This window comes from Falco peregrinus, chromosome 6 (genome assembly GCF_023634155.1).
Source record: "Falco peregrinus isolate bFalPer1 chromosome 6, bFalPer1.pri, whole genome shotgun sequence".
In the NCBI taxonomy this organism is placed as follows: domain Eukaryota; kingdom Metazoa; phylum Chordata; class Aves; order Falconiformes; family Falconidae; genus Falco; species Falco peregrinus.
The window spans coordinates 76278604-76408510 of record NC_073726.1 but is presented as its reverse complement, the minus strand read 5'-3'; the positions used below and the strand labels follow the sequence as shown (position 1 = coordinate 76408510).

General features: G+C 40.9%; 1 protein-coding gene across 2 annotated transcripts; it reads right to left on the bottom strand.

The window, feature by feature from the left end:
• Window positions 1-8337: 8337 nt before the first annotated feature.
• On the bottom strand, window positions 8338-97860 carry RASSF8 (Ras association domain family member 8). 2 transcript variants are annotated; one of them, XM_055808377.1, is made up of 8 exons: window positions 97542-97860; window positions 76947-77058; window positions 56723-56821; window positions 31347-31493; window positions 29322-29515; window positions 17229-18118; window positions 14688-14832; window positions 8338-13531 (listed from the first exon to the last, which is right to left on the bottom strand). In XM_055808377.1, exons 5-8 carry the CDS (start codon window positions 29422-29424, stop codon window positions 13410-13412), a joined length of 1260 nt encoding a protein of 419 aa, XP_055664352.1. In that variant the 5' UTR covers window positions 29425-29515; window positions 31347-31493; window positions 56723-56821; window positions 76947-77058; window positions 97542-97860; the 3' UTR covers window positions 8338-13409. The 2 variants fall into 2 exon arrangements, with proteins under 2 accessions (XP_055664352.1, XP_055664351.1); XM_055808376.1 differs by lacking the exon at window positions 76947-77058.
• Between the last annotated feature and the right edge of the window lie 32047 nt (window positions 97861-129907).

The following is a 129907-nucleotide window of genomic DNA, read 5'->3' as shown; positions in this document are numbered from 1 at the left end:
TCACTGCCTTCTACTTGGATCTCGGGTCTAAAACCTTTCACAGAGGTAGATGCACAAATCAGTGTGTTTTTCAACAGATGAACTAGATTTGCTACCTTTATTTCAAAACTGTTGGCAGTGGCAGCACTCACCAGGTGGCAGGGGAGGCTGTGGCTGGAGGCACCTGTTGGACAGCACAGAAAGATCAGAAGATAACAGAGTCATCTGAGAGGAGAAACCTAGATTCCAGTCCTACTTTGCAGCATGTTTATGTATTTCATGCTACAAACCCACTGGAATAAAAACAGATCTTCACAGGAGCTGGAGCAGGAACTGGCATTCTGGTTTCCTCTTCCCCCAAGTGAAGACCTTAATCAATAGGGTAAAGCTATTTCTCAATAAGTGACTGCTTAATTCTTCTGTGCAAATGAGGACAAGATCCACAGGACAAACAGTACACACATCTCTGAGAATACCTGTTGCCCAGGGCCTTCCCACAGGGAGCGGAAGATGCAGAGGTCTGCATGAAGAGATCTCTTCCTCAAGAGATCCTTCCTTGGAGGAAGAATATTCAATCCAAATCGCCCACTGAGAGAGAAAGGTTCTAGTTACCAAACTATTACTCACGTGCAGGGCAGCTCCTCTTCCAGCCTCAGCTTTTTGTGTGAAGCGTGGTGCCCTCTGTTGTTCTAGAGAAAAGCTGCTGTGAGTTAGGGGACTGAAAGCATGAATGTGAGGTTGGTTTGGTTTTCTTAACAGATGCTCTGGTTTTGATATACAGGCTGTTTGCTGGGTCTGTCATGCTGAATGCACTGCAATTGAGACTTTGGTTTCCGGAGTGAAGTCAGGAAGGAGATACCTGTAGAGGGGTGTGTACCAACACAAGCAGGAAAAACTGTTTAATAACAGACTGCTTAAAAGGATAGGTGTGTAGAATAGGCAAGAACTGCTTATTACAGGTGCTACCAAGGTAACTGAAGAGTATGGGAATATGTATGGGCAAGGGTCAGAGTTAAGGCTGCCTGTGCATCCTTCAACATCTCCTGACATCTAAAGCAGGAGCTACCATGGCCTAACAAGCTGCCATCATTACATAATCCTCACCGGCACTCCTAGTCCGTCTGTGAAGAAAAATGTGTTTGTGTGAACCTGGGCTGCCTGTGTTCCTGCCCCTTGGCACAACAGAAAGAAAGAAGCTGTATGTTTGGATTGCAATTTGTGCTACAGAGCGGAGAAATAAGAATGGAAAAAATATGGAAAAAAAAAATTAAAAAAGAATGTAAAAATATACATCCGTCTGTTTGCAAAACGTGAAGTGTTTGCAGGGCCGATTCTGGTGTTGTAAACTACAAGGTAAGTACAATTATTTAAAATGACCTTTGAGAGTAGTCTGTGTGCCATGCCCCAGGAGCCATCTACGGGAAGCGTGCTCCCATCAGTGTCCTGCCAGGCCTAGAAGGCATTTCCAAGAGTCCCTCTGTTTGTTGTGATTGCCGAACATGCAAAATCTGCAATAACTGTTTTTAAAAGTACACAGTAATGTCACAGGGTTGCTTGAGTTTAGTAACCGCAGGGCAGTATGTTCAAAAGGGTAGAGGGCAATTCAGTTGCCTGTCAAAATCAGTGAGAAGGTAGCGTGCGTTCCTTCCTTTTGTTTTACTCTGAGATCGTCTATACCTTCTCTAGGAACAAGGCTGCCTGGTCTGGGATAGCATGCTGGCAGGTTAGGGCTACGCTAGCATTTTCCCATCAAATCATTTGTATTTGTACAAGCCTGTGAAGAGGGGACCTCCTCTCTTTCCCCAGGTGTTCCCGGTGAGTCCATGTGACAGTGCCTTCAAGATGCAAGCCTGCCCCTTGCCTGAAGGCACCTCCACGTTACTGGAGAGTCTCAAGCTTCTGGCTGGGCCAGGAGCAGAAAGGCAGTGCAGAACCACTGCCTCACAACTGCATGCTGCACAGCCGAGAACAGAACACTTTTTTTCCTTCTGATCTATCCCTGCTATCAATACTGAGAGGCAGGTGAAAATGCAGTCCAGCCACGCAGTAGTGAACTGTAGCAGGAACACCACTGCGAAATGCCAACTTTTTTGGATGTGGTTTCAAACCACGGTAGTTTCTTGGGCAGCTTCAAATCTAAATATAATTACAGTTGGCTCTTTCTAGCTTTTCTGCATGGCTTTCCTAGCAAAACGGGTGACTTGCATATGATGACAAGAGAAGCAGTAAGCTAAGTAGTTACCTGAAAAAGAAATCAGAACAGACTCAGATTTTTAAGCCCAAACACAGTCACCCCAGAACTACGTCACTTGGATGGAGTTCCTTTTACTAATACCTCTCAGTTACCTTTTCACCTTCTGGCTTTAATCAGACACGGAGGCAGTGAACCACAGTGAGCCCATCTCCTGTACATCAGAGAGCATGTGCATTTCTATAGCCAAAATGAGGCATAACAATGCCAGGAAGATTTTTCCTTATTCTTAGGATCTAAGAATATTTTACATCTCAAAGGTGAAATACTGATGGAGGTTAACTGAAGTCTTGATGATCTGCATTACAAGAAACACAAACCTGACACTTTAACATAGAGTAGCTTGTTATTGTTGTTGTTAATCTTGCCTTCCCCGCTTTGCAGTCCCTGCCAAAGAACTTACAATAAATGGGTTTAATTCTGCAAGGAGCTGAATTCCTTCTGCATATGCTGAAACCAGTGTGCTAAAATCAATGGTAGATGAAGACATTAATTTTGCAGAGTAAAGCTTTAAGTTTAAAACAGACTCATTAGATCTCAAAGGTAAAAGCTTTATTGGTGGAACCTGGTGCAACACTTGCAAAAGGAGAGATTAAGAGTCACCTCTTTTGAAGTGCTTACATTGTTCAGTTTGGAAAAGAGATAAATCCTCTGCTATCATGAAGAGGATTAACCTCTGACTGAAGGGCTAGGGAAAGCTTCCCCTCTGAGTAGGTTATTTCAGGAACTCCAGACCAAGGGTACTGTTTACTATTGAGCTGCCCATGCCCATTCAGCTCTTGCTGTAGAGCTAGATGGCTCTCCAGCCTGCCTGAACCGTTGTTGGGCAACTCTGTTTCTGTGTGATCAGAGCAGACTTTTTAGTGAACGATCCATATACAAAAGTAGGTGTACAGAGATGAAGGGCATGTACTTCTGTGAAGGCCCTTTACCTCCCTGTGCCTTAAGTCTCCCAAGCTGACAAATGGGATAATGCTGTCTAATGACTTGACTACACACACACATATGTGTGTGCGCATCTATAATAAACGTATATGCTTGGGATCATTGTTATTCGACAACAGTAACATAAGAAGATAGTTTTTATTTCTTGGTAATTTTAGGCTGTCTTCCAACAATGAACAAAGACGTGTCAAACAAGCAATTTCACCGGATACTCGTGCTTCTCAGGCTATTGAGCCCCTGGCTTTGTACTTGCTCACAGCACCTAAAGTATGTGCTTCCCCTGTGTGACTACACGCCCGGGGCAGGCTCAGTACATTTTTCCTACCCAAGGAGAGAGGTGCTCCTAGAAGTAGGTGCTTCCTGGTGTACAGTTCCTTAGATGACAATGGACAAAGGTGGCAGCAAGAACTTTATTGAGCAGGACATGAGATAAGATATCATTACCTTGTCAAATGCCAGCAGCTGCACTAACTATTTCCTAAATGTGTTCAGATGGCAACATCTTAAAATGATCTTTAATCGCAGAACTGAGCAGTAGCATTGAGTCTCTGTGCTAAGGCGTGCTGATCTGAAGAGTGCTTATTCTGTGCAGCTCTCCAGCGCAGCTGAGGTATTTATTAGTGAAATGAATTTATTGGGAGCAGCATGTAGAAAACACCTTAGAATTGGCAAACAACCAAAAAAAAAGGCACCCTTCTACAATTCTAACGCTTGTGTGCTTTACCTCTTCAGCCCCTAATACCAAAGGACACTTAGATATCTACAGAAAACTGTGAAATAGCAGCCTGTCATGGTGAATTACTAGTTGCATGCACGTTGTTGGAACATCATCGTAAGACTTATGGAACATTCAGGACCACCAAGCAAATCTTGGCCTGCTCAGTCAATTGTTTCTATCGATTAGGTATAACACACTCCCAAGTAGCACTTGCAAAAGGATTTAGACTGCCTTTTGTAATAGCATCACTTTGCAAGAAGAACAGAGCTGAGCAAAAGTTGAAATGAGAAGGCTTAATTCCTTTACTTGCCTTTCCTTTTTACCTCTTTAGTGAAAGAAATCCATGTAAAGCCAAACAAGAATTCACCTTCAACAACCTCCAGCTTCCCTCAGCACACCTGCATCTTGCTCTCACTGTACAGTAAAACTAATGTGGAGTGACTTGTCATCCTCTTAGCACGACATAAAAATATACTTCATTGCAGTAGTATCTAGATGGCACAGCCAAGATCAGGACCACGTTGTGCTAAGTAGCATTTGCCAAACAAATAGGAAACAAGATGCTGTTCCCCACAGAGCATCCGTATATATAGACAAAGTCAAAGGGGATGAAGCAGTATTATCTCAAGCTTACAGCCGGGGGACTCCAATCCAGAGGGATTATAGTAGCTTGCCCAAGGTCACACACAGGAAATCTCTGGCAGAGCTGGGAAATGAAACAAGAGCTTGCCAGGCACAGGCAAATACGCCAGGCACAGATTAAGCTCTAAAACGAAATGTTTCAATGCACATCTGCACAGGTTTCAGAAGGCTACAAGACCTGAGCCCTCCTAACAGAAACTGCAAGAATCACATCATTTGTGCATCAGCTACGCATGTGCCGTGACTAGGAGGACACAGTTCTTCATAAGTATTGTTGCATCCTTTCTGAAAGAACATACTTTGAGATGGAATCCTGCGTATTTTACATGATTCTCTATCATGTGCTGTATATACACCTAGAAAACCTGCTTTTCAACTAGCTGCGTAGCTCCACTGCTCCAGGCATGCCAGCGTGTGTTGCTGCCCTCTCGCGTAGACCTTGTTGTAATTGCAGTGTTGTGACAGAGCTGAGGGGACAAGATTATCTGGTGCCCTGCATCTAGCATAACCTTTCACACCAGTTGTACAGCTAATGGACATTGTTACCTTTCTCATTTAGCCATGTGGCTGTCTTGTCCACGCTCATTTTGTACATGAGACAAGCTACATGACAATGGAGAATCCAGGTCATAGTCTTGGTAACCATGATGCAGGTTTGCTAGGTCAAGAGAACAGTTAAGACTACTTTGTAGCAACAAAGCTAGTTAAAGGTTGGCTGGTGTTCTCAGGTTTCTCTTCAGCTTTCCGGAATGGCCAGTTCTAGCTCATTGACCAAATTTCACCGCCGGTTGATTATGACCGCTAAAGTTGAAGCATCTTTCCTGGGCACATAACATTTAATGAAAAGCAGTTTGGTACACCTGATAAAAGGGATATGCTATTGCACATTGTGACAGTAATTTTATGACAAGCTCCATAGGCAATGACAAAGAAATTCCAGTTATACCCCACTTAAAAGATGGCCTGAATTTTGTTTTAGCAACAGCTGCTGATGGCACCCTGTGATACCACGTCACTGGCTCTAAAGCTGGATGATTCCTTTCACTTTCCATCACATGGGTAGCGAAAGGGACTTCAGGGCAAATATGGATCAGGTTAAAGGTGTTTTACTTCCTCCTTCCCTCCCACCTCGACACCCCCCTCCCCACACCACCCTCTTTTTTTAACCAGAAGCCCTCCTTTTAAAATACCTAGGCAGGTAATTATTGGCACTCATTTGTGTTTCACTGGATAAGGTTTTTTAAGTGGACTTTTCATAAGCCCAGCGGGAGCGCTTCTGATTTTTTTTTTCCCAAACATTTGCTCATTAAAGAGAAATCATAGAAAACTTTTCTTCCCTCCACTTTGACCTAGGATTGAATATTAGATCTTTTATATTGCATTTTCACACGAAGTCTTCCCATTACTTACCGCCTTCCTCCTCCTGCAGGAAGTAAAGCAAGACAGAGTGTGTAGCTGAAACAAACGGCATGGAATAGCACATGCAAAAAAGATGTACAGAAAGGGAAAACTACAGCTTGAACAATAGCATCATTCTGTATTTTGCAGGAACAGTACACATGAAAGCATGCTATTGGGAAACAAGCCAATATATAGGTAATTAATAAAGTAATCACATTATGAGATAGGGATGTGGGACATAGCTTATAACTGTTGCAGGACAAATGCGTGTTACCGTACAGGAACCTGTCCTGCTGATTGGACTTCACATTGTCGTCATAACTGCTTCTCCTTGATATAGCTGTGACTCAAAGGACTGGAAACTTAAATCAAAGTCTCCTATATTCAGCTTGGGTGGACCAATGCAAATACTGGAAATTAACACCCAACTGCCACTCTTGCAGCTGAAAACCTGTTCTGCTGTAGCTGTATTTCACCTGTCAGCTTCTAGATGACTGAACAAAAAAGTGTGGATACTGTGATGACACTCTCTCACTCTGCCAGAGATTGCAGAGATCCCTGCAGCCTTTCCATAGCCAGGGATTCAGGTCAGAAAAGCCTTTAGAAATCAAACTTTAGTTTGCATGAGGGATGGACGTCTGTTTTAGCCAGGTGTCAGTGCAGAGCAAATACACATTCACAGGGCAGAAACACCAAGGCTGTCTATATGACAGCAAGGAGGTTTCTTGCCTGGGGGAGGCACAGACAAAACCAACAGAAGTGGCCTGAGGACACTGGCAGGGTCTGAGTCGATCAGACAGCTGGTGAGGTTGCTCAGTTAAGTTTATCATCTCCATTTGCATCAAGTTCCTTGTCGAACTAGCACATACCAAGGAGGCTCTTTTCAAGACTTTAACAATTCAACCCCAAAGTTTGCTGACCTGACAGCACACTGGACAGGCAACTCACTAGAGGATGGAAAAAAGTACACTGCATACCCACCTGGAAATACGCAACAAAACAGACCAGTAGAGATTGTTTCCATCCAATGTTTCTGGAGAAAATTAATGGTGAAGTGGTGACTGACGTAGGAAATACTCATTAACACTAGCTACAATACCAAAGGTAGCAAATATATCATTTTCAAGAAAGGCAATAATGGGGACCATTGCTCTTTGTGCCTTACTTCACACGCTAGACAATTTAGTTGAAACAATCATTAAAAATTGGTATTATAAAGAAATACCACCTAGCTGACAAAGATGTGACAGGCAGAACTTAGTACAGCTTCTAAAAAAAATGGACCATTGATCTGGTCTAGCTTTGCAACTCATTAGTGCTCCAGCTACACTGAGCTAGTTAGTGCTGCAGCAGTCACGCACAAATATACTACTTTTTTCTTTAAAGACAAAGCAAAAGATCAGAACCATTCGCTGTAGCCCTGGCTCTACTGAGCATGCTGGGAAACTTTAGTTACCACAAAACCCAGCGAGCTGACTTGCACGGAAGCAGAAAAGGGTACCTTTCAGGAGCAGAGGTACTCTACAACTTACATGGTCCCGCCAATAGGAATGTCATGTGCTAGGGTTTCAGTGAAGCTCATGACATTCTTTGTCTTATCGCCGGTCAACAGTGCTACTACTGTTAGCTCATTTCTCCTCCCATCTAATGAGATTAGGCTCCAGCTGGCTTACGAAAATCCATTTGTTGGGATATTACACTAAGGACTGCATTTGGATGGCTTAAATCACCAGTCTCTAGCTGTAGCAGGTTCCCTGCCTTAACTCAAATGATCTCAAGCAATCTTCACAGGCCCTCCAGTCTTCAGCACAATAACGAAGCCTGAATTGGGTCTTTAGTTCTTTGTTCAAAGCTCAGTTTCTTCCTGCTCCTGAAGCATCTGTGCACATTGTTATTTGTTGTGTGAAGATTCTGTACATTCAGTTCCTCTCCCTGATCACCTCTCCAAGCAAACCCCTGCCTCTTTGGTTTAAGTTACGCTTCCTCTGAGTCACTGACCAATTCTATCTTTCAGAATTAGTATTAATCTTAGTAACGGCTCCTCAGCTAAAAACAAGGCACTCCATTCTCTTCTAGTTTCTGGGCTGTATCTGATGAAAAATACTGTGTGTGCACACTTTATGGCAGAGGACCTCTCTTGTCTGCCACAGAGGCCCCACACAAGCAGCTGTTGTGGACCATACCTCCAAGTAAATTGCCATTTAGGAGTGTTCCTTGTGTCCTAGCGCTTGACACGTGGCCATTTCTGAAAGCATTTGAGCTCTAGATACACCAAGCGTTACCTTGGCCTGCTTTCAGGCTAAGAGTTCTTTGACAGACAGAGCTCCAGTAGCTGTATCATGAGATGTGCGCGAGATGAACAGTGCAAATCCAGCAAACCATGAACTGTAAAGACCCAAAGTTTCAGAGGGGAATTTATTGTATGGGAGCATATCCAATATCTTTTGTCAGCCAGTCATGAGAATAATAAAAAATAGAAGCTTTTTAAATGACAAAAAATATAGTTACATATAATACAGATTTTCATCTTGCATTGAAGCAGAGCAGTAATAAAATGCTCACTCGTGCTTTCACAGTTAGTTTGCATTGCTTTTCTAGGTTAAAGCATCAGCAACTCAAATCTTCCAGTCAGAACCCCTAGTTGGTTTCATGGGGTGATCACGAAGGTGAATGTTCTCTGCATTTTGATACCCTTTACAAATAGAGCAGGCATACTTGATCCATCTCAAAACTACTCAAATTTTCAGAGGCACCAGCTATGCTTGAAACGAGGCATCCTTGCTGCAACTGAAAGATTTTTGACTCACAACATGCTTTTAGGCCCAATTCAGAAACACATCTATGGAATACTCAAGAATGTACTTAAATCCCATTTGGTTCAAAGGGCTCTGAGCTGATCCTTTGTGACCACCTCTGCTTGCTGTGCCCCTCACAAGCACTGCATGCTGGCATGAAGCACCGACCAGTATTTGATTGCATGGGTAAGTTGCTTGCAAGCCCACAAAGGATCTGAACATTCCTTAGCACTCCATTTACTTGAGACCTAAATGCATTCGCTGCATGCATACATTTATGTATATACTGCACACACTTACCCTAACCCCTCCCCACAATATTATTGCAATAATTCTTTGCTGGTACAACAGTTTATATACCAAGTTTCACTTAGTTTTCTATAAACATAGAAAAAAACACCTGAAGAGAGCTAGAACAGCTTTCAATCAGTCACTATATTGGCATTGAAAGCTTTATTTTGAAAACTTTAAGCAGCAATACTGAATAAATAGACAGAATGATTGTTTTGTCATCTCCATACAGCCGATGGCCTTCATCCAAAACATTAAAATACTGTAGCAAATAGAATAAACATGCAGGTTTCAATGTCCTTTAAAAAAAAAAAAAAAAAAAGAGGTGTAATATAAAAGTAACACTTTGACACTTATTTTAATACAGTACAGACCATTAGAGACTATCTTCTGGAAAAAAAAATATCTGAATACAGTTTTGTTATTTACATGGATCATTAAGGCCCAATTCACTCAAGTTAATGCACATCAGGAATTTATATGCTTCAAGATAACTCACTAAAAACTACAAGATCAATTTTTTTGATCATACTCATATGATCTCCGTTCACTAAAATAATGCAATTCTCTTCACACTAAAAACAAGGCATTATTGCCCCAAGAGGAGATTTTTATTTCACTAATGGTTCTTTTCCCCTCTTACATCACAATGAAAGCATGTTTGCATATTGCTAATGCTAGTGGTAGTTCTCTTCTTTAAGAACATCCTTCCAACTTGCTAGGGTTTAGAAAAGCAAGTAATCTCAAAGCTAACACACCATTTCCAGAAGCAAATCAGGCACTTGGGAACCTACATCCCGCTGAATGATAAAGGGAGGCAGGTTCCTAGCTGACTTTTCAGAACAGGACTTGGGTTTCTCCCTTACTCAGGCATTCAGAATGTTTACCTTAGCATTAACCTATTGGCTTTTCAAATGGTCAACCCTCCCTGCCTCTTCTCCTAACAAAATAGCATCGCCAGCAAAAATAAACTGTATTCTCATGGATGAGAGAGGTAACACAGTTAATTCCGTTAGTAATAAATTACAGGAGTTCTCCATATAAATTCCCCATGCACTGGAAAATAGTGCTTGTGTATTCAACTATTTAATGCAAGCACAAACCCCTCCATTTTTATCATGCTGCCCAGTAAATAATATGGCACTTCATAAAAACAGTATGTGTAGCTTCCTTTCTGCTAATGCCCCGTAGGTAGGTTTGAAACACTTTTGAAAATGATTTTTTTTTCTACATTTGTAAAGAAAGAGTGAGGTTCTACAGTTGATCAGAAGCAAAACTCTTAATGCCATAGTGTAAGGAATTTTTATAACTGTAATACATTGTGTTCAATTCACATTTAATGCAAGGGCATGCCATTTCTTTTTGGTTTATTTACAGAGCGGATGAAAATGCTATAGAACTTTAGCCTGGGTGAAATTCGATAAGCAAGAGGAGTATGGTAGGGGCAGGGGAATTTGTCAGTGTTTCACAAATGACAGGGTTGGATACCAAAGCCTCTCCTTTGCCACAACAGTGGCTGAAGCTGTAAACGTTTTTCAGATCACCTTGACATATGCTAAAGGCCTGACAATAAGGGTCCACTCAGTGATGATGCTGCAGCCACTCCTGAGCCAGCTCCAGGCTGGCCTCTCTGTCAAACAGCTGCTGCAGTCAGCAGGTGTTAATTTTTAACATAAATGGCAAATTCCTTTCCTGATTCTATTACAAAACCACAACTCAAGCCCTCCAAAAGCCGCTCTTACCCTTCCTTTTAATCCTTTCCGTCCTCCCTCCATCTTAAAGAATAACCTGGCAGAGAAAGAGAGCAGTTTTTATGATGCAAGAGCCCAATTCAGCTCAACTGACATCTGTGGGAGATGGACCAGTCACAAAGTATGACAAAAACATTAGCTGGGTAAGTATGCCGATCTGCCTTAGAAACACTTCATTTCAGTACAAGACTGAAATTGCATCAGGCTTTTCCTTGTGTTTCCCCCCACCCCCATGCAGCATAATTTGGGCCAGACTTTGCAAGGTGCTGAGTGCCTCAGTTGTCTAACATCAAGAGGTGCTGAAGATGCAAGATATCCACTGGAGAGGGCCATTTTACTTCTCTAAATTGAACCCAGAATGTAAGGCATATATGCTCAAGTACCTTGGACAGATAATGTCCCCAAACTGTGTATATTTTACACTTTTTTTTAATATATATATACACATACACATTCTTTTTTTTTTAATACAAAGTTACGGGCACAGCTAACATGAGCATAGAACTGTGATAAGCTAACAGTAAGTAGTAAATCTGTGAGCACTGCAAAGATTCCTCAAGTAGGAACATCTCATTTTCCAGTTTGCTCACGGGGGGGGAACTTGATAAATTAAACAGTAAAAATTCAGAGTCCATTTGGAAAGGTCCTTTATATATTCACAGCCTTATCTGCTGCTGTTAGTCAAAATACAGCAGCATTTTTAGAATATATGATGCCCTTAATAAGTGGAAAGGGAAAAAAAATGCATTAAACACTCAAGAGTCCTTCATTATCTACTATGTTTTCTAAAACTTCCATTTGCCAGGAAGCTTTTCTTTTAAAAAAGGAAACTTAAATTAACATTTATCTGCACATCAGTAAATCAACACAAGAGGATGCTTGGAGTTAAGAATTCTTATGTATTTTCTATGGCAAAAAGCTTGGAATTTCCTACCAGTGGTAAAATCCTGACCCTTCCAAAGACATCAGGGGTGCTGACATTTTGCCACTGACTGAAGTCCAGGTATTCAATACTGCAGTGAAAGCCCAGTGACCCCCTCTCATATCAAGGGGATCTCAAATGTGGGGATGATGATACGTGTGAGTTGCTGTTAGAACAGGAAATCCAAATGCAACTAGGTAAGGCCCATCCCTTCTCTAACTCATCCATGAGGCCAGCCTCCTAATGTACCCAAAGTGTCCCACTGATGCCAGTCACTTTCTCTACAAACTTGGTGTCCACTTCAGCAACCTAATTCCAAGGCCTGTAACCAACACGCTACTTGGTAGTGTCTTAACTTTCTGCATGGAAGCCGTTTTGTCTAATCCCTGCTTAACTTTGATTGCATCGAGCGATGTCAAGACGCAGTAACATTCTCTTGTCATGTTTTGTAAAAAATTACCACCAGATCTGAATTTCCTGTTTGTAAGCTTTATATTCTCTAAGTGACTGAGCAGCCATATATCTTTCAAAGGGGCTAGACGTCTACCATTTAACACTGGGGACCTGGAACGAAATCCTGGCCCCACACAAGTCAGCAGAAGCTCTGCTACTGACTTCATGAGACTCCGACAGGTTTCTTCACAAAACTTGAGTGAATTCTGGAAGCTGGAATATGATGCTTATTTGTTTGTGTTTTTTTCTTCTCCAACAGCAAGATTTACCGCAAAACAAGAACACTGTAATGGCTAGTGGAAAAAATAAAGTACAAAATCACACACAGTGAAAGCCTCCTGCTCTCTTTTGGTAAGATATATGAAGACAACTTCTTACATTGTTCTTTTCTCAAAAGGCATATACAATGTGGCAAAATATTTCAAATATACATTCTATATAATAAAATATCATCTAACTAGTGCATCCTCAATCATATGCTGGAAATATTTTTACCAAGCCAAGGTTTATGTTTCATAAATCTTTTGAATACTAGGTGCTTCATTCAAGGCAGATTCAACAGCAAGTAAATCCCACAAGCTCACTTTTCAAGCCTTAAAAGGTAGCAATGGATGGAACATGACATATTATGACCCACAACAGAAACTGTTACAAAGCCAGTGGTGAGAAACCATTTCAACGGTTCAGCACTCCACAGAACTCTGCATTGCAAGTTGTTTTACTTGATCAAATGGTGGATGTTTGTACACACAAATTAAAGTCACCTTGTCAGACTGACATACAGCCATACGTGATTACTCACAAGTTAAAAATAAAAATATAAAAGGTCAACATTCACACGTCCATTTGATTAAAGGGAATAAATTAAACCTCAGGTAAGTTGCATACATGGTTTCCTTCACCCTCAGTCTATTATTTATGCCTATACAAGGAACAATACTTTCCCAAACACTTCTGAAGTGGCAAAAACAAATGAAGGTTTTTGCACTCTAGCTGTGTTGACAGCAAGGTCATCCTTGCCAATTAGGAATCGAGACAGTTCCTCTGTCTCTTTAGCATCAGTGCACAGGGTATGGCTCCAAGTGGTGTGTTGGAGGAAGAAGAAAAAAAAAAGTGGCGGCTTAACAAAAAAACCCCCAACAACAACAACAACAAAAAAAGAAAATAAAAATCTTCTTCCATTCATCATTGGCAGAATAAAACAAAAGTGTATCTTGTCCAGGGTACCTTGCTACGTCCTCTCCAGAAGAGGTATGTACTGTCATACATAAATGCCCTCCGGGTTAAAACCAGATGACAGGGGATTCTGTAGAATCCGAAGGTTACTGGGGAGTTGCCTTGATGAGCCAGGGCGCTTCAGTGATCCAGACTGAAATGTTGGCTCTGTGCAAGAAAAAGGGCAGTTAGAAAAGTCATCATCAAGGACGATGTCTGTAGAACACCTGTTTTCTTCCTGCTTAGTGCAGTGTAGAAAAACTAATACCACATACAACAAAAAATTCAAATGCCTGACTAAGAAGTGTTGAGATCTAAGGTGCAAGCTTCTGACTCATTTCCAAACAGAAAGATACATCTACGCAATACAACTACTCCCCCCCCTGCCAAGGAATATGCATATAAATACATGCAATACAGTTATACAGTAATGTGAAGACAAAGCTTGCACCTATAGTAACTCAAAGCTTCGACTTTCTGCCCACTTAAAGCACAAAGTTCATACAAGTGCTGACATTTAAGGCCTGTTTGTCTTGACTTCTCTCCAAACCTCCCTACCCTCCCAATGCCTTTTGGTTAGAGAGTTTTCTACAAGGAAGGACAGAACCAGCTAAGAAGAATGTTGAAAGAAACAGCCCCCTTGCAAGCAGGGTAGTGGACAGAGCACACCACAGCAGAGCCTGAGCTGCAGCAAAGGAGTTTCTGCTTGTGCCACAGTTCTGACACGCAGTTGAAGCACTCCTATGTTTCTGTCCAGGAAATTCTGAATTCAGATGTGAGCATGTGCAGAATGCACTGATTTCACTAGAGGCAAAGTCAATTTGCACATGCTGTAACAGCCATCTGTGCAGGACTTCTGGATGGCTGGCAGCCCAGCTGGATTAGCTCCTATTCCCGTGTGGCTGCTGTCTGGGATTTCTTGAGATCCAGACACATTCCTTTTCTACTTTGACAACACATCCCACCAAAAGAGGAAGAACCCAGATGAACAGCAATGTCAGATGTGCAATCATGTTGCCTGCCAGCTTACATGCCTGCAGCCATGGCAGCTGCACTTGAAAGCTACTGCCCTAATGGGTTACTGATGGGACAAACATAAGCCTCGGCACAGTGGCAGAGAAGTTATCTGCATACTGCACTTTATTTATAGCGTGCTAAGCCCTTGGAATCAAAAGAAATATTTGACAATGTGCTTTCTTAATATTTTGCTAACTTCTTCACAAACAGAGCATTCACTTCGTGTATCAGTGTTAGCATTAATACAGCAGGTAAATACATTGCCATCCCCTTCTCCCGCCCACCAAAAGCATTCCGAGTGCTGCACCTCTCTCGAGCTCCACATGCGGGGCCTCCACCTCAACAGGGTCTGCTGGCAGCACCGTGACCTTTGTTCCCGTTTGCTGGATGAACTGTTGGAGATTGACCTGTCGTAGCTCCTTTGTCAGTTGCTCGAGTTCTTGTTCCCTGTCCTGCCAGGAAAGAGAAAACATCTGCTGAGCAGCAGCGAGCATAAAGCAGCATTTCAAGACTATTTGCAATTGGGCAATTAATGCTTTTCCTTTTGCAGAGAAAGCCTAAGATTTTAAAATTCAAAGGCAAATGGAAGAGTTGAAAGGTATTTTACTCTCGTAATTCAGAAAGCGAATCAACACTATTACTTATTAGGGGTTCCTACTGGTCTGTTTACATCTGCCTCACCTGAGAAAAACGTTGGCACAACAGATGTGAGCAAATAAAAGTAATAGCATGCATTCTGAAAAAATACATCAACTGAGCATCAGTCTGGCACCAAATTTTAGCTCTGCCAGAAGCAGCCAGTGCGACTTGGACAGCTCATTTAGTTTTTCTGTTCCTAAAAGGAGACTAATTCCCTTCTCCTTCTTGTTCTCTGCATTTTCTATTTACAGTATGAATTTTTATGGACACAATTCTCTCACTCTGCAAGCCTACCGTTTTGCACAATGCGGCCAAATCCTGCCTGGTTCACCACCCCTTCACGAGAACAGAAGGTGATTACTTAGGATATTCCTCAAGGGTCTGATTCTGTCACGATACGCGAAACCTATAGCTCCAACAGATTATGACAGTCTTAAGACTACAACGATTCCCCCTTCCCCCCAGATTCAGCTCCATCAGCAGACAGCTGCATGTGATGCTCCTCCATAGCCTGTTCTGGCCTCACCTCTGACCACATGGGGACAGGTGGCTACCCAGATGCCATGCAGCATGTCTGCGGGCATTTCTGTGCAGTGTTACGCAGTGTTACTGAGTATAGGTAAAATATACAAAGAGGACTTGATACTTTCTGTCAGCACAAATCCTTGAGCATCGCGTGACTGGAAACTTAGGATAGGTAAGTATGGCCAAAACTGATTACAGTTTTCATCCATTTTGCTTTACATGAACAGATTACATTTTTTCCCCCTCCTCATTTAGTAAAAACGGCTTATGCTGACATGGTTCTGGGTGCTCAGGAGTAAGGATGCAAAATCCCTTTATATATTCACAGCAGAATCACCTTACTGCAACCACAGCACTATGGAATACAGTAACTGTGAAGCCCGGGAATACAGCAAGAATCACAGCTCAAACTGCTGTATGGTGCCTCAGTCCTATCTTACATGGTACATTAAAATCCCAAGAGCCACAACCTTTCCTTCACCTCATCCAGCTAGCAGCTGGATTTTCATTTGTATTTATTCTTTTGAGCTCTATCAAGTTCCAGGTGACATCATTAACTTCAGCACGGAATCAAGAGACTGGATTCTCTTTTGACACACCCGCCCACAAACACCTGAGATGTACAGAAAATAAAATCTTGTATACCAGCAAGTCAGACAAGAAAAGGGAGATGCTCTTCTTTTAAAAAAAAGCGCCTTGTAAGTTAACAGTTATTTTAGCTCTACATCCATCTTTCCAGGTGCTGCTTTTGGACTGTTCTTTTGAATTCATCTATTTTGGTAGCAGACAAACCTAGCAAGAATCAGAAGTTTAGCCTCAGAAGAGGTTATGACAGCACAAATTTCCCTGAAATTTAACAATATGAAGCACAGAGCTACCAAGATCTAGGACCTAAACCTCAAGATATCTAATCCCAAATCCACAGGAATTTGAAGACTAGTATTTTTAAAGGCATTCAGCCGAGAGAGAGCACTATGGTCCTGTTTAGGACCTAGCAGCACAACAATCCCCTGCTAGCCCTAAATGTGCTGCTGTTTGTGCAGGAGATATTACTTGTCTGAGATGTAAAAAAGCCCAGACCCACTAGCACAGCAGCACCTCGCTGGAGCCAGTGAGCACTCCATCTCAGCAGGGCACAGTGGCTAGATGCATTGCCATGGATGCACCCATACTGCCCTCAGCTAGTTTGGCTGAAATTACCTCTGGTGTTTCTCTATCATGGACCACTGCACAGTGAAGATACGCTTCGAGTGGTTTCTCAGAGGTCAGGGAACAGTAGCAAACCAAAGCTTAACTGATGGGACAGAAACTGAGCCAGCACGTAAATAAATAAAAGGTGCTGGGCACTCAGCGCTAACCCTGCAGGCCACCCTGGCCTGAATGGCCAGGAACACATCCACCAAAACACCTGCCGGTTTACCTTGAGACAACAAACCAACTACTAGTTTTCTTTTCAGACTGAATGATCAAAATACACACAGGTGAAGTTAAAATTGTCTGCTTTAAAAAAAAATATCTGAAATGCAATTTGAAAATGAAACACTTTCTTCCTTTTACCCCAATTCACTGTGGAAACTTTCTCATGTCTTCTTTCATGGGCTCCAAATCTCCAAAATGTAAGAGAAATTGCTTACAGTCAGGTCTTTGACTTTTCTTTAGCCACGGATAAAAATTACAGTCTTACCTGTAACCGTTTGGTAGCTTGGCCCAAAGACCTTTCTACAGCTTTAATGCCATTTTCCAACCTCAGGCTCTGCTGGCCCTGAATATCAATTTCACCCTTCACCTTCTCGATCTTTTCCTTGACCTCTTCTTCATTCACTTGGGACTCCTGGACTTCCCGCTGCAACTTTTCTGCTTCAAGGCCACTTTCCATGTTGTGGATCTGAGAGACGTAGTCCTTCAGCTTGCTTTCACACTCCAGGATCCTCTGCCTCATCTCCTGCAGCTGCTCCTTCAGCTGTTTTTCATTCTCCTGTTCAATCTGCAGCTCGTTTTCCCAGAACTCTTCCTCTTCAATCTCCACTTCGTTCCTTTTGATCTTCTGCTCTAGCTTGAGAATTTCTTCTTCCAGGCTGGAGTTATACTTTTGTTCCCAGTAGCGGATCTCAGCTTCGTTGGACTCCAGCTGCTTCTCAATGCACTGAAGCTTCTCCGTCTGGAGGTGGATCAGTTTCTTCAGCTCGTCCGCAGTCGTTTTACAGTTGTTGAGCACCTTTTGCTTGAACTCGGATTCCTTGCTTTTCCCAAAGATGTCCATTAACCCTTTGGCTCCCCCGGTGAAGGTGAGGGATTTCCTTTTCGGCTCCCTCCTCTTCATGGATTTGTCGCCGGGCGGCCTCAGCTTGGCCAGGGGCGGCAAGCTCTGCCGGTACAGCGTCCTCTCCGGGATGCGAGCCACGCTGTCCGAAGTCGGCCGCTCGCTCAGGGAGGGCCCGGTGCGGCGCAGGATCAGCTGCACGTCGCTCGCGTACTGTCCCCACTTGTTCAGCGAAACGATGGGGTTCTCGTGCGGCGCCAGGTGCCGCTCCGTGTCCCGCCATTTCTCGATCAGCGTGTACCTGCCGGTGCGACCTGCAAGGCAAGCACAGCCGTCAGCGGGCGGCCGCCAGGGGGCGCTGCCCGACAGCGCGACCGCCGGGCGGGGGCGGCTCGGGCCGCGGACGCCCCCCGGCGGCCGCCCGGCGCCGCGCTCACGGGGGCGCGCCCGCTCACGGGAGCTGCGGCAGCGCCCCGCTCCGCCGGCTCCTCCGCCCGCATCGTCCCGCGTTAGAGTAAGCGCTCCTCCGCTCCCCGAGCCGAGCACTAACTGGCGCATGTCAGCTGCAAGTGACCTCAGGAGAACCCGCTCCAGGCGCCGCAGTCACGGAGCAAGCGGGTACGGTGCGCGCACAAGGGGAACCGCCGCACAGCTGCGGGGCTCCCTCGGACTGGCAGCCGCCGACATTAGAGCCAGTGACCCAGCCATGCCGGGGTCCAGCAAAGAAACACTCCAAAGGCACATCTCTAGAGGAAGAAAACGGGAGCAGAAAGAGTTCAACACCTTTCATGCAGCCAAACAAAATACCCAAACCTGCAGGCAGCGTGTTCGCTTTTAGCCTGTATCGCCCACCGGCCGGAGCGGCGATGGCTGGTGGCGCCCCAGCACCCCAGCCCGCGCCCCCCGGGGGGTTGGGGGGGGCGGGAGGGACAGCCGGGGGCTCGGGCCCCGGTAACAGGCTGCGCCAGACCCTCCCGGCGTGGAACACGGACGAGAGCAGCAGCGGCAGCGCCCGAGCTGGGAAGCAGCAGCCCGGGCCCCCCGCACAGCCCCCTCCCGGGGAACAGCAGCTCACACGCAGCCTTCAGGAATCCCCCCGACTCCTTTCGTAACTGCTGTGATGCTGCTTTCTGCCTCCTGCACTGACAGCAGCTGTACAACGCATGCACCACCGTTTGCTTCTAGGCTAGGAGCAGGTACAGCTCATGTTTATGGCTTCATTTGTGCTGCTACCAGAATTAAATTCACTTCAGCTGTCTTTTTCCTCTGACGACCTTTATGGGATGCTTTGAATGCTACAAAAATACAGCATTTGAGGTTTTCCACTATTTTTATTTTTTCCAAGCACTCTTACTAGTCTGAGATAATGTTCTCCACATGCAGAAGAGATTTTTCCCTTATCATGAAAAGTGACTTCACTTAAAAGCCACAACATTGTTTACAAAAAGATGTGAGAGATCAATTGCTTTTAAAGCATGATCTTGATGAATTTCTGAATTGCCATTAACCTTAAAAACATCATTAGCTATTTTAATGGATTACATACATTTATTTCCATGATAGATCTTCAAATGAGGATTTATGGCATCGCATAAATGCCTAGATAAAACACTTGTCATATACACAACTAGGGAGTGGAAGAGTTGGAATAAATGTAGTTATCAGTGGTAATCCATCTGATGAATTTTCTTTCCTTGCACCACTCACCCAACCACTGCACTTTTCCCCAAATAACAAAAACAGTCCAATCTCAGGCTGGAGATCTGCCTCCGGCCAGTCTAACCACAACACTTGCACAGCCTCTCCATTTCAAATTTGTAGGAGACAAACTCCACTGTGGTGATTAGCATACTATGTAGCCTCCTAAAATCTGATATTGTCTGACCAGCCTTATAAAGAACTCCCGATATTCCTACTGTGTTGGAAACAGTTCCTCTGATCTCACTTTCTCATAGTTAGCTGACAATGCAAAGAACAACTACCACAACATCAGCTGCACAGGCACCGCCTAGAGAACAGGCTACTTTGGCTTGTCGGACATACTAGAGGTAGTTAGCTGGCCAAATAAGAGACCAAAATGTCCACGTTCACTTTCAAGTTACAAGTGAGAACTGAAAGATTTGATTGATAGAAGTCAGCAAAACAAGGCAAGCAGCATGGGAACAGCAATCCAACACCCCAAATGCCTTATAAATGACTTGAGTTAAGCAAGGGGGAGGGGGGGGAGAGAAAAAAAAAAGAAAGAAAGAAAAAAAAATATCTATCAGCATACCAACATGCTTGGGCAACACTCAGAAATGGATTTAAAGTTTATTGCTATAAAGTACTTAAAAACCAAGTTTACTACACCAAGGTACAAAGTCCAAAATGTTCATTGATCCATGAAGACTTACAGTTTGTAGTAGGCATCAGTGTTACAGGAAAAATAAACCTAGTACCGCTTGCCATAGCATACTAACAATAAAATCCCAGAGAAGAAAAATTAAGTAAAAGCATACCACAGAACCCAAGACAAAGCTTGTACTTTACCACTTTATATTTTGTTCATCTTAAGCTTTCAGCTTGTAATCATGCTAATGCTCCTAATGTGCTTGTTGTGTCAGAAACAGCCAAGTTCAAAGAGGTTTTGAAATTGTGAACAAGAGTAGGTACCACTAGGGGAGTGATAAGCATGCATTTCTATTCACTTTGCTATTAAATACACTTCTTAGAAGAAATGTAACAAGAAGGGGAAAAAAAAAAAAAAAGAGGGAGAGGAATAAAGCTAACAATCTCAACCAAAAGCGAATTAAAGAATTAAGCAAAGCACTTGCCAAGAACTATTTCCATCTTAGCTTAGGGTTCCAAATCTACACGCAGTCCTAAATAATGAATTTGGCACTCAAGATCCACATAAAAGAAAGTGTTTTGTAGAAGTAATACTTAAGACAGTTCAACTGCCACACCTGGAGTTCAGTATTTGCCTAAAACAAAGCTATCCTCATCCAAGATCATTACCTAGGTTTAGTGTGTTCAGCCTAGGTATGACGCAGATTAACAATACCTGGACAACCACAACTGTGATGTTCGCTTGCATTTGCAGGGATTACTTAACGAATGAAGGGTTGATTCAAAACTAATGACAGAATATTTCAGAAGACAGGCATCCTTATAACAAACTGCTGGTTTTGATGTGCTGCCATTGACAAGGAGAAAGCGGGTTGCTTGGGTTGTTGACAAAGAACAGTTCAACACCTGCATGCTGCTGCTTGTCTTGTATGTTGTCCATAAGGTTTCTGAAATAGAGATTGTTTGTCCTTACACAGCACCTGGCAGAACTCAGTCCTACCTCATTCATCCAAATATTACCATTTCAAAAATTAGTTACTATCGTATTCACATAACGCACCCCGTATCAGCGACGTATGGCATTCATTAAACCACAGCGTCTCTCCCAGCCGCACACTGAACGCACTGCATCTCATGCAGATTTATGACGTGTTTCCAGGTAAAGTCAGATGAGCAGATTTAAGGAGCTGCCAAAGCCCAGCTTTAGTTACAGTACTGATGTTCACAATGGGTGTGTGCCCTGTCAGTGGATGTTTTACAACTTCTGAAACCAAACTTTTCTTAAAGAACATGTATGACTAGAACATATTAGACCAGGGTGGGATCTCATGTTTGTTTGGGGGTTTTGTTCCTTTTTGGTTGTTCAGGTTTTATTGTTTCTTAAAATACTTCTACCAAAGACTTGTACTACTGAGAACAGTAAAGAAAACAACCCAGGCTGACCCAAATGAGCACCGGTAGTGCTGTGTTCTACGGTTCCCTCTTCAGAAAACAAATTCAGGGGCTGGAGAAAGCACAAAGCCTCTACCCCACCATTCACTAGCCAGCTACTTCTCATTAATATTCTGTGCTGACCCATTGACCCATTGATATAATGGTCCCCCACATGGACCATATAATAATACCATCTGAAAACAATCAAAGTTTTGTATATGTGTTGCACGACAATGCATGACGAGCTATAACAGAAGCAGGTATATATTTGCACACATAGAGCACGCTGCATCTGCACAAAGGGCCAGTGTCAAAGGCTAACAGGTCAAGTTTACAGCTACAGCTATCTAAGCATACGAAGTTATCACCGGTTCTATTAATATAGGAACATCTCCAAACCAATCTTTTATTTTAAAAGTAAGAAAGAAATCAAGAAAGGAAATATATGGACCCCACAACACTGATGTTCTGATAGCCTGCAACTAGCTGTTACTAGTGGTTTGAATCCAGCTCTAATGCCGCTGGTTATCACTTGATCAATGAGACACTGAAGATCTAACTGCAGCCAGTATCCCTGATCAGCCACTGCTCTGCTGTACAGCCACACAGCAAGCTCTGGACCCGAGCGCCCATGTCATGTGCCCAACCACTGTAGTCTTAGTTCAGGATTAAAGTAATTTGGTAATTTAAACACAGGTTCCATTACAATGAACAGTGATTAAACTAATGAAATATAGGAACAAGGTAATTGAACATTTTTTTTCAGACTCTCAAGAGGCAGGCTTTTAAATTACACTCCATGAAGGCAGTAGGACCCATATAACTATTATTCACTTTAAGCTTCTCTACATGCTTTAATAGTTGTACCTGATACAGTAGACAATGAGCAACTATTTCTGCTGCCAAAAGTGAAAATGAAATTCCAAAGGAAAGTAGCAGTATTTCTCATGCAACGCTTTTGGCAGGACTGTAACCTGAGTTCATCAATACTGTTTCTCAGGACAGAAATGATTCATTCCTTTTCTTCCTCCCTGAAATGTTTTGCACTTTTGGGACAGGTACTGCTTTTTTATTTTTATATGCAGGTAGCATAATACACCATGTAAAAAGGTATCTGTGCCTTATCTTTCCAGTCAGGCTAAAAAAGTGTATTTCAAACACCAAGTAAGATCCATCTTTTCATTAAGCGTCTCCCATGCTTCACAGACAGGACCTACAGCAGTGAGTCAGTGCAAGCCGGTGAGTCACTGCCCTGGTCTCACACAGTTTCTGGGAGACTGTGATGAGCAGTCTTAATCATGGGGTACCTGTCCTTCCCAAGGGAAGGGGCTAGGGTGTGCAAGAGCAGGCCTTTGTCACTAGAGGTCATCCAGTCTTGCTCCCAGTTTCTCCTTCTCCAGGACCACCAGGATGCACTTGGTGCCAGGGGAGCTGCCTGGCAGGCATCCTCCTAGCTCCCATTTTTCCCAGGGATCCCATCACCTCTGCTGCTGCACAGCAGCTGTGCCAAAGACCTGCCCTGCAAGGTGGCACTCTGGACACCGGAGTCTCAAAAAAAAAAAAAAATTGCATGCAAGACACAAGTTTGAAGACACCCAAATTAAAACGAAGTTGTACTAGTCTCACTCTTGAGCTGAATCCGAATGAGCACCCCAAACTCACAACAGTGCATAGTAAGTATATACATACTGTCACCTGTCTGCGAGCAGCTTTCCATGGAGGTAAAGCCAGGTATGTCAACCCAGACTGCCCAGAGCTCTGGGGCACTGACCAGTGCACCCCCTCCCTGGCATGGATACAGCTTCCTGACGCACTTGGTTTCCCAGAGGCAGCCACCCAGCCCTAGGCTAAAGGATGCTGTCCTCCTTAACACAGCAATATAAAGAAAAAAATAATGTACATGGGTGAAATCTTGAAAGAACTCTTAACAAGTGGAATATGTGGGAGAAAATGGTCTGCCTTACCAAAGGGGCAACAGCATTAACTCCTAATCTTTAACAGCACAGACAGAAAAATAATTGCTGGCAATTTGAATAAATGCAGTACGATTTGAACTAGGTATCTTTGAAATACGAAGCTGACATTTCATTTGTTATGTAATACTTATCATCCATAGAAATTAAAAAAAAATACCACTCCAGCTACCTGAGAACTCACTAAATACCCAAGAAAGATTTTAAAAGCCTTCAAAATATAGGTTAGAGTTTGAGTTAACTCAGATTTCTTAACTCATGCTATATTTCGCACGCACATGTATGCACACACCATAGAAAATGATGAGAATCAGAACAGGAGCCCAGTCCTAGGAAAACATATATACATATAAGCCCACAGAGATATACAGGCTCAAGTCTAATGGCAGGGAAGGTCTGCTTAGCTCACTAGGTACAGCTGTGCTCAATGTCTTTATGAGGACTGAAGTCTTAGCCTATTACTATTATCCTTCCACTCAAAAAAGGGTATACAAGAGTTTATCAGTCTGACAAAGCAAAGCACTTAAAGTCACTTCGTACTTTCAACTGCCTTTTGTCTAAGCACCCCAAGGTACCACGCTTAGTTTAGACCCATTTCCTAAATTGGTAGAACAATGCAGAGGAGCAGTTTGGCCAAGGTCAAACAGAAGATGTGGCAAAACAGATCAAGCAGCCCAGGTCTCTGCTGCACATGCTACCGCTACACCAGACGTACCACATCATTAAAGGTGGCATCAAATCATCCCCACCCGACCACCGTGCCTCTCCGGAAGGTTAATGTCACTAGATTTCTAAACAAAAAAGTTTATGCAATCACATAATGGGATCACCACTGCATGCAACTTTCTTGTACTAATTATTACCCCCCAATGCTGCTATTGGAAGCAGCAGAGAATGAAATTCGGGGTCAAAAATAACACAGCTTTTAAGGGATTCTTAGCAGTAAACTACAAGATTGGTTCAATGTCTAAAAACCTTAGTTTGTACACAACAAGAATTGGCCCGTTTTACTACTCCTCTTCAGACTCGGCACTGTGACTCAGTTCAATCTCAGACTGTTTTCTCTCCCCCTCAGTGTCTGACAGCCAGCTCTGGCACTTGCTTTTGCAGAAAGTATTTAGAGGAAGGGATGAACATAAGAAGAGACATCAATGAAGTGGCATGATTTTTCCAGATTCAACTCTGGCTGAGCCTTACAATGCTGTAACACGTCTGAAACAAAATGAACAAATTAGTGCTTTATTTTCACAAATACACCCCATTTATCTTTGAGGAAAAATACTTAACTGCAATAAAAAAACCCGACAGCTGCATTTGTTTAATTTTAAAAAGAGACAGCTGTACTTCTTGTTTAGTGAAGTGTTGCTCTCATTCTCCTGATATGCTACAGCCAGAAAACCAAAGTCCACAGCACTATTTAAAGCAAGTCTGCCATTTTAATTATTTGCCACAGAAGATTATGGGGAGGGCAGACAAAAATGCCCTTTGAGTCAGAAATTTAAGCTTCACATCTCTGGACTGAAGTATTCTCTTTCTAGGAAGCACACATCATCCTGAGTACAGAGGTCACACTCTAGTCTACAGAGGGAAAAGAAATCACAACAAATGCAGTAAAAATCCTCACAGGGGCTGGACCTGGGAGATGACACTTCTGAAGGAACAGGGCAAGTATATTTGTGACTGCATTATTCATCCCTATTTTCCTTTGGAAGATTTTTATTTTTTAGATTTGAATGAAAAAAAACCCCCACAGTAAAAGCCAATTAAAAAAAAAAATACTCTGCAGTTAAACTACATTTCCCTGAACTATCAGCTAACACAATTACCTTGCTTTCTTTTAGGATACCATCTGTTTTTCCCCTCAGTATTACAATGGTTTTTTGAGAGATGCCACTACACTCACACACTTGACTATTAAGTCCATATATTACTCTGCCAGAGTATATGCCAGACCTCTGACCAGATTTACCAACTAGTTGAAAAATATCGGCAGTTTTTTCTTTTTTACTTGTTTTTCAGTTGCCCAAATTAAGAAGGAGAATCAAAACGCGCAAAGCAATGTTTATATGAAGGCATTCTGGCATGATTTTCACAGAATGCACAGAAAAGCTAGTGTAAGCAGAAAACCAGGCAGAATTTGCTGCCAAACATGTATTTTCAAAATAGACAATGATGGATGTGATAAAATTAGCTCATCTCCCCTGGAAAAAAAATTTAAAACAAGACTCATGACTCCATTTTAACTGTGCGCTGTGGTATATTTCTGCATTTTAGTTAGGGCTTCATTTCTCATGATAAAACGATCACTTCTCTTATTTGTATTATTAGGCAAAATCTTCCTCTTTGTAATTTGCAACGTCCTTGAGTTAAGCAAAATAATAAAGCAGTCCTGGATAAAACTCACAAGAGGTAATATCAAGTGTTCTTACAGACCCCAGTGGGAGGTGATTTTACTTTCTAGAAACTTCTAAGTGGATAGTTTATGTCCATCTTTAACAGAATTCCAGTGACCATTCCTCCAGCTAAGGCATTTCTAACTCCTAAGTTAGAGACACGATCAATTACAGCATCCAAAATTATATCCAATTGCTATTATTCTCTCTCACATTCATTAAATTATATACATATATTTTTAAAATAAGCTTTGGTGGGGTGATCAAAGGACAAAACTCTCCCTTACTTTTTGTTTTAAAGAATAAGGTTTATTTGAGATTTAATTCAAACCCTTTAACTTCAAGCCAAATAGAAATTAAAAAAAAAACCCCTATTTGTACAGAAACTTTGAATAGAATAATTTTCTATTCCACAGTGATCAACAGATGGGCAACAGGGTAAGAAGATCATAACGAAAGCAGAGGTAACGCAAATGTTATCCATCAAGAGGACAGCCCCAAAGGAAGAGAGACAAGCAAGCCTGTCCACTGAAAGAGTAATAGTGATAGATACCAATTTGTAAGGAATAGGTCAAGGAGCATTAGCCAGGCGAGTTAAATGACAGAACTCCACTTCCAAAGGATTAGAGTACACTTTGGGTAGGAGACAGAACCTCCTGAAAAGGGGCATAGCCCAGCATGACTTGCTATTTTTGTTTGGATAAAATGGCCCTAGAACATAAGTTCCTGCCTTTGCATTTAAAAGAAAGAGAGAGGAAAAAACCAAAGAGAGAATACTTTCACATCCTGAAGAGAGCTATTACTGAATTTCCATCACATGACAGGAGAGTTGGAAAGTACATAGATGAAAACCTTTTTGTTGCTCTTATCACAGCAGGAGATCAGGAGGCACAGCCCTGCATTTGACAAAGTGACAGCAAAAGAAGTTTCTTGAAATACAAGAAATTCCATTCAAATGTAAGGAAAAAACATTTTTACTGCAAGGGTGACTGAACACTGGGAAGAGGTGGTCCAGAGAGGTGGTAGAGTCTCCTTACTCGGCCATATTCAAAACCTGACTGCACATGGTCCTGAGCAAGGTGCTCTAGCTGACTCTGAGCAGCAGAGTTGGACCAGATGATGTTGTTCAGAGGTGCCCTCCAACCACAGCCCATTCTATAATTTTGATTTTCCTATTTTTGAAATACATCGTAAAGCTTTACTTTTCATATCTCTGGAATAGAGGCAGCTTCAGTCTGTCCATGAGAAGCTTCTTGAACTATGGATGTCTTAATTGAACTGTCTTTGGCTTGTGCATTCTTTAGTGGATATGGCTGTAAAGCAAGTTAATTTGCAGATATTCCAGACACTGCATTTCAACACAAATAATACACTTATTGCAGTTCATATTGCAGGCTCAAAAAAGACTATTGTGTTGTCTGTGTGTATGTGCATGTTCTATTTTTTAAGTCACGGACCTAGCAATAAACTGTAAGGCACGATAAAACAAAAGGAGCATCTCAAACTTTGCAACAGACAGACAAAATAATATTAAGTCCTGCTAAACTATGCAGTCTGGCTCCTTCAGCATTCACAAAGTGGAAAATAAGATCAGAGCCAACCAAGGAGGAAGCCAACTAAGACTGGCTATTTTCCATCACCAAATGTCAGGTGAGAGCTAGAGGGATAAATTTGAATAGATTCCCATTCAAATTCAAGTGACAATTATTTCTGGTAAGCTGGTACCTATAGCCAAATCAAAGGAGCAGACATATGGTTGCTTTTCTGATGAACAGCCTGACAGCAGGGTTGGGAAAGCCCTAGCTGCCAAAGACACACAAGCCTAAGTTATACGGTGTTTAATGTTGTCCTTGCTGCTTCAGTGAGAAACTGGACCGCATTTACTGTAGATGTTTTCTAGAAAGAATATTTGCCTCAGGAAGGAGTTTCCAAAGGATTATCTTAATTTGGCTCTGGTTGTAACTGAAATTTAACTCTGCATGGAATCAGAGCTGCATGCCTCAGATGAACTGGTGACGTGTTACAGAAAAGGAAGTCTGCTGAGTTGACAAAAACTGGGTGCATTTCCAAGGCTGATGGAGTCTTTTCAGAGTTCAGGCTAATAACTGAGGATACAGAAAAAACACAGAGAAATTACGCAGGCGAACGAACATTAAATTATTGTTTTGAATTGGGAGTCTGACATTTTTTGTTTTGTGATAGGAAACAGGATGAAAGAGAGATTGAAAGCAAAGAACAGAAGTCTATCACAACCACTTTATTTTTTTAAATACGTAACACTCCTTAATCATTACTGGGAAATAATCATGCTAGCATAATCGTGCCTTAAAAAACCCTACAGGCAGAAAATGACATATGAAAGCAAGGAATTAATAAAATCAATTAGCATTAAAAGCTGCAACTAAAATAGTAAAAGCACACTTAACAGTTAACCATCAAATACAAAATTTTAGAGACATACTGACTTTCCACAATTTTTAAATCAAACTTTAAAAGGTATTTGATGCATATAAATGTACACGCTCTAGCATTGTGTTCAATTCTCTTAAGATATAGAAGTGCCAGTCTTCTACTCCATCAGATGAAAGTAGAGTCTTGCAAAATTGTTGGAATACTGAAAAATGCAAAAGCTAGCCCTTAAATTATAAATTTAATTTTAGGTAAGACATAAGTTTTAATGCCTAAATTTAAGGAGTGAGTAAAGCCAATTATAAAATTTTAGCGAAGAATAAGATTCAGCACAGGAAGCACTGAAGGGATGAAGTTAATCCTTAAGGCTTATTCAGGATGCTCTCAGTCACCGAGAAAGATCTGACAAGACTGAATGAATGCTTTTTCTTGTAGTGGAGCCTGAACGGTTGTTAGGTTTTTTTCCCAACCTGTTCTGCAAATAGCTAACACCAAACAGACTTCGTTACCCTTTCACCAGTACCAAGTTATGTGGCGTGCAGAAGTAAGAGGAGAACTTGAAGGTTGTTTCCTTGATCTACTCTATTCCCAGTATAGCTAGGGATACTTACTGTGTGTATAATTTCAAGGAATTTCATTAGCTTGTGAAAGCCAACCAATTGCTTTGCACTGCTTTTGTATTTCTTTGGTACTGAAAACATTGACAACAACAGTATATTATTATTATTATTATTTAGAGAATACATTTGTACTCAATAAAAGTTTATAAATTTCAACGTGTTTCTTTTTTTCCTTTTTAATCTCTCTCTGACAGGGTAAAAATCAAAGGCTACAAGTTTACACTGCAAGGTTATCCCACTGTGTATTGTACATTCATGGTCTACTGATACTCAGTGAAACCCCACCTTCCCCCAGTTTAGCTTCATAAAAAAAAAAAAGCTTCATCCCAGTTCCCAGACATCCAGCTGACAGCTACTTACCAATAGCCTGAGCAAGGGCTATGACAACTTCCTGGCATGTTGTGACTTCGGTGACCCCACACACAATTCTCTGGACTCCGTCCACCCATACTTTGAGCTCCATGGTTCACCAAATCATCCAAGAGCCATGAATGCAAATCAGTCAAGTCATACTTGCAGCGACACCAGAGCTAATGCAGCAGGCTTCTCAGCAGCTGGAAGAGAGGAAAATCCTGGTGTTTATAGTGAGGCATCACCAAGCAAATTTACCTTAACATCTATTGGGTAGAAGAGGCAACACAGCTTCCTTTAAAAACAACAGGAATCAAACATCCCACGCTTTAGCAACGTCTACCCATTCTGTACACATATCAGAAGTTTCACCACAGTTTGTTTCCTAAAAATACTAAAAATTGTTACAAAAAGAGCACCAAGAGAAATAGCACTGAACAACTCTGGAGTAACTCATAACTGTTTCTCATAACAGGTGCTCCTCTTCCTTTATATAGTGCCTGGATGTCTCAAGAGACGGGTTATAGATGCTTTCAGTGTTTGTTCAGTAATTTCTAGCAGGTGGTGATATAGCAAAAGAAGGGGGAAACATTTTTAATTACAGCCATCCATGAGTCCAACCTTGCTCTCATACAGAAGCAGCTGAAGGTTCCTAGACCCAACAAACTTGTATATTTAGATCAATGCTGGGAAACCCAGAAAGGAAGGCAGGCAGACAGATTGCTTTCTCTTTCTCCAAAAGAAGATGCATCAGGGAAAGTGTTATAGAGCTGGTTTAACCCTTGCCAACACTGTGCTGGTTCTGTAAGGAAACAGACTTTGGTTGATGTGTTATTCTGGGTTTTTCCATAGGGACTGCAATGATACTAAACAAAAAAGCAAGCCATATCATCTAGTCTAGTAAGTTCTCTGTTTTGAGCATGGTTCTACTGCCTTTGCTGAAATAACACCAAAATCGTACTAGCTCCTGATTTAATTTTAGAGAAGAAAATTCCTTAGGTTTGTAAGTGAAAGAAAATGGTCAGAGGGTTGCTTTTGTCTGAAACAAAGAAGTTGCATGAGTCCAAAATTCTCTTTCCGCACTCCAATGCAAGAACAACTTTGAAGCATAGAAATGAAGTTAGAAATCTAGGGAGCTGGATTAGGACTAGCATAATTAGGAGCTAGATTAGCAATCAGCCATTTGCTCTCTGCTGTCTTGTTACCAATAGTCAAGCTGCTCAAGGTTTACGTTATGTTAACTTCTAGATCAATTACTGATCTGAACTTTAGTGGTCCTGCTATGAGCTCAGCTTTTCCAGGGGCTGCTTTTCTTCTGCAGAAACAGATCCACTGGCATCATGGCTCACAAAAGTAAATTTCTAGCTAGAAATGCTGAGATGCTGAATTTCAAAAATTTCAAAAGTAAAAGCTCCAAGAGTTGTCATCTTAAAAATGTAAAACCTCCCCCCAAAACTGAAACAAAAACCAAACTACCAATGATTGCTCTAAAAACAAAACCAAAACGCCACTAAAAATTACCAAAAAAAAAAGGCCTAATGCGATAGCTGAGTTATTTAAACACATAGAGGAAAAATAAACCATGATAATATGATAAAAGGAGCACACGTATTCAGGTAATCCAATATGGATAAAGTGATAAAACTAAAGACAATATTTTTGAAGAATTAAGTACCAGGAAAATGGATAACATGGGAGCAGAGTAAAAGAAATCTGAGAGTTATTTAGGGATCAGTGAAGACAAACTGGGTAGGGTTACACAAGAAATGTGGAATCTGATGATGCTGATGGATTTAACAGAACTGCACATGGAGGCAGAAATGGTGCAGGAAAAACTATGCTAACAGTTCATGTTTACAGTCTAACAAGAGCCACTTTCTCCTGGTGAGGTGCTCATCTCCTTTTGCATCAGAAAGATGTACTAGCACAGCCCTCAAGCTAGAGCAAAAAGATGATTTCCCTTTTACAACCAAACACTTTATGCAGCAGCTGACAAATATCGACACGTGATCCAGAAGACACACTGATCTTTACCTGACAAGCTGTGACAGCAGCAGCATACCTCAAAGCCTGGGGGTGTCACACTCCATCGACAGGGTGAGCTTTCGTGGAGAAGCACTGAGCAAGTCTGCTGTAAAGTCAGTCTAGCACACACACCCCAAAATCCCTGTCCAAACGTATCTGTTCGGAAAACAAAGGAAACACAAATGAGTCCAAAGTATAAGCAAAACCAGATGTCAAATATGCTTGCAAAATTAATCAAAAAAAAGAAAAAGGCGATAGTTTTTAAGAATACCAGTATATACAGAAATGGAGTATTTTGAGGCATGAGTAAGCACCTGAAAACCCAAAGAGGTCAAAGACTTTTAACAAACATTTTCCCACATAGTTACATACTTCAAAGGAAGCTACTATCCACACAAGTACTAAGTGCACAAATACAGAAACACTTCAGTCCAGTTAACACTGTCTTAATGTACCAATAAACTAAGCAGAAGCCGCCTGTTAGGAGCCTGTAATGTAACAGTGACTGACAGAACGCCTCCTAACAGGCCACATCAGTGACCTCTGCTGTTTATTCCTGGGCCAGTTGTCTTCACAGATAAACAGACCTCACATTCCAAGCCCAGCCGTGAAGAACTTCATTAATTAACTTACTATGTTGCTGAGAGTTGAACAGTTCAGACTTACGGGCACAAAACAAGCCATCTCCCCATGTGACAACGTGCGCATCAGCAAAGCATTCGACAGCTCTAATTGTTTTTCTGTCTCTCAACATCCAAAGTATTATCTCGATTTAGCAAGCCAGCAAGTGCATTTTTTCCCTCCAGTCAGCACACAAAGTACAGTCTTGTGTTCAGTGCAGATCAGTTTTGGTCATCTGTTTTCCTACTGTCCATCTTTTTTTAAAAAAAAACCCAAAACCACAAACCCAAAAACTACTAAAGAGAGGCATCATTTAATAACAAAATATTTGCTGACACTTCTAATTTTGAAAATAACATTCACTGAAGCAGCAAATGATTTGAACAAAGTGTCTTTGAAACCATCCAAGCTCAGGGGAAATATTCTCATTCATTTCTTCCAGGGCAAATAGTTTTAATAGACTAAATAGCGATAGCAAACCAATAAAAGCAGCTTGCGGTACGTGCTGCCATCGGACCCACGTGCAGGCCTGAATTCAAGGACTGTGTGCCCCACAGGCACTAGTGGGATTCTTTCAGGTTCCTGCCACTAAAAACAGAATATACACAGACATCAGAAATGTGCCGAAATCAGTGTCCCATTATAGTTTCTAAGCAATGCTAATCTTCAGTAAGTTTTAAAAAAATAAATCTAGGATTTGATTTGGTTTCCAGGAGTGCAGTAGAAGTTTACAGAGAGGTCTGAAAACCAGAAAACCTTCTGGCCAGATGACTGTTCCTGCTTCCCACTTGTAACTATATAACACCTTTTTATTCGCATGTAGTTTTCCTTCATACGTACTTAGTTCTTTATTTGCTGACAGTTAACTCATGTACCATCAATAGCTTCTTTGCCTTTCCACCGAGGGCCATTCTGACAGCCCCAAACACATTCCTCACCTTGAAGTTTGTGTCCAGAATGCACATCGCGCTTTTGCAACATGGAAGGCAAAATAACCCTCACCCCCAATACCGTACACATTTCTCTCTGAAGCCAATCAAAGGGGTTGGGGGGGGGGGTTGGGGGGGGGGGGGAGCTCACTTAAGGTTTCACAGTCCTGTAAATTCAAACCCAGTTCATCTCATGCATAACTTTTTACTTTAGCAATGATGGGGACAGGAACACAAAGCTAATGTACTGAGCACAGGCACACAAGCCAAAGCATGCCTCTGATCACAGCTTTCCCCCCGCATCACCCCGCTTTTACTGTGATCAGCTCCATAGGGACAGGTATTTCTGAGTGGAACCGGGCACCTGCAGTCTGACACACACACCCCTCTCCCACCTGCTTTTTACTCCCCACTAACCTTGCCGAAAGCCTCCACCATTACATCATTTGCCATGCATTAAACAATTTTTCCCTGAATTTTCTTTTTATGTTAACTGGCTGATGATATCTTACTCTTTGAGATATTTGTTCAGTTTATAAGTGTAGAAAAATCCAGCATATATACACACACACACACTACTATTTGGCTACCTCTTCACAGCTAGTTTACAAACTACAAAAAGGCAACTTCACAGAAGATAGGCAGAACTGTTGAAGCACAAAAGCGCTTTTCTTGTATTTAAGAAAAAGAGATGTTCCAAGCAGATGTTTTCGAGATCTATCTATCCTTGACAGAAGTGTTAAGTCATGAGAGATTGTGAGAGCTAAACTTAAGATGTTGATTTCATCTCATTTCTAATCTTTAGAAAGTTCACACCTCTGAAAGAAGCACGCATCTCAAGTGAGGGCTAAAATCCTGCTGCAGCTGACGCCAACTGCAGAATTTTGACCAACCACTTCAGTAGCTTTCTATTCCCCCAACAAATAACCAGCATGCTGTTTAGTATACCTAAAAGTGAGCACATTTTCACTCATAATTAGCTATAACCAAACATCATCTAGAGTTTAGCACTTTCCCTTAACTTCTCATTCTCTGTGCACTACAGCCGAGTTGAGCTCCTTGCCTTTCCCTATTATGACACCAGATAAGGCTCTGGACAAAGAGGCGGCTTGTTCCACCCAGGCTGGAAACTGTTAATAGTTAGTTGCAAGCAAGGCTTGATTGAAAAAGAAAAATAAACAAACACACCCCACGCTCCCTACAAGTACAAATAAGCCTGTTCAGCTGCCCTGAAAGAGCTTATAAACCCTCCAGAAGAGCATGACAGTACCCCCATGAACAGGGGGGCATTTGGCAGATCCTCTCTACCATAAGAATCCTGGTATAAGGCAAAGTAATATTTTCCAGATAAAGATGACTGCAGATACAGATTTGGCTACTGGAAACAAACTAACTAGTATTTAGCAAAATTCCTTCATCAGTCCAAGGGAGGAGGCTAAGTATCCTACCAAATACAGTGCTTCCCATCAATAAATGGGCAAAAACTTTTCACAGCAGGTTCAAGTCAAAACATCAAGTGAAAAACATTCTGCACACAATTTTATTAGAAAGGAACAGGTTGTTTTGAAATTAGTGTACAACTATTTGAAAAGAAAGCGTTTCTACTGAGGTAGCATCCAATTTTTTCAGCGGGACTAAGCGATCTCCTCTTGCAGAGTGTTACTCTTCTGCCGGTCCCAAAGATCACTCTGAGATAATAAGCACTGCTTAAAACAAACCAACCCCAGGTCCCACAACCACGAAGATTATAGTGTTGAGAACGAGCTTGAGAGAGAGAGTTTAAGCACCAAGGAATTTTCCTCACATGAGACTGGCCAAAAGATGGTCAGGCCAAAATCCAGATGCCACAAGCAGTATCCAAGACACATGCAAACTCTGTGTACATACACACTACCTGTGAGAGGAGAGGACAGCACCACATGCAAGTTTATGCAAACTCTGCCCTAAAAGAGGTTGTTTCTAGCAACAATGGCTGCTAGACATCTTGCCTCGCCTCTGGATAGCCTAGAATTCTCCAGAAGTCCCACAGTTACAGTTTCTCAGACAAATTACTAGTTGACTTGCACCCAAGAACCCTCAGCTGTCTAGTCCAGGAACTGTGGCTTGCTTTGCAGTTTCTCCTTGCACAACACAGCTAACAATATAGTGGGGAGAGAAACGAGATAATTGTTTTGAAGCAGGGGATGCTACAACAGATATCTTCACTAGTTAGAGGACATCCCCCACCTCTCCTTGAGCTACAATTTTTACAGCACAGAAAAGTCAAATTAGAAGTCTCTCTTCTCTTTGTATTGGCAAGAGCTGGTCAGAAAGAACCATTAACTTGGGGGTGGGGGAGTGATAAGAGGAGGTAAAGAATTCATCCACTCCATCATGTCTTTTAAAGAAATTTTATTAATGGCTACTATCAGGCAAGTTATTAGTTGAAATAATAATTCTACCTTGAAAGCTGTATTTTTATCTTCAGTATTTTAAGTCTCAGTCTGATCGCTGACTTCAGGAAGTGTGTTTGTCTTTAGGGCATCTTCTTGCCTCACAATGTTTTAATCTCAACCCTTGCATCTCTGGATTTTTTGTTGCCTGCTGTTCTAAGCCATCTTCGTCCAGTATGTAGTACGTTTCCTTTTCAGACACATAGAAACAAGTGACTGCCATCTCAAAGGCCTCAGCACAACCTGTCTCTTCCCCTCCTTCCCCCTTTTTATTTCTTTCCTAATCAACAAAAGAGATGAAGGCTGTATCCAAGTCTTGCTGTCCCTGGCGACCTTTAATGAGCGAGCTGAAGGCCACAGCAGTATACAAAGATCATCCCCAAATTCATTAACAGGGCACCAGGGCTCTTTCTCCACTACCACCAATTCGATTCACTAAGCTGGCTCATGATTACAAGTAACAAACTGGAAAAACCTGGAGATACCATTTAGCAATAATTGAGCTGCAGCACAAAACAGAGTTCACCAACTTGGGAGCTGCAGTACTGGAGATAAGGTAGCTAGAAATCTTCATCATCATAGGTTGTGTCTAAAATTACTTGCCTTTACAGAAAACTAAGTTCAGCCTGCTGTCACAAATACATACTGATGGCTGGAGTGCTAATGCTTTCAAAACCCATCATAGTCTCTCACACCTTGTATCTTGACTCACAGTTTTGAAGCCACAAGGCTTAACACAACTGTGTTCTGTAACATTTTCAAATCACCACAAAATGTCTGAAAGGAGACAGATGAGCAGGTGAGCTAATGAAACAGCTGGGTTATTAATTTTTTTAATTTGTTCACTCTTAAGAAGAAAACCTTGCATTTTTAAGAGCAAGTTTCACTCTCACGCTTGAATTAATTCAACAGCAACAACTCTGAAATTAATACTCTCCTTTCCCTAAGATTAGACATAAAAAGCACCTGAACTCCACATGGGCTGGAGGAACAAAAACCCAAGGGCTTTTCAGAGATGGTGATAGCTCTCAAGTCTGAGTCCCAAGGATCTTTGCTTCTACTAACTACATTTTAGTCAGTTTCAAAGCAAAAGTTTAAAACTTAAAAGTATTATATTTAAGCTGTGTAACAGCAAATCAAAATACTGAATGTACCACTTCCTTTCAGCTCTTGAGGTAGGATTTATTTTGATAAGAGTCAAATCTAGTTCAAGCAGGCTTAATTACTAAGTTCCAGCATTGACTCTGCTTCAGAATTAGGGCTCAAGTATCATCTGCAGGTGGTTTTACATGAAGCACTCTCTTCCCTCACTCTGTATTACAGCTACTAACAAAAGCATCAATAGGAAAGAAACATCCCAATCCTACTAAAGAGGCCAGACTGAATGGACCCATCCTAGAAAGCCTCACCATCCACCACCATTCTAAGAAGGGTTGTATATTTTTTAGCAACATGGCAGAGGTTAAGACTGTTAGCAGCTGGGACATATTTTATTCTGTGGCAGATTAGTATCTTTTTCCAGATATGTCAGCAAAGGAGATGGCACTGCATATAAATACTGTGACAAACTGCTCAAAAAAGAAGTCATATGCATTAAATAAACATCTCATGAGTCATCATCTCAAGTCAACAGGCGTATGTTTACTACACTGTAATGTCTTCCAGAGCCCTTTATGTATTTGTTCTTCATTAGTACCAAACATACAAAGCATTTGAGAAAACTGCAACCACAACTTTATTAATAGCAGCATTAAGTGGAAGTCACATTTATACATCTCTAACATGGTCTAAATACGCTGTGGGAGTGAAAGAAAACAAAGCAAAGAACAGAGGAATAAGCAAGCTATTTCATTGTAGGAAAAATATTTGTATGATACACACAGCTTACTTCAAAGTTGCCTTCCACCTCTAGATGCCCCAGCTTCAAAGGGGAGAGAATAGGTCATCCTCTCAGCTGGTTTCAAGGAAGACACAGCCCCATCCGTTCAACATGTCCCTCTCCCCATACGGTTCCTCTGCAAACACTTAGGGCCAGCTGAGGGACGGGCTGAAGGCATTTGTGTGCAACTGCCAGTATTTACACTACTGGCAATGAGGTCATCTGCTCCGTTCTGGCAACAACTGGCTTAACTTTTGGTTTTGTAGGGCCAAAACTGTGCTTTATGCTTCAGTCAGCCCACATGCAACATTTGCTGAGCTTTGTCATCTGACCACAGACACACTGAGTCACAGCTGTCAGAGTGAGGTGTTCCTTGGACTCCAAATGTGAACTGAGAAGAAATTTCATAAAGCTCAGAAAAGCATACAAAAACCTTATTATACTTCTCATATTTCAAGATACAGACCAAAACACAACACCCTCTTCCTCTATATTTTTGGGAATGTTGGATGCAAATGAGCCCATTTCTCCACCTGCATGCTTGCACCGAAGGATGCACCAAACAACATCTTTACATCTGTAAGATGTATGTATCTATTTACTTAAATATCTATTTAAATTTCAATTAGCTGAAGTTTTAAAAGTCAAGCAAGTATATGGTTTACAGCCACAGTACTACATGACTACTGAAAAGAAATCTCACTGGAATTAAATGCAATTCATAAAACAGAAATAAGGTGAGGCACTTTCAACTTAACATAACTTTAAAAAAAATCATAATCTCAAAGCTTTATTCAGAGAGCAGCTACATTATTCACGACATTTCTTTGATAATTCTTAAAGTTACTCTCCCAGCAATCTGGAACATATTTTTACAGTTAAGGCAAATAAGAGAAACAAGTGGGGGTACCCATCCCTTTTTGAAATTTACACTCGACTATGCTTACTTCCGTATTTCCCCAAGCACAAAAGAACTTTTTCACTGCTTCTATTCCCATTTATAGGACTCAGCTGGATCACTTGTTTCCCCTCTCCAGACAATTGTGAGCTTGGGTAATTTTACTTATTAGAGCAAAATCTGAGGTAACCATAATACACAGCAATAGCTTATGGACTAAAGTAACTGCATGACTTAATTCCCATAGTCCTGCTTTCAGTGCTGTGGTGGTGCTACAGTTAATTCCAAGCTAAGTCTACATTGCTTGGCCAGCTGGCCACACTGCCTCAAAACTGATGTGGAACTGCAACACCACTTCAGGAGGTGAGTATACTTAGGTATATCTACCTTATTCAGCTAATAATTTTAGCAAAACTGTGAAGAACTTCACACTTTCCAAGTCACTAGTTTTGACTAAAACTCACTGGGAGGAGCAAGTGTAGAGGTGAGTATCATTACTGCAAACACAACTGTCCTTGGGAAGCAGTCTTGCAAAGATCACTTACAAAGAGAATTAAAGAATTCATAGAATGACCCAGCAAAGAGCTCTTCAGGAAAAACAGCATTCTATGCCAAAAGTTGACAGCAATTAAATAAAAGTCAGTCTGCAATACCAATGGAAAAATGGGTGTTAGGTCAAATTCAATATAGCAAGAAAAAAAAAAAGTGTTTTCATTTTCCCGTTTCTACCTTCTATCTCTGTTGCAACAATTTTTAGGGCAGCACCACTTTCTCCACTTACCAATTTCCCCCATATTTTCAGACACTGTGTCAATTCTGTCCAGAGATACAGCCTTTCATTACTGGCCATGCAGTTACAGGCTTTCATCCCAACTCTTAATGACTACATCTTCCTCCTCACTGCACCCTGAGTAATCCCATCTTGTCCATTTGCCCAGAATGATGATGTCAGGACAGTTTTCTGGAGTCAGCAGGCTTGCCAAAAGCAGAGAGTGCAAAGCAGCCTTCCCCTTTTCTCTAGTACATTATATGGGTTCTACTTATTTTTCATTCAGGAAGCCCTTCCACACTCATCTCTGCCCTTCTTACTTCTCAGACATTTTTTCCCAAATTAACTGTACCACTTTATGGTCCATTTGTGAAAGTCACCCCAGACATGCACACAGAAGAGAAACTCCACCAAATTAAATTACTAGTTAAATCTCATTACCCTCCTTCAAATTCTCCCTTAACCTACTTCCACACAGTGCCTATGAAAACACAATGGATCAACAGCTGGCATGTTGTGATCCTACTGCTCTTCATGCTAACTGATCTTAATCTACTCCTCTCCACATGGCCTACCCACACTGGGCAGCACGTACCTTCTTTTTGAGGCTGTATTGCCTTTTAGAGAGGCCAAGACAAACAACTATCTGCTTAAAGAGCTCCTGGAAAACATCCAGAAGACTGGAGACTTAAGTCTTTTGGGAGTACACTTGTCCCTCCAGAAGGAATTTTAACATCATTCCTCCTATCACAGTGCTTCTTCACCATATGTCTCTGAACTTAATTATGAGATGCCTGGGATGCCCAGCACTGCTACTGAAGAACATACAGTCCAAGTTAAACAAAACAGCATCTCAGCTGCTCAGTAAAGCTGTGTGAAGAGCAGAGGTGCTCATGTGCTCTGGGCTACCATCAGACTGCTTATGAAATACAAAGTCCAGCTTGTAGTTTGTGTTGGGTTTTTTGAAAAAAGGAAAAAACCCACCAGAGATCCAATTAGTACATTTTTAGTTTCCACTGCTCTTTCTTACCAAACTTTAAAAACAGTACCTATTTCTGTGGACGACTCCTCTCCACAGAAACACAGAACAGCCTGTGTAGTCTGGACAGCTATTAGCCATCAGCAGCAGTGAATGAGTTAACAGAGGGTTAAGGATTTAGAACTTTGTGACAGATCTTAACAAAAAGAGCCTGGCCAGCTTCTTTTTTAAAGTGGTTGCTGGGATTTCTAATCTTTATTGATATGCAGCTATGGAAGTATACAATACCATGTAACATTAGGAGGCCAGAATAGCTTATTAAGCACAATTACCTAGCAAGCAACCTAAATCCTGGAAAGAACTTAAGGGGAAGGGCCCACAGAAAGTTTCTGCTAGTTGCAAGCTGGTGAGCAAATAAAGATCTAATATCCAAAACAGAAAGCATTAATGAGTCCAGACATCCAAAACAACAATTAAAACCTAAATTATATAACTATAATATATCAAAAAGGAGGATTTAAAGAATTTTAATGAACACATTAAAAGCCACATTTAACATCAACATTTAATGGCTGCAAATTGCCCAAGTGCTTCTAACCATCTTTATCAACAAGAAGGTATCAATTCCTCTAAAAAGGGTATTAAGCATTAGTAATCCAGCAGAACAATTCAACGTTCTGTGATTTGGACATTGTTAGCACAGTTGTACATCAAATTTTCTTGGATTTCCATACAAAATAAAGTACAAGTGTTTTACAACATATCCATATAATGCAGGCCAGCTTTAAAAAACACTCACCAAACCAACCAAAATAGAGGCATGCAAGTCCTTGGGACACATGCATTACTGCAGAGGTGACAAAGGCCTACAGTTTCAGTAACAACTAATTTAAGTTTATTCACACAGCATATGTTTTTATGTGTTTCATATGTTCAAGGAGCTTTAATTTCCAGAAACTGCTGAGGCCTTAGGCTCTGCAACTTCAATCACCACAAATGGAGTGGCCCAAACCAGATGTACTCCAGTGATTCAAAATTTTGATCTTATTTGCCAAGATCCCCATCTTTTGAGTTGTTCTTTTTTTTGCTTAACGTTTTCACTACATATTTTTATTCCAAGGGCAAACAATCTTTGTGTTAATTATTGTAGATAAGTGAACTTCAAGTTTTCCAAGGAACCCCTGGAAATTTAGTCACCTAAAGAACCTTCTTCTCCTTCCTCCCCACCCCAGATATAGAAACAGCTTCTAGTGTCACCATCCCTCCTCACAAAATCATTGTATTGTAACAAAGTTAAATATGCAAAGAACAAGGTTCTGGAACAAATGCTGATCTAAGTCTTCATGATCTTCTCCCTTCTCCTTTACTTCTTCTTCCTTTCTTTTACTGTGTAAATAACCCAGCCATGGGCACGGACAGAGTTGAGCAACCCGCACAGTAGCAGAAAAGGCAATATAATAATGGAAAACATAGCCTGCAGCTCGGTAGATGTATAGACAACACATTGAGCTGTTAATGATCAACTTTGTAGTGAAGTCTATTGTATACTATGCAGGGAATGTATTAGGAAGGTTACAATAACTGTTTATCTGCCAGAAATCAAGTACGCAAATTTTGTTACAGTGCCCAATTTGCTAATGGCAGTTCTTTGCATTTCATGATCCTGGTTTTGAATGGATATGGATAGATTGAGAAGCAGAACTAGATTGCTCAAACCTTTATCACTTTAGAGTGGAATGTTCTTGCATAAGCAGCAAGTTGTACACATACAGGTATCCCATGCTGAAGTCCTTTGAAAGGTATCACAGTTCACAAGCAGCCATGTTCTGTAGAGGTGCAGTCAAAAGGAAGGTACTGGAAGAGCCAGGACTGCAAGGCAGCAGCCTTCCACTGCGGACAGGAAGATCCCAGACTGTCCCTGAGCTCCTAGACAATGCTTTGAGCTCTGCTGTCTACAAGCTAGTGTGGCTGTTAACTCCTGCTCAGATTTTGGCTAACACTGCTCATGCTGATGCATGCTGTGAGCAGCACCATTAGGTCAAAGCAAGGGCCATACATAGGCAGGACACGATGACCTCAAAAGAGCTAAGAGTCATTACGCAGCCATTACCATCTGCATCTTGCCATCTCCTGCAGCCATAATCCGTGCATACTGGTTGTCTGGTAGTTTCTTCAGAATATGCTAACTCATGGAGACAGTATAGACCAAACTTCCTAGCTGGATGGTATAAATGCATGGGCTTACCCCAAAACTTTTTGAAGTAGATCCAACAGCAGCTGGACCACTGAGGCCTTTGTGCAATAAATGGGATGCCTACCCCATGACAGTGGAGAAAGGAGGAGCATTCCCACCGCTGGCTAGGTAACCATTCCACTCATAGGTGCAGGAGTTACCAGTTATGGGTGACAAGTCATGAATCGGAGAACTTGTGAGTTAGAAACCTCATGAATTAAGTGATGAATTAGCAAACTCATGTGTTAAACCAGTCTGTATATAGGGGACTGATCCCTTGTTTATCATGTTCCGTTTTCTTTCCTAATGAGCTCATAAAATAAAGCTTAATTTACAAAGTATGTTGTCCTATAAATTTGAGGGTTCCAAATAGACCACGATGGCTGTATAGAACAAGCTCTTCACAATGTTCCAGTCACAAAGTTTTGATTGTTTTCCTCTTTTTGCTTTTAGAAGCAATATAGTTCAGCAACATTTTGAAAAGAAAGAATCAAATCTGCTCTCAAAGGAAGAAACCCAGCCCCCTGACCTAAAGATCACAGTAAGCTCACTTTGAATGCATTTTTACCGTAACCTGAATTTTAGTGCCATTCCCTCCTTGACATATTGACCAACCTAAACTGTGATCTGGAACAGTTACTATAACTGCCTGAAAATTCATCTGTGTGTGTAACCACAGTCAATAGTAGATAGGAGTGGTTTGGATTTATCTGTAAAATGAAATCATGTTGCACATGGATTGCAAGAAAAAAAAAAAAGTACAACCAAAACTTTCACCTCTTATTTTCATACCCACCCCGTCTCTGCCTGGAGAGGAAGCAGTTTGCTTTCCCTGCAATATCTGAATCCTTTGTAGGTGGTCAAGTTTGTTGTCCTCCCAGGGGAATAAAGAAAAATTCTATGCATGGAAACTTAGGAGTTCCCAACCCTCTATGTGGGAGTAGTCTGCAGAAGAGAAAGCCTTTAATTAAAAAACAACTTTGGAGCTGAAGTCCTGTTTGTTCAATTGTTTGCAGTCCTTCCACTTACAAAAGCTCACTGGCGTCCTAGACGTTGGAAGCTGAAACATTTAGGCTGAACTAACCAAACTTGAGAGCTTTCAATGTTAGTAACATACTTTACTGCTTTAGTAGTGCTTTAACATTAGGTGTATACGGAGGTAGAGCATAATACCTCCAATTTTCACTTACACAAATTTAAGGCACATTCAGCTACAGCATAAAGCTATATTCATACAATCTCATGCCTTTTAATGGAGAAAAGGAAACTAGAGAACAGTATCACTTTATCTGAATTCCACTGCTAGGGCTGGGGTCATACTGTTTCCATGTGCAAACACCATGTGGTACATCCTGCACTCTGCTGACAAGGAGCAATCTAATACCAGGATTCTGAATCCTAAACAAACAATGCTGTAATCCACTGTCAGCTTCACAATAACTGCTGCACTCTGTCAAAACATACTTTTAAGGATAAACATGCTAAGAAAACCTGCAGAAAAAAATCAGATACTAACCCTGCCTGATTCTCATGCTTTCTCGTCCCTCAAATATTACGCTTGCAGAAATGGAAAAGCAAAAGGGGGTATGAGTTTCTACCTTTGCATCAGAACAAATACAATGCTGCATAAGCATTTTGAAGAATATTATTTAGAATAACAGTGTCAGAACAGATATCTGAGCAGCATGGTTTCAGGCTTGAAACCAAACCCCCGCTGATAGTACTTCAACTTCCAGAATGGACAGGAAAGCTTTAGAAAGCAGTATTTAAGACAACAATGAATGACATCGAGTGGAAGCAACTCTGTGTGGGTTAGTTCTCTGGTAAAGACAGATCAAGAATAAGACTTCCTTATAGGCATGCAGGAATTCTTCCTGGACCCCAGAAAGAATGTAGCATGAAATCTGCAGCACCAGAGTTTCCCACTCAGTGGGGCGAAAGGACAGAGGTAAATATTTGAGGACAGCCACCAATTGTCAGTGTGCCCAGACACCCAAGACAGATGCACCTGCAAACATCTCTCTTGCTTTTAGGCCTTCGGTCAGGCTGGGTAAGGATAAAGAACATTCCCAGCTCAAAGTCCTTCTCAGGAATTTTAGTACCTAATTCTTCCCTTTGGATTTGAATGCCAGACCATGGGATGAGGAGGATACTGTATGTATTTACCCCTGAAGTGGGAGAGCAAGTTCTAGACTTTTCTTTGTTTGAAGGGCCTAAAACCCCATCTTTTGCTTTCAGCTAATAAGTATTATGTTAGATGATGTCATAAAGCCAAAAAAACCCCAATGTACACAAGATTGCAGAAAAACCAAGGGGGATTTTAGCTCTACAGATCTGGTAATTAAAGGCATTCTTACGGTAGGAACAATTTTCAGTTCTTAATACTGCTTACAGAGTTTGGATTAAAAACTAAATCCTTCCACAGAAAAGCGTACACAGTCCTGGCAGCACAGATGAGAACTCAGGAAGCCCATACTGTAGGTTTACCAAAACACAAAAAGAAAAAAGTATGGATCAGAGTCTCCAGTACAGTACCACTAGGTGAATATCAGATTAACATTCAGAGGTTGAAACACAAAAGCCATCTCTCAAACACTCTGAAACACCAACAGTGACTATGAACAGGACCAGATATATGTTCTGGCATCAGTTACTCAATAACTGTCATGGAAAAAAACAACTATTTAGTATTCTGAAAGCATTAACCCAAGGGAAGAAAACAAGCCAATCCAGACATACCTTCACACTAAACAACGAATTGAAAATAGCTCACTGATAATATTTTAGCTTTTCAATATTTTAATATACCACAGGGACAGCAAATTCTGAAGAAAGCACTCTCCAGAGCAAAACAGCCTATCAGCTTCATTTTAGGACAAGTGCTATATCATCTAGCCCAGTCTCAGAAGTTCTCCATCCTGAACTGCTCTGCGATTCCTATTGCCTGTCAACATACGAGGGCAGGTTAATGCAAACATATGCATGTTAACTGGGAAGTTAAAACAGTGTTTAGCTTACCTGAAGCAACTTAAGTCATGGATCAAGTAAGACTGACTGTTAAATGAATCTGCGCCAGAAACTGTTCACTTCTGATTTCATTTCGGCACTCAAGGATCAGTCAGAACAGTTCAACCTTCCATCCTGTTATGCTAACATAACCATTAGGATGTCTTGCTTCTGCTGACACTTCTTCTAATGTTGCAAGACAAGAGGAAACAGAGTGCAGTACAATAACTGGTAGATAATGTTCAGGCTTCAGTCTTTTTTTGGTGGTTTTTTTTTGTTTTTTTTTTTTTTGTTTTTTTTTTGTTTAAAAACTTTCTTGCAGAGGTCAAGTTGCCCTTCAAGTACTTTATGAAAAAGGATTTCACCTTGAAGCTCAACCCGAGTTATCTAATCTATGGTTAGTTTTAGCCTTGACGTTGTCTCTGTCAGACAGAAGCGCCAAGGGTGCTGCCTTGGCCTCAACGCAGTGGTAGAAACCGCTCATTCTCTCAAATAGAAGTCTACCACAGAACAATGTTACTGCCACTCTCACTGAAGGACAACAGATTCCCCCCAAAGCTTTTGAAATATCCTAGTATGAAGAAATTTTTGTTAACATTAAGCTTATGAGATCTGCACAGAACTAACTTGGCTATGTCCCATGGCATTACTGCCAGCTCACTGCAAGAACATGTGGAAAGAGACTAAAATTGCACCAGTGAAGGTGTAGAATGAGCTTCAGGCTCTGAGATCCTTAAATTGACCCAGGGCAGTACCTGTGTAAACTACAGGAAATCTCTTGCAGAGGTCTATCAACAGTCTCAATATTTAGCCAGTACAGGCATTCAAAAGAACCCCAAACTCCACGCTCCAAATCCACTGCATGACTCCCAAGAAAACATAAAAATCACCTAACAGGTCATAATGATCAATTACACACATGTATTCGCTCACTGTAGCAAGAGAAAGCTGAAGAAAATGCAAAGCACTAAAACACAGTGTAAAGACTAATTAAAAATAGGAAACCTTAATTCAACTCAAATCTAGTTCAGCATAAGTCACTGCCAATGGAGCTTATCATCTAAAACTGTCACACAGGCAAACCTTCCTCTTGGTTAATAGAGGAACCAAGCCAAGTAGGCCAAATGTCGCATGCTAGCTAGCAGAGTGTGGGATACAGTATTGAGAGACAAAAATTTTGTTAAATAGTGAAGTGAACGTAATTAAAACCAAACAGAACTGCTAAGGGAACACTGCAGCGCTCAGATCCTCCCAGCTTACAACAAGGGAATTCAGCATCAGGAACCACTTGCCCAGGCTTATTGAGACACAGAGAGCTCAGCCTCCACTTCACCTCTGTGGTTTCACACAGAAGGGCAGAGGGCAGTTTTAGAAACGTTCTTTAGGAGCAACTATTGCTACTTTATTTAAAAAAAAAAAAAAATCAAACCATCTTGTACATGCCTACAAGCTTTCAAGTGAGTAGAAGCCACATCCATTTGACTAGTAAACACTTTATCTCATTATTCCTAAATTTCTGTGTAAACTTAGCAGGTCAAGCTGGTATACCTAGGAAAAGGTTATGCTATTGTAATGCATGCACAATACCTTTATACCCATTTCATGCCCCTGCAAAAGGGTCTACTGCAGCTCAAGAGCATATTTTACCAATGCTATGTATATCTCAGATCTGATATTAAAAAAAGTAACGGATTCAATTTAGAATCTATAATGGAACAGACTGTACATGTCACAGGAGAAAGAGATTCTAAACCACTTGTGATAGACTACGACACACAAGTCCCTTTAAAACCTCTGTTTTTCCGTAGCTGTAAAACACTTCCATAATACGTTACTGGTACTGAGATAGCAAAGATAAGTTGGCAATTTAAGTAATTCTGTAGGTACTTTTGACATCTCCTAGGAAAGTAAAGGCATTTGACATTCCACTGTAGAACTGCATTACCACCTATATTTTCTAGATAAAGTTCTCTCTTCAGTTCATCCATAAATTTTCAGCAACTAAACACAGGGTAAGATTTATATACCCATGATGGAATTGAAAATGGAAAGTTTGATGTTACTTGCAGAAATCCAGATTTTCTTCTATCTCAGACCACATGAGCTATGAGATGGAAGCCACTGCTATTTGCAGGTTGTTTTTCTAGGTGTTTCCCTGCATTCACATTTAAGTTTTGTATTTTGTAGACCTATGGTTTAGGGAAGAAAATATGAGGTTCTTTAGCTATGAAGACAGCAAAGATTCACTTCCTACCCCTTAAACCCCTGCCCACCTCCAAAAAGCCCCCAACCCTCTAAAGCAACTCTTTAAGGATATATTGAAGAGATTGAACTGGAGATTGTCAACTACACAATACACTGCTGATCTCCTTTTCCTTTGTTTTCTCCTAATAAAACCATTGTGTATTTTCCTCATGGTTAGTCATTCAGATAAAAAATAAACAAGAAAGGGCAATTTCTTTTCCTCACCGAATTCTGAAGTAGCTTTTAATATTAAGATGTGAAATAGTATTAAATCTTACCAAAAAGCTTTCATTATACATATTTAACAGAAGCTAGGTTAGCAGCAGTACTGTAAGTACTTTTGTTTGGTCATTTATCTCTTCAGAGAACTGCCTTAAGACATTTTGTTTGGAAGTTAGAGTACTAACTCCCCCGGGACCCCAGCATGCTAGTGTGGGAAAACAAAGCATTCCAACCAGCATCCAAAGAGCTCTGAAGACCAGGGACAGCATGGAAACTCAGAACAGGTATTAGGAAAAGCTTCTTTTCTGAGAGGGTAGGGCAGCCCTACAACAGCCTAGCCAGGCTGGTTGTGAAAACTTCCATGACCATAGATTTTCAAGACATGGCCAGACCAAATCCACAGCTGTGTTGGTGATTGTTCTGCTTAAACAGGAAGCTGGACTACATGAGCTCCTCCTAAGGATACTTCTAGCCAATACTTTTATGATTATGTGAAAAAGGTGAGAAAAGTATGTGCAGGGGAGAGGGAATTACATAGCTTGCATGGTCTGAATAGCAGGCAAAAAATTATGACTCTCTGACAAGGACTCCCATTCTATTGTTTTTCAGAATCAATAAATAAATTATGCAACCCAACAAGTCTGCAAAAGCACTTTCGTCACGTTTTGGTTTGAGTGTGTACTACCATTTCTTTGTACCTCCACCTTGCACTGTCTACACAGACAAAATCAGGAGCTGAGCTAAAGCACATACAAGCATATTGACCAGCAAATCATAGCGATGAATGCATCGCTAACATATGGCATAGCAGAAAGTACCCTACACATGCTTCAGACACGGACTGCCAGAGTGCTTTTAGCAACGGAGTAGCATGAGCAGTGCTTCACCCTTAATGGCTCACATACTGATATCAAGAAAATCAGACAGGTTTACTTGAGAAAGTGAGTAGAGAACTAAGCCAACACGACAAGTTAACAAGAAATATATATTAATATATTCTTGCATTCACATAATGGCTCTTGCATTCATTCGTGTGCTGTGACTTCTATTTCAAAGAAAGGGATGGAGAGTGCAGTTGGTGTGGGAGGGAGGAAACGCACAGCCACATGTGCTGCAGTGTTTACAGCTGGCTGAGAAACAGGCCACTGCCACACCACTGCCCACCTCCAAACTGACCAAGTCCCGTTTTTCGAAGACATCCGATGTGGAAAAACACCACATTACCATCACTGGTTACGCTGAAATGCCAAGGCCATATTAATTGCTACATTACATTTCTTGAATAAAGCCTTTGTTTCTGTGTTTAAAAGTCTAGCAAGCGTCTTCCGTCTATTTTACTCGAAAATACTTAAAAATGGTTAATAAGCTACATCCTTACAGGAGCCTCAGTAGAACAACCCATTTCAGCTTCCTGACTATGCATCCACTTCAGATGCAAGTCTTCTCAGGTCTGTATACTTATTTGACCAGAACCAATCAAACCTGTTTGTTTGTGTTGCAGGGAAGGCACTAACAGCACTTTCCCTTCAAGTACTATTACAGCTACCTGACCCTGCCAGAGCCTCTCAAAAATCAAGTACGTTTCTGAAGTCTTACATTTCTAAACCAAATTAAAAACCATACGGAAGAGCATTATTTTCAAAGAAAAACACACCAAAGCTATTCACAAATGAACACTGCTGTACAGTCACTGCTCCCCATTTACTGAAACCCTGTTTGAGCAGAGCCATGAGTTATCTGTCTTCCTGTCTGGGTAGACAGGGTTCTAAAAGCATTTAAATAACATTAATAACTTTTTCCAGCATGGGGAAGAAGAGTGGGCATACACTTGGTAGCTTTCACATACTCTTTTTACCTTTTATATGAAAAAGGTTGCCAACAAAACTAAGTATCTATTGTTCAAGTATGTTACTGAATAAGGGATCTGTTTCAACTAATAACAGCAAACTACTCGCAATATATTTTACAATACTAAATTAGTGAAACTGTGTTGGAGTTTGTACTTTGCCAGTAAGGTTCTTGGACAAGAGAACACACATTGCCAATCTTTACTGTATAATCTACAAAGACCATCACAGTCTGCAAGATCACATTTTCCGCTCAAACACAGGGAGCCTCAAGCCTGAAGAGGCTCAAACGTGCTTCACTTGGTACAGGAAATTTAAGCATACACAATATCTGCCTTGAAAGCAAGGATCTGACTACAAGCATCTTTAAAAATATGACCTTTCTCCAGATCAGAAGTGAAATAAAGTTATAAAGCTCCTGAACTATGTTCTAACATCAGATCATGTATTTATGCTAAAACTACATAGTTTCACTTAGTGAAATACCTTAAATGCACAAGTGCATATACCAGTTCCTTGCCAACAGCCTGGTGTAAGAGAACTTTAACCAAAAAAGTGAGATTAGGATCTCCCACACCCTAAGAAACTGTGCTAATCATCAGGCTACAGGATTTTGAGGAAAACCATTCCAGACACTCTCCCACTTTACATGTGCAACTAAGGTGCTCCCTGCAACAGGGACTTGAACCCTGGGAACCTCCCGGAGATGTGGCCATCAAGAGAGAGAAAGCAGCAAACTGCCTCGATGTACCCAACTGAAGAGAAACAGCTTAGAAATCCTGTAGTCTGGTTGTGGTAGAAATGTCAATTCAAATGCCCTCCGGCAAGGGAGAGGCTTGAAACATCTTTAGAAGTGTGCTCACTGCTGATCTATTAAAAAATATAAACACAATGAATTCTGGCAGCCAAACACTTTGCTTCCTTTCCTTCCTAATAATTCAAATTGATAGGAAAGGTAAACACACCTTAATTTTTAATTTTCTGTTTTGAAAAGGACTTTGCTGGTGAACTGAAGACCACCACTCTGAAAATTGTAATTCCTCACCCAGCACAAAGAGATATATAGAACCACAGATTATTTGTTTTTAAAGGCAACCCGGATTCTTAACCTTTTGATTTTTTTTAAAAGCACACAGGCCTTCAGCCTCTTCTTTTTGTGAAGAAACAAAGCCTTGCCATATGGAATTCAAAGGGATGCTTTGTTCAAAATGTAATAATCCTGTAACAGGTGACAGGTGTCAGACTTGGCCAGCTCTGTGACAAGCTGCGTGGTTCTACAGCTTGCTGAAGAAGCTTCAAGGCTTCAATTAGAAGTCTCCTCAAACCTAGGAAAGGTTATACAAAAGAAATCTGAAATTACTTTTAAAGCTACAAAGCTAGACTTAAAAGTGTGAAGTAAGACAGGCATCCACATTTATCTTCCTATTTAGTGACAAATTATCTGAATATGAACTTGAAGGTATTTCTAAGTAAGATTTTTGCAGATTTGACAAACGAGATTGACACAATTTAGCTATTTTTTTCTTCCTCGCTTCAAGATATCAATTAAAGCGTGTTTCCTTAACAAATGAAATTTGAAAGGTAAACTTCTATTTCTTTAAAGTCTAGACATTCTCATTTTAAAACACTGTGCAGCTATCCTTTGTGGGAAGCAGTCTACAGAATTGTCAAACCTTCATGGAAAAAAGTGAAAAAAATATTTTGTCAGGATGACATGTCTCCAAAAAGCACAGTTTCTTTCCTGCCAGAGAGAGGTGACTCACATGCATTGCAATTACTGCAGAAATCAATACTGTCTTTGCAGTTGCAGGGTGCAAAACCTACATTTTTATGTAGTACTATGCAAACATCAAGTGAAAAAACTTGGAACTGTTAGAAGTTGGGTCATATGTACATATTTTTCCTCCCAGGTGTTTAATGATACACAGTCATTAAAAAGTTATCAGGTGAGGGCTTCTATACCTTGCTACTACAAAGATTAGAATATTACTAGTTTCCCTAGTGATCAATAAATCAATCAAAAATAAACTATCACCTCAGTCAGGTTAACTTTTAAATTTCAAGTTAGCGTAATCCCATTCTTTTTACTGCTCTACAGAAAAAGCCAACCCCACAAGCACAGCAGTAAGAGGATGCAAACCTTGCCAAAGCTCAATAAATTCGGGGGGGGTGGGGGGGGTGGGGGGGGGGGGGGGGGGTGGGGGGTGGGGAAGAGTATGAAATGGTTTGCCTGCAACACCCAGGGCTTGAATGTGGTGACCTAGGTCTCAAGTAGGAAAAAAAAAAAAAAAAAAAATCAAACATTTTTGAAGCAGAAAAGCTAGGCTCTCCTGTCTCTTCATGTAAGTGGCATTTCCACATACCACGCTCCCTGTCATTTATTAGCAATACTTCTGTCCTTGTTTTCAGACATACTGTCTCCACTTACATTCCATTTTCAGTATGCCCTCAGCTGGCAAGAAAACTAGGAATCCCAATTCTAAAAAACCACCGGCAGAATTTTTGTATTTTTTAAACATAAGACCAGTACTTTTCCCCAGAAACCTAGTCATAGTATTCAACTTTAAATGCATTCCAGAGGCTTGAAGTAACAGTGCTGCAAATGTAAACAAACTATTTAGATCTGGATATAACATCTGAGTTTTATGTAAGGACATGAGATTCACATAGGACAGTAAGAAAGGGAAGGAAAAGAAGCCTTAAATGAGAAAGCAAGAAGGTACATGTAATAAAAAGGTGAACAAGTGAGGAAAAGGAAAGAAACAGGTGCACACATCATGGTGTCTTCAACTTCAGCTATGCTATCCTACCAGTCTGAATAGGTGCAAAGTCATTAAAGAGCTGCAACAGAGATAGCAAGGGAACAAGAGGTACATTGTGCAGTGTTCAACTCTGGAGTGGGGAATAAAGAAACAGAAGAGATGAAAAGTATTTCTCAATCCAAAGAATGCAGCAAAACTCAAGGATCCCAGCAATAACACTGTCAAAGCAATTTTTTTTTCTGTACTGACTCAAGCCAAAGACAGGATGAGAAAGGTGTATACACAGTAAGTTGAAATGTGCAAGAGAAGCAATGAAAATGTGAGAGGCAGCACGTTTCCTTTGAGATTATTGCTCATCTCAACCAGAACTTCCCAGCATGTCAAAGGAAAAACTGCCTGAACGAGACATCTTTTTAGAGAGCATCCAGGAACTCGTCCCATCCCTTAATTTCTTTCAGTAGATACCAGCAGCAAAGATGAAGGATGAAAATCACGAGATCCTCAAATGAGGTATTTTCTGAACCATGACCTGGGACATTCAGATGAAAAAAATTCCACCCTGCTTACATAACAGAAATATGGTTCTGGAAGGGAGTACACTCAGGCTTTTCCGTCCAGCCAGTAGCAGAAGTATTCCTCCAGCTCAGGAAGATCAAAGACACCTACTTCACAAAAAAAAAAAAAAACAGGCCACACCACACTCCAACAGTTACTCACAGCTGGAGGATACAAATTAAGTTTCAATGCTCAGAACACCAACAGTCTGGTTTTGTTGCCTACAAAGCTTCCCAGAAGATGTTAATATCACTACTAAAAAAAAAAAAGCATGTGCTACTAGTGAAAGCCTCTGAAGTGTCTCAAAACAAAGGTCTTGTCAATTGTATTTAAAACTTTGTGCAAGTTAAATCAATTTAGAGAGCCATTAGACCTACGCTGAACTTTCATCTAAGTCCATAATTCTCAAGCAGGTCTATTTTTGTCCATTTTTCCTACTTAAAACTTTAAGTTGTGGAAGACAATAGTTTCTCAAAGTCACTCCTCTGTTTTGAAATCAAGTAGAGACATGACTGAAATTCTAATTTATGAATTGAAAGTTTTATGAAGAAGTATAAGGGTCCTGGACCACCTCCTGCTCACAAAAAACTTGCTTGTCCTGAACTACTACTTTTCAAAGCTATAGAGACAATTCCAGAGAATCTATAACACCTGAAGATCATAAGAACAGGCATACTAGACCAAGACCAAATGTCCACCCAGCCCTGTAAATCTGTGTCCAGCAGGGATTCATCACTAAGCAGGTCACTGATACTGACTTTACATGGTAGGTCTTTGAAGCCCCCAAGAGAAAACTCCATCACCCTTGAGGGTGACTAAGAGTTTTCACCATCTGGTCACACAAACCACATTTATTCTGACCAGCAGCAGCTTACCTCTACTAGTAAACAGTTCAAAGGCAATTACACCTGTGACTATGACATTCAAAAGGAAACAAAAGGCTCAGCACAAGAGCGAGCTTTTCTACATGACTTGTGTGAAAGAAACAGCAGAAGTGAGAAGGGTAGTGCCTCTGTGGGGGAACACAGAGCAGGACCTGAAACCTTAAGTGATGCTGTTGTGGAAAAGATTGAGACCTTGCCTCAGTAAGCTAGAAGAAATAAAATGTTGGACATTAAAATTCCTAAGCCCGTCAAAATAAAAGGAACAAGGAGTCACACCAAGTATCTAGGGAAGAACAAAACGGCTGGCAAGAATACTTTATAGTTCTCTTGAAAGCCCTGTTAGCTTGTAACTGGTCCCAATTTGAGTACTCACAGGTGCGACTTGTATTTAATAGCCTCAACAGGACTTCTCTTCTACTCTTCAGTCTCCACAGCTTCATGGCAAGAAGTTCCACAGATCTAACTCTTGTGTTATGAAGACTTTCTGTTTGTTCTGAACTAGGTTCCTAGTAGCTTCATTTGATGTCCACTGGTTCTTGCGCCGCTAGAGTCAATAAAGTAAGTCCTGTTGGCCTTCATCTCATTCATAGTTTTGTAGGCTTCCCTCCTACGTTAAGCTGGTTTTCTTTTGGACTGAATTGCTCACATCTCTCATCATCCTTACTACCCTCCTCTAAACATTTTTCAGTTCTACTGCTTTCTCCCATGAGGGAACCACAGAAATACATACAAGTATGATGTTGGGTTTCCTCATACTTTTGTTTACTGATTGACACTGAATAAAAGCAGATCCCCCCCCCCCCCCCCAAGTACAAGAATCTATTATGACTCCATTTTTTCAGCTGGGAAGAAATTCTCTAATAAGCCACATACCACAAAAGTCACAAGCCCCAAAACTGACAGCAAAGTATAGTCACATAAATTAGTGATGCTTATAAAGAAAAAAAAAAATAATTGGTTTATTCAAAATTGAAGGCAAATAAGTAAATCTCCCCATCTGAAGATGGGTAAGCATCATCTTCATGAATTATTAGCAGGTGCATACCTCCTTTTCTCATACAATAAAATCAAAGAGCATAACTCACACAGCTCATTTCAAAGTGACAAATAAAGGACTGACACTAGTCACCTAGCAACTAGCCACCGACTTGCTCCACCAAAAGGAACTTAAATATAGTCGAAACAAATATTTTAACTTTGCAGAAGAAAACCTGATTCAATATCACCACATTCTCAGTTTCCTGGCGTTACAGGTTAATATACATACATATATACATATATGTATAATTGTGTGTGTATGTGCATGCTCTGGCTAAATGTCACCTGGGAAAAAATAAGAGACCAGGACTATCTTCATTGCTGGTACTACTCCACCATACAGAATTCATCATGTTGTTTAGCAAGAATATATTGTCAGTTGCAGGCAGCAGTTAACACTCAGGAAGTGTCTGCTTTAGAAATAATCAACCGATTTATATTAAAGATACATAGCATGCCTAGAACTTGAAAGTACTTCAATGAATAACCAAAAAGACCTCCCAAATACAACTTACGACAGCGTCAGTCTCTAAAGCTAGACTCCAAGACAACACAGCATTTTTAATATTGTACATATGTATGTAGGAATACACATGTAATCTTCAGCAAACCTCCTATATAATATACAGAGTGCATTTTATACATGTATCTATATTTCTATGAGTTAACATTCTACATGATATTAAGGACAATGAAAGTAAATACTTTCAGTCATGCAATATTACTCCCTATCCTTACAGGGCTGGAAGAACCACCAATGATTGTGTGCTTCAGCCTTTCCTGTAATAAGAAAAAGGTGCTATACATTTGTTTGCCTCTGCCTCTGATACACAAAACTTAAAACATGACAATGACAAGCTATCATTTTGGCAAATGACTGACATTTTATTCTATTCAGTTATATTGGTCCCTCACCTGCTTCAATTATCAAGAGAATACTACTACAAAATATTGTATTTGCCTTTGCAATATAAGGAGCTGTAGAATGGTATTCTGTACATAGAGACGCAGAAGGACATGTGATCAGTATAGAAGTGTACCACTTAAAAGCTGACATATGTACCAAAGAAATTAGCTTTAAGCAAAGCCTGTTAATGGTGACAAGGCAGAGAAAAACTGCCTTCTGCTCAGACTCCACAACACATGAGCAGAGAGAATTTCCCCCACTTGCTTCACCAACTTAATTTACATCATAAAACAGAGGACTCAAGTCTAAGCAGTAATATGAAAAGTAATACCAATGTATAATCTGACAGTATATATTTTTATAGCATTGAATTCTAATTCCAATTTTTCATAGAGTAGAAATATCAATCCATTTTCAGGAAAAACAAGACCTGCTATCCAGACATCTCTTCTGGATTTTCGGCAATGGCTGACTTGCTGAGCTAAGGACATGTCTTCATATCCAGCATTGTGTTTTAAGCTTACACTCACATTAAGAATGTGAAACAGTCGCACTGCAGGGTTGTTGGGGGTGGTTTACATAGTCACAGTACTTCTGCCAAACTTGTATTGGAAGATAAAGCTCCAGAAAATGCTGCCCTCCCCAAATGACAAACTCTGCCAAACCAAAAGGGGATTGGAGCCCCTGCTCCAAGTGCATCTACGGCACAACCCAAGAGGCAGCTGCAGCCTGCAGTCCCCCAAACCCATGTGCAGCCACAGCTGACCTACAAGCCACCAGCTGCTGCTGCCCCGAGAAGCCCTGACAACTGGAGGAGCCAGGGACACGAGTCTCCTCTCATTCAGGGCACACTCCCCAGAATCACACTACCCTTGGGTCTCCCTCTTACACAGCTGGAAGAGGCATAGACATGGAGATCACATCATCACCGGGAAGAAACTCGGCAGGACCATCACAGGCCTGCTCTGGAACACAACTGTTTTGAGAAAAGATGTTGGACAGAGCAGGGAACCTGGGATCTTTTTCAGATTTCTAACCCTAGGAACAAAGGGAGAGTGATGAATATATATTTAGGAAGTCCTTTAAGCTTTAGGGTTCTTTGTGTGCTTTATGTGCAAATACTTCCAGAAGGGAGAAAAAAACCCCTCTTATTTGAAGTTTCTTGGTCATAATTTCTTACCTGCAGATGAAGCCAGACAGAGATGCCTGCTTATGCAGTGGGCTTAGAGCAATCTTCTACTCCAGGCATAGGTGTCAGCTCGGCAGACAAGGTCAGTTGCTAGAAGAAAAAATTAAAACATTGTTATATACTAGTAAACCTACCTTCTTGAGGGTAAAGTCCTATTCCCCTTCTTCCCTTTCATGCTTCGGAAGAAAAAAAGAAACCAAAAGTGTTCACCTAGCACCTATAGATATGGATATTTAACAGCCTGCTACACACAAGTAGTATTTTATTTTTTAAAAGTTAGTTCAAAAGAAATGTGGAATATTGCATTTAATCTGCTACCTCTTATACCTGGTGTGACATTTTCCTGCTATAAATAACTGAGTGTGGTAAATCACATTTCAACAGCTTTCTGGAAAGGTGTTAGAAAAAACCTAAGCACTATAATAGGTAGTCACAAGCATCTACCACTGCTAAATTGTAAATATAGGAGATTATTTCACTATCTTCTTTCTCAATTTTCTTTTTAAGGGAAATAATCCTCAATCTGGAGGTGTTCCAAATGTAAAAACCCTCCAAGTGCTCTCAAACTGTGTACCCTGACTCCCTTGCAGTAGTGAATCATGGCCAACGCATGCATAAGAAGTCAAACAAACTAGGCAAAGAGTAACAAACCGCAAACTGCTGATTAAGACTAATATTAATCAGCTTGGAAGGGATGCTTACTACAGTGATGACAGACCTAGAAACATTGCCTAATACTATGTCATAGCCAAGAAGAACATGTGAGAATTGGTTATTTTTAAACCTTCACCACCAAAGACTTTCTGAAAAATATTTTAAAAGGAACACACCTACTATGTGTAACACTAAATGGGAACTTTACAATTTAACAGAAGCATAGAAGAATAGATTTAAATCAGGAAAGCCTTCCTCTAGTCTTTTAGTGTCTCCCCAACTCAATAAGCACCAACTCCAGCATATGCATGTCATGAGGGTCCAGAAAACAACAAAAACCTCTTAATGATCTGGGAAGAAAGGACTTGTCTGTTGCAAAATACTAGACCACACACACTATATGCCAAAGCCCTACAGGAGTAACTACTACTTTCATTATGGTCAAACCCTTCAAAACAGGACATTCGGGAGCTCCAGAGATCTCTGGCATATATCAAATAATTTTCACCACCACTGGCTGAGCACATAGCTTTTGTTCACAAACCAATATTCATTAAATTCCTGAGTTGTCAGAATACATTTTTGTGAAGTGATGTTTTGGGCTTTCCACTCTGTGGACCCACTAACAGTTACCAAATGGTTCACATGAGCCTTTTACTTCAGCTCTGAAATGACCACAGCCAGTTTTTGGTAAATTCATGCCTCTCAGCTGAGAGGCTGTAATTTCATACAAGGGAGAAGTGCTTATTAAACATCCTTCATGTATTTGCTTGTAGTTACATTACAGAACATTGTTTTAGATACTCTGGTTTTTCACCACGTAGTCATAACTAGAGTCAAACAGTTGTAGGTAATGCTGAACTTTCATTTAACCCACCACATCAGGTTAAGTCACCAGTGTTTGAACTCCAGTTACTTATTAATCCCCATATTCACACATTAGATTAGGAAAAATAAATCTGGTTGTAGAATACAAATGGTGACTCAATTAATCCAGGGTCATACAGGCTTGAATTTTGAATTTTTGGGGTGAGACAGCATCTCACCCCAAACTATGAGGGCTCTGCTTCAAGATGCTAAAGTTGCCTTCATCTCTTGCAAACTGATCAACTGCCAAGATACAAATAGTAAACATTTCTGTTACTGTTCCTTGTTAACTACTCCAGAATACTTTACGTAACAGGCAAAGAACAGTGGTTTTTTAACCTGAGAATGGAGTAGTGTGATGCTGTTCCAGCAGTAGGGACCTACACTTCCACTCAAACAGAGCTGCATTATCTTTGGCTCTATTAAAGCACTAAAGCTCTTCTCAGACCACTCTGCAAACTGAGTGGGGGAGTAAGGATAAGAGCCACATTCTGTCCTTAGGGACCCCTATTAAATCAGATTCTTAACATCAGCCACTTCCTCTTTGTTTTCCTCAAGCCATATGGCTTCCTGACAAAATCTGTACAAACAATAAATCCATTAATCAAGCCACTGCTGAAGGAAAAGGCTTTTTTTACTTCCCTTCATCAATCCAGACATTAATGGAGATTTTTACGTATTTTGTTTTATGGAAGTCCCAAGGAAAATACTAAAGTCTTTGTCCTCACACTGCAGCTTTGTAGACTGAAGCCCCAATGCAGTGTGTACTTGTAGGAGATCCTGAGATCTTAAAATGCAAAAAGCTACAGGAGTAGAGAGAAGTCAGTCAAGCCAACAAAAAAGGTATCCAGCCTTATTGAATCTATTAGTAGGGATACAGCATAAAAAGCTACCTAGGCTCCGTAGCATACTATGACAATAAGTAAAATAACAAAATCTATTTTTTTAAAAAAAATTAACAGCAGTAGGTAGAACAATAGAGGCACTAAAAGTCATTTCTATTCCTACAAGGCTCTGAGGAGATGCACACATGCAAATGGCAGAAGGAGGCTGCAAGCAGCTGGAAGGAAGAGCTGCTTTTAAGAGATGCCACAATAAAGGACTTCCCCAGAGGCCAGATTTCTTAGGAAGATGAACCAAGATGAGGTTCATCTTGTGTGGAACATCATTCCAAGATGATGTTCCACACAACACACTGCATTAATCTGTCTGGCATCTCCAAACAGGTGACCATGTTATTCTTGGATAATGAGGAAATAAATACTGCACATGCAAGGAACTCTATGGTAGGGAGGAAGCACAAAAATAATAAAATTTCCATCTCTTGTAGGTGGGAAACTCCTTTTTTTGTGGGTGGGAAGGTCCCACTCTCCTGTGGGAGAAGAGAGAAGAGAATTAAAACCAAACTTAAGCAGGCTTATTGCTTCACCAAACCAAACAAGCTTCAGAGACTACTTGGCTTCACCTCTGCTGCTTGGTGCCAGTGGGCACAGGATTATGCCAGCTTCACACTGCTGCAGGACAAAATTCTGCTCATAAAGGATATATGCACACTGTTGCACAAGCATGTAAAGAAAAAGTGGAAGTATGGTAAAGCATTCATTTTTTTCCAACTCATCAATAGGTTCAAAGCGGGTATGAGGCTAAGAATTCAAGAGCACAAAAACCCCCACCTAATTTTGCTTGCAATAGCTTTTTTCACAACATCAGACTATTCCTGTACTCTCAGTTGTCACTTCAAGACACACATGGAGCCTATGTTAGCCTTGTCTATCCCAAGCAACTATTTGCATCACACTTCAGACCCTACACAGCAAAGAAGAAAGGGGTCTCCTAGCAGTGATGGAAGAAGGAAGAACCAAAGGACAATTCATCATCTGAGTATATTATGCCATTACTAACAAAAGCAAACTGAACAAGTCTGATCCAGTCTCCACTTCAGAGAACATGAAAATGCAAAATGTCCGTTTTCAGGATCTGTTCCCACTGATGTTTTTTCCAAAACTTTTGACAAAACTTCCATTACTTGATAGTCTCAGTGCAGAAGGAGGATTGGGAAGAACAAGAAGTTACTTTTAAATTCAGGTGGTCTCTCAGTCACACATTCCTAAAGCAACTGTGACCCTTCCATTCATGTGGAAGGAAAATAGGATTGGCATGTTAACAAATCTCTCTACCTTAAATCATGTTTTATTTTCTTCACAGTTGTTCTGTAGCTTACCGGATGACTAAAACTATGTTTCAATTCACAAGAACCAAAGTAATCCTCTGTTGAAAAAAGTTCAGGAGAAACAAAGCAGTTTATGACACTGAAAAAGACCTTACAGAGAAACAGTATTTAAAAAGGAATGAAGTTGGCCTTCAAAAGCTTTTTTTTTCCCCCAAATACAGGAAAGCAGCATCCTTGATTACAAGCAGGAAGTCTTTAAAATGAAAGCCCTGTCTTTGTTGAAGTTAAGTAGCAATTAGCCCCAAAGGAAAAAAAATAAGGAAAGACTAATCTCAAAGGATTGAATCATTATCTCTAAGGAGACACATCTGTAGTTTTAACATCAATGTTTTGGTCAGTTCTTTGGGTAATGGATGATATATCATGGAAGCTTATGTTCCTATCAAGGTAATGACAACACTGAAAGACTGCAGACAACACATGGAGCTTACTACCAGTAGGAATTATTAGCCTTGAGGTCACAATCTAAAAAGATACACCATCATATCCAAAGTACAGATGGATTTGTAAATGCCTTGAGGTAGTGGTGAAAGATATGTTTGTTTTGGACCTAGTAGTGAGGAAGATCAGGTGCTGTGAGCTAGGGAGGCCTACCACACCTGGGTCAGATGGTCCCAATTATCTTCTCATCACTGTTTATCAAAAGTTATCCTTCAGCAGCTATATGACAACCTATGTAAAAATAAATCTGGGACTTGTGTTTGGCTTGAGCAAGAAAAGGAAAAGCTTCCCTATCACAAATCAGTGAGTGCAAGCAGCATCCTTGCTTGAAGTCTCATTAAAAAGCCTGTGGTGTGCAGGTGCAAGGTGGTGTCTCCACATCAAATGTCAAAATGGAATACAGGAAAGGTTGACCAGAAAAAGTAGTGGTATAGCAGTAGAGAGAAGACAGTTCTCCCCCCTCCTGCTAGCTCACTATTCTGCCCTTCCTGAACAGATCAATAAACAGCATTTGCTCCCCAAGTAATAGTCTCTCTATCAGCCTATTTTGGCTGCTGCTTTTACCTATGGGGATAAGTGATAAAAACTTGAAGCAAGACACATTACTAGAAAAATATAAGGCGCATCAACCTGTTGATGCCTTCACTGACTTCAGTCGCTTGTTCCTGTCTTGACTGTAGAAGGTAGCCAGCCACAGCAAGATCAAAAGTTTATTCCTCTTCTTCAGAGACACCTAACACCCTAAACAAAATTTACACAGAAATTATCCAACCCTGATTCCACTGCATCGTTCAGTCCCATGTCTGTCCGGACCGCTCATCTCCAGTCCTGCCTATGCTACCACTAGCCTGCGGTCACATCTGAGCGAGCAGCCGCAGTCTGTACTCCCATGCTTCTGTGTGTTTGCTTTTTAAATCATATCCTGTGTTTGTTAGCAGCAACAACAGCATTAACGTCACTTTCTACATTAGTCAGAAAAGTGTTGCTTCTTTGCTACTACTATTTAGCTCTTCCCAGGAAGAGAAAAACTTGGATAATAACCTCTTCAAATCCAACCCTAAATTACTCCCTCTTCACTCCCCAAGCATGGTATCCTAGTTCTTTAAGCTCTACTGAAGTGTTGAAAAGCAAGTGCTACAAAAATCATGTTGGTCCATAAATCAAAGAGTGAAATCAAAATTATAAAGCAGCTTAATAAAAAAAAAATGTCTTGACCATGAACTTTTAAGAGTTCTGCCTCCCAGTTCTCTCCTTGCAAGTATGTGAACAGCATTTGCTTTCCACACTTCGCTTTCCAGGAACAGGCTTGAATTCACTACTTTAGAGTCCCAGTCACTGAGAAAAGGGAAAGAAAAGCACTTTATTTTCTTTCTTTTTGTTTAAATAACATATCCAAGACAGCCCCAACACATAAGCTAAGAGGTAATCATAATGTAAAGAAAAATACTTAACAGGTACAGCATATTGTTTTCTCTTCCTCCAAACTACTAACATTTTACTTGGCAATACCTGTCATTAAAGCCCAAAGTAACAATTACCCCAAGACCAAATGGGCATGCTGATGCAACGGAGAGCCATCAAGACTCATCCACAGGCTGTGCAAGTACCATACTACTCCCTCACCTCCTTACACATTCTATGCAACTCTGTTTGGAAAAATACTAAGGTAATAGTAGTGTAATAGCACAGAAACCATTAGTTTTATCTTCTCCTTGTCATTGTGTTTTCTTAAGACAGTAGGCATTGCAACGTTACACTTACTGACAGGAGGCACGATTTTGTCTGCTTCCTTCAGCAGTCCTACAAATGTGAAGGCTCCTGCAGACCTACTGACCAGAGACCACCCTTAGAAAACACCACCTTGGCTATACTGCTGTAGGCAGATGCATTCAGGCTCACTTCAAGGTAATTATCCAACATAACAGCAGAAAAGACAAAGCCATAGCAAGAATTTGCTTTGTTGTTGAAATTTAATGTTTTGCTGATTGCCTTTTTTGCTCACTATCAACTGAATTCTGCTCTGTGGATTTAAATTAAAATACAACAAGAAGCTCCACCACTTTACGTGCCTGCCTCACCATTTGAGACAAACCATACAATTTCCCCCTCGACTATTAATTCTTCAGACACAGCATCAAACTCTTGCCATATATGAGTAAATATTTTGCACCGTTTCTCAGAAACACACTTATGAAAAAGCATATTTGAAGAGAAAGACATTAAAATACTACAGTCAAGTGGAGTTCAGCAGAAATCAGGAATAGGTCTGTGTATTCACATATCCACTGACCTGTTCAGACTATAGGTTACCAGAAAGTGCATTGAGTTTGCTCCTGTTATTAATCCTAGCCATTAGAACCACAGGAAGACATTTAAAAAAAAAAAAGCAATTCAAGTTAAAACATGTATAATACATGTTTTAATACACATCTCTGAAAAAGTATAGTTGGGCAAGTCATCCAGGTATTTAGGTGACATAGAAGTAGTAGCATACATTAAGTGGTAGCACAACAATGTAGTATTTGCTTTAATTTCCATTAAGGATAAGCCTGGCTGAGAGTAACTGAAAAAAAAGAAAAAAAACTTCTATTTGCATTACTCTAGTTAAGGACACGCATTGCAGGTAGAACTAAGAATAAAACCAGACTTCCCTTCCTTTGCCACTGAGCTGTGTCTCAGTCAGCGTAACAGCTCAACTAGTAGCAAACACCAGTTTAGCATGCAGCCTGCAGCTGCAATACAAGCATGGTCCAACAGTCCCCTCAGTCCATATTACAATTCTTGAGGACAATTCTTCACTTTTTAGTTACTGCCAGACAATTTTTATTTCCACATCGTAGCAATTTATAGTCAATTCTGGAAAGCCTGTTCTATTTTTTTAAAAAAAAAAAAATGGCCTTTGCTTGCAAAGATAACAGCAATCTTTCATGATTTTCTTTCCTGCTTCCATAGGTTGTTTACATAGCATCATTTTGTATGATGGTTCACCCTGTTTTTCTAACAGCACCAAGGTAAGTTAGTTTGCAGAATCCACATCATGAACAGAAAATTAAGATATCAGAATTAACAGTCACTGCAGATTATATGTAAATTCAAATTGGTTCAGTTTAGCATTAACCAAACCAACAAAAAAATCCAGTTTCAAGTCAGTTTTGTCTTTTAAGAACATTAGAATTAGACACCACTACGCATTTCCAACTAACCCTTTTGATACAAGAAAGGTCTCATACAAAACAGCGATTTGTCAGAGGGTTTGAGGATTAATTTCAGTTACTCTTAATTGGCAAAAAGGGTTATATGCCACTTGTAATAACCCCCTGATTCCAGCCTTATAGTTGCACAAGACAAAGTGAAGCAATTCAGTAAAGACAGTGCTCAATCGTGGCAAAAACTGGTGAGGGAGAAAATCTGCCCCTTTCTAAAGGCCTGCAGTGCTTTCTTTTGCAATTGCCATCTTGGCACACATTGCACTACAGCCTTTGCATTTATTTCCACAAACGCATCTTTTCCTTATTTCAAATGTGCATAGTTCCAGTGACAGGAAAACAAATCAGCTCTGCAGCCAAAAATTGTACCATTCCCCCTACCAGCTCCGCTTCTTCCTGTCCCACATGGCACCCTTCAATTTATGGTGACCTGAGCCAGGAACCAAATCCAGACTTAGAAGAGCCAAAGCTCACAGACAGTTCAGCAATAGACACGCACCAACGAAACGACCATGCAAGCTCTTTCATATGACTCACCACTGCTAAGAGAACAGGGCGCCCCGAACTCCTCCCTGTGCGTGCCCATGTTCGTCTACAAAGAAAGGACTACACCAAGACAAAAATTTCCAGTTGTGACAGATGCCAGAAAGCCCACCTCTTGGTTTAACTTTGCCTTGTCTGCAAAGACACAAGTGCTCAAGGGCCAAAGAGACTTTGTTATCATCAATATGTTAAGAGATCTTTATTTCAAAACTTCTTTTGAAAAAGCTTCAATAGCTTAGGGGGTTTTTTTGTGCTGATGCACAGGAAAGACAACATGTCATTTTGTTGCATATGTTGGAACACACAAAGTAACTCCATTTCAGTATAAGAATAATTCAGCAAGTTTGTCAAGTAGCAGTCTCAGGTAATTTGTGTCTGCAAATGGCTCCTATAAAATGAACTTTAACTATCTCCAACTAAAGCACGCACTGGATAGTAACGGGTGAAGTACTGAAGTATACAGCTGTTATGCATCTCATGGTTTTGAAAAAAAATCACAGATGGCACCTGCAGAAAGCAAAGTTGGAAAAAAATCAAAAGCTTGCAAATTTCTAGCTTCTTCCATGAGCGTTTGTCCTTGTTGAAAGAGTATCCTTCATCAGACCTTCAACCAACATCTGCGTGTCCTGTGTCGTCATGCTCCCCCCTCCCTGAGCAAGTAAGGAAATTTTATCAGTGGGATTATAATACACCATGTCTTAACTGTTACTAATCAAAGGAATAAATGTTTTATCACAGTAACTGCTATTATATAATCATAGATTTACTTTTGTTTGCAGCTTTAATTTCTTACTTCATTATGTAGTCAATAGAAGCCAAACTACCTTTTTCTTTCCTTGCAATTAGCAACGAGTCAATGGAAGACAAGATTTTTGCTGTGTTTGCTGCACTCCTTCAAAAGGAGTTTGATCAACCGTCTGGAAGCAATCCTCCCAGTGCAGTGAATTTTAAGTATGCTTGGAACTTGCATAGGTGCAAGCGTAAAACATCTGTAAGAGATGGAGAAAAATGTCTCTCTATCACAAGCCATTTCCCTCCATCTCAAACAGCCGAAGTGAAGCCATATGATTTGTCTCAGTAAAGACATTAGCTTAAGAGAAACATTGTAGAAAGCAATCAAGACCCCCACAACAGTTTCAGAGGTCATGGTGATGTCTAGTTAGACACTTACCAGTAGTTGATTACAACCTGGAAGAACCAAGGCCAACTAGGCACCAGCTACCAGCAAATACCCAAGAGGCAATTTATGCCATTAAAGTCTTCAAAATTAATTTATTTGATAGTATAAAGGTAAATAGCAAGGGTTTGCTTTATCTACTACAAAACTTAATTTGTATCATTGGCAAATGAAGTTAGCATTTAAAAGGCCACTAGTCATCAAGAAACAAGTAACACTTTACAGTCCAAGGCTACGTTAGGTTTACAATTAATGAAAACTGGGATTTAATTCCGAGTTCACAACAACAGGATGACTATGTCTTTAAATCACCTGACAGTTACATGTTAACTCAGAGGAAAAAAAACCCACAACCAAAAAAAACACAGGGCTAATTTTAAAAACCCTAACTCAGAAGTACAAAAAAAAAAAAAAAATCTGATTTATTTTGTGACTGACCAGAGAAAAATGTCAGGCTGCTCATCTGAGAGGCAAAGAAAGAGACAAAACTCAAGATATTCTGCCTACAGTTGAGGAGGAAGAACCCAACCCTGAGGATGTATCTATGAAGCTAAACAAACTCTAAATATATGTAGATAGCATTAATTTAAGCAGAAGTTTAAGACTGACCACAAGTTACTATGTCTTTTATAACATCACTATGAACAAAACTGAACCTGGCAGATATTAGCTCACTGCTGCTGCTCTCACGTAAGAGATTCTACAGTTCAGCTTATAGTGTGGGCTAGTGCTGTCACTTTTAAATCAATCTCTTCACATCTCAAACCACTGTGGTTGTTCAATGCAAATAATTAATTTTGGCTATAATGCAAATGCTAAAAACAAGGGGTTTTATAAACATGGGATCTGCCATTTGCTACTTTAATTATCTGAAAAAGGGAAAAAGTCAGCAGATATACACTATTGAGTAAATGCAAGATACGGTATGGGAGACAGGGAGAAAGCTATTTTTGCAGACGATTGCTCAAGATTAATAGATCAAACAAAAAGGAAAGTAACCACAAAGAGGTATATTACAATAAAGAAGATAATGGGTTGGTTAAAAAGTATGTTGTATAGCAAAATGAAAATGAATGTAATAAAAGCTAATCAGACTCTCCAAGCATTGGAACAGTGGAAGAAATAAAGACAACCTTCATGTCCCCAAAGCCTTTTCTCTTCATGAGAACTTCAGGTCAGGAAATTATTTTTCTTTTAGATTTTTCAGACTCAGTAATGGAATCCTCACATCAGCTCCAGAGTCAGGCCAAGGCAGAAGTTACTACTTATATTCAAAGACCTTCCCTTACAGTTGAACAACTATTTACTTATTTTTACTTTTTTTTTTTGCTAGGGGACCAGACGACTCATAACTTAAAATTAAGTGCTCAACATAGTTCCAGAGAAATTGAAAGCTTTTCTTCAAAGTTAAAGCAGGATTCAGATCCTGCTACCATTAGCAGAACAAACAAACAAAAAAAATCAAGATAGAGAGAAAAGCAATAATAAAGTCTATCATGTCTGTTGTTTTCAGACTTCTTTGGCAACAAGTCTATTTAGAGCACCAGCCAGCAAACCCCCTGCCAATTCCCTTTGAAAAGGTCCCATGCACTGTAACACCTGGAAGGTGCATACACACTACGGCTGGTAAGCAAAGTTCTGCAGTTTGAAGCCTAGAAGCTGCAAATTCTAAGGTAAGCATGTTGTAAAGATGTACTGCAACATTAATGTGCCAACATGTAAAAACCAGCACACAAAGTTTTACTCCTTCACCACAACAACACACTTCATGGAATGCTTCAGTAGGTGTTGGCCACTTCCCAGGGTTAGTGTGAAGACCTTTCCAGGGAGATGAAAGAAGCAGTTCCAAACACCCACTCCCAAGTTTGTGTTGGGATCCAAAGATCCTCACTGACTTCAGAGTACTGCTCAGTCAAGGGAAACCTGAAGCTATGTGGCCAAAAAATATGCCGTCCAGATTTGCTAATCTATGAAAATAAGTCTCCTTGTTTTGATGAGTCACTACTTTGCCACCTTTTTACGTGGTTTTATAGAAACTCTTTTTTCAGTTACATCTAGACAGTTCAACAAATTCTTCTCCCCTCCTCCCCAACCTCAGTTGTTTGCAAAATTGTCAACATTTTTGATAGTGTATTACAAATCTCATTCCTCCTCAGCCAGCATACAGCCGACAGGAATAGATCAGAAGAAAAATGAAGTTAGTATCCCAAGGTTTGGAGGTGGTTTTAGTTAACACTGATTCAGATCCCATGCAAATTACACTAATTCTGATGAGCCCTCACCTGCTATTTCCAGGATTACAATGGAAACCAAGAAACAATTAATTAGGGCCTTAGGACAGCTTCTCTCTTGAGGGCAAATGGAATCCACCTACATACAAAACTTCCAGAATAGTCAATGGCAAAGTGGATATTTTCAAATCAACATTCATAAACAACAAAAAAGATTTTGAAATGGCAAATAAAGACAAACGAGTCTGAATAGGATGTTTTGACCTAAAAGGCTTTTAAAGCATGAGATGCAGAGCTTGTTCCTAGAAAAAGTATAATCCCAACTCATTTAAAAATACTACCTTGCTACTACAGCCAAACAGTAGTGCTATGGGTATACCAGACAGTTGTGATAGAAACAACCAAACTATGAGTAGCAGAGTTCTGTAGTGACCATACTCTTCTTCACAAAAGGAGCAGTACAGGACTACTTCTTTGCAAATTATTTGAGGATTTTTCCTCTTCATGCAACTTAATGAAAGCATCTTAAGATACCAAGTGGAAAAAAAATGAATTACTTAAAAAGGCAACCCCAGACTTGAGCTATCCCATGACAGGATTGCTTTGCCATGACTGCCAGCTCAAATACTGCACAGTATATAATACGCATATTATATACTCTATATATATACATAGCAAATAAGCAAGACTTATGCCAGCATTTAATACTGCAACACTTTGGAAATAAACCACTAGTAGATATGCAACTTCCCACACCTTTCCCACCACTGCACATACAGCTATAGCTATAAGCAGCTCAGTGTTTAATGCCTGGGCTGACCTCTACTGAAAAGTCTTTGGAGGTGAGACAAGATACTCGCATACTGCCTTACAAACTAATCAGCCTATTCCTTCCCTAGATAAACCTCACTGCAAATGGACTTAACTCAGACTCCAACAATGAAGAGAAAATGAAAGCACTTCCCAACCAATGTATCTATCTGGGTTTACTACTTTAAACAGATCAGTAGCTTCAATCATTTTTGGCCTATATCAGCAGCATGAATGGTCTGATTCATTGTTTCCCCGTTCAACTCCCATCTGTTACTCAAAACACTCATTCCCATCTCATTGCACTATTTTTCTCTTCTCTTTTAGAAAGGACTCTTAGATACTGCATGTGCACGGTCATTACACCATACAAAATGCTGGTCTTGCTCCAACTGAAGGCAATGAGAACTTGACAGCGAGAAGAATTTAACTGATATCGCAAATATAATTCCTGCTGAAGGTAGTACACTATTGAGCACAGCACTGACATTTCAGCCAGCACTGGGCTGAAGCCAGTGTTTCAACTATCCCTGGTCTAAGGGTTTCAAAAGAGAAAGTTAAGGGAGAAGATCTACCTTAAACAGTTACTACTTATTTTTTCCAGTAACACCCCAAGAACAGCCAGCTGCAGGTCCAATCACATATTCAGCTAACCTAGCATCCCATCTCACCCAGTGGCCAGAGTAAGGCTCCCCGCTGTATGTAGACACTGTGGCAAGTTTAACAGCTTAACCACAAAGCCGTTTCATGGTGGAATAGTGGTATGAATCATATGAACGTTGGACAAGATTTCTTTGGAGAAGGCAGCAAATCAGAAAGGGTTACATTCAAAGATTTAACCTAAAGACATGTGAAGTTTCCAAATGATTTCAACTTGCTATGCAGAGACAAATGCCAGGCTTAAAAAAATGTAGTGTAGTAATGAGCTAGAAGCTGCTAGATTTGATCCTCTATGTGTAAAGTAAAATAGACTAAAAGTTAAGCAAAGAAGTTTATACTAAAGCATTTTAACTTGAATGACAATGGATTAAGAACCTGCACAAAGTTACCACAGCTCGGCAGACAGATAGTAGCTTGTTAAACTATCATAAATAAAAAAACTCAGTGTGTCAGAGCCCTTAGTCTCTCAAGTCTCTTTTGAAACGCTACAGAGATAATGTAATAAGACATCTACTTCACAGTTGTATTCCAAAAGAATAACCTCTGCTTGAAGGATGCTTCACCAGCTCTAGCCCCAATTCTTATAATACCATTCCCACCACCACTACTGGCAGCCTTTACCTACAGTTCAGATTGATTTCTTCCAAGATTTAAGTATTTTATAATGCTGCAAGAACAACAAGGAACAGCAAACAGTACCAACTGCATTTCCAAAGAAATCCGTAGTTGTCCTACATCACTAGTGTACTACACACTAGAGAAGCTGCTTTTATTCCACCTCCACACTGCTCTTTTCATCATTTACACAGATCACTTGATCAGAGTATTTCACTGTACCTTCAAACGCTCCCCAATTTCTAGATCTTCTGTAGCTGTCAGCTGAACAGAAAAGTTCACACACAAATATTTTTATGTTTCCTCAAGACACCTACTGAGTATGAATTTGTATGGTTCCTTTTCCCCTCCCCTAATTCTCACATAAGACACTTCTACCTCTAAAGAGACTAGCACAAAACAGTAATTACTCTATTGATAACATCCATTTCCCAATCAAGCAGGGAGTCATAGTGCCTGTAAAAAGCCTCAATAACGCACTTAAGAGGGCAATATCTCACCTAGTAGGTCCTTATGGAAATGCCATATAGGCACCTAAACTTCCATTGGGAAGAAAAGAGTACTGATGTCCCCAGAGGGTCTGCATTTGTTTTTCTTCTGTGTGCTTTCTTGTTGCCCTATCAAGTGAAAAATCTATTCTGCTTCCTCTTTAAATAAATGCTTTGTGAAGAGACATAGTTACAAGTCAGTTATTAATATTTCAGATCAAGCATTATGTTAAGAATGCACCAACTCTTTGACTTAGTATTAGCATGTTACGGTTTAAAACTATTAGAAACTTTAAAGTACATTATACACAGTTTCTAAGATTAATCAAATATTAAGTGAAAACACCACTTCATAGCTAGAAAATGGGCTACTTTTCAATACAATAACAACATTTTAATTGCTTGAATTAAAACCAACATTCAAACGTCTTCACTACCTATTGGTGTTTATAATTACTGGAAGATGTCAGAGTTCAGCTTCAGTTGGAAAGAAGAAATACATCTACAGCAATAAAAATTTTATTCAGCCTCACAAAAAAGGAAAGTATCAACCTATAACTTATTATAATACAATACACCAGTTGCACATGATATTAAATTCAGCCGCAGTGATTAAGCATTCTCTTTGCAGACAGAAGCACAAAAATAATGATTGATCTTTTTTCTACCTGATCGACTACAGCTAACTAATTCTGCATTGTAGAATGAAAAGTGGTTTTCTGCCATAGCACCAACAACCTGTGTTGAGACTTCGCTGTATTTCCAATACCAGAGTTTAACTGAAACTACTGTTAATTACTTCATTTTTGGAGTAAAGGTCTACAAACCAGCTACAAGGGCAGCAACACTATTTAATAATCTTGAGTTGCCAAGTGGATGCTCTGTGCTAAAGAAAGCACAGGTAACAACAGAATCACTTTTAATTTGCAACCAAGATGTATCACTTGACATAAAAGACTTATTTTGCTCCCAAAATCTAACAGTTTAAGTCAGTACAAGTTTCCTTTGCCAAATTTCTTTCAGGAGCACTGTAGCTAATTGTTCTTTGTGTTAGTCCAGATCTACAAGGCAGGCATGACTGCAAGAAGAGGTACAGAGGACAGGTTAGTAGTTTTAAAAAAATTCTGTATGTATGATATGATTATCACAGGAAAATTAATAATTCTCACAAAACTACTAGAAAACAGTCAGCAAAGCATTCAGTAAGATTTTAAAAGCTTTCACAGGAGGCATTCAGAAATGAAATGAAGGGGGGAAAAAAACCAACAAAGCAATGTAATACCACTGAGCTTTCAAACCTGCGCTACACAACTCAAATGTGACTGCATTCACTGCTTAGCACAGCCTCTTATCAGCATTTTCAGGAGCAAGTCTTCCCTTACAACAAGTAATAGACTGCTAGAATTGATAGAAAAATACAACAGCTGACCCACAGCTTTTACACCACCACACACAGAAAAACCCCAAACTTAAAAAGATTTGATGTAGCACAGGGAAAGCATGCTACTTTCAGAAATTAAGATGTATCACCAGCACAGAGGGGTGGGGAGATCTGCAAAAGGCAGAAACCAGCTAGCTTTTCTTCAAGCATTCACCAGGCAGATGTGAGAGCCCAGTGGCATCAGGCACCACCAGTAACAGTGTGGAAAGGGCACACTCCCAGCTACAGCAGAGGAGTTCATCTAGACAGCAAAGCATCATACGACCTGGAAAAGCTTTTCAATTGATGGAAAGAAGAGATTCTTTTGACATCTAGGTCTTCAGCAAAGCACATCTGGAGTCCCACCCCCTCCACGCACTGGATGCATGCTCATACTCACTGTGCCTTCTTTACTAGAAGGCAAAAGGGGCTGTCTGCAGCCACACAGCCGAGAGCAGGGTAAAACATTACTTTTCTGTTTCAACAGGAAAACTTTCAGAAGAGGAGGTTGCTACATTCTTAAGGCTATGTCCAACAGTGATGACAATCAGGAGCAACAAGAATTATCTGTATTTGATGTGTAGTAGAGGAAAAAACAAACTCCATCATTAATATGCACAGACACCCTTACTATTCACTTCAATTTCTCAGATATGTTTTAGAAAGGACATTGTCTTTTTCATTTGAAAATGTAAGTCTTATCTCTCTACGCTATTTCAGGTATTTTTGTCCTTCCTGTCCTTGAGATTAATTTGATGTAGGAAAGCACACACTTTGCATAGGACATCGTAACCCCTATGAATGTAATTACTAGATTTCAGAAGAAGTGACCAGGCACCATCATGCAATTATTTCTTTGTTACACAAATAATTTTTAAGATGGAAGTAAGATAGGAGAAAAACATTGGTTCAGTCACCTCCAAAAGAACTCTTTATAATAATAATAATAAAAAAAAACCATTACACACGTAAGACTAAGTTATCACGTTCACACAAAAAAGTCCCCAAACCAAACAAAAACATATAATTGAAAAACCATATTCTTAATGTTTGATTCTTGGAAACAAAACTGAAAAAAAAATACCAGTTTTTAGAATGAAGCCTCCCAAGCTACCAAAACTGAAGTGTTAATAGGTAACAACATATTACCAGTTACTGAATTGTTAATAATTTTTTGAAATGCATTAAAATCAGAATCACCATTTTCTTGGTAGTGTGTCATTAATAGACCAACAATTATTTTATTTTTGCAGTAGTGCTACCAGCATAGCAAGCTGGTAGCAATCCAACTGAAAAGTTACTGTTTCAAGCTTGTTTCCTAGCCAACGTTAATAGAAATTGGCTTACATTACTTGACTAACCCAATAAAAGCAAGACTACTGTCACTTGATTATTAAGAGTACATCATCCATTCGATATTATAAATTATATCTGTATTTCAGCTATGTGATATCTATTCACAAGATATCCACAATATTTAATATTGTGGCATCTTATGTCCTAGAAAAGCCCTTGATCACAGCAGCAGGTTTGCTGTAGATGAAGTCTGAGGCGTAGATGGCAGCCTCACAGGGAAACCTGAAGGGTAAAACACACCGAAGTCATCATTTCCTTTTGCAAATATTTGCTTTCATTCCATCATTTAGTATATTAAGTTCATTTACCAAAATAAAGCAATGTACCCAGAAATCTCTTGTACATGTTTTATCCAAAAAGAAACACAAAAATTAGACTGAATGCAGAGTGCAGAAAACTCCTCAGATGCACAGACCACCACCTATTCTCATTTAAAAACACAGCAATAATACACACTTCAAAAACTCAGCTAAAACCAACCCAAGAACCTTGCAATGTTCTGGAGAAGGTCACAGCAATTGGAAGATAGAGGAAAGTGCTGCTATTCTCTTACTGCAGAGGTCAATATGGACCAAGCTGGAGAAGGTAACTGAAGTGTTTGTCACCAAATATGCCTCAGGCTTTGTAAGCATCTGGACACAGATCTCCATGATTACTGCAACTGCAAACCAGCTCATTCTTAACTTGCAGAGCTGACTTTCACAGGCAGCAATGTGAATCTTCAAGGCTGTATAAATGAGGTGTCTTTGACAAGCACAGATATTCCTCCCCATAGCTACTCCATGCTGGAATACCTTCTGGGAAACGTTAAATGAGCTGCAGGCAAAACAAAATGAAGAACAAGTCATTAAACCGAAACCATGTGGCAAAATGCTGGGCAGCACGTACAAGTACAGCATGTCATTCTTTTCAACAAAACGCTGGCCATCTCTAAAACACGAAAGGTGGGCCTATATCGGTATGCTAGAGCCAAATGGCTCATTGGATAAGCCACAAATTAGGATCCGTTCATCACCATTCACCCTATTTTAGTTGGTGCTGCTGGAGGAAGGGGGAAGATGAAATGTTTTATTTTCATTTGCAGCAGAAAGAAGTAATCCACACGCAATCCAGTTCAGTGCTTACACACCAAACCAGTCATCCCTTGAAAGTACAGAACCAACATCGCTGGCCTTTGGCCTGCTGCATCATGTGAGGTCAAATACAAAGTACCCCATAAGGCAAGTTACAACACAGTTACAGAAGGTGAATTCCCAGATCCATGTGTTCTATGAAGGAGAAGAACAGACTAAGCAGTGCCTTGACATCAACATTAAACTCTAAAAATGTTTCACATTAAAAATAGAGCAGGACACAATACCGCAGAATAGCTATTAAGACACCAAAAGGAAGTATCATTTAGGGCACAAAGGTTGATTCTATTATCCAACCGCATTAAATACACACTGCCCAAAATAAACCTGGAACTACACACAAAGACATTTACATTGTCATAAAGGGGTGCATAGGAAATCCATTGGTTTAAGTATGCTCATAAACCAATCACAATTACTATTCCAAGGACTTCAGAATTTGCTTCTTATGTATATTAGTTGAAAAGCCAACCAAAAATTCTTTTCATAGCATGGTTTATGGACTATAAGTATTAGAAATGTAAGATTTAGAGCTAAGTCACCAAGGCAAAACCAGTTTTTTTAATCCAAGGTTGAATGAATTGGTGTTATTGTCTGCAGCAAAAGGAGCTTTTCATCTCTTCAAGATGAAAGTTAGAAGCAAATATAAACTGCAGGTCGGCCACTACTAACATTAGCATGTGTTCAAAGATACACAAGAGGCACAAAAGAGCTTTTAATTTTGTCTGCTTTCACTGACAGCATAGTACATGAAGTCCTACAAAGTAAAATCAGTTACTGTCAAGTACAAGCCCCTGCCTACTTTAGGGATAGAATAGCCAAATGCTTACAACCCAGAGCAGCTCAAGTGCTTTCTGTTGCATTCAGCTGTGTTATAAGACTATCAGACACTGCTAGCTTTTTTTGTGCTTGAAATTCTTAAACTACAATTCTGGGGAAAACATGTATATCCCTAGTACTAATGAGGTTGTTATTTAATGTCATTAAAAGCCCTTTGACCAGGACTGCGTACGTGCTAGATAATGGATCAGATCCCTCTTCACAGTAATTCAATTACAACATAACTCCTTGAGCCTTCTAAAAATAAGTAGCATAATGTAAGTAGTATGACTATTAGTAAGCAAATTATGTCCAAGAATGACAGAATGACGTGAATGAGAATCTCAGTTCTTACATTTCAGGTGGAGGAGATGGCAACTTACTGGTATCAACAACTGTCTAAAAGCACCAGAAACAAGATTATCTTATTACATTTATATATGATTGTGTTTATGTCTATTATCTAAACATATTACATGGAAGTGGGAAAGAGGAAAGAGGTTTCAGCGCTTTTCTGCTTCTAAAGTTGTTTATCTGCATCTTAGCTTTCTACATACACTGAACAAAGCATAAACAGCAAAATCCCTGGTAAACATTGCCTGTAATGCTCAAATTGCAGGACCGTTGAACAATGGACAATGGACAGAAACCATTTTCTGCAAAAACAACATAAGATTACTCTCAATTGTTGAGAGGAACAAAACTTCACAAGATTTTGAATCAGTCAGCTACGATACACTTGCGTGACAAGGCTTTTATGCTATAATACTCACCTTTCCCATTGTTACTCATTTTTTTAAAAAATATTTTTTCAAGAATGTTACCTACGGAAGTGGAGGGAAGTCAAATAATCATGGGAGAACTGAGCAACCGGAATAAAACAAGCAGCTGAATAACCTCTTCACTTGGATAAGCAGCAGCTGAATAATTGCCCAACTAGCTACACAGATATCCTGGTTTGGCCCTTTAAATAACACCTGTTACATACAAAGAGAAAGTGTGCTTAAGTTTACTTGAGGTTTTCATATTTATTCATTTAAATTCATGTGCAAGACAAGAAACACCAGCAGGAGGAAAGGATTATTATGTTAAAGCACCTCTTCAAGTAAGATTTTGAAGAAGATTAGATGCTCCACTGGGTTACTTACTGCTTCTGCATTTAGCTGCAGGTAGTTTGGGAGTGTTTCCCCAACTAAAGGTTACCTTGTACATGTACCTTCTTAAAAAATTGTCTTTAGCTTTTAGACTTACTGACTGCTGGAACAGAGAACAGAAGTCATTGCCAAATAATCATTATGGCAACACCTTTCAAATATAAGGCAAACTTTTAATACAAACAGGTTTTCTTGGCTACACCTAGTCTTTACAAGTAGAAACAGAATTATTCCATTATGGTTATTTCTGGCTCTTTCTCCCCCAGCCCTCTATCTCTGTTCTAAGAAAAACTCATGTCTTTTTGCTACCAGCTCCTGGTTTTATATTGGCAAATTCCAACAACTGAATTCCAGCCATCACAGCAGGGGAAAGAATCCCCCATATTTTAGAATGAACTTGGGACCTCCTACCTCAAGAGATGATGAACAAGGCCATCACAGCAGCGATACTGCATGTTCCCAAGACAACCTCTCCTTAAACAAGGCTGCTAAATTGCACCGGAACCAGCAAGCACACTGAAATCTGGAATTAAAAAGTGAATTCAGGCATAAAGATAGATTTCCAGAAGGTTTCAGCTCATGACAGAAGAATACGTCCAAATCAAACTATTCTCCCTTTTCACTCCTGATACTTAGTTTACTGACATTGTGATCATTAAAGGAAAAAAATATACTAACAAACAAACTGATACTTCTGTCAGATAAAAGAAATCCTAAAATACACAAAATTAGATCTAAGTTCTTAATTTCAAATACTTTCCTTAAATGTTTAGGAGACATCTCTTCTAAGTTAAGATCTCAGGCACTGCTTTAGAACCACCTTAGCCATTTTTTTGAACTCAAAATGTCACCTTGCTGTAGCTTACTTACAAAGCTTAAAGCTTTCACTTTATTTTAGAAGTAGTACTATTTACCTACCAAAACAGTTTACCTTCTTTCAAACTGCCAGATTACTGCACACACACACCAAAAAAAAAACCCCAAGAGGAGCTCTTTCTGCAATTTTATTCCTGTTCATCCACATCCAGGACAGCCCCATCGCCAGTTGTGCTCACAAAATATATCACCTGTGAGGAAGATGGTCACCGGCACTGACTGACTATTGCAAGCCTCAAATACCTACCTACAGAGAAGCGGACCTGAAGTTTAGTGCACCTGCTGAAAGCCAAACTGGCACCAGTGTTTCTGGTGAAGCTGTTCTACATGCAGAATAAGGACCCAAACATACGGAGTTAATAGCTCACACAGGCACTACTACACCAAAGAAAGAGTAAGTGAACACATTTCTGGCTACAAGTCTCTTAGCATAACACTGGTTCCCCATACACTTAACGTACTTTTACTGTGTCACATTCTTGTAAGTTAAAGTGAACAGTACAAGTTACAGAAACGCAGAAGTGCCAGTCCATAAAGGGTACTTTCAAACAGTAGTTGCAGTGATTATAATGCTCCTGGAAGCAGCTCTAAGTTAAAAGTGAAACACTGAAGTTATGTCTAAGTCATTAGGGAAAAAGTTTCACTTAACCACCCAAAGCTTCAAAACAGAAGTTACCTTCTCACAGCAGAGAGTGCTTACTGATTGACTAGAGGATTGCAAGTTTCTCCCATCAACTAGTCTCGAACACAACACCTTTGTGCATTCTTTATATTCTTCATGATCTTCTCAACAACCCCATTCCACTTCAAAGCAGGGACAGCCATCAGTTCCTTCAGGGCTTCTTCCAGAAAGTTAAGCCTTCACCCACTTCTCCCTGGGTTTGGCATGGTCATTCTGCCATTACACACTCCACACATACCAGGCCTAGGAACTCCACTTTGCTGGCAAAAGCATAACCAGAACTTGGAAGGTTTTCCTATTGAAATGATGCAGTTGAGTTCCAGGGTCACTTAGGAGTGCAGATTCATGATGTCTTTCGGTGTAAGTTGTTGCTGTAGCTGATGCATGCACAGCATTCCATGGCTGGTACAAGGCAAGGGAGGACACCTGCAGTACTGCACGGTCAGCTAATAAAAGAATGTGCTTCATAATCTATAAAAACACACCGTAGTGAAGAAACTACCCCCATCAGGAAAGAAGCTATGATCTTACACATTATGTACAGGACAATTTGGCAATTAGATAACCTGGCACAAGCTCTGAACATTTAGATATCTGATCTGTAAATAGTTAAATTTAAGCATCTCTCAGAAATTAAATGCATGAAATAATTCTAGCTATAATTTCTCAGTCTCCACTAAATGTGGTGCCAATATACCAAGACAACTTCGATACTGAAAGGTTTAGCGTAAGGGAATAATTTCATCTCCCCAAAGCCAGCCAGAAGCTGAAGTTGACAGACAAGAGTACTAAACTTCCAGTTTCCATAGAAATGGAATTTGGATCAGTACAGAGATTTCAGAATTTAAAACCAAACACGCTCCATGTTAAAATCTCTATTCCAACATTCACTTTCCTGCGCAACAAGGGTTCAAGACAGACACAAACGCCACAAATTAGTGACCCAGTACCTCATCCTGACTTGTGGCTCCTCATTTTCATTTAGAGGCAGCCATCCCCTTCTAACCACGCACCATTGTGGTCAATTTAGTGGAAGTCAGACAAACTTTATAATCATGACACTATCCCAAAACTGTGCTTTTGGGAGGACAGATCAGTTACTAGCTGCACAATGCTAATACAGGGGAAATCAATGCTTCACAGCCCAACACTGAACCACACTAAACCAGGAAAGTTGTACCATACAACTCAACCGCAAAGAACAATCAGTGGTGGGGGGGGTGGGGTGAGGATCTCATTTTTATTGTTGATATGACCTACCAGAAGAGCACAGCAACAAAACAGAGATTTTTAAACTGGAAATCTATCTCCTTTAGGCAAGAACCAAAAAGGTGTGTTGTACCACCCCTAATGCAATGCTTCTGCAGCAACGATGGCCCAGTGCTGCAAGGGAGAATTCCAACTTGTTGATTACAACTGCAGCATGCTCACTGGCAGCTAGAACGATTTGCCTATGGTATTTATGGCTCCTGTTCCTTGTGTTTGGCAAAAGCTGAGGAAGAGTAATTTTCTGGAAGTATTTACATTGATTTTGCAACTGATGACAACACTCCATCTGCTCTCAAACACTTTGGTGCCTCTGCCAATTTCTTTCCTAATGTATTGCTTTCTCCAAGCTTTGGCAAGGTTTCTCTAGTTCCTGAACTTTGTTCTTTCACCAGGTTTGAAGGGACCATTTCAAGTTATAAGAACTTGAGGTATGAACATCTAACCCTATGCCCTAATTGCAGATCAGCAAACAAGTAGACAGGATTTCAAACTACGCCCTCTCAAAACCACCACCTCCAGAAGTCTGAGGATATGGCCGATACCTTCAACAGAGCTTTAAAAATCCCTGAAATAGAAGGGTCTTGAGGTCATTTAGGAAAAGCAGAAATTAAAAAGAACAAAACCCAATTCATTCTTCTAAGAAAATCCCAAAAGCCCCCTGGAAATCAACATTTCACCTAGTATTTAAAAATGTAGCCAAGTAAAGCAACCTCCTCCCTACAGCAAACAGTGGGCTACAAAAACTTGAGATTTGAAGTTCTTAGCCAGCAAGCGCAATTCTATCTGCAAAGTTTGTGGTATAAATTGAACAGATGGAAGGATTCCATTTCCACCTGTCTGCCTGACCCCTTTCATACCGAGTCAAACACTACAAGAACCAGCAACAGCAAAGATTTGAAAGCTTGAATTTTCTTAACGAGGCAGAAGCATCCACAAGTAACTTCACTGCTTTCTCCAGTTTTTATTCAATGATCAGGCTACCTTTATGTCATGCGTTACAATTCAAGACAAAGTATTCCTAAGAAACATAATAGCTCATTTTATAGCATCACATAAGTGAAATACCGCAAAATCTGATCTTTCTAAGAATCCACCATAGAAAAATGGATTGCAAGGTCAGAGATTCCTGAAAAGTGACTGTAACTTCCAGCAGCTCATAGAAGAATTGTAAGTATTTAAACCCCAAAGGGCTGAGACAAACTGCTTAAGTTTGCTCATCTGTTTCATTTGAAAGTAAGTAGGTTACTGTGAAATGGTGTCCCTAAGAAATAATCCCAAGAGGATGAATGCAGAAAAATACTTTAATCCCTTTTGTATCATTACAAATGTGCATAGATTTATTTACTATTAGGCTCAGTCCAGAGATAACTCTGATCTGTTGTGTACAGGTCAGATTAGGCAATCTAAAGGTTTCTTTTGGTACAACACCTGTCTCAAATTATCTATCCTGTCTGTTGACAACAAAAGAAAGAATTTGCTTGTAAACACAATAATCCTTTCTTCAATGATTTGCTTTTTTCTTCTCGTTTCACTGACCACCTAAATCGAAGAAAAAAGCAAATCATGGCAAGGTAAGAGTCAGGTGTCAGCCTTATTCCATCCACTGCTGCAATTTGTCTTTGTTACTTTTAAAACTCAGGACCACAGTGATAAGCCCAGAAATAACAATGGATTTGAAATTAGCTTTTTCTCTTCCAGGAGCCCCACAGTATGTAAGCAACTTACTGCTTCAAGTTAAAGGCTTTGAGAGAAATTAAATGCTGAAAAGGTTTTGAAATGACCAACTTCTTTGTATTTTGGCATTAGACTGAGGTTTGCCTTTGTATCAAATAAAAGACCAATTCAGCAGCTATATCAAATACAGCAGCTTGTTTTGGCAACCTCATTTTTAGGAGATCAGATTTAGCTACTCAGCTTTAATACTCTTGTTTTTGAATTAACCATCTGTTCTGTAACATTTAGACAGACCTAGTAAAGTAGGATGTCAGTCTCTGGGATCTTGGGGCTAGAACACACATACATGCCCACAGCAGGCAAAGAGAGCCCATCAAAACAAGCATCAGCCTTCCCAACTAGGAAGTTATCCTGTTGATTTTCATATCTAATCCGTGGTATTGTTTTATCTAATTAGCAAGAGGAACTCAGGCCACCACAGTACATGTTTTAATTAACATAAAAAGGGAACAACTTTAAAAGGCTTTTGTAACAAAAAGACTATTTACAACAGCTGTAGGTCAGATCTTAATCTAGGCCCTTTTAAGAAGATTGCCAAAAGTCTAACCATGCTGTTCCACTGTAAATTGTCACTGTAAAGAAAGTGCAGAATTCTTACATGAGAAGATGCACTTAAAAAGCTATCCATAGGCAATGATAGGTATCTTTAAAGTACAATTGCTGTTAAAGTATGGAAGCTCCCCCCTCCTTTCAAAAAGGCATATACAAGCATACAAATGCTCTCTTAAAGTTACATCAAAAGCAACACCTGTAAACCCTGTCTTGTTAAAGCGTTTGTTAAAAGTTCACTAGGTTAATCAATTGATCCCTTTAAGAGAAACACACCATGAAGAAGTCATTTGTTTCTAGCAGACTACTGACACAAGTGGCTAAAAGATGGCCAAAGTATGCTACAGAAATATTTGACAAGCTCAGAGTTCCCGGATGTTTAAACACTCCTTTGCTATTTAAAAAAAACTGTTCCCATACTACCAGTGCATTTCCATTTACGTTATCTCCAATATCATGAATACTATAGTTTGCAACGGATACTACTACAGTAGGCTCTCCGAGATTTAGTATGTCCTACTTCCACAACACTGTCAGTCATAAGAACTTACTAGTCCCAGACAGACACTTAACTGACCTCCAAGAGCTTCTTACCAAAGCCAGTACAAGTGCTTTTACAACAGCTCTGGCAACAAGCCTGCATATTGTAAGGCTGGTAGCACCAAAGTACTACAATGTGTATTTCAACTCTAAATGGAAGTATTGAAACTACAATCCTTATAGACGCAGAGCCTACTACAATTAACTTTTGTTCCCATCCATCTTCACAAGAAAAATCTCAAAATAAAATCCATCGAAAGACCAATACAGAGCAATTTACATATTCCCTCGCTCCTGCAGGGAATAACTTCTGTTCATTGCACACTAGCTTTCCACAGCACAGATGATCATATTTGCAGAACTACTTAGCAGTGGCTCAGTTCCACTGCAGCCCACCTCAACCAGCATCAGGCCGCTGTCCAAAAATCAGCGTCATGTGTGCGTATTCAGAAGTCCCATGCTCAAATTTCAAGTCACTTTTCACTTCTGCGTAATACACTGCTTTTTAGTGAATAAACTAAAGAGCTAAGCTATGAGCTTCCAACACAAGCTAGCAAGCAGTTAAATCAAGTCTTAACCTTTTACCAAAAATCAGGAAGCAAGACATAACAATTCATCAATAAACCATTCTGAGACACCAGTGACTCCAAATCACTATCTAATCTGGATTTAGAAAATAGACAATATCATTAGGACTGATAACTATTGATGCACATGACTAAACCATTAGTAGAGGATGCCAGAACATACTGCTATTCTGAGATTTCCCTTTAAACCTCCCCCTGACTCAGTATAGACTCTATTAAATAAACTTTTCGTTTACTGATTTTTAAATTAAGAAACGAGAGTTTGAAATTCAGGTGCCTACACATAGGTAGCTAAACACATGCTGTGATGCTCAGGTATTTGCCAAACTGTCTAAGAACTGATGCTGTAGTTGCTGAGCACTTTTTTGCACAAGTGACCATTTAGTGAGTTTGCTTTGTGTTCCTGCTGTAGTTTCAATCCATCTCTACTCCACCTACTATTGCCTTATTGCAAGATTATTTCACCTTTAAGTAAAATAATGAAGAATTAACTTCCCCCCCACCTTTCTCTTAATAGTATGTTCTACCATTGTTTTACCAGGGGGAGGAAATAAATCAGGTAACTGAAAGGAAGAAATTAAGGTTTCCATGAAAAAGGTACACAAAGCAATGTATTTTATCAACTGTATAAAATTTGCACATTGGTACTTGAACCAAAGGGGAACCCTTTCCCTCAGCAAATAAAGTGGCAATAGAATGGTTTGATCAAGGATTTAATGTCAAGAAAAAATTCTGAGGATGTAGTACCCAGTGAAGCACAGGGTATTAAACATTTTTTCCCCTTCAACTTCATTAAAAATTTGTTCTTCTCCTTCCACTTCAAAGCTTGTAGCTGAAGCTTGGTTGGGCCCAGAGTGGGATGTTTCTGTAAGTCTCAGTTATCATCAGTGAATTACAGGCTCGTATGCGACAGGCTGCACAAGCCTAACTACACGCAGAAACACCCACTCTGCTATTCCTTCACAAAGGAAGTGGTGCGTGAACAAGTAGACCTGAAATCTTGGATCCATTGTCAGGCATATGCTTTTTCCATATGCACCTTACTCAAGTATATACATACACCAATTAAGAGAAAGATCTCATTGCTCCTTTCCTATAGAAAAATCTGTATTTTTAACTCATTACAGGTCTCCTAAGGTGAATGTATAAATCAAATTTTGTTAAAAAGTATCCTGAACAAAAGTTTTTTTTTCTTCTTAGTCAATACATTTTGCATTATCATCTCTAATGTTCACTATGTTTATAGCTTTTATCTATTAAATAATTCACAGGGAAATTCAATATATTATACATCTGTGACAAGTTTCCCTAAAGCACAGTTTGTCTGCTGCACTCAAATACAGAATCATTAGATTCCATATAAAAATTCAGCTTCTGGAAAATTGAGAACTTGGCCTAGAATTTAAAGGAAGATCACATCAACTTGCCCTACTCCATCTCTTCAAAGATTCTGCAGTGGCCAGAAAAAATGGACACAAAGTCCTGAATGTGCTGCATTTATCCAGCAGAAGTATGTTACTAAAAAAAAAACACCACCACAACTTAAGAGCACAGACTTATTTACACTTCTGGTTTAATTGCTGGAAGTATCAGGAAGGCAGTCTTATTACAGCTGATGTTGCTTGTGTGGTAAACACACCTCTTAAAGAAAAGAAACGAGATAACAGAATTGTTCACACTGGAAGGAGCCCAGCCTCCTGCCCAAAGCAGCACCAACACTCCGTTCAGACCAGGTTGCTTTCACCAGCTGGATCTTGAAAACTGACTAAAAGGGTGAAAATGCTTCCCTAGAAAACGAAAGCCTCTAATGCTTTAGATATGGTCATTACCAATGACATAGTTCAGAGATGATTCACTCAGACTAGCCCTAAGCCAGTAACAAATCTTGATCATTTTGTTAAATACTTTTACAGTTAATGAAGTTCAGAGTCATTCAATTACTCCAGTTTTCCAAAGCATTCCAAGAAGCATCCCCCATTAATGCTTAAAACATTTTTAAGTCAGTCATGTTCACTTACAAGTGAGTCATGGGTACATCTGTACAGGCAGAGTTTAAGCCGAGTCTCAGAAGACAACTAGCGTTGACTCATTTAAATAAGTAACTGGCTTTCTCACAGCCTGGGACCAGTGTCTTTATGTGGAATAAGTCAACTTGAATTTCATAGGAATAACCAATGCAAATAAGTTTGCATGTTAGTTTTTAATATGAATTATCAAAGTGGCATCACCTCCCCCCCTCAGTTCAAGATACAACACAAATTAGTTACCACAGACAAACTCAAATAAGCAAAGACACAAAAGTAAATCACTTATGTAAGTGATTTGTGTCACAGTTTGCTTGGAGACGATGGTTCCGATTGACATGCACCACACCACTCTACCTTCTTCTCTACCAACCACATCTCTGATGCCTCAAATAAGCTTCAGGATTTATTCACTGTGTCTAAGGACATCTCACATGAAGACCAACTTACTTGTTCTTATATATAGCACAGTTTTAATAGCTTAATTTTACACAATTATTTTACACATAATTTTACAGGCCTACCTAAATCCATACAAAACCCCCACATCTGTTAAATGTTTGTGAAGCAGCTCATTTCATATATAGATCTCAGGAGATATAAGTGACTTGATACATTTGGGAGTTTCAATACTCTCAGAAATACTAAACTTGGCAATGATTAATTTTAAAAAATAAAAAAAAAAAGACAAAGAAACAGCCAGCAGGGTATCAAAGTATTAGCCTATAATCACAAACTGCATCTCCTCTTGCTAGCCCACTCTCAAGACCAAACCAGAAGAGTAAGAGGCAGGCAACTTGGTATCACACAGTTCACCAGCAGCACAGAAGGTCAGAAAGAAGGCTTCTTTCCTGAGGGTGCCCTACAGCACATGAAACTACAGAGAGATCAGTATGCTCCCATCAACAAGCACTAAGGACAAGCTCTGTGTAGGGAAACGACCTTAGCCAGAGAAGAATGTTCTACTTGCTCTAAGGATGATTCTTCCTCAAGGTCTTCCAGATAACTCATGCTGTTGAAGCTTATGCAAATATTCACTATGTACCACTGCAGTCCTTCTGGACAGTTCATTTTTGATTAAGGCATTATATTCCATATCAGCAAAGCCATGAATAAAAGTCTTAAATAAAAGTAACCAAATTAATAAAATGATAGGACTTTTGAAATAACTGAGAATTGAACAAAAAAAATGAGATTTACATAAGAGGCAAACGTAGACACAAGTCACAAGTTCAGACATAATCAAGCTCTACCTCAGGTTCACAGACTGTCAAATTAGTCTGAACAAGTAAGTACTAGCAGTGGAAACAGTGTTATGAATTTCATAGACATGTTTGGCCTTCATTTTAGTGAAATTAAGTCACATGAGCAATGCACAGAAAGAACACATCTCAATACATGCACAGGGTTCAGTGTGAATAACGCCTTTGAGATGAACAGAAACTATTTGCATGCAAAGAGTGACAAGGAATAGAAGGTAACCAGTCAGACACCCTGATGATGGGCTCAGCATAGCAAAACAGAACCTAAAGTTCTTTTTATAAAAAAACTGGTGGGTAAAAATTTCTCACAAAATACTCCCATCCATTTGCTACTGCATGAACTCTAAAACACCAAGAGTAGAAGCTTGCAAAATAGTATTATTTGTTCTTTACTTGTGATCTTTTGAAAGTCTGTATTAATTCTCAACATCAAGAGTAAATCCATTGCAGGAAACTATGACCAACTTTTTCCTAAAAAAGGGCTATAAAAATACACAGAAGTCAAACTACTCACTGGATTGCCTTGGCTTTAATGTCTACTACTAAACTTGATGTTTAAGTGAAAGACCCATGTGGGGCCATATAGCTATTTGTTTTTCTAATGACACTTCAACAAGCACAGGACTGGCTATAAAGAACTGGTTGCAGAAGTTAGTAAGACAGGGAAAACACACAGAGCAATATGAAAACAGTGGATATACAGCAAGATTATTTCAAAACTCCATCATGCATAAGAACACACAAACCCTCATAAAAAGCCCTGTATGCCTTAACAGCATTAGAGCACTGGTCATTGCAGTAGCTATCTGGTAGGAAAAGGTAAAGTAGGAGTTGCAGGAAAAGATGTTATAAGAGTAGTCAGAATCTTATTTGCCACACAGCATCTAGGTACCGACTCCAAAACTGCACTTTAGATACGTACTTCACAGCTACTAGAATCAACAAGGTACACTAACAATTAACCACTACCTCTGAAACCAATTAACAAGCTTGTAATGTAAATACCAAAGCTTCTAGTTGGCGCTTTTGACATAACCGTGTCTACTTACAAGATGAACCTTTCCTTTGACACTTGGTCCGTAAAAGGTTGTTCATGAAGTACTGTTGCCAAGTATGCCATAAGAACATTAAGTTTTAGATTTCTCTTTGCTTGAGCTTCTTGCCAGCAGAGATGCTGTAGTTTAGCTACGTGCATGCTGCTATTCCAGCTCAAGGTGTTAGGTAAATCAGGTTAGCTTTATATCTTTTACAGACGTTTTACTCTGACTTGTACAACAGCCACAGCATGCAGGTACTGTTACTAACAGTTATAGCAACTCATAGGTGGCATCTTGTTTGACCATCATAAACTTACACTTATGCCTTTGCAACTTCAAAATAGCATCTGGCTGTTAAGCATTTCAGAATACTGTAAGAAGTAGTTCTGTCAACACACCAGTTACTCAGGTCATGGGTTGCAGAGCAGGACTTTGTTGCAGTGCCATCTTTCTGGGATTGCCAGTCTCCATGACTCTGGATGGGACACACACATATCAACTACTGATTTAAGGTCTAATTAGTCATCTAGTAGCTATGCATTTTACTTTTTCATTGAAAAAGCCACTGAAGTAGTAATTGGATATCCAAAGGAAGTTTGCCCTTTAATATTTAACTAAGGTTTATACCATGAATGAAGCATCTCAGATAGCTCCCTTCTCAACAATAAAATCAAATCAGAGATTCTTGCCTGCCCAGTACTTGAAAACCCAGCAAAGAAGAGGCTCAACAATTCTGCTATACATCGTGACTTCACACTTTATGATCATCACAGGGGACTGAAACAATACCATCCACTAATCCAGAAAACCAGTTTTCTTTTTTCCATTACATACCAGTTTCAAATGGTGTCTAAACTTCCTAGCTGTGGGGCTCAGAAGCCAGCCTCTTCTTGTAAGCCCCAGAGCTGGAACTCAAGTCCTGTTGGGCTTGGGACTCCACATGGGTGATGGTGCATGAGAGAAGCATCCTCTAGTCACAGAAGCCACCTACCCATGTCATTCCATTGGGCAACAGGATCCATTCTTAAAACTGGGGGATGATGAGAAATATCCCACCTGATGGAAAGCTGGGAAGCCATTACCCACCTTTTAATGTCGGAGAACACTCTACAAAAGGAATGTAGGGAGGACATGGAATGTAGGGAGGACATTTCAGATATCGCAGAACAATCTTCTCATTTCATTTTGTACTGTTATAGCAGAACAATCTTCTGCCTACCACATGCTTTGTGGCCATGTGACAAAGAAAAATAGAGGTATTCTTAAAAATGGTGTATACATTGAACGCTATTCTTATTCATAGTAGTCAAGTCGAAAATAATGGAGGCTAGTTTGAAATGCTGTCTTCCGAAGTAAAACACAGTGTGTCCAGAAATCATCATGGACTATTAAATCATGGTCAGAGAGCATCCAGATTTCTAATTATTTAGGCTTCTGCATATGCTTCTAGAATGACAAATATGAAGGGCACTACAAAACAGGAAAAAATGAAGCATATATTTAAAGAAATCCAGCCATCCTTTTCTCTGCTACCCACAATTAAAGCAAATATGTTTTTACAAAAAAATAATACTGTCTCAAGGTAACAAAGCATTTCTCAAGCAGTTAGGAAGCCATAAACTTAAGATAGGAAAATACTTTTGCCATTTCCTTCTATTATGTCACATTTTTATCTTACAGTGTGCAATTACATGTAAAAAGCCATTAATGTCTTCTACACAAAACAAAGTTTGAACTTAACATACCCTTACTATAGTAGCAGTTTATGCTCAAGGAGGGAAACACAGGGCTCTTACAACAGGTTATATTGGTATATTGTAATACTGCAATATAGTCACTGCAGTTCCTTGCCCTCTGCTGAGGATGGATATTTTTGTCATGACAAGTAGTATACATAGAAAATATTTACCTGCCATAAGCATTTTAGTATTAGAGAAAGTTAAAGAAAAACACAAAACACTAAGGAATTTGACTGTATTTGACTTTCTACACATCTGTAATGGTTAACATTTCTAATCAGCTCCTGGAAAAATAATCAAAGCTGAAGAGTGAAGGGAAAAGCAGCAGATACACGAAACTAAGAATCTTGTCAAGAAAGATAAAAACATGGTTAGAGGTCAGTGAAGGACAAGGGGAGGCAGGGGAAAATTCTAGAAAATTCCTGGCTGGGTGTTCCTATAAGGGTAAGGCAGAGAGCTGCCAGCCACAAACACGCTCCCTCCTGAGGCGCAGGGGGAAGGAGCACTGACAGGATGTCAGGATCACAACAGGACAGGTGCTCCATGTAAGTTAAACCCAACTCCTGGACAAGGAAACAGCAAAGCAAGCGTGTTCCCCACCCCCGGCCCCTGGCTCCAAAGAGCTCAGCAGCAGAGGAATTAGAGGAATGCCTCTATCTGCAGCTGTGAGATATGTAACAAAAGTCCCAGTATCTTTTCCTCCCATCAAAAAGCAAATGCTATGCTCCAACCACAGAAACACCTAGAAAGCCACCAGTTCATGAACAAGTATTTCGGAAGCCTTACGGCAGAGCAGAAAGAAGTGGCAGTGCTGTCGGACATACAGAGCTCACAAACGATGCTTTAATTCAAAGTGTTACCAGAATGACAGCGGGTGCAGTGGGAAACTGTCAACACAGACTTGAGGAAGAGCCCCGTATTTTAATAGGCTCATTGCAAATTCAACATCTGGCAACTTGGACCAGGAGAGGATATCCTGGACTACAGAGACATCTCCACAACAGGTGACATAAGCAGGTGGCCTCCAAGCAGGACACCAGCCTGGAGTAGCATTTCCAGCTCTCTGGTGCCATGCCCTGTAGGCAGGTCACACCAACACCCCCCCAGCCATCCCACCCAGCCACCACAGGGAGGGGAGCGCTCCCCTCACCAGCGCTTGCACAGTGCCGAGCAGCAGAGGTCGAGATCTCATTTAAGTCCTCCAAATACTACAGTAACAAATCACTGCTGATGGGGTGTTTGGCAAGGCATCACAAACAGAAGACCAGCAAGTCCTAAGAGACTGAATACCCCCCAGAAAAAAAAAAAAAAAAACCACACAACACTTTTTAAGAGTTTAAGTAAAACAAAAAACACCACGAGTACATTTTAAGAGTGTGATTCTTGACTGCTGGTGAGAGCTGAGCTCCCTCCCATCCCACCTAGGAAAGGTGAGCCCCTTAACTTCTGCTCCAGAACGTGACCAACCCATTGTGCACAGAATGGCAGTTTGCCAACAGCAAACTCACAATCAAGTCTTCTCCTATAGCACATACCACCTCTTGAAGGTATGCTCCCTTTATCTTCTAGCCTTGCAAGTGCCTCTGCTTAAGTAAAAACACAAAGGAGGCAAGTCTGCTTTTTTTCCTGCTAGTAAGCAGTAGGCCTAAGGTACAATATTAACTTAATTCCTGAATTATGGGGACAGACTGAGTTTTCTTGTACCAGATCACCCTTGCAAATGTCCACCCTACTTGTATTAAGTTATCTAAAGAGACTTCTCCACAGTCACACGCAGAATAGCTTAACTCCATGTATGACTGCTGTATTCTGTATCAAGCTGGTTGCCTTCTGATCTGGTCCCAGGAAACAAGGCAACAGTCACATACCATATTTGTTATGTCAACTTCGCACACATTTCATTTTGTCATCCCCTTCAGTCTTCCACTCTTGGAGGAAGAAGAAAAGCCCAAAACTTTATGTTATATCTGAGTTTGAAACAAAGGCTAAATTCACAGGACATGAGGTGAGCAGGTAAACTGGTAAGCAAATACAGGTATTGCAGTGAAAGAACACCAGTAATTAGACAGAAAATTACTTTCCTATTCAGACTATTTCATAGATTCTTGTTAAATCAGTCATTTTCTGACAGATCTTGTTCACTAGAATGAGTTCCGGTGAAAGATTACTATGCTACTTAGACTCCTTTAAAAAAAAAAAAAATCAATGTTCCCTTGTATGATAAATCACCTTTGTTATCTCTTTGGAGTATCAGGTTACCAATTCCAATCCCATTAATAGCACGAAAACATTGCATTGTATTCAGTGACTGTTCTTTGTTAGTCCTGTTGCTCATCAGTGCCGATTCCACTACTTGAAATACAGTCTCAAATGTACAGCTCATCCATTAGAAGTTTCTGTCCTTGCTCCAAATGAAACCAGTACAAAGGCTTTGACTGACTCAGAGGCGTGGATGAAGCCCAAAGCAAGTGCATGCACCCACACAACACAGAGCAGTCCTAATGAGTAAGAATGTGTTTTTAAAAAAGACATACCATCACTTTCTGATGGGCAAGGACAAGGGCATTCCACTAATGCCATATGTTTCTCTCTGGATGCCAGTTATTCCAGGTAGCATTGCCAGTTAATCTTGCCAGCTATACAGCTGCAAAGGCACATTAAAGCATTTGGTATATTAATTCCCAATAGCACCTTTTAAATACTTCTAGCTGTGGCTAATGCTTCCTACTTTCTTCTCCAGGAAGTTTTAACATGTGTAGACATCTGATCAGTTCCTTCCTTTCTTTCCTTTGTACATCACACTGAAGCAGCAGAAGCAAGACAAGGATCAATCTTACAAGTCTTTAAGAAGTACTGGCCAAAAAAGGTGTTTGGAACTGGGGGATTTACATCTAAGAGTACTCTCCCCTCTACCTGCATTGAAAGCTGCTTTCTTTATATTGTTCACTTAATGCCACACTAGTCAGAGTTAATGTTTAATATTAATCTATTGGATAATAGCTATAAATTCGCTAATGGCCAAATTACATGCAGCTTTTCTACGGCTTTAAGCTTAGTATTAAGAAAGAGAAACTGAAAAAAATATCTTCTTCAGAAAGCAACAAAGAATGCTTTGCTCTCAATCTCGTTTTACTTAGGAGGTGGTCACAATCAGTACAGGCATGGCAGGAGGGAGGGGAAGGGAAAGGAGAGAAAGCAGATGTGATCTGTTGAAGATCCCCAAACAGTCCAGTGACAAGAACAACAGGCCCTCCAACTCCTAAAGACACACTGTCTCCCCACTTTGGCACAGACGCAAAACATCTGGCTGCCTAGTGGCATTACAGCCTTTCCTTATCCGTGCTCATGAAACTGCTGACTGACAATAAAACGTAAAGTTCCAAAAGGTTGTTCCGGAAACTCCAAAACCCCTTTGAATAATGGCTTGAAAACACTGACAAACACTTCAGGAGTCCAAAAATCTTTTAGCAAAAAACTTTCCGTTCAGTTTAAACAAAAGTAAGTTACAGCTCTTAATCTAGAAGACTCAAGGTTACACCTAGTACAGCTTTCAAGGCAAGTAAATGAATTCAAACTACAATGTCAACCCTGGAGCAAGGGCAGAAGCTGGATAGAAGTCAGTTACATTACATGTTTCTAGAAGTTTCCCTCCACTTTCTGCTCAAAGAGGTAGTACAGAATTAAAATCTGACATTTCAAAACACAAAAAAACCATCACAACTGCCAACACCGGGAGAAAGAACTATCCTTTCAAAGGCATAAATGTCATATCACAGTATAGAGGCAGGAGTAATACTACAGCAGAGGACAAGATTCAAGCTTACCTTTAGAGTTGTGCTGCTTGTTTGCAGGTGAAAAATTCTGAAGCACCTCACAATTTTTCAAAACTCAAATATCCTCTTTATCTTATATCACCCGCAAGATCATTTTTCATCCATAAAGAAGGTTAAACCCTCCTAACTGCAACATACATTACTATCTACAGTACTCACCCCAATCTTCAAAATGAATGTCACTACCACATAGAAAAACTTCAAAAAATTATCCAATAGTTTCCTTGTAGTCTCTCTGTTCATATTGCCCTCTCAATTCCAATATCTCGAACTACAGAAAGCACACAGGCCACGATCTGAAGAATCGGTTGGCAGCCACAAATCGAGACCCATCTTGCACAGTGGAATCCAATATGAGAATTTAAGTAAAACTTATCATAATACTTGGAATCGGCAGCATCCTAGTGTATCATAATGCTCAAGTAGACATGAGGCAGTTTATTTGTTACCGTGGATTTAGGTGTGGAGTGTTTCCCAAATTCAATCTGAAATAACACATTGTAATCGGCTCTGATTTTAGCTTTACAAAGTAATATTTTCAGAACTAAAACTAATTCAGTAATATATATTGCTACCGTTGCAGATACTTGACTGATCTGTTAACTATCCCATGTGTTTTCAAAAAAAGAGAATTAACTTTTTTAATAATTGTTTACTCATTTAAACAACAGGCCTAGTTTGTTACATACAAAGAGGAGGCTACAGAGATGATGTTCTGTCCTCATCACCATTCTTCCCCTCTTGTTCTAAAGATAGCATGAGAGAGTGAAAATAAATAAATCTTCAACAGCATTAGTACCCAAAGTGACAAGCCTCACTCGCTGGCTGGGACAGCAGGGGGGCTCTGACCCATAGAGGGGAGGCAGCATTTAAGCCTTCCCTAGGTGGTCTCTTTGCAGCAGGCTCTATTCCCAGCTGTAATTGCTTGTCAGCCCTAACTGGATGCCTGAACACTCTGGAATAGTTCAGCAAAGTATTTAAACAGATGGATGGTACAGGCCACTGAACAAAACTCATTTTTTCTCTGGCCGTGGCTCTCTTTCAGTGCATTCCTTTGAAGTCTGTGCCACTGAGGAATCAACAACAGCTGAGAAACATGTGTTATCATACAACACTGAGCGCAGCAACAATATTGCACAGCAAGACCCTTTTGTTCAATAATCCTGGACTATAGAAAGCATTACAATGTCTTTAGTTGTGGGTAAGCCCTTTTTCCAAGCACAACAAGAAAATAAACAGATTCCTCCCCCCTTTAAGCAGCAACTCAAACCTAAAAAGGTGAATTAAGTGGATTTCTCAAGTGCCTCCCAGCTGAAAGCTTACAGTGCCTGCCTGAAATACTCTCAGATAACATCAATATGAACAGCATTGAATGTAACACAAAGATGACTAACTAGATGCTTACAGCGATCCCAGTGAAGCCACAGCCCAGAGGGGCCCAGTCTGCAGTTCTCGTGCCAAATGAGACAAGCTCCTATCAGCTACAGGTCCAACCCACCTTCCTTTCATGAGCAGAAGTTCTGCCATTTAAACTTCATAGGTAAGGAACTGGAAAGAGAAGCAGCAGCATGGCACCGTCCACACATGGAGGCCAGCCTCCTCCCTCCCCACACTTCATTGGTATTGAGAAAGACAACCTGCAGTCCTTAGAACAGTAACAGGAGAAGACACCACAAACACCCTCTCATCAGCCAAGAAAACTATTCTTGTCAAAGTTGTGAGATCACCATACACTTTGAAGGGGGGCTAGGAAGGATGGGAAGAATTATTTATGAAACTGAATTTGAACCTAGACTAACTGTCCAGATTCAGAAGCATGGAGCAAGAGGACAGCAAGTAACAACCCAAAGCTGACGCAGATGCCTAACAGCGAGTTCCTATAGAACCAAGTCTCATTTTCACTGAAGAGAGAGAACTACCTGCAAGAGGGTAGAGCCTTGCATTTACAAAGTTTACAAGTCTCAAACGTTAGAGGGAGGCGGGCACTGAGATTATAAATCCCATTATGCTGTAAAGTCCCAACCCTGGCATGACAAAGATTACAAGAAAACCTGAGCTTTCAGAAAAGCCCTAGAAAACTATACATTTACATTTAATTTCAAGATACAGATCTTAAAGACTTAAAAACCCAGGCAAAACCCTAAAATTAGAAAGCAAGCAAAAAACCCACACATACTAAGCCAATCTTATAATTACAGAGCTCACAAAAAAAACACCAAACAAGAACTGCATGCATCATGCTGAGGGGGGTCCTCAGCCCAGTCCCCACAGGACAGTTATCCACCCTGCAATTCAGTTTAATAGTTTCTGGAGAAGCCAACAGTGCCCTTCAAATTCAGCTTGAGGCAGATTGTTAAGGTACCAGAGAAGAAGCATGCACCAATATTGTCAGAGATACACAGGGGATAAAAATAACTCTAGTCTCAAAATCATTACAGCAATGCAAAAATCTTATGCTGCTCTCAGAATAAATAGCGATTATCAAGAGTTTTACTTCACAGCTTCTGAAGAGTGAGTATTAACACAAGCAAGATTTACCACCCGACCAGCATTCAAAACCACAATTAAATGTTTAAGGGGTGATACATTTACACATTAATTATTCTTAAAATCGTGTGTAAAAGCACTTGACAGAGATTCAGGAAAATCTCCGTATCCTATGAGGTGCAGGCAGCAAGGCAGCTTAGGCAGAGGTCATACTGCCATGCGATGGCAGAAGCAGGAACAGAACCCACCATCCTCAGTGCTCAGCCCCGCACTTGAGAAACTAAAGCTTCTTGTATATAATGTGTTCCTTTTCAGGGCTTCCCTCAAAAGGATTTTAAAAAGTGATGCTAATCCAATGTAATTTGGGTCTTTGGAATTATCGGTGATGTTTCCCCAAACAGTCTTAAGTCACAGTTTTAAAAGACTTAAAACTTCCTGCTAGTGTGAATTGTTATTTTTCTCCTATTTCCTCCCTGTCCCAAACTTTTTCATCTCCAGGAAAGGGGGGAGGGGATATTTAATTCAAACAACCGATTGATTTCTGTTGGGCTTGTGAGGGTGGAGAAGTACTGAGAAACCAATTAAGTGTCAGAAGTGAACCACCTTAACTCTTCTCAGCTGTCCTAAAGGGCATACAACTAAACACTATGAACACCCAGCAGTCATTTCAGTTCCCTCAGCAATTTCATTACATATCAAATAATTTTTTGCTACAAGACACAAAAAGTACCTCTAGTTTAATGTCTAGCCTACTTTTTAATTAGATATCAAACAAAAGTCTATCTGAAATGGTATTTTCTTTTTTCTTTTAAGAAAGAGGGGAAAAAAGCGGGGCTTCCTTGATTTGCAGTTTACCCACATAAGCTTGTAGTCTTCTGGAATAGTTATCTATCAAAAGAGGTAACAAAACCAAGATCCATATTGTTTCCTTCTGACCTAAAAGGATGACACTTTATTCATGAACTACACATTCCCTACTGAAAGAGACATCACCCTTACTTTTACAACACTTAACACAACCACGCCACCACCGAACACAATTAACTGGCAGCTAGAAAACTCCTAAAACAGGTGTCTCTGCAGTAATCATTAGGCAATTAATTCACTCGCTCTCCACAGCCAGCACATAATTTTAACATGTGATGCTGACTAGAGCCGAGGCAGAAGCTTCTGAGGTCCAAACCAGCCCTCGCAGACCCCACGGCAGCACTTTTTGACAGGGTTCTAAGCAGTTTCCAGTAATTTTGTTCATGTGTCAGCCTCCAATGTATGTTTGGTTTGGGGATGGAAAGCATGACAGGTGTAATTCTAAAAAGGACACTGAAATCCACAATCCTCACCCCACTTCTGATTTTACACACCAATGAAACCTACGAGCAATATCGAACAGCGATTTAGCACACAGCTCTGCTGGCATGTGAAAACATTGCTTTGCTGAACAGAAAATGGGCTGGTTCACCCCCGGCTCCGACAGCCCCAACGCAGACCCCGGACCAGACCCTTCCACACCAGTTTAGAGCTGCACAAAGCAGGATCCATTTTCTTATCCTTTAAAGTTCATGACTCTATCGTCCTACTGCACTGTATTCACTTCAGCTTTTCTCATCAATAGTCTCCCACTCTCCCCCACAAAAAAAAGAAAAAAAGTCTCATACACTCCCTGCTGGCAAGACTGATTTCCTTTTAATCTTTTCTTACTTGGGGGGGTGGGGCAGGAATAAGAGAGATTAATTGTGAAATAAATCGGCACTGTCTGGAGAGGGAAAAAAAAAAAAAAGACCAAAACAAATAGTCCACGTCGCGTAAAAAAAAGGTTTAATTTTCTTTGCGTGGACAGCAGGAGGAATGGGGGGGGGAACCCTACAACAAAGATTTCCCTGTGTAAGAAAAGTAGCTTCCGAACTCCCTCAAGGACACAGAGAAATATCCCTTACTTTTCCGCACCATGCCCGAAGGAAGGAGAAAGACAAAACGCCAGGAGAAAGGAAAAGCTGGAGGAAGCTGGGGAAGTAGCGAAGGAAAAAGCGAAAGGGCAGGAACGAACGCGAACGGGCAGGGAAGACGCGTACGAGTGAACGGGAGAGCCGAACGGGGGAGGAAAAATATTGAGAATCCGCGGGGAGGTGGGCAAGGGGCAACACGGCCGGGAAAGTTGGCGAGCGCAGGCAGAGGGGAGAAGGGGGCAGCGGGAGAGGCGGCAGGGAAGGGTCACAAGCCCCGCGGAGGGGACGAACCGAGACGCCGGGGAGACGCGGCGCCCGAGCGGGACAGAGCCGGGTGGGCTGCGGCGGGGGCGGCAGAGGCGAGCGGGGCGGCGGCGGCCGGGGAAGGGGCGCAGGGCGGGCTCCGGCGGGACGAGACCGCGCCGGAGTTGGCCGCGCACTTACCGCTCCGCCGGCGGCGCCCGGGCGCCCGTCCCGCGGCGGCTCCGCGGGCAGCGCCAACGGCCCCAACGGCCGCCGGCTCCGCCTCGCCCCGCGGGGGGCGGCGCGGCCGGATCGCGGCGCAGCGCCCGGGGGGTCGGCCCGGCCCTCCGGGGCGCCCCGCTCCTCCCCGGCCCGGCCCCGCCGAGCCGCCGCCTCTCGCCCGGCCGCGCGTGGGTGTCCTCCGCCCGGAGCGGCCGCCCCCGCCTCCTTCCTGCCTCTCCCTCGCTCGCCTTCACCGGGAGAGACATGTAACGGAACTGGGACGCCAGCACGGCATTGTGGGAGCTCTTAAAGCCGCAGCCGCCCGCTGCCCCCCGCCGCCAGCGCCGCCGCTGCTCCCCGCCGCCGGCCCGGGCGAGGGCGCGTCCGCGCCGAGTCCTTCCCCCGCCGCGGGCGGGCTGCGGGGCGGGCGGCGGCGGCCTTTCAAAGGAGAGGCGTTACTGCCTCGCCTGAAAATAACCCCCGGCGGAGTCCCGGGGACCGGCCGACCGAGCGTGTGGGGGCAACGGGAGTTGGGGGCGGCCGCGGGGCCGCCGCACCCGCACGGACTCCCCCTCCGCCGCGGCGGGCAGCCCGCACCCCGGGCGGGCGGGAGGGAGCCAGGGTCCCGCCGGAGGGGGCTGCCGGAGCCGGGGGGAGCGCCAGTCCCCAGGGGGGAGGCGAGCGGGAGCCCTGCCGGGGGCAGGCGTGGGTTGGGGCTTTTTGTTTTCCCTGAGATTTTTCTATTGTTTCTGGAAGAAGCAGGAATGCCTTTGGTGCTTATTTTAAATGAAATGTGGAAAGCCGGCAGTCAGTGTTTTCTATTGTTTCTGCTTTGGATTTTGATGATGGAAAATTCTCTGGGGAGGGGAAAAAAAACCCAACAACCCTCAGAACAGCAAAGACTTAAGCAAAGGGCTATTATGGGCAGAAAGTTTTGAATAGGAAGTTTTAATCAGCTTTGTGTTTATGCAACTTGGAATAGGAAGATTGGCCGTTTCTAAAAAACAAACCCAATCTATTTGAAAATAAACTTCAGGACTGTGATTCACAAAATTTTTCGCTGCCTACAAACGTTCACAGTGGCAGCGGCGGCTCCTTCCCAGCTTCTTGCTGGGCCCGTGGCATTTTCCAGACTGCCTGTGCACCATGATCAGGGACCAGGACGTGCTGGTCAAGGAGTCATCAAGAGAACTTTCAGAACTTTTTTTTGTTATCACCATTTTAATAATATGCCGCTATCATTTCTCTTGTGGGGTTTTGAGTGTAGCACACTTTCTCTCCCCCTTTTTTTTTTCTTTCCGGTCCTGATCCTTTAGATGAGAGCAGGATTTTGCTTCCATGTGACTCTGCGTTGATGCCACATAGACATATTCAAGAGCATACATGTGCTTCAATTTCAATGCAAGCATATAAATATTTGCAAAATTTGGGTTTGTGGATGTTTCTACAAATATTTCTAGCAGGTCTTCCTTCATGGCTTTATACCCCTGAGCATATTTTTCGAAAGCATATCTGGCAAGATGTAAAGTTCTTGCTGAGGAAGTGTTCTGGACACAGAAGGATGTAGCTTCTGGTTCCGATCCCTGTCTAACACCTTTTAATGCTCTTTTAGACAGGAAGAGGTGCTGAGCAGTCTGTGAGAATGACCTTGAGTACAGCATGAAATTAGGCATGGATGGGAAGAAATGGCAAAGATCGGGTGAATCTGTTGGGGAGCATGACATTTACATGGTCAGCTACACATGCACACCTTCACCTTAAGAAATACTGGAGGGGTATCTCTGGGAGAAAGGAATGGTGCTGATGACCAGTTCTCCTGCAACCTACTGGACGAGATTTGTTTGCACTAAGTATTTTTGTACTACGATGTTCAAGAGTGTCAGCAGGAGCACTTAAAGCAGGAAAAAGGGATGTGTTTTCCAGGTAGATTGATTGTTGCAAATATTTAACCAAATATTCCCATAAAGATCCCAGGAAGTACTGTGCTGAGAATACCACTGCTTCCTTTTTTCATGGAGCCTGTAAACACAAGAGGAGCTATAAAACTCATGAAAGATCTTTTCCCAAAATCCAGGCTTCTCGGGGACTATCATGAAGTGAGTGACCTGGGAAATTATTGAAACTATATGACCTGGGAAATTATTGTTAGCAGCAGAAAAGCCTTTTTCAAGGAGTTAATGGTTTACTGAAAACAAGTACTTGATAAGTCATTGAGTTTGTATTGTTTACCACTGCAGGTGTTCAGCAGAACTGGGGGGCAGAACATCAAACATGCATTTTCTTTTGAAAGCTAGCTTGCCAATTAGTTTCTCAAACCCAATAATTTTTATACACTTGCCATATATTCTTCTGTTAGAAAGTTTACATTACTGAATGAAAATCACCCTTTTATAGAGGAGAAATTCATGGCCACAATTAAGAGATTTCTGGATGTTCAGAACACGCATAACAAGCTGTAAAACGTTTATGCTCAGTATTGGTGTGGTATTTCACTTGCTGGCTGTGACAGAGCTTTTGTAGCTAGAAAAGAGCACTGGCATTTTTAATATTCTGATGTCTTCTTTTTCCTGTTTCCCTTTTGTAATGTAGTTATGAAGGCACCAAAGATAACAAATTTCTGCTGCTTCAAAAGAATGTTCATGGAATTTTCAGAGTAATTTTTGCACAGTTTGATATGTCAGTATGTCCAGGGAGGGCATCAAATACATTTTCAGGAGTGATTTTTTCACATCAAAAATGGAACTCTTTGGGAAGGTGAGGTGGTCGCAAAAAGAGAAAATCAAATCTCTGTATTGCTGAGATTACAAAGACATGTAAAATGCGACCAAGGCTATCTCCAACAGGGAAAAAGACAATGGTAATTTTAAAATATGGGGGGGGGGGGGAAATTAGGCTCAAATTCAGTCATAAAATAGGACCAAATTTGTAGTAATACCTACCCTAGGTAACACAGCAGCCTTGTCACGCTCTAAGCTATATTGCAAGATGACTTGTTTCCCCAGAAAATTGGTTAGGAAGATACACTAAGGAGCGATGCTAAGTAGTACCAGTCAAGGACATGACTTTGTGCCATTGTAGGATGCCTTTGCTACGACAGTTCCTCACTCTTGGTGCCCACCCCAGTCACTTCCTAACTTAAATTATATGTAATCCTAAATACTTTGTGTTTCATTCACCTTCAGTCAATCCTTCGCACGTTACTGGAGAAGGCTTGGGACTCTAACTCAGTGAAACATTTAAGCACATTCTTACATTTATGTGGAAATCTTGAGGATCTAGTCAGCGATTTTTTAAGATCTGTATCACTAATTGATGTTTTGGGAGGCAGATATCCCATAAAGATCCTGCTTGATTTTTGCCAAAGAGATAATTAAGGTATCACAGGAAAGGAGTAAGATGCCTTTGTGATGTTAGCTCTGTGTTGCACAGGGAATTCCTTACACCACACAGCTGCAAACACACACACAGTCTTACACATATGTTCTTAATGAGGAGAAAAAGGAGAAAATAGGGCCACATGCCTTTTGGTTATGTAAGTTTTCCAAGAATTATGCCTTTTTGTCCAAAACCAGGAAGAGAATGTTTTTGAGGTTCCTTAATTTCCTCCTCTCCTGGATCTGTCTTCAGCTAGTGCTGCCCTTTCCACTGTCATTTCACCTTGAGAAATCCAGTGTCTCAGCGGGCTCTTTAAAGTTAATCCAGACTATAAAGTCAGGCTCATTGAGAACAGAAGCAGCTCTATGTGACCAGTTACAAGTTATCAACACAGCTTTCAGTATCATGTATTTGCAGTAAACTCTTCATGGTCAGAATAAAACAGCTCTGTCTCTGCAAACGCTTTCTTGAGAAAAATAAAGTAGATCTGGATTCAGCAAATTATTTAACTGCGTACATATATTTAAGCATGTGAATGGTCTCAATGGGACCACTTGCATGATCAAAGTTATGCATGTGCTTAAGTATGTTGTTGAATTTGGTCCATAGCAAATAAATCTGAACTGATACTCAACAAGCAGAAAAACAAGCTAATTTGGAGTAGGGTTAATTTATGTCCTGCAGTGTATTTGCTTAACTGTAAAATGAGCATTTCAAGAGGCTGTTTTTTTAAAAAAGAGCTGCTGTCTGAAATTCAGGGGAAGCAAACAAACATCAGATTAGAATTTAAGTGCATTCTTCAAGCTCTTTCTTCATGGTTTTGTTATTCTCTTCAGTTAATATTTATTTCTTGGAGCCTGAAGAACAATAATTCCTGGTTGTTTCTCCTCTTGATTTTCTGGATCTTGCCTTGTTATTTGCTATTTACGGAGTATGAGTGACATGCTGTGTTTGATAGACAGAAAAATGCAATGTCTGTCTTAAAATGGTTCAAATCCAAAAAACTGATATTCCAAGAAGTGAAATATGTTCAGTTTTCATTTCACACAGCAGATTCTGGATGCTCCCAGACACTTGCAGATTCCAAGACTCAGTTCCATGGAAGAAGTCCAAATTAGCTCAAACAAACAAACAAAAACATGCCAACCAAATTCCTTCCCCTTCTTCCTCACCTGGCCACATACATTAGCTAGCATTAACTTGGGGAACTATCTTTGAATAAGTAACCAGCGTGATCCTATATTCTTATTTTTGTTGTCCATACCAGCAATAATAATACCTGGTTCCAGCCTAAGCACAATATGAATATATTTGGGAATAGTTACAGTTTTGGCAGACAAGATATTTATTACTCATGAGCGTGGCTTTTCTGTTTAATGCACAGGAATGGTAATCGGGGAAGCCTGGTTCTTTCTGTTAATCAGTAAGTGGCTCTTTTCCTGTGTTATTCTTTGATTAATAAGAAGTCATCTCCTTCCTTCAGAGAGAGCTCAGTTCACTCAAATTAGAGGAATATGGTGAAATCTTGCAGGGGGGATGGTGGAGAGTGGTGCAGGGTTCAGAGCAGTCAAACATTGCAAGCAGAACTCACTCCTGTACATTATCCGTAAGATTATAAGATCCAGAGGAATACCTATGAACCAGGTTTTAAAGTTTTCACTGGCCTGTTTAAATGAATAGTTATCTGGCATGGTCTTTTGTAAACCATAATTTTAAAAGTATCTTTCTTAAAGTTCTTCCATAGATCATTGCACAAGAGTGGTGGATTTCATTAGAAAAAAGTAAGTTTGTAGTTGTCCTAGTTACAAAAAAAAGCAAGAAAGGTGTGAACCCTAACAGTTCCAAAACCAAAATGCAAGTAAGAGGAAATCTAAATGTCATATCTTATGGGGGGAGAAGTTACAAATATTAGTCTTTAGACATTTAGTTTTAACGTGAATAACAACAAAATGTTTTGGCTATTAAGTTTTATGCATGTACTTTGCATTATCTTTTTGCCAAATCCTGGGAAGAAGTATCAGGATAATCTCAAGCAATTTAGAAGAGAGAAAATTACTTACCATAGCTCTGATAAAGTATGGGCAGATACCAGCTAAAACAAATAAACACCCCTATGGGAACTTGCATCCGTCTTCCTTAGAGAAGCTGAATGGTGACAATACCACTGTGCTAACCAAGCACTGAGAAACCATCTGAAGATCAAGCAACTTAAAATGAGTCTTCTGTTGAAGAGTTGGTTTAATATAGAAAAAAATTCATACCTTTTAAAAAAATCCAGTGATGGGGGCAAAAATAGTTGACTGAACTTAGGAATGAATGACAAGAAAAATATTTTAATTTGGAAATCTGGAAACGTGCCGTTGAAACAGGTATGATACTTAATGTAGGAGCTAATTTGCCTGGCATCCGGAAATCTGTGCTCTTCTCTGATCAAGGTCATTTAGGCAAGAATATTCTTTTATAATACACAGAAAGGTTGTAAAATCTTTGTGATACTGATGTTTGTTTGGGGTTTTTTACTGTAAAACGTAGAGGAATTCCCTCTCTTTCCAGGTCTGATACAAAGCTTTAAAATGCTAGGATGTCCCTCCATGAAGCTCACAAACCAGCAATATTTGAAGGGCTTATCATGGTACTATTGCTTATGATTTAGCACAATTATAATTTCCAGTGTAAGACATAGCTCTATGAGCAATATATTTAAATATATTTAAATACATTTATAGCTATATTCACTTTCACTTTATAAATCACAGTTTTGTTATGCTTCCGTAAAGCTAGCAGAAGTATGCCAAAAGACGTGCCTACTTTTTTATTATGCACAGATTTCTATCATGCACATAAAAAGAAATACTAAACCCCTTTCATATTTTGCCCTTGTCAAATTCTAAAATCCCTATTTTTCCTAACGCACAGTACTTCATCTCCATTGAAAATGATGGGAATTACCTGTCCCCTGAAGCAGCAAAATCAAGTCTATTATACTTTAAAATACAAAGAGTGCAAAATCTCAAAAACACTTCAGTAATTCCAGAGCTTAAGCCCCATTTTCATAAGTAAGTTAGGGCCAGATTTCCAAGGCTTTTGGAAAATGCAAATAGATGCCTAGAGGGCTTTCAAAAGCACACATCAAAATGGAGAAGGAAAAAAAAAGCAGAACAAAGTATTTCTGCTGAGGTTTCCATACTAAGAAGGCTGCATGGGAAAAAATAAGTGTTTTTTGCTTCTCATGGATTTTTGGAAAAGCTTGGGAATAAACACTAAAACATCACTGTACAATAGATCTTCAAAGCTTTGTAACGGAAGTTTTAGGTCATCCTAGCAAATCTGTTGCAGCAAAAACTGGTGCTTTGCTTTGCAAGGTCTGTATTTAATGTGAATTCGGCAGATTAATATCTTTGTTGAAAATGGTTTCCCTGTTGTTTTGTAAGGTCTTTCTCTCAGTTTCATTCCTTGCTTTTGTGGTCCATCAGTTGGGAAACATGAGAGGGGAAGATACATGCTTTCAACAAAGGACTAATTTCCTGATCCTTATGACCTGAGCGCACCAAGCTTCCCAACAGAGAAACAAATTGGATGACTATTTTAGGATAATTGAGTAGTTTGATGCCTTACAAGTAAGTTATTGGAAATCAGAACTGTGAAAAGTTCTTTCCTGGCTTTACCTGTAGTTGCCTCTCATCGAGCACATTGTTTTTGAGAGGTTTCATTTTTTGTGTGCTCCAGACAGAACTGAAAAAGAGCAAAGAAAACAGCAAGTGCAGGTTTGTGAGAAGGTTTCAGATATGTACATTATAAACTGGTTGTTATTTGGGTTAAAATTTCCTTCCTGCTGCCTTTCTTGTCCCTTCTCCTCTTCCTTTTACATGGTGTCTTTTTATGTTCAAAATCTTCAAGTCTTGTGTGCCTGTGTGAGGCTCCATCCACAATCACACATGTATTTACAGATCTGTGCATGTCCTCTCTGGTTTAGGGTATTCTGAGTTAAACTTTTAAGGGCATGTACCTTGGCTTCTAGTTTACTGGTGGATCAAGGTGGGGGATTCTCGCTATTGGTTCGTGCCTTGTGTTTTTCCCCCAGCTCATAAATCTTGCTGATTTGTTGTGCAACACCTTCATTCCTTGTCCTCCTTGGGGCAATGTACACTGGGAGCACTGATGGATCTGATCAGTCAGTCAGTAGCATGTGGAGTCACAATGTAGAAGAGGCTGTGGGGGACAGGGTGCTGCCTGGCAGGGTCCCCAAGGTGCTCCATGAGGATGTTTCACAGTGCGACCCTCCCTTCTAATGCCAGTCACTGGCTGGCCAGGTGGCCTGACACAGCCACCTGGTTGTACCTTCACGTAACCCATGTCTGGGCTTGACGTTTCCTGGCCCAGGAGAGAGTAGAGAGCTCTGCCGATAGCTATCAAATGGGCTGCCAGGGATAATGAAACCTAAAGCTGTTGCAGCGACTTTCATTTGAGCAGACCTGATGATTTTGGAGGCTGTAAGTGAGGTAAAGCCTTCATGTGCTTTGGGGTTCATAATAGTTTTACAGGTGGGTGGGAACTATACCGAGGAGTTGAGCAGCCCAGTTCTATAGAAAAGGGCACAGATCCAGGTTTCTTTTTGATCAAGTGTTTGAAAATACCATTGGACTGGTTAAAAATCACTCAGATAGTCAGTAGCCAAGCTTGGCAGCTCAGCGTCAGGCTCTGAAATCGTGTGATCTCACCACTCGACAGCATGGAGCTGCTCTGCAGTCAGAGGAACTCTGCAGCCCGAGTTACAGCTCCAGACACAACCGAAGGCCAATGCCCAGCGAAACTGCTTGACTGCACAGAAGTACCTCTGAAGAAGCAGACGGGCACCTCTTCACCTCTTCCCACAGGCCGTTTTCTGCACAGCCAATGCTCGGTCCCATGAGAGCGTAGGAAAGGTGCTTTTCCCGGCATCCCGATGTCAGGGAGAAAGCCTCACCCAGGCTACCTGAAGACTAGGTGATGGATACACTCACAGGAGTAACTAAAGCACAGTAGAGAGATACCCAGGCCATTACGGAACAGCTGTAAGAGTGGTGTTGTAAGGTCAGGTCTGACCTGAGATCAGGGCAAGCCAATTCACCTTTCTGGGAAATAAGCTGAATGCAATGTACTGTTTTCTGTACTAGGGGAGTATTTTAGAGCAGTTATTTAAAAATGCTGCTCTTTTGCTGAATAGTAAGTCCATTCTGGCCCAGCCAGTTCCCTTTTTGCAGTTCCACAAAACCACATAATGTTTTAATAGGGAAGGACTGGTGAGCTGCACAGAGCTATCAGAAAGGAGGTTGTTGCTCCTTATATTCCATCATGGTGGTTGTTACCTGAATGCCCACCTAAGGTCCCTTTGTGATAAGGACTCTACGCTGCTACTGCAAAGAGGTAGGGCTTCATCTTACAGAGTATGCAGGTCCTTTGGGGCATTCCTAAAAGAAGGAAGAGCAGAGACCTGGTAGGAGGGAACTCTTTTTCTGAGACTGTCTGCTCATGGTTAAAGGCAAGTGACACCTCCTTAACATAAATCCACAAGAGAGCTCAGATCTACAATATTTTTTTTCAGGAAAAAGTATCATGCTCGTATATGAAAATACAACTACAAAACCTCTTAGAATGTTCGTACACATAACTGTAATGCCTGGAGAAGGGTAATTTCAATTTTGGGTCCAGGGCCACATTTTCAGCATTTCTGCAAAAAGACCTATAGCTATTTATACTAAATGAGGATCTGGTGTATAATTTTCTATACCAAGTAAAAATGAGCACTGGTTTTAATTTTTTCCCCACTGCTCCTCATAGGCTGAAGCACAACCCTCCAGTGAACAGAATGATGAATATTCCAATGTCCTGAACATGATGGATTCTAATTTCTTATTAGAGGAAGCAGAGGAAGAAAGAAAGTAATAGCTTTAGAGAGAATGGCTCTGTTTGTTTTTTTTCAAGTACCTACATTTGCCTGGTAGTCTGCTACATAAGTGCATTTCCTTGAAATCTGATTATTGATGTACCTTTTTTTTTAATTATATCTCTTATGTCAGACAGACCACCAATGTAGCTCCTCAAGAGAGAGTGAAAGGGGTGTAAAAGCAGAAAAAGAGCTGTAATGCTAAATGGCAGGGAAAAAAATAGTATGAAGTATAGGCGGTCAAAACCCAGCAAAATAGTTTTGTTAAATTATTGATGTTTTTCTAAAGAACTCAGCTGTAAAGGGAATCTGTTATGTGACAGGGCAGAAATTTCCAACACAAAGACATCATGTCATTTGTGCACTAAAACTTTCTATTGAAACTTAAGCACAGGAGGTGTAAGTAATGCAAACACAGCCTTCTGACACTATAGTGAATCAGTACTGGATGTATTCTTCTTCACTGCTGTAAAATCACAGCTCCCAGCTGCTTTCAAAGGTCTGGTCAGTAAGCAAAGGCAAACAGTCTACCAAGCAGGAAAGCAGTGAACACGCAGCAAATTGATTTAGGCCAAATTTTATTCTTTCAAGCAATAGCAGGTAACCTTTAAGCTCTCTGTTTTTTCTGACCTGTCCCTGACTTCTTCTGCTGTTTGTTTGCTTTTTCATGTCACTTGGTTTGTGTCATGTCTAAATAAAAAGATGGAATGATCATTTCTTGATTCTTTTTTGTTCTTGGTCAGTTTTGTTTTCTATGAGCTGTACTTACAGACGGCAGTTACAAGGATCGTAATACTAAGGAAAGCTGGAAAACAGAAGGTCTTGAATAAGATTGACATTTTTTTTAGGTATTGTGGCAGAAAAGGGTTTCTCAACTAATTAGCTGGCCTTTCAACCAAAGAGAGGAACAAAGGAAGAGTCAAGCTGCTATAAGATAATAATTCTGTTTATCTGTGCTGTGCAAACACTGCTTGTAAAGTAATGATAAGCCCTTTGCACTTAGATAATGTGGCTGATCCAGACATCTCTCTGAGATGCTGTGCAGATCTCCCAATTCAAAAGAGGCTTTTGCCTAGATTCAGGTAGGAAACAGTTTCCCAGATGGTCCAGTGAATATTTTAGAAATGTCAACAAATTTCTTCTCCTACAGTCTAGTGAAACACATAACATGGGAATACTGGAATGTACATCCCCATTCTTCAGGAAAGGACAAGAGGAAGGCACATTAAAACTCCTTGCTCTTTTTGTTTCAGAGCAGGAATGCCAGCCAGGGTCTTTTTGACTCTGCCTATGGTCTGTCTGCAGGGGTGCAGTTAGTTCCCTCTCACCTCAGCCTACCGGGATTTCCCTTCCAGGCAAGTGGGCTGGCTCCCATCAGTGAGAGGGGCATCAAGGGGCCGATGCTCTGTTTTGCTTCTGCGCTTTGAGCAAGGACGGTTTAATCTTGCTCTGAATTCCCACCATTTGTCTTCTCGCTGTCTTTGGGGTTCTCTGCCTTTAAGCATGCCACACCTGAGGAGCACTGGCATAAGCTGTGTTGAAGCATACATTTTTAGGTTGACTAATAGACATTTTCTGACACCGACCCTCACCCCCCTCAGAATCTTTCCTGTTCATCAATACCTTCTTGGCTGCTCCATCTCAGCTTCCTTACACAGGCTGGCATCGGCACTGAAATCAGAGGCACTTGGGGCGAGCAAGAATGGTTCTTGCAGGCTGCAGAATGAAGGAAAGCATAATAGTGCCTTGTTACTTGGAACAGATAAAGAGAGACAGGCTGACTATAAGGCAATTTGGTTGAGACAGACTTTTGTTTCTTCATAGCGAGGGTTATGAAGATGATCCTGTTTGTTATTTACCAGTTATGCCCTGCTGTGAAACTGCTTTTGTTTTCTGGGGGCTTTTTTTTTCATCTAAAAGCACTCTTCTTAAAACAATGTTCCCATCCCTGTTTCACACCAAACTTTTGGGGAAAGTTTGGCAAAGTCATACACCTATTTATGCCTAGCACTGTGTGAATATTTCATCTTTCACAAGCCGTGCCAAAAAAGACTCACCCTGAAAACAAGGATCTAAATAATTTTGGGACAAATGAGGGGTGTTTTTCTTTTTTCCAGTATGCAGTGTTTGCAAACTTCAAAGGAATAATAACAACCTTGAAAAAAATTACAAAACCAAACATTGCTTTGAAAAATCAATGCTTTATGTCAGAAATGCCACAATGAAGCAGCCTGGATAGTTTTGATTTTTTTAATTATTTTTTTTTCCTCAGCACAAGAAATTTGTAGATACCCACAAGACCCAGGGTCATCAAGACTAGCCTGGCATCTCTTCCATGAAAAAGAATGGAGTGTAAAGAGTCCTCAGAAGAGCCTCATTTCATGTGTGGTACTATGGGCTTCCACTGACAGAGAGGACAGGCTGCATATCTGAACAAGTATTCCTTTTTAATTTGTTTTCTCACAGTCACTATTTGCTTTCCAAGTGGGTGAAAGAGTGCTGCTATTGATCATCCCATGGGAGATGCCCACACAGACACACTACAACCCAAGCGTGCCTCAGAGCAGGGCTGTTGTCTCTGTGAGGCCTTGCTCCATGTTCTGTGGTTCATTGCCCCAGACATTCCCCTGCTTTGTGGCCCCTTGGACCAGGTACAGCCCACCGGGAGATCGTACATCAGGTCAAACAGCTATGCGTGGCATGGTCCCAAGGAAGATGAGAAGCCAGGGACCAGGTGTAAATGTGTGAGAGAAGCCAAGGGCTGAGGGATGTGAAGTAGTGGCCTGTTCTGCGAGTGTGACACTTGATAGGCCTCATTATCTGAGGGTTAAGACAGTGTGTGATTATCACGTTGGCTTTCGGAAAAGGAAAGGGACACTTTTACCTGCTCTACTTTTTCTTCAAGGTTTATCAGTAGTTTCAGAGCCCAAGCATGTGATGATTTTTCTGTTACATGGCAGGCTAACGCAGGGCATCAGCGGGGATGTCAAGGAAATGTTTTTCACTCAGTATTGTCAAAAATCCTAGAGTGTCAGCAAAACCCTGTGCTTTCTGCTGAGTGAATTTATATGCTTCTGTCTTCCTAATTTGTGTAGACACAGAAATCCCCCAGCCCAGCGTTAGTGTTGAGAGAAAATATCTCCTTTCCTCCGGTACTGGCAAAGTCTGCTGGTACAGTCAGGTACCCTTTGTGTCTGCCTTGTGCACGCACCCGTTGTGACCTTACCTCCATGTAACAGAGAAATCCCTCTGTGTCACAGCTACGACACAGGAAACTAGTGTGAGTGTCAGGCAGCTCCGGCCAAATGATTTCTGACTAGAGTCCCTAAAGAAAACTCCACACATCTGTAATATATTTATGGCTCCGCTTACTCATTTCTCCTCCCTGTGGTCTCTTTTAATGAAGGGTATGAAAAATTAAACTCCTTCGTAGACTCTAGCAAACTAAACAGACCTAACAAATGAATGGTATGTTCCTCAAACAACGTTATACCAGTTACTGGTTGACAAATTTACTTCGACACACGGAATGGAATCTGTTGCAAGTTTGCTGCAACGCGTAACACACTCAGGGCCAAACGGTGCCAGAAGCGGGATTCACGTGAATCCCACGCTATGACTGAGGGCAGTTTTATGGCTCTTAGATGGGCAGTGCTGTTAGTGCAGCAGTAAGAATGGCTAAGTCAATTTACAGCACCTAACTCCTAAACTACATTTTTTAACTACATAGCAGCAAAATAGCCCAGAGAGGGGATGTGAACCCAAACACCCCTTACAGTGTATGAAGCAATGAAAGAGGAAGGTTGGAACTGTTGTTCTCTATGCTGTATCTTTAAAAAATGTAAATCTCCTATAAGCTGGAAGCAGACCATTCAGTCATTTCAAGGTGGATAAACTACAATACACAGTGCAATTTACATAAGACCTATCTTTGGTTAAATTCTTTTAAAAGGATACCATCAATTTAAAGATTACATTTTCCTGGGTCATTAAAGTTAGGCACATACTAATTTATTAAATAGTAATGTATTATATCTAGGAAGAGATAATATCTGCCAGAAATTCCAGGGAGGCTTTAGAGGTCTTGCTGTGATGAGTCAAGCTGATAATGGCATACGGTGAGACAGCTGCATTAATGGAGCTGCCTGTTCATCAAGGAAAAGGGGTGCAGTGCAGCGGCAATAATTGTTTGGGAAGGTAGCATGGAGGGACACAGCAGTGGAGCCTACACAGATAAAAGGAAATGCATCAAACCTTATGTGCTGGGTAGCATTGCAACACATCACAGAAGCAGCCGCTAACTTCACTTAGCATGTGCCAAATACTGTCCAGACGTGTGCAAATAAAAAGCTCCTGTACTGAAGAGCTTTCACAATCACCACGTGCAAAAAGCCAGTGTGGATGCCCCATCAAGTAACTAGCCTGTCAGGAGATTTGAGGAAGGCTTGCGATGTAGATAACCCTTTCCTAAGTTATGTCTTGGTAGATGTTTGCAGTTAAAATGACCCTGTGGGAATACAAAGGTGCCCAAATCACAGTGGCTGTGGTGGAGGGACCATGGTCATCTTCTCAGCTCGCGTGACATCAGCAAAGAAAACGTGAGCAGCAATTTCAGAAGTCAAACCTGAAGTCTACACAAACTCCATCAGCGAGAGGACAAGCCACTGAGGCTAATACTTGGCTGGGGAGTGAGACACTTCAGTGTAACAGGCACTGGAGGAACAACATGCTGGAAAGCAGCATCAGCAGCAAAGTGGCAAGGTGACAGATGTGAACTGGAAGAAGGCTGGTCCCTCCGCTTTGCTCAGTGCACTGGGATTATCCGGGCTGGTCACTGCTTTCGCTGAGAAACTCTGAGAGCAGAGCTGTTAAACAGCAAGAGGAGGAGGGTAAAATCCCTGCTGGGATCAACGCTGAATTGCAGAGGTTGCTGCAGCAATACAGGAAGGACTGGATAGAGACGACCATGATGGAAAACCTGTGGGTAAGAATAAGGAGGAAAAACAAAGGCTGATAGTGTGAGACAAGCATCATAAGAGGCCCTGGAAGTTGGCTGGGGCTTGAACTGTGCCTCTGTGTCATCAAGGTTGTGTAAACAGGGAAGTTTCTGCCAGCATCTCGCTCCTGGGCTGGAGCTAGGAGCCGGAGGCTGGCAGAGATGGTATTGCTGTGAAGGCTGAGTTTCTTTGATGGCTGGGTAATCTGTACAACAATTTCCCTTACATGAATGCCAAACTAGGCTAGAAGGAGGGGGCTGAGACAAGGAATATGAAGAAAATGCACTTTATGCTGGAATTATTTTGTGAATTATTGCTGTTTAAGCCATTCCTAAGAATTTAGAAATAATGCCCTCAAAGTTCAGCATTAAGTGCCCTACCTGATATCCACTGATTTGAGACTACAGATCATTTCCAGATCTTTGCCTCCTAACAGGCACCATCAGCACAAACCTTTTCCCCAAACATTCTGTTTTTAACCCCTGAGAGAGCCTAGGAAGCTGCAATATTATCTGCTTTTCCCTAACTCACAGGGAGTCATCACTGAGAGCTGGGATGCCATGGGGCCGGAAAGGCACATCCCAGAGGCCACAGCAAAGATATTTTCCTGCAAGACGTACTCTAGGCTCCATCATCCCATGGCATGAGTAACACACAGCCTCCTGCCCTGCTTAGGAGCAGGAGGAACAGGGAGGCAGGATTCAGGCAGCTAGCCAGCAGCAGCCCTGTGACAGACCCTGACTCAGAGTGTGAGCAACCTTGCCCTTCCTGTGGATGTTTCCTTGAAAGGAGTGATTTGGCCTTAGGCGTAGAAGCTGAAAAGGAACATCAAGAAATCGTTTGTATTCAGGAATTGTTTGCTTTCCTTTTGCACAGGTTTTTTTTTAAAGGATGAGCCTAATCATTTCACATGCTCATCTTCTGGTATTTAGCAACTTCTAATGTGAGAAAGACACATGGGAAAATTAATACTTACAGTTTCTGTATTGTAAGGTAGCTTTCAGAGGAACTGAATGTGTTTTCTTCAGTGTTATTTTAAAGAGATCTTTGGGGCTTTGAAACTGAAATCTCTTTTCCTTATTTCTGAAAAAAAATGCCTTCATTGCAAAGTTTTGATCTGAGCGCAGAATCTGAATGTATTTTGGTCTGACTTGAGATGGAATTGTGGCTTAACTGAGGAACTTCAGCTTCACCTCTTCCCTAGTTTTCCCATTTGAATTATTGTTTCTCTTCCCGCAGAGCTTTATAAACATCCAAGCAAAAAGGCCTTGGAGAAGTATACTGTTATACAACTGCTAATCATTACTATTCTTCTATTGTATTTGGTGACGTAAGAAAGCCCTAGCCAGATTGCTTAAAATCTGAGGAAATGTCTGCAAGGCATCTTTGTGGTAACACAAGGGTGCAGATTCCATTCATCATTTCCTTGACAGTTGAACTAACTACTCCCAAGCCAAAAAAGATCACTGAAGTCCTTTCCAGAAATATTAGCTGAAGGACAGGAGCAAGTCACTAAAAGCTCAGGCAGCCTGTATAATTGGAAATGCCAAGGCTTGCGGTCTATCAGGAAGGGGTCTGCAGAAGGTAATCAAAAAATACTAGCTTGCTATGCATAGGCTTAAATTCTATACACAGGGATTTACACCTCCACCGGAAAAAAAAAAAAAAAAAAAAAAGAAAAAAAGTTCAGAGCTCTGCACATTGTACATAGTTGGAACCACTCATCCAGAAACTCTGGTTTGAACTTTCCGAAGTACCTGTGGGATTTAGAACAAATCCCGGTTAACTTCAGTAGAACTGGGGCCCTCACATCACTTAAATAATTGAAAGCTTGAGTCAGAATTGCCAGAAACATGTTTTTCAACCTTTCACAATTTGCAGCACCTTAAAATTTTTTTTCGAGTGGAAGTGTCAGTTCCTGTATAGTGATTTAATACTGCAGAATATAGGTTTGCTTTTCTTAGTTACCCTCTGCAGACCCCTTAAAAACACCCTTTGAACACACAGATTGCAGGTTAAAAATTGTAACTTTGACATATCTCAAAATATTTATTGTTTTCTCTAAAGCCCTTTGTCCCAGCATCATTCAAACACTACACAAAAGGCCATGTCTAGTCTTTGTGTCCAGAAAATGCTGAAAAAATCAACTTTAAATGTTCCATATTTAAACTTTTTTTTTTAAAGCCAATTTCATGAGTTTTTGAGCTCTAGCTTACAATGTTTGATGTTGGTAATGATGTATTCCTGACTTTTTCCCGATATTACACTCCTTATGTTAGTCCTCTATACACTATAAGAGAAATAATAAAAACCTGTTTTTTTATTGAAAAATGGGGGGTTGGACCACCTCCCCCACTTGCTTCCTACCTTTGAATACCTTAGAAAACTTGGGGAAGCAGTCTGGCCAGGACCATCAAAATATAAAATTATACAATTATATAGCAACATAAGCAAACTTCAGATCCATATCCATGCTTGCTTCTGGGACATGCTCTCTTCTAGTGTATTTGAACTCATCTCTACTTTCTGTTGAAGCCTACAAAAATGACAGCCTGAGGAGACCTGGGAGAGCCAGGAACAGGCCGTCAAACACAGCTTTAAAGCTTGTATTACTCTTGGTACAAAAAGAACAATGGCCATAAGCGATTTGCTTTGTGTTTATAGCTTTTACCTTGGTATGTTGTTTGTCTCATAATAGACTTCTTGACTCACTAATCAGCCACTCAGAGGAGCTTTCTGAGCTGTGACTGGGGAAAAGATGAATGCGTCCAGTTTTGAAATTATGCAGTGATATGCTACTCTGCATATTATAACTACAGAATGATATATTAGCTAATAAAACACAACACAAAAAAGGCTTTGGACGGCACCCTGAGCAGTCAACGGGCTGCTGAGAAAAATGTGAGGGAAGGATTTGGTGAGCTATGTGATGAAGGGAGGCACGCCAAGGCAAAGGCTGAAGGCATTAGCCTTGGTAAGGTCTGACAGGTAGTGGGACTCAATGGCCAAAGGGCTTTGGGATGAAAATTCTGTGCTTGATATGGTCGTAAGAGAAATAATCTTTGTAGGACCATAAAGAGCAGCAGATGAAAGTTATGATGATCTGTTTGATGTGAAGAGACAGAACACCTCAAAAATCTGATCAAAATTGCAGTATATCCCAACTGGATACAATGGGAACTGAAAATCACAGGTCAAGAGTTGTCACTCCACCACAGACAGCTTGACCGCAACAGGCCTACTGTCACCATCTTTACACACTGCAGTTAGCAACTAATACCTAAGCAATAACAGGATTTTAGGGACTTGGGAAAGCAGCAAGACCCTTTCTGAAACAGAGTGGCACACAGGGGCTAGGAAACAAATGAGGGGCATTGCTTAGGTTTAATTTAACCTGCATCCAGCCTGGAGGGAGTGCTCAAAAGAACTTGAGGTTCTTCTGGGTGTTGTGTCAGCTTTCTCCCTCAGCCCCAAACTTACCAAGTGTTGGTAGTGCCTGACCTGAAGAACTTGACCTGGCTGTTTGTCTGATGGTTTGGGTTGCTCAGTTTCATTTGGTTCGTTTCCTCTAAATAAAGCCTGAACTGAGGACATTACTAACTGGGGTGGCTGCAGTGTTCATTGTCTGGTTTGGTGGGCACAAAGGCAAACCTACATACACATTTTGGTGCTGGAATGAAATTTTTAATTGTTGCAGTTTGGAAAAATAGGATTGCCCAAGGTTCAATATCTGAGGATATTAATAATATGTAACAGAGACTTTCAATTCTGAATCACAGATTAAAACCAACTCCAAATGAGGAAGAGTCCAAAGCTTCTGCTTCTTGGAAAATGCCTAGTAGCCTACATGAAGTTAGCTTAGCTTCCTCAGGTGAGGTCTGCCCCATGATTTGGTCACTTCTGAATGTGATTGAATCAATGTAGTCCACAGCCATACTGAGATGTTCACAGCTGAAATGTGGCAATGTAAGCAGAACTGCTGGAACAGGTCATATGAGTACTTGTTTCATTGGTTCATTTGTTTCAGTAGTTAGTCCCATTGCTTAGTTCAAACAGCCTTTCATGGCCACTAAATTAAGGGAAATCTTGGGAACTTGTAGCCGACAGCAGTTTTGGGGTTAAATTTGCTTTTAAACCTTTGGGGGTTGGTCATATGGCAGTATGGCATAACAGTGTGACTAAACACAAACATTAAGCAAACAATTAAAACATGGTTTCTACTCTGAAAAGGTAATTTCTTAAGTGCCAGGAAAGGTCATAGCTACGCAGTCACTGAAACCTTTATCTGGCCCCTTGTTCACAGCTGCTCTGAACACATCTTTACTTTCATGGCTTTCTACTTTTTTTCTGCAGAAAAGCAATGGCCTCATTAAATAAACCTGACCAAACTGGTCCCCATTGCACGTGCATTCCGTGTGTACTAAGGGTCACAAGGACAGAAATAAAAAGTTATTACCCTAATGAACCTTGTGATAGGCATAAAGAACATGAAGTAAGATTAAATACATTGAGAACTGTAGTTTTCTGAATTTCAAGTACCTATTTTTACACTAGATTAGCACTTCCCCTGCCCCTCCAAGCCTTGTTAACAGAGCGTCAGGTGGCTGTCCAGAGTGATCTGCAGCACGAGGGGGGCCCTCTTTCTGCTCAAGCATTTCTGCTATTTGAGTTTATGGAATTCCAGGAACGACTATGAACTTGACACTGGAGGGGCATGATGCACTTTGGAGCAGGTATTCAGTGACAGCAGAAAACCAGTGGACTCCTGATTTCCTCTCCAGGCTCCAGATGGGGATGTGCTTTAGTGGGCATAGTCTTCTACCTGTCTTTTTGAAGCATGCTCTTTCTAGCCTCTCCTGTTCATTCTACTAAGCAAAATGCTGCCTGTGCATTCACCCATTATCTTGGGTGGGTTTTGCAAACCACATGGAGTTCCCAGGGGCCACAACTACACTTAGTAGTTAGATTTCAGGTAGGTTTGTTATATCTGCAGGAATGGCAATGGAAACAGTGTATGCAGCACTTACATAACACCTAGTCCTGTCTCTTCCCCACCCCAGTTCTCCTCACTCAGCTAGTCATCTTTCTTCTCTGGCATAGCCCCCTCCCCAGGCCATCGACATTCATCCCTACTGACTATTCTTCCTCGACTTCTCATCCAGTCTCAGCATCTTTTTTCTCCCCAAATCTCAGTCTCTTTGACAGCCAGACTCTGGTCCCACATCCTGACCCTCATGTCATGCCCAGCTTCCTTCTTGCTACCCCAGGCACCCATTCTTACCTCTGTAAACCTCAAGTTTCTGTCCTCTGCCTCAGGTACTGTATCACAGTCTAATCTCCTTCTCTTGTTCCCCGTCTTGCTTCTCACACCACAGTACAGTTCTGGTAACTTCCTTCTTCATGGGGTATGTTCAAGAGGAGAGAAATCTTGGGAAAGCAGGAGGGAAGGAGTGCCTGCTCTTTGCTTTGGTGCCCCATCCACAAGCTAGAGGAGCCAGAAATGCAACTAAAGTGAAAGCCCTGCTTGCCCCTAGGATGCCAGGTGCATAGTGCAGATGAGCTTTCATAAAGCTGTACAAAATCAAGCTGTGAAACTTTATTGAGGCTGAGTTTTACAAGCACAGGTTTGCTGATCTAACAGCTCGCTGTCAGCAAGTGCGAGATCTTTCTGCCTCCTCTTCCCAGGGGCCTGTGGCCACCGTTTATCTTTCACCAGTGTTTGTATCCCTTGGATCTACCTCTGATGACTGGCAGAAAGCTAATACAGCCACCTTCTGTGGGATTAGTGAGCTGAGTTAGGGGAGCTCACAGAGGGTCCTGGTAAGAGTAAGAAGTGACATGGGGAGGGGACTGAGACAACCTGCCCAGGAGAAGGAACCAGGCAGGGACCTCCCTATTCTGTTAGCTTGAAGCCCCTCAGGAAGCTCAGCTGGTCACAGAGATGCAGTCCCTGCATCTGGTCAGATGGTGCCTGCAGTTTTTCAAAGCTTCGTAATGTGTTTAAATTGGAGCAGGCTTTCACAAAGGCAGATTCCATGTTTCTTTTTCAAAGGGTGAAGGCATTAAAGCCTCTCTGAGAAAGATTACCAGAATATTTTGACAAAGCAAAATATACCCTAGCCCTGGTCTTAGAAGAGAAACTTCTGGGTAAGAGTTTCCTGTGTAATTCAGGTTTAGGTAAATATTCTGGGTGGAAATTTTAGCTAAAATATCTACTGTTCGGCAAATGCACCTAAGCAATCTTAACAATAGAGCTGCCAGCCCCACCTACAAGTGGTTTGCACCCTTTTGGCGAACAGATCTAAGATTGAATGGGTATAAGGCAAAGGCTGGAAAATGATGTTGTTCACTATTTCCCAATGAATCGCCAACATTTTTTTTCAAAACTTTGTAATAACAGATTTTTTTTGAACATGAGATGCTTTTCCTCAGAAAGTAGCATTATAATGAGGGAGGAGTGGAAATGCATGTGCTTTTCATCTGCACAGAATACAAAGAGACTACGTAATGTAAAGCAGACCTTAAAAAAGACAAATAAGCATGTTGAAGAAAAATGCTAGTAGAATAAATCTGGAGAAAAATGTTTCAAGTGCACATTGAAATTCTTTCGTATCATCTGAAGTATATGAGCTAGACAGAGAAAACTACGCCAAGAGTCACGGAAGGGCTGATAGATAGGCTCACACAGCCAGGACTGATAAACAAGTTTTGTGCAAATCTCTTTCATATTGTTTTGCTTTTCTTCTGATAAATATTTAAAAAGAGATTTGTCTTACCAGGATTACTTTAGTATGAGAAAGTGAAAAGAGCAGGGGTTTAATATTCATGGTTTTGAAAGAGCTTTACAAACTGTTTTGTTTTGCTTTGTTGTACTTTGTTTTATACAGTGTGCAGCCCGTATCACTGACAACTCCCACATAGCGTCTTTGCCACCCTTTGCTGCTGTGGTTACAAGCCGCTCACAAGTAGAAGTCTGAAAGATTAGGGCAGGTACCTTATGGTCTTCCAAGTTTCCCTGGTTTTTCTCCTACTGCCTCTCCCGGTCTGCAGAGCCCTGGAAACACGATACCCCAGGCCCCACCCTGCTGGTGGAAAGTTCATGGAAACCATCAATCAGAAATAGTTGCCTTTAGCAACCAACAACAAATCTGCCTGAATTAGCCACAAGGATGGAGATCGTGCAGTTACTACTATGCTGATGTTCAGCTGAGAATTCCTGGCATCAGGAAGACTTAACCTGTAGGAGCTTCCAGAGAGAAAGTAAGTATGAAGTAATGCCTGCAGGGTGTGGTAGAAGTCTCCTGCAGCTTGGCTGCACCCCAACCAGTGTCTCTTAGAGGAGAAAGAGACCCTAAGGCAGTTTGGAAACTAATGACCAGAGGGTTCCTCCTTTGAGCTGCCTGTCTCAGATCAGGGTGGAGAGGTGTGCTGAAAATGCCACCTGACAGCCTGTCTTGCAGTCCTCAGCAAGGTTTCTTCTGGTTGAAACATCTGCAAGAGTGGAAATGTCACAGCCAGCCTTTCTAATCGTCTGTATTATAGTATATTTTAATGTTATTATTGCTGAGTTGTTATGTAAAACCTTAAACACCTTAACAGGGAAGAGATATATATCTATTTATAGTATAAGCATAGGGGTGTGTGCTATATGTATGTTTTGGTGTTGTTTTTATTTTATTTGAGAAACCGTACCTGACTCTGGATACTCGTACCAGCTAGCCCTTAACGTGTGTGCAGTACCGACTGCAGTTTCGCCTAGGAACACCTGCCTCTTCACACCACAGTGAATAAGACAGCACAAGCTGCAAGACTACAGGAATGCACACAAAATTACATTCATTCGTAAGCCTTATCCACGGACCAGTTGCTGCCTCCTACAGAGAGGGTCTAAAAAAAGTGCAGCAGTTTCCTGAGGCTGGCTGTCAGCAGAGAGATTATGGATTCTGACTCTTCCAACCCAAAATGTTTTCCTAGGTCAGGGCAGTGTGGGTTTCAGCAGCTGCCCCTGTGCTAACACCTATGCCCTTGGGAACAGAAGGCTGAGAGGAAAAGAAGGGAAAATATGGACATATACTTCAAAATCGGCTCAGGTTTCAAGGGAGAAAAAGCCAAAGGATGATTTCTCTTCATTCCTTTCCTCCCCTGAGTGCCAGATGTGGGGAAGGAGCCTGTTGTGATGTTGGAGGGAGGCAGAGCTGTTGTTACGCAGATCCCAGCATCTCTGTTCAGTACAAGTCATCCTGCCTTTGGGGAAATTCAGCAATTTCAACACCATCTTTGGGATTTTCCAGAGGGCACAATCTACCAGTTAGTCATTCAGCCTGTTCTGCTAGTGCTCTTTTGAAAGAATCATGGCATTTTCAAAGAAGTCAGAGGTCATCGCTGGCTTGGCTTGACATTTACACTTGTATTTTTTATCAGGAGATGGGGAATGGCATTCCTTACCAGTAAACTTGAAAATGGTGATTTTTTTTTTCCTCTGAAGAGTTTTAGAGCTCACTTTCTCACACTTATTCATTATCTAAAAGTAATTCTCTCATCGATTCATTAGCAAAAACAATTGCATTACACTGTACCTTGTTATTGACATTCTTAGCAATATAAATACTGCTGCAAATAACTGCCTGCTTCTGCCAGACAATCAAATGCAAGAGCATATATTCATTCCATTGACAGAGCAATTAAGTTTTAATCCCCTCCCCCCCGCCTTTTTTTTTTTTACACCTGTCTGAAAGATACAGGAATACCTGAAGTAAGAGGAACTGTGTAGGTTCTGCTACTTGAGCATCTGGTCTATCATTTCATAGGCCTGGGCACCAGCATCCTTCCTGAAATAGCAGGTGCTGCAAAGGCAAAAGTAGAAGGCAAAAGTAGCCTAAAATAAAGTTCCCAGTTTTGCATTCTTTGGCCTTTCTTGTGATAGGATGGAGAATTTTTATTGTTTGTTTATTAGCAGTATTGTACACATGATCTCTTCTTTGGCACATGTGTTCCTTAATGTGCCAATTAAAATAATTCAGTTACCTTTGGCCCTCTTGGTTTATTTAGACACTTCAAAGTACATCAGCATACACACAGTAATAACCGATAAGGGAATAAAGTTATAAACAATCCTAATTTGTATTATGATGGGTACATCAAAAAGCTGCTTTTCCATAATCTGCTTATTGCCTTTGTAATCCTCACACAAGCCCTCTGAAAACCTCCTTAGAGCATAAAGATAGAACAGAATCAAAGAGTGAGAAAAAAAGGGAAGCGCATTTAATAACTGAGGAATATCTCATTTGAGCAAGGGCTAATTTATGAGCACACGAAGCTTTGTGTGGTTCTATGTAAAGGCTTCAAATATGGCTGGAATGGAGAAAACCAGTTGTATCTAGCAGATCTAGATTATACATCTAGCATCTAGACCTGGACTGGTCAGTTTCATGGACCTAGGGAAAACCTGAGCCTAGGACAGAGGGACTTTGCTGTAATATACAAGGAAACAGGCAGAGCTAGAGCAGCTTTAACCCTCCTATCCAATTCAGAAAACACCAATTCCACAACTGGTGCCCTAGTATTGAGAACTCATCTGTTTCTAGCACAAGTAAACATGGCTTTACTTCATGTGGGGGAACTTTGTCCCTGCAATATAACCTAATTGTAGGGATAGTCCTCTAAGTAAATTCCATTATTTCAGCCCTATTTTCATCATAGTTTTAAGCCTAAAGTGAAGAAGCCTCTACAAATCTCTGTGAATTGAAGCTGCCATGTTTTGGACAGCCCAGTTTCAGTGCTGGTTTCTCCCAGATTTCTGCATGCTACACAGACCCTGGGACCGAGACTAGCAGGCAGATCCTGTTAGTTCTTTGAATGCCAATGTGCTAGATGAATGCCAAATGTATAAAAAAATGCTAGACATAAAGGGAAGTATAGATCCATACCTGTGACTTCCATTCAGATAGGTTTAAATACATTCTGAATTTATTCTCCTTTATTTTGGGACAATTATATTATTTTCTGGTATTTTCTGAATAAGTATGCATTAATAACCATTCATGTTGGGCTGCATACAGGTAGAGAGTCCAGCATGTTGTAGAGATGCTGAAGGCACTGCACACCCATTGTATAGAGGGTTTGTGCATGTACATAATTCTGATGCAATCAAGATGTGTAGGGCCCACTGGGGATGTGTTATAGACTGTATCTGTACATGCATAGTGACCAGCTATGCCGCATAGTCAAATGTTAAGAGTGTCTGGACAGAACATAAATACCGTTCAGACTCAGTTCCTGGAAAAGTAAAGAGATCCTAGGAATATATCTGAACTCCCCTTAGATATGAGATAAAATTTCTGGCTAGGAAATCTGGCCACATCCAGGAAATGCGGGCATAGGAATGGTAGTCCTACCCAAATCGAGTTCCCATGGTGGGAAACTGATGCAAATAAAAGGGGATCAGGCTGACTTGTATCTGTGTGCACAGAAACACACAATGCAATAAAATGCTGGACTACATTCCTTGCTCAGTACTATTGCTCCTAGTAGTAAATCCACACCCGGCAGGGATGGAAGAAGGAAAACTAGCCACAAGAGACAAACAACAGGCACAGAAGTGGCTGAAGCCAGTCTAGAGAGAAACAAGTTCTGGGAAGCATAATGCTCCCGGGCGGGCTCTGGGGGCTCTACAGACCCTGCTGACCTGGCAGACCCTGTAGCATATCGCTGGGGGCAGTGCTGGTGTTGCTTTTGCTTCCCCCTCCTTGCAAGACTTCACAAGTAAAGGCCATGTGATGAAGGCAGCTGCTTTTTTTTTCTGTGGTGTCCCTGAAAGCAGAACACAATTTCTTCAGCTTTGTAATTCAAAAGTATTTTAATTCTGTAATGGCATTCACTCTTCAGGCTGTGAATTGACCATAAATATTTCTCTGCAAGAATTTGCTCTTGGGACTGTGGTATTTATTAGACACAAGTCAGAGAAAGTACCTCAGGCTAGACTGCAGCCTTTTTGGTCTCTGTTCATAGCAGAGGAGGCTGGGAGGACCCGAGCAAAGCTCCCCACCCAAAAGCACATCACAACTTTCCACACTACTGCCTCACTGTATTGGCAGCATAGGAGGACTGGGAGAAGGAGAGGGAATGATGTGGGCACACTACAGACCAGAAACCTGTACCGCAAAAAAGCTGAGAGCAGCTGGGTGAGTATGCCATATATCAGAGCAACTGCTTGGACCTCCAAATAGATATAGAGGAGCACCTTTACTCTGAAAACTGGAGGAGGTGTCAATACTGCCCTTGTGCTCTCTGATGCTGTGCCTCCTGTGGTCCCTATGTTAAGAAGCATGATGTGGAGTGTTGCCCATGGTATTGTGGGCCCTCCTTCTGACAGCATCAAAATGTCCCAGCATAGAACAAACAGGGGCAGTGTGGGCTGGTGGCACTGCTGTGGCATCACTGGGGCAAGGAATGATGGCCCCAGGCTGGACTGAAATGTGGTCCTGGGCCATGGGCAGGGTGATGAGGGAGGAGCCCTGGGGGAGGCTGTGCAGGGGCAGTCATGACTGGCAGTGCCCTCAGAGACCTGACAAAAATAGATCTGGGCAGGCCATCAGGTTTGTATTCATTGTAAATGAACTTATATACCAACACAAATATTCTGTGATGGATATTCACGGATAGCCTCGGTGACTTAGGAGCACACGTACCAACGGAGCTCAGCATACCACACAAACCCTGAATAAATGCATAAAGTAATCATGGTCACTGCTTAAAGTAGCCCTATTTATAGATATCTAAAAATAGCAATGATTAAACCAAATTGCGCTGAGTTAACACAGTGTCCAGAGTTGTCATCCACACACCATGGATAAAACAGTTCTCAGCTCTTGGAAGTCAGTGGTCAGACACTTCTTTAGAAAACTTTAAATTAATAATGTACTATATCCTCAAAGCAGGCCTGCTTAATTGTGAGTTGATTTTTCTGTGCATTCGTTTTGACACCTACATGTACTAACTCATCTTTTTGCAGTCCCACCAGTGAGATCCATAGAGCGGGAACACTCTTCGGTTACAGTAATGGTTGCCTGAGCTTTGATGTGGTATGTGTCACCACCTTTCACATCAAGAAAGGTCCAAATCCTAGTATCAATTAAGATGAATCTGCTGTCTCTGATTTGAGTTTCCTGCGTATTTCATTATTTAAACTTTTACAGTGAACATAGCCTCACAGAAGAAGCCATGACACAGAGGAAGTAAAAACAGCTGAACTGTTTGTCTCCATGGGCCAAATCCTAAATCTGCTTTGCAGGCTGGTATTGGCTTGAAGACCGATGCAGCAGGATGAAAGAGTCTCCCTGTATAGGATAATAGTTTCGGAGGCAAAGCAGCCCTGGAGTTAACCCCTCCACAAATAAAGGTGTAATTTTTTGTTATTTAGAGAAAACATGTAACAATGATGATGCGTGTGAGTGTCTACCGCTTATTAAAAATAAATCCCATTCTGTCTTTCTGTCCCATTCAAGAACTTTCTGAAATGCTTGTGCTACAAAAGGGTGACTGACGTGGGATGCAGAGTGTTCCTGTTTTTAGCTTTGTAGCTATACTTGCCAGTCTTTGAAGTGCATTGATACAAACCAGAAACAGCTGGATCTTCAGTCAGAAAAATGGGAAGGATAGGTGGCATGTAGTCATTGAATTAAGAAGCTTCATTGCTGCCCATAATCACTGATTGGGTATTATCTAATGGCAGAAGAAGAGATATTGTTATCATCTGACAGTTTCAATTTCAAGTATTTTTAGGAGATGCATCAATTGAAGCAGTGATTAGACAGAAGTGGACGAAAACCATCAGTTGATTGCTTTTAGACATCACAATCTCATTTTAAAATGAATGAAAACAAGTCTATAAATTTATTCAGCTGTAATTTGAGTCTGCTTCTATGTTATGATCTTGCTGTGTTTTGCAAACATCAAAGGGAACTGATTTATGTCAAATGACCAACACTCTTTTCTCCCCTACATGAATAATTCCTGTAGCTGATTTCTACTGGGAAAGGAAAATACCTTTTATTTCTGTTATATGCTTAGACATGGTTTAGAGCAATTAGCTGCATTTAGGATACTTCAGATTATTGTCTGTTCTTCTGACAGGTCCAGGAAAGTAGCCCAGCAAGATCTTTTTTGAAAGAGACATTATGAACATGTCCAAAGCAGCGTGTACAGCTGGGTTCAAGTGCTTCATTTCCAAGGTCTTTGTTTTGGAAGGAAATTATGATTGAGACTAATGCCTGTACACATTCTTCAAAGTGGGTATTTTCTTGACTGCTTATTCAAACAACATCTCTGACACCATTTCCAGTTAGCATCCCCAAGGCTTACGGCAGATGTTTGTTTGATGGACTCTCATCTCCACTGTTATTTGGAAAGTCCATTTGGAAATAATAGCTCTATTACAAACCACAGAAAGAAGAGGAAACATTATCAGAATCATTTACCCTGGACAATCCAAATGAAATCCCAGGGTGGGGGAAGAACATCTAACCACCATGTCCATTAAAAGTATTTTGGGAAAGTGCAGTGAAATAAATCTGTTCATGCTCTGAAAATCCCTTTGTCTCTCCTTCCCAGCACTACTAATAGGTTTTCAGTGCTGCTGGGTGTCTGAACATGCAAATGCTGTATGTTCTTAATGTTGTATAGTCATAACCATTGCTGTGATATTTCATTCAGTAAGACTACTTTTCTGTGTTGGAATAGGAAAGCGGTTTAAAACATTATTAGGTTTGTCTGTCTTTAATGGTCTGGTAAAACAGCCCTGGGTTCCTCAATTTTTTCACTGTGCCTGAAAATGAAGGTAGTGACAACTCTGTTTTAACAAGGATTTAACAAGCGAGGGTCTGGAATGGTTTCCTTGACCATCATATAAAAGAGGTTTTAGGTGCCATCAGCTCTCCATTTTATTTAATGTCTGAGTCACTGGCTCAAACAAAGTAGTGATTTAACCTTGACACAGCTCAGTTCAATCTTGCCTGTGTAAGTGGGAGCAAAATGGTTCAGCACAGGACTTCAATGTGCTTTCAACACAACTTGACCTTGTCTCCACCTGTGTGACCCACCTGACCTGTGAGAGTCAGGATGCTGTTGGATGGACTGTGACTTGAACATAACTCTGCTCTCAAGAGAGAGTTGGCCTGTAACAGTATTTGGCTCTTATACGCTGCCTTTCAGCCAAAGTGTTTTTCTATGATGAGTAAGATTCATTAAGGCTAGTGAAAGATTTACTTTCTTATTGTTGTTTTTTTTTTTTTCCCCAGAACTAAAATAAAGCTTTAGGGAAAGAAAACAGATTTTATTTTTCCCCCAGAGTTCATTGAAAAGCTTTGGATTTTTATTGCCAAAAATGAGAAGAAAAAAATGTCTGGCTTGTGTGATTTTTTATTACAAACAGCTAAAACATTTATACAAAAATAGGAATTTTCTTGCAAACAGCATCTGTTCTACCCAAGGCTTCTTTTTGGCTTCATAAGCTTTCAGGCAGCTCTAATTCTTATCTGTCATACCATTAAGGCATCTGAGACTCAGACAAATGATTTGCCTTGGGTGCCCCAGTAGGCTGGTGGCAGAGCCCAGAAAGACCTGTCCCCTGACATTCACTCTCATGCCTGAGCCTGTTGTCCATTCCCCCTGCTCTGCAGGAAGAAAGGCATTCAGCGGTGCCCCTGGGGCAGCTCCAAAATTGGGAATAGTCTTTATTCTCGGAATAGAGAACTGGCCTGATAATAGTATATCTGCTGATAAACGCTGACATTATTTGGATTTAAGCATCCTCTGGCAAGATTCTGCTGAAGACTGAGGTATTGTGACTGTGAGGAATATTATTTAGGGTCATATGTCTTTCTTCTGCTACTGTCTACTGAACACTTCCTTTAAGAAGGGATACAAAGGAGAGGGAAATGTAAATGACGTTACTGAAGCCTGATATACCCCTTTCAAATAAATGGTGATTAGCAATCACAGTCTTTGTCACGCTAACAGTCACTGGACATTTTAAACAGTGGTTGAACTTAATTGGAATACATCATGCTTCAGTACCTGTGTAGTCATGAGACCCTATCTGTCTATTGTATAAATTTCCACTTTGGGGGTACCAGGTAGGGTCTATTTTCACACTATCTACTGCTTCTTTACCTACAGATTTTCCATAACAGTGTATGTTGTGCTTTGAGATGATTTATTACTGTGACTTCCTCAGCCTTATTTGAATCAGGATTTAACTAATTGGATTTCCAATCTTTTTGTCCTCTTTGTACTGCTGTTATATGCAAGCAGCTTTTGCAGGACATGGGGCCTGTTATAGCTAGAAAAGAATGTATTTGGAATGTGATACTCTCCAGTTTAGCAAATTGTTTTCATTTACATGGATTGTGACTGGTTAGTGAATGCATCTGGGGAAAAGTGATTGCTTCAATAAATGGAGACAGTAGTTCTTAATGTATATGTTTTTAGTGTTACTTGCCAGCAAGCTGTGTCAGTTCCCTATTGTATATAATACAGTAGATACAAGGTAATATATATATATATTTGAACACTTTTGCCTCAGGAATATTGACTAACGACTTTCCTTTCTTTTTGATTGGTAATAGGTATATACATTTTCTCCAGGTTACAAGTCTTGTTATTTCCTTCTCTTCAATATTTATTGAAGAACTAAGCAAAGTGAAGCTTCAAGTGTCTGTACCATGTTCAAATGTCATGGATGAATTTCATTAAAAATTGCAAGGATAAGTTTGACATTGATCAGATCAGTGGGAGACTAGGCACCATAGCATAAAATTATTGCAGGGATTAACATGAGTATATGGAATTCACAAACAGATGTTCTCCTTTGCCCAGAACTGATGCTGTGATTACCTAATGAGGTGGAACCTTAGAAGAAATGTGAGGGACCAGGTTCCACTGCGTGTTGTTAGGAACTGCGCAAGTGGTTGGCTCCCAGCAAAGGAGGCACAGGTCAGAGGTGGCTTCAGGGCGCCCTGTTTGAGCATAAGCAGATAGGAGGCAGGTGAGATAGAGCTGGCACTGCTCTTGTGAGAAAAGACAGGAATGGTCCAAGCAAAGTTCCCTGGAGCAATTGTCTGGCTGCAACAGTCACTTCCATTAGAAAATATCAAGCTGCTTTCAGTAACTTGTGCCTAAGTCCCTTAGCTCCGGCAGAATATTGTCGCTATCATCTTCTTTTTGAAGATGGCTTCTCTAGCTAGCTCTAAGTTCCTGTTTGGGCTAGACTCTGAAGTTTGGGGGTGTTCCCTTTTCTCTTGGGAAATGTCTTTGAAGGTATCCACAACCTTTATCATTCTTCTGTGCTTTCTCAGCCTATTTGAAGTGGTTGGAGAAAGGAAAAAGAAAAGGTAGCAACCTCATAATCCTGGAGGTGTATTGAGAGACTGTAGTCTAGGCTGTAGTCATGCATCCTGCCTGCGCTCTCTGGTAACGTGCTATTGAATTAACACACTGTATGTACCCAGTGCATATAACAAATAATAACACCTCATGTGGAATTCATAAACAGTTACAGAGAAGCCCCCAAGTTGTTCCCGTTACCAATATATATTGTCCAGGCTAATGTCCTGTAGTGTAACTGTCACAGGGAAGGTCATAGACCTTCCCTGTAGACAATATTCATTAGTTCTACTTGGTTTTCTTTAAAAATACGTAGTATGGATTTATATTCTTCTAGCATAACAGATACTCCTCCTCAGGCCTTGTAAATGCAAGAGCTGGAAATAAACACTGGTGTAAGAGACACACAACCCTCAACAATATTTCTCCTGTCTCCTTGGATCTCCCTATTTCAATGGCCAGATCTTGGGCTGTTTGTGGACACTTTTGCAGCACCTTTCCCTGTTGACCCATGAGCCTGCCATACGGGATGACATGGATAGCACAGGAGGTCAAGGAGCTTGTGTGTCCTCTCAGACCCTGGGCTTAATCTCTGCAGCTGGTTCTGCAAGGAGAGGCTGGGCAAGAGCAGGGGATATGGTCTTGACCCTCAGGAAATGTCTGCTGTATTCTGAAGTTAAATGTGGTGGTCAATACACTTTGGTAATTACATGGACATGAACATGGCATGAAAGTAAAGATAAAAATGGATTTATACTGTCTTGCTAATCAGCTAGCAAGTAGTACAGCTTAACAAGTGCCTTTAACTTGTGCAGGGCCTTGCATGGTGACAAGCTCTTTCAGGTGACAATAACCAGGAGAGTGTGGTGAGAATATGATATGCTGGACTGGGTTGGTTTTCTTTTTGTTTGGGGTGGTTTTTTTTGTTTTTTGGGTTTTTTTCCCCTCTTTCTTTTTAATGATGATAGATTATCTAGTCAATATGATCACCTCTTTTGGAAGGCATTTATCATGATCAGTGTCAATATTTATGATGAAATAAAGCGCTCTAAAATATATTCATAGTCACTGAGACTATTTTTCATTTAGCATTAATGTACTGAGTGCAGAATACAGTCAGATGTGTTAGCCAAGAATAAGCTCAGGCCCCAGTGTAGGGCTAAGGATGTTTAATGTATCTTGACAGTCATTAAGTAGTTGGTAAAGGACTAGCAATGAATTCATTATTCTCCTTATGAATCAATTCCTATTTATAGAAAACTATCAAAAATTCCACATTATAATATGGAGATTGAGATCATACATAATGGTTCTTTCACCAGAGGCAGCCATGAAAGGACCGGTGAGACTGGAACAAATTACAGTTAATGACAGACTCTTTCTCAGAGAATTAAACACTTTAATTGGTCAATCAGGTTGGGCATTTGAGAAAGGAAGACTTGCAATTATGTGAAAGCCTGCCTACTGTACTTTGGCAGCTTTATGGGCCTCTGGCCATTTTCATCAGGATTTAGATTTGTCATCTTGTTCTAATGCTCATAGTTAATACCTAGCTAAGAATAAAAACTGCTTCTTGACCTCTTGGGTTTTGGGGTTCCTTTGGAGGAATGAGGTTGTTAGATCAATATTTTGGTACCGATACACTCCTGTCTTGGGGTGCCATTCATTCA

Coding starts and splice junctions, on each gene's coding strand:
- RASSF8 (XM_055808377.1), bottom strand. CDS start 29,424: ATGGAGCTCAAAGTATGGGTGGACGGAGTCCAGAGAATTGTGTGTGGG. Junction 18,119..29,321: donor AGCCCTTGCTCAGGCTATTG/GTAAGTAGCTGT, acceptor CTTGCCTTGCAG/GTCGCACCGGCAGGTACACG. Junction 13,532..14,687: donor GCATGTGGAGCTCGAGAGAG/GTGCAGCACTCG, acceptor TTTCTTGCACAG/AGCCAACATTTCAGTCTGGA.